We start from the raw sequence: 144,179 nt of genomic DNA on the forward strand, positions 1-144,179 counted from the left end.
TTGGGTATCTATCTATCTAGAAAAAAAAAAAAAAAAAAAAAAAAAAAAAAAAAAAAAAGTGATGAATTTGTCACGAAAGTAAGGGCCCGGTTTCCACCAAAGCGAAGAGGAGACTAGATGTGTTTGAATAACCAATCAGATTTCGTTATTTCCACATCTCATTCTCTCGACTTAGCTTTGGTTCGAAAATCTGGGGCCTGGGCATAAAGCTTTGTGGTTAATTAACTGTTGCGGTTTGTCGACGCGGCCTTGGTGTCGTACTGATTAGCGGGCCAGTTAGTCGCATCGTACTTTGAGTATTTTAATTATTAATCTTTTGTTTTATAATTAACGACGTAGTAATGCGGCAATACCTCAATCTTATACTTTTTCGGTTTTACAAGGAATAGGTTGAAGTAGTATTTATAGAGTTACTCTTTTGAAGTGGCTCAAAGTTTGAGAATGACTCTACATTTATGTTTGTAATTTTATTTTAATAACTAACGTGTAAAATTCTAAGAAAGTTCAATGGTCAATAATTTGACTTCTTAACCTTTATGCTAATTACACGATAATAACAATGTTTTAAAGTTATTGATCCGATAACCCCTGAAGCGACAAGCTAATTATGTAATGTAATGTTCACACTTTCTATTTTCTATCACCCATTAGATTTACAAACGCGATCCTCCGTGGGTGTCCCGAGTAGATTATGGTATGGTTAGCAATAGCGTTAAAGATAACACATTTACAGCTTTGTAATGTAGAGGCATCAACCCAAGCACTGTCGAGACTGTGACATCTTATAAAGTTGTGATAGGTACGACTTTGCTACTACATAATACGTATACTCAGTCTGCTTATTTATGCTCTCGACTGTACTTAACCAAAATTGCACTAGAAAACATATAAAGGTAAAATCAAAGATTTTCTTACTAGATCTTTAAAAACATGCAGAAAATGCTCGCAGTTTTCCATAAAAGCGTTTTTGCATCCGGATCTACTATGGAAAAACTTGTAGTTTGATTTCTTCAACAAAACGTACATAAAATTAAACGAGTGTCTTTGACTGGCGATAACTTCGAAAATAAATATCCTGAAATTAAAATAAAAAACCTATGATATTTACCATCACGGCCACCTTTGTAAAAAAAGCACGTGCTTCAAAAGTATTTCCTTCATTCTAACATAATTATAGTAATAGCATATTCACCAGTAAACGTAATTGATGACACTGGCTTTGGTAGACGAAACCGGAATACTCGAAACACGGATGCTGTTTGTAAATATGAACCACTATACTTAAATAGTTAGTATTTCATATTCATTTATCTTCTTATATAACTCAAAGGTGACTGACTGATTGACTGACTGACCGACTGACATAGTGATCTATCAACACACAGCCCAAACCACTGGACGGATCGGGCTGTTTGGCATGCATGTAGATGTTATGACGTAGGCATCCGCTAAGAAAGGATTTTACGAAACTGCATCCCTAAGGGGGTAGATCGGGATCCACGCGTACGAAGTTGCGGGCGGCCGCTAGTACTTAAATAAATTAAGTAGGTAGTACTCGTAATTCTAATTCCTTCATTTTGTCCATATGACACAAGTTAGTATTTAAGTGATGAATTTGTCACGAAAGTAAGGGCCCGGTTTCCACCAAAGCGAAGAGGAGACTAGATGTGTTTGAATAACCAATCAGATTTCGTTATTTCCACATCTCATTCTCTCGACTTAGCTTTGGTTCGAAAATCTGGGGCCTGGGCATAAAGCTTTGTGGGTGTCCAACAAAGACAGCTAGCAATGAGGTAAATTTTATAATTAAAAGCCTTATTCAGTTGAATAATTTAAAAATCGTGTTATTTACATATTTATGAAGCTTTTTACTCTGACGGTACTGTGTGTTACAAGGCCAGGCAATGTGCGATTACAATTACATCCCTCGGATTAAGTTGTTCGACTTGGTTTCACAGGAAACCTGTGTGACGGTTCTTAAAGAAAATTGCATTTAGCTCGAGAAACTTGAGTGCGTTTAACATTGCAATATTTGAAATAATCCTCAAAGAGTAAAACATCTTAATTTAGTCTTTGTTTCCTTGTAATCTTGTAAATATTTTTTGTATTTCATTTCAAAGTTGACCTTATTAGTCCAGTAGAATTAGCTTTTAAATCGGAAATAATTCCTACAAAAGATTTTATTGTTTTAATGGCTTCATTGGTTGCCCATTAAGACTCTCCTAAGTTTTCGACTTCGACGGAGTTGTGCTTAAGTGGTGGGGGCCCCCGAAAGGGGCATTTTTTCGGTTTTCCGGTTATACCGCGTAAAGGACTTACCCTATCAAAAAGTGGTCTTCATGACGGTTGAAGGGCACTTAATCCTGCATTGAATAAAACCAAATTCATATGTTTTGGACAAACCGTTCTCGCGCTAAAGTTCGACAAAGTAGAAAATATACGTATAATTAATGACCCTCTCCATGTCCAATGGTTTGTTACCCACAGGCTTCCAAGTCTTGAAAAGGGCCACCTCAACCAGTGTAACCCTATCAAGGCTTACGAGCTTGATGCGCCTATCCTTGTTCGTCCCAGCCGTTCCTTAACTGCGGTTGCTGCACCTCTTCCTGGCACTCACCTGAACGACTCTGTGTTACCTACTGTGGCTGCCCCTCTTCCTTGTATCCTCCTGCATGACTACGTTGCCTAGCCGTATGCCTGGTCTAAGGTTCGACGCCCCTTTCGGGGGCCCCCACCACTTAAGCACAACTCCGTCGAAGTCGAAAACTTAGGAGAGTCTTAATGGGCAACCAATGAAGCCATTAAAGCAAAAAAATCTTTTGTAGGAATTATTTCCGATTTAATCAATTTTTGTGTTTAATTCTACTGGCCTATATTTTGAAATAATCTCTTAGTATGAACTGGTACTGATCCACAAACTGTGCGTGATTGTACTATGATGTACCTAGTTAGTACTAATTTTATATTTTTAGTAACATACATTGTTACGTGTTATTCTAACATTATGTAATACTGATCTAATCAATTACTTAATTACTGCTGTTTACCTAATATTAAATAGAAACTAAAACTGTTGAATAACAACTTTGAAAACTAGATTGGAGATGGCTCTGGATAATGCTTCACATCAATCAAGAAGTGCCCACCTACGTCTCAATGAATTTTTATGAGACACGTTAAGTATTAATTAATATTATTATGTATAGTTTTAGTGCTGGGATCAAAATATCAACACAAATAAGAGAATACCGAAACCAGAACTATGAAGTACTAGATACTTATTAAATACTTTAGAATTTCGGAAGATAAGAGTTTAGCTTTTAATTCAACTTTTTAGAATAAAGTTACATATAAGATCCTATTATTATTATTATATTTGATAAATAATAGAAACTTGTTTTGATAACGTGGGAGAAAGCTCTGCTTACGTTATTATCGAATTTTTTATTCAGTGAACATTACACTGAATAAAAAATTAGATAATAACATTTCAGGATACATTACAGCTGATATAGGTACTAAAATAATTAATAATTACAAAACCTGAATTCAGTTTCATTCGCATAATAAAATGGATCGCTTACAAAGTAAATAAAATTGTCGGTACTATTATGATACTTTCATCGCGCAGCATTCCTCGGCCAACATTATAAAATTGCTAGTACTACTTACAACCATAAAATAAGACCGCTTGTTATTGATACCGAAACCGAAATTCGGTTTCATTTGTCGGTCGGTCACTATGATTATTTAAATTCGTGTTATGAAGTTGTTGCTACTACATCATGCACCACTTTCGCCGCTGCATTCCTCGCCTCACCTTGTAGGATCAAACCTTAGTGCGGTCATAATCGATTATCACTTGCAGTCTCGATTGTGACCTCAGTGGTTAGGTTGTCATGATATTTGATGAGGTTTAATGCCCGTATTCACAAACGATGCTTGCTTAAGTGAAGCAGCAAATCGAATGCACAGCGTTGAATAGAGCTACGTGATTGGTTCGTGTGTCACCCTTAGCCGACCACGCGTACTATGAGACCTCATAGTAATGTTTGTGAATACGGGCGTATGAGCTAAAATTAGGCGGTCAACTCGAGTCCAATGAAGAGAGTTCCAAGTAAAAAATATAGGACATCTCAAATTATCACACCTTGGTCAGCATTATTAAAATACCTACTAACGCTCTACATGTGGAAATGATTATTAAGTATTTTTTACAATGGATAGAGTATTATAATTATATTAATAACATTTTTCAAAAATAATTTATGATGACCCCAAAATTTTGACCGCAGGTGATTAAAAAAATAAAGCATGTCATGTGCATGCAACACGATTACATGATGCGAAATATTTATGCATCGACTCATTAATGTATCTCGGACATGAATTAATCGATTGTTTACATCGATACGACATTATTCATTAAACAGTGTATTTAATTTCGTGTTTATTACTTTCGCAATCAGGAAGATCCGATAAGGCAGGGTTATTTGCAGAACCAGATGTTCACGTAACACAAGTTTCCTTTTTCGCAATAAACATCCTTCTTTTACAATCGATCGATGATTCACCTTTAGTCGATTCAGAATCTTCGCAGTTTATGTAATGTTCAGGTTATGTCAATTTTATGTGTTTAATTTAATTACAGGTAGTGAAATTAACTACTCAATAAATATTAAGTGCAGTAGGTAGTCATCCAACATTTATTACAGTTGATAAAATTAAAAAATATGAGTAATGAATGTTGAATAAAAATAATTGAAATAATTAATGACGTCCCAAGTTTTTGGTGTTGCGATTGGAAAGATTGACTGACAATAACATTAATTAAAATTAAAAGCCCAGCATTTAAGTAACTACCTACCCGGTTATTGCATAAAAAAATAATGCTTAAAAAAAGTGATTAAGTTATTGCTCGAAGAAAAATTGTAAGAACTTGGTAGAAAATATTTAAGCCTATCACCACCTATTACTGTTATGTTATTTAATCAACTCTCGGCGTTTGTTGTGATTTCAAGTTGAAATCGTTAATAAACATTAAATAAATATTCCATTCCACTTAAATGGAGATTAAATTCGGTACAAGTGCCGCGAGCATTGTTAATGTAAGCGGTTATTGATATCACATGAGCGTTCAATAACAAAATGGAAAGTTGGAAATATTTTTATTTTAAAACGTATGTGATTGAGAATGAAACCTCTCTTTTAAATAAACTTATTGTTGTCGACTCGTTGTGAAAGTTACATCGCAATTGAAACGTGTGATTAGCTATAAAATTGAGAGTTCTTTACATTAATTTACTGTATAACATTAACAGGAATAATAAATTATTTTGATTTGCCTGAATGCTCGGGCAGTTTAGCTGGACATTTGGATGTAAATACTGCAAATAGAAAAATATTAGTAGAAATCTATCCATCTACTTAACTCTAGAAAAATATTAAATTAATTCAATTTTATATTGGTTGAATTTGTCCCGACACAATCAAAAAGTAAGACCCCGTATTTCTTTATCCACACCTACACCTGGCACCCCTATAAAGAGGCAGTATTAAACAGTTACAATAACGATAACTGCTACTGGAAACTTAGGCATTTATTGTCACTAACCATTCACATGTTAATGGCATAATCATAGAGACAGACTCCCGTCAGAAAATCTTAAAAATACTGTGACAGGAAAGCATCAATTAGTTCAGACTCCCATCCGCTGTCTTCACATGACATCAAATGGTGTTATCATTTGTCGAGGCGAATGAAAGAAGATGTCAAATCACGGCGCAGGAGTCGCCATGACGCTAATGCGTTTGTCAGATATACCACTTATACAAGTTTCTACGAGTAAAGTATGCGTTCACTGGTGTTTGACTATGGGCCCAACACGGGTGGCTGTCGGTTACACAATTTCAATAAACTTCAAAATAGCTGGCTTTTAAATGACTGTAGATAATGGTTTGTAGCTGGTAGGTAAGTGAGGTTTTGTTGAAATATTTTGACGGACAAGTGCGATTCAGAAATGATGTTAAAGCCGGTATCATTGATTGGTAAAAGATGAAGTCATTTCGTAGCAAAAAGTTTGTAAACCAAAGCTACGATCCGCTAACCAAGACATTTTTGGCGCTTAAAATATCTATCCTAAACAATCCATTTCGAAATAGAGCACCCAAATTGGTCTGTCCATTCCCCTCCAAATGGAACTCCGCAGCTGTCCCCACACTACACGACTCTTTATTTATGTGCCGACTTAAAATAGGATGCGGAAGAGCGCAGCGCTTGCGCTACGATATGTGCGCGCGCAACTTTTAACTTCGTCAAGGCAAAATGTAACACACATCAATAAGTTAACTTGTTCTCATGATAAATAGTGTTTTCCGTTACAGGAGTGTGTAGAACATTAAGGCTCAGTTGTACCACCTAACTATAACGATAATTTGTTGTATGGAGTTTGACAGATTTTTGACGTTTGTTAAAGTTTAAAAGTAAGATAATGCAACCCAAACCTAAAGTTCTCGAGTGGCGACCACGGGCTGGAAGACGTAGCGTGGGCAGGCCTCCTACTAGGTGGACCGACGATCTGGTAAAGGTAAATGGAAGAGCCTGGATGCGGGCAGCGCAGGACCGTGCATTGTGGAAAACCTTGGAGGAGGCCTTTGTCCAGCAGTGGACGTCATTTGGCTGAAACGAACGAACAAACGAATGCAACCCAGCCTCACATTACTAGTGCTATTACTTATTTACTCATAAGATTTAGTAGTTTGTTGAGTCACTGGAAGAAGGTAATTGGTTACTAACGTCTGTGATTGCTAAACAGTTAATGATGTGTACAACAATGGTTGTATTACCTCATTTATGACGTGTACGCTGTATAGTAAGCTGATTGTTTAATTGAAGTTTGATTTCATGAATGACGGGCTTGACAAGTGACTAATTAACGTAAATTTTGACGCATTCACCTTGTACGTGTCCATCGATAAAGACAATTCTTAATATACTAGAAAAGCAGCTGTTACGAGTCATTATGATACAAGTAATTAAGCAATATGATGTGATCTATCAAAGTACAGCCCAAACCACTGGATAGATCGGGCTGAAATTTGGCATGTTATGACGTAGGCATCCGCTAAGAAAGGACTTTACGAAACTCCATCCCTAAGGGGGTAAAACGGGATCAACGCGTACGAAGTCGCGGGCGGCCGCTAGTAAAATAAAAAGGCGTATCGTCGAAATCCTCTACCTATACCGTTTCTTACATGGAAGTTACTTTCATTCAACGAGCTAAAGGATATTGTAAAATACTCGTTTGTTTTAGGAAGTCTACATCACCTGGTTACAAATAGGAAATTTGAATGTCAGGGAAATATAAATTCAATTACAATAGCGTCTATAACTTAAGCAACGCAACTATGCTAATGTTAGGCAAGCGATCTTACTATAAGTATAGTTGTACCTACTTGTAAGTGACTGGGGTGGTCTGAGTGAGGACCTTTCGATTTATAAATATGCAGAGAAGGGAAATGCAGCGCCAAAGAAAATGCTCGTAAAATAGGACTCACTTGAATATCTTTCAAAAATCTTCCTAAATCATTGTATTTGCAATGAAGACACAAAATCAATGGAGAAACCATGGGTAGGTAGGTATACTAAATGCGAAAGATAAATATTTTATTAACAATACTCTGAGGAAAAGCAACAAATATGGACGAAATACCTACTACTTTTAAAATGTACATACTTTTTGATTGATCGGTTAAGATTTGAAACCATTTTTCTAGGTTGTTTTTCAATTCTTGGATGATTTATTTAGTGAGTCATGTCTTTTAGAAAGGGTTGGAAAAACGTAATGGATATCAGCATTTTATTGTTTTACATAAAGATCTATACATTCTCGTGATCTATGCGTATACATCTATACATCTATTGACTTGAGATAAATGAGAACAATAGCCGTTTATTCATTCCATTCTTTACGAAGTGTAATTATTTGCATACATGTCACATGATTCTCTCACATACTACTGATGACGGGAGATCTAGACTAGATTTTTATGGAATAACGGGCATTCTTACGTTTTCCCGTAAATATAGCAGAAACAATGGCTTTTCTTCTATAACGTGCAATGGAAAAACTAACGGTTGAAGGAACCAATTTATTTTCAATTATTAAATGTTGATCTTGATGATATGATTAGGTTTTATAATGACCTGTTTGATTAATCTTCGCACCTTACAGTAGAGACAGTATTTTGGCCTAGATATTATAGAAGTTCACTTCAAATACCCCTGAACTTTTTGTCGGCCTTGTGGAACGCTTGCCTACTCCAATTTTGTTGTGGTCATTTATTTAAAATGCACGTTGTCAAATTGTAACAACAAACAATTGGGCTCATTATCGTGCCCTTTCGGAGGCCCTAACCTCGATTGTTTTGGTGGCGCACTTTCCTCTATTAACCGCGTCCGTCCCATACAAATGATCGGTAATGTCATCAAAGCTGCGCGCGCGCCGTACCGGGCGAACTGGGTTACGCTGCCATGGGCCACGCCATACTGCAGTCGTTAGTGCACTGCACCAATTTGTTGGGTGCATACAAATGATTCGACTCTTTATTTGGAGCATTGTTTACAGTTGAGTTTACACATTTGCGATGGGTTTTGGTTAAATGGATGGTACATTACCGGCATTGCTAGGTATGCTTCTCTTAACTCTATCTGGAAGGAAGGAAATAGCTATTGGTGATGAGCTCCTCATATTGTCACTAGGCGCTAGAACTATTTGTTAGCCAAAACAATGGTACATAAATTAACACACAACTTTTGTTTGTACACTGAAAACCAGAAAAAGACATGTAAAGCGCTAAACTCAAATCGTGCGACAAGTTATAAAATGAAAGACGATACACCATAAACAATAAACCTACACCGAGTTCGATATAGAAAGCATCGAATGACACCGTAAATCATCGGTATCATAATAAAGAGCGCGCGTGTCGAAATCACGGCCACGCCTTATGTGGCTCTATGGCGATGAGTGAGCCACTAAAGACATTTTCACTTGACTATTTTCGTGCACCGCTAAAAGGAGACCGCCCAGTCAGGCCCAGGTGATAATATAGAAGTCATGGGAATAAACAAGCCAAGGGTACCATACTGCTGGATTCGTTAGTAATGGGATATTTTGTCCAAATCAATCGCCTAGATTCTTAGAGAGATAAGATTCTGAAACAACCCTGTTCCATCTTAGAACATTTATTTTGGGAATTTTTTTGTTCTTTTATAAGACTAAATGTGAAACAGTGAAATTAATAGAGCCTATGTTCACATTTAAATATACAATTTCTAAACCAAATTGCACTTTCTCGATTCCAAAATTTGGTCAAGTTATGACGAACTGGAATGATTGGAGAAATAAAAAGTAAAGTGTTCCATCACGAACATAATAATAATAGGTACGCACGTGTTATAGTTGTACATTTTGGTATGTTGATGATCCAAGAATATCAATCAATGATAGTATCAATGGGTTGAATGATTGGGGAGAAAGTAAATCGATAACTGAACTGATACCGATTTATCATTAAAAATATATTGCATTCGGTGCTTCCGCTATCCGAGTTACTCAATAAGTATTAGATGATTCCATCTCACTCAATTGGTGATATGAATTTTATTAGAATACCTTTTACAGTTTCTCTTGTAATGCACTTTCGTTTGAGATTACACAATATCACACCAATTTCAATAATTGGATTCAATTAAGCTGTCACTTTAGATAAATTCGTTACTTCTTATGTTTTAAGAAGTAAGTTCGGTTTATGTTGAAAGTGCGATCTAAATCGTTTTTTCTTGAACATAAAAACTTAATTATCATCTACACAAGTTCTTGCGTTAATTTACCCCGTTATTATGTTTTCATCGCGTGAGATATGTGGTGGGTAAAAGCATTTCATCACACATTATAGTGATGACTCAATCTCAACTAAGTCTGGTAATTACGTTACCACACATTACCACAGTTCTCATAATTGCTGATATAAAAAGTGTGATGGCTAGCGTGCATTGTTGTAGGCTGGAGGAAGACAGTTAATCTGATGAAAATATCGAGTTTTTTTTAGTTAATATACGAATTACGAACGTAAACAACAAAAGCATCACCACGACAGGAATCATATTGAAAGATTGATATGTTGACAGAAAAGTCTGCTTTAGTACAAAAACATAACAACGCACACGCGATGCTCGTTTGTCAGTCACTGTGAATTGCGATTCCGACGCCGCGCATCACTAATTGTTGCGCAACAAACTAGTTTTTTGGGAGGAAGTTCCAATCTCCCTTTCGCCCAGACGAATGAAAGATGCGAATACATGAATACATCCGAGCAGTGGATGCCATACGTTCAATGCCCATTGTTTGCAGCAACCGAAGTGGCAAGATGCAGTGGTCCGATTAGCGACCACTTACCGCAGTTTGTGGGGGCGGCTGTGGTAAATCGTAGCCATTAATATTGTGGTTGTTTCCACACGAGTTGTCATGGGTATTCACTTCGAAGCGTGGACCTTGTATTTAGTCTTCAGGAATCGACCTATATGAATATTTTCATACGACCTATAAATAATTTTAGACTGGAACAAAGTTGATAGCATAAAAGAAAACTGTAATACAAAAATATTCAGACGAAAAAAACTCGATTGGCTACATTTTCGTTTTACTTTTTCTAGGCCAAGTAAGCTTGAATTCATAGCAGGTGAAATGTAACCAACAGCTGTAAAATAATTTAGCAAATAAAATAAGTAAACAATTTTTAATTAAACAGTACCTAGTAACTACATTTTCAATAATGGATAATTATTTAAAATTGATTAGGTATGCAAATAACAATCGCTAGTTAGTTGAGTAACAGTTGGAACATTTTAAGTGGGTCACTTAAAAGCCTTCCATTAAGAAGCATAGAAATAAATACTTGGTTAACTAATGGGTAACTCATGTCAGTCTAATGCAATTGTCTATGGCGAAGGAAAAGGAAATAAATAACTGCTCCGGCGCATTGATCTGTGAGAAATACAATCTTTGTTTCGTACTTAAGTTGAAGGTCGGTTTGTGGCCTAGAGTTTGGTCTAAGTTACAAGTTTGATCTATCTTTTTCATCTTTTGAATTCGGATCTAAAAAAATTTAAAGAATTTTCAGTGGGCATTTGATTATATAAATTAATTTCATATTGGGGTATCAGTTGACTCTGATGTGTATTTGGATTTTCTTTTGGTGTCATTAGGTAGTAAACTATACGTTCTACTACAACTAAAAGAAAGAAGAAATTATACAGTTATAATGGCAATGAAATATTCGCAAAAAGTGCTCCGCGTATGTGATCCAATCTCCGTATTCCATAAGGCGGGTAATGTTCGTACTTTGATTACAAGTTTCACCTGTTCACATCATCAGACCCCGGATGGGCGGACATTTAAACGAATGTAGCACTTATTGCAATCGACATAGGAACCCGGGACTGCGAAATTCACCTTTTCTCTTGGGCCAAAGTTAATAGACGCTACTGATATTACTAATGACCCTTATTTACGACTTCGAGTGTTGATCTGTAAGAGCTGGTGCTGCATTGGAATTGGTAGTAAAACCATTTCCAGGTTCGATTGCAAGTGCATGTAGAGTGTAGACTTATGTACATGAGCTATAGTTATTTTCTACGTAGAACATTATTTCTTCCACTGCATATTTGTATTTCAGCCGTTCTAAATTTTGTTGAATCGTTAGTGTCAATATCAGCCATATTTAGTGGTTTTACTTCAGGATATAGATCGATCAAGTCAATAATTTTATTACGATTGTTTTACTAGAGGAAATGTTGCGCCAATAATAAAACTGTTCGGTTTACGTCGATTGAGTGGTGAATCAATGAACGTGAAACAACTACACAGCTAGCTGTCATTCACACCTTAGCGTACAACAAAAAGTAGTTCATATCCGACACAAGTACAACGTAATATTTTATTACTGGCTGATTAGTGTACTGACCACTATCACGGGTTTTAAAGTATTGCTTTAAGAGCTTCCGGAGTTTAATATGACCTTTGAGTAACGCTATTAACATCTTTTTTTGTTTCATCGCTCATTTATAATTTTGTTTCATTGTACTTGCAAATTGAAACTTCCAATCTTGTACTCTATCTTTTCCACTGATCGCATACTATGCATATTAATTAGTCAAATTAATAATATGTGGTTCCGCTTCATCAGTCATGGTGTCCATTAATGGTTATTATACTATTTAAAGAAGACAGGTTGATTTGTGTGGGGATAGTAATTCCCAGATTAGTGAGAGTATGACGAACTGTATTTCAAATAAAAATGTTATGAAAGCAAGCATCTAGACTTACGTACCTATATTCAGCCAATAGACGTAAAGCTACTGATGTAATCACAATTACTAATGACCCAATTACTAAAGTACGACAATTAAAATTGATTTATTTTAGCGGAAGTTACGCCAGTGGAATACGTGATACCGAATGAAAGAAAACAAAAGCTTTGCTTGGTAATTGCAATTCTTGGAGCAGACAAAAAATTGCTCTTAGCTGTGGGTATGTCTTCACAAATTGTTATTGATTTTACGATTGAATGCTTACAATAAACGATCCATTGGTTTACCTTGAATTTCTGTCCTCGAATAATGTGGTTTATAGGCTACAGCAGTAGGTCGTAGAAAGGCCGTTTAGTTTAATTCAAACAAATCGTTGATCATTGTTTACGAGCTATGTTAAATGCAAAATAACTTGACAATTTGATGGAAGTCTCGGCATTTTATGACAGAGCTGGAAAATGCTGGCCAGGAAATGCAAGCGCTTCCTGCTATCTACATATATACAGTACACACCATTGGTTTATGTTACTCATAATAAAGAAGAAATACCGTGTATTTATCAGTTAAAGAAATTTTTTATCGTACTATAACTATGGAAGATTACTCTCACAACTTTTTTTTGCATAGCCTTGATCTTTGCTATCTGTAGAAATGCGTGACACATCTCGGTTTTTATCTTGATTAAAAGTTTGATCTGTCTTATCAGAAATGCTATGAAAACATGAAATTCGATAACAATGAATTTAATAACATAACAAACAAAAATCTGAATGAAAGTTTTTGACTTCAGTTTATTATTTCACCGTGATTAAGTAATAAATAGTCGAATTATTAATAGTTTTTATCTCATTGTCTTTTTTTTCTTCCACATTTTGGATTTATAACTGGTAGTTATATCCATGATATTCCACCAATAGTATTTTAGTTCATTGAAACGGTATTCGTCATAGTCTCTAAGATACCTGAGTGTTTAACCGGAGACAAAAGTAAATGAATTCAAACAATTTATTTGGATGTCTAACAACTTTTTCTTTTGTTCCAGGTTTGTAACCATGATTGATATTCAAGCGGTGACCGCAAATAAAAATAAAGATGACCGAAGACGAGCACAGCACGGTAAGTGAGGATAGTTGTTTTCTATGAGTATTTTCTCTGGGCCCGCTGTGACATCGCTACCTACTTCGGTTCAGCGGACGTTCGGAAATGCATCGGTGCTTGAGCAGCGGCGCGGCGCGCGCGCAGTCACCTGCCGCGGATCTCGACCGCAGCACGCGTGCGCGAACTACAACCGAGATGCCGCGAAACGTGCGTACACAGCGATGCGTCAACTGAAAAAAAATACCGCGAAATTTTAACTTTTTTCTTTTTCTTCAACTCTAGTGAACTGTGTTGCCAGTGCTTGTGTGCTCTTATTTCTTCTTGGGACCACGTTCAGGAATGCATTCTATGCGGTATGATAAAAGATTCACGATTGTGAATTTTAATGTCTCTATTTGGGGAAACAGGTTTATCAAATGCCAATCCATGCATTTTTACAAACTTGACGGAATTTTGATGCATGCGCCGATTTATCAAGGTAGTCGTTGGTGAATTGTGATGATTGGTGAACGTGTGTTACAATTTCCGTGAACTACCCTCGATTTTTCATGGCATTGCTTACTTAATAACCGTTGATAAGTTGAACTATTATCACGATAATATGCTGTGATAGTTGAATGTGCATCAATTAGTCATAATTAGTTTCGACATTGTGTTGCGCGGTATATTGTTAATTTAATTCTGCATGAATTATTTTTGTGTGAACGAAAAAGTGCGTGCTTTCAAGGACTGATAAAATAGATTGATGGTACGTTCAATTTGCATAATTTCTCTTGTAATTGTATTGTGTTTCTATGTAAAATTTTGAAATCTTCATTTTTATTTAGAACGTAGAACCTGTAGTTTTTGTTGTAGAAGTAACCTGGTTCCTAAATCAATCAGTATTTTAAAACTTAATTATTTTAGCATTTTTAGGCTTATTACGTTGAACTTCTAAACTAGTAGTTAGTAGCTATTGTATGTTCAGCCAACCTTTAGTTGGAGACACAGGTTGCGCCACGCAGCCAAGCTAATTTCTTACAATCTTCGTTGGAAACAAAACTAATAAATAGTCTCATTATTCGCAAATTTGCTGTCAATCCCTACAAAATATTAGAAATGACCAAATCATATCCAACTTCAGATATTACATTGTTTTTATAAAACCCATTAAAATTTTCGAAAAAATAAGCGTGAAACATCTAATTAATTCGTAATTGTAAGGTCAATCGAACGAGAAGATTGCGACACCGACTTAAACATCTTCTTTTACGAATATAATTATGTTAATTATATAATTATTATACTCGTACTAATTCATCAGTAATCATCACACACGTGGGCAATGAATCTTATATTCTTACTTAAACTATTGGTTAAAGTTCAGAGAAGATAGTTTGTGCTAACCAATCTTTAAAACTTGAGAACAGATGGCCAATTCATGTTTTATTTTAATTCTTATTAAAGTTTAATTGTCCACTATGAGAGAGATTGGAATTAATCTAGAAGACACCGATTTTTACTTTCTTCGATCTGCTAATTCTAAATTAATTAAATCATGACAGAAAACGTCTGTTGGGTCAATTACATCTGAAATAATTTGATTCCAGTTAGAAAATTGTTCGTTTGCATCAAGCGTAGCATGTGAAATACCTACACAAGAAATGTATAGAGGCGGCTGAAATTTACTTGGTGGTGTAATTGTTTCACACCTTGCCGATTGCTCCGTGTTGCGGTTTTGTTTTCGCCATTTTGTATTTTAAATAGAATTTGTTCACAATTGTTTTTTCTGATTAAGAAATTGTAACTTACTTTTTGTTCAGTTCGACAACTATTTTCAAGCATTTAATTATTTAATCGTGCAAAGTGAATTTAACGACTCGAGACACACTCTATTAGTTAATAAGACTCATGAAGTCGTAAACATGTTCGATACAATAATTTTCCGGTTTCCTAGTTACGAGTATTTAAAATGAAAATGAAATTTTTGTTACGCCAGAGTAGGTGCACACGTCTTTGTGCTATTTGTGTCTTACTAGTTTATAAATTCATATTTTGTTGTTGTTTTTTATTATGTTTTACAATCTTATCAGATTTTATTATTGTAGTATCGTGAGAAATAAATAAATGTAAATGTTAAAATACTTATTGCACGTGTGAATATATTTTATATGAATCGCCTGTTTATTATCAAAGTTATCTTTGCATGTACAATACGGGGTACGTTTAAAAGTCATGATGTTTGCTACACGGCCTAGTTTTCCATAACATAACAGCTTTTTTCCCGGAACGCCATAGTTTCTATATTGTCTTATCGATCCATTCTTATCTCGATGTTGTTGCAAACATGTATATTGCTTCTAGAACATTAAGGTAATGTTTTCCATTTTTATTCGACTAGAACATTTATTGCGCATTTAGTATAATTTTATAAGTTAGTAAAAGTCTTCAATTTAACTGACAGAAGTTTTCGAAACACCTCGTAATTTGGGAGTTGTCCAAATGTTGAAATAAATCTACGTAGCTACTTTATATTCCTCACCTATGACCATTATGTCGTTGCGGATATTTCCAACAATCCATTAAAGAATAGTCATTAAAAAATTTGATCATTTACTATTGTCAAATCGTAAATATAGATCTTGGCCACCAGTTCGTTTAATTCAAACGCACATGACAACAACAATATTAAAACTACCAAAAACAAGCATTTCCTCCGTGGTGCGGACAATATGCGAGGGAAAGTGAGTTGATCGCGCTAATTACCGGAGCGAGGAAACGTTAGCTAACACGCGTGCGCGTATCGTCGCCGTCCATTGACTACAGCTTGGTGATGACATTGCAAGGATCATCATCAGGTCATCTAGTCTTACGAACCTCTCCAATTTATCAGAAGCGAATGAAAGATTTGGATTAAGTAGATCAAGGCTTGTGTGTTTTTCCTTTATTAAAAAACATTGCATAGATCGGTATGCTCATCATCATCATGATGTCATTCAGTCTCCACTGCAGGAGCAAGAATTGGTTTTGTTTAATCCAGTCTTTTCAAAATTAAACAACTCGCAATGGTTCATTTTCTCTCTTTAGATAGTTGGTAGATTTTTAAATTATAGCTTTCTATCGCTGCCAAACGACATAAACTATTTAGGAAACTATGGGATGTGTGTATGTGTGATTTAAATGATAACATATCACGGACCACGTCACACAACAGTAGACAATATCTATTTTCAATCTTAAGTTTATCTCACAAAAGGTGTTCCGCTAGAAAACAAAAAACAAAAGGTCTGCTAGGTAATAAACATTCATAAATACAGACGTAACGTTGTCATATTTAAGTGAAAGCGTATCTCTTAACACTCTTAATATTGTAAGTTAGGTGTATTGGATTCGTTAAAATGGCATGAAATTGCTCTGATGTTGGATCGCAAAAATTTCGACTCTCCGATCGCAATTTCGTAGAAGCGCGCGACAAAAACGTCGTTTTGTGTCTGTGACTGCTCAACCGATCAATTTGGTGATGCGTTGTCATAGTCACTGTAGAGAACATCTAAAATAGATCTAGAGGTAGTATGAACGGGTGTGTAATGTATGATATAACTACATATCATATAATACTTAGAGGATATAACATCAAATTATATAAAATCGTTTAATATAATAATTATTTACTATAATAAACGAATAATATAATTTTAAAACGAATAATTTTAAGACAAATAACTATTAACTGATATAAAATGGTTTGATATAATGAATATTTTCTATAAAACTTACAATGTATACTATTTAAAACAAATAACATTCAAATCATATAAAAATAAAATGTCGAACAATCAAATGAGATAAAATTCTTTTCCTATAAAACTTAAATCATATAACAATAATAATTTTATATAAAGTTCATTTGTTATAATAAGCATTGCATGCAGCAAGCAAGCAAGCGAGCAAGCAAGCAAGCTAGCAAGCAAGCTAGCATGTAGGCAAGCAAGCAGGCAAGCAAGCTAGCAAGCAGGCAAGCAAGCAGGCAAGCAAGCAGGCAAGCAAGCAAGCAAGCAGGCAAGCAAGCAAGCAAGCAAGCAGGCAAGCAGGCAAGCAAGCAAGCAAGCAGGCATGCAGGCATGCAGCATGCAAATTTGACTAAAAACTTGAGACTTCTGTCACGGCTCCGGCACTGCGGGGCTCTGGCGGTCCCTCGCGTGCTAATCGTCGCAGATGGCTTTCGCTCGACACCGCGTCTTCGGCTTGCTGGCCGGCTTCGCCGGCCAGCCTCAGCCGCGGCGCCTCGCTTCCAGCCACCTGCTCCTCAGCCCGCGGGCCGCCTCGCCCCTCCGTGCCTACGCGCTTCTAAATTACACTCTAGGGGTAGGGCAGACAAGACTACGTGGAGTCGGTTTTACGGCGATTCGTTTTTGTCACTAAAGTCATTTATAAGTCAAGCTTAAAAAGAACATACTTAAAGTTATATCTATCAGAAATTATATCAATTAAAGAGTATAACAAATAATATTTATTACAAGTAATGGTTATGTAAAATAATATTTATATTAAACAAAATTACATCAAATGAGTCTTAGATTAAGTAAGGTTTATATCAAATGTCTTTATGCGTTGTGATTGGTATCTGAAATGATATTATTAGAAATGATTTATTATATGAAGTAAACATTATATGTCAAAAAATTATATCAAGTGTTATTATAACATACGTTTATTATACAATATGAACGTTATTGAAATGAATTTATATCATATAAACTTATATAAACTGTCACGCACCCAGTATGAACGGGTACATTTTAGAATTCATGTCTGTGATGTTGTTGTAGACACCTACGAAGATTAATTGTTGATGCCATCTCTCTCACAAATTTTCATTTGCCTGTACTGTTACTTTGATAACGTTTTGTTGTTCTGTTGATCTTTGCATTCTCTTTTTCTAGATCTAGGTGATGTCAGTTGACGACATTATTGATTAGATAATTTTATTGTGACATAAGTTATACGAATAGTTGCTGAAATGGAAACCCCCAATATCAACTTTCGCATTCCCAATTACGAATTGCTTATAGACTGGCGCAAAATGTTAACTATACACCTTTATTTACTCGGTTCCGCTAGTATAACATGATTCGATACACTTAATCATTTGAGTTTTAACAGCAGCAGTTTCTATTTCATTCACAGTCTTGAAAGTACGTCCAATCGATTGCGAGATATCGACTTGTTACATCTTACGATTATGAATGACTACCGTAAGCACATTACGTTAATTCTATTGTTTATCTCTGTCTTATGGTTTCTCAGTTTTCTAGAGTCTAGCATGACTGACAAAGCCAGGTAGATCAGATGTCTTTACGAAATCATTCCGAGCCTTGAACTTTAGCTCACCGCAATTTATAGAGCAGTTGCCGTTTCTCATGAAATATCAAGATGATTTCAATAAAAATAACAATGAAATTATTTCACACAAAATAAAATTAAAGATATTGCTCGTACCTTTATTCAGAAAATAATCATAAACGTAGGTATACCTACGTAAGATAGTATTATTTAACAGTTCGTTGGTCATTGAATAGAAAGCCTATTGCGTGTTTTTAACACATTTTATTGGCTCTCTCGAAAGAAATCGCCAGGATCACCTTTTTATTACAAAAGCTGTGCCTAAAAGCGAACATTTTCTCCGAGACATTTGGTTAAACTCTATCAATATTCATCAGGTGACGCAACTCATTACTGCCCGAAATTCACCGAATGCTCAACATCTTTATGCAAAACACTTTAAATGGGCGAATTATTCAATTGAACACGGCGGTTTCACACATGGATTTGCAAATATAATGGAAACCTATCGCTCAATAAAAAGATAAAAATATTCAAAGGCCAAGAAAACAGATGAATAGCGAAAATTGCAAAACATCTGAAGATCGATTTTTAAATATTGGCAAACTCTTGATCAAAATCTCATCTAGATAACAAATAATGTTAAAAATAATAAGATTAATGAAGACGAAATGAAATGAAATTCTTAATTACAGTGATCGTCCATGCCACACAATATCATATTTGACGTAGTTATTGCAATGCTATTAGGCAATATGTAATTAAAAATGACCGGTAAGGCCACAGTTTTGACTACACTTTGACATCCAATTAATTCAATATTTCGTTAGCTCATGATACTTGTTATCAAGTCTTACGTCCAGGCAGACCCAAAAATTTTTGAATCTTATACCATTGTATCAAAGTCGAAAATGTTCTTTGAGTGATTAGAACCACATAGGTAATTAAGTTGATATGCAAACAATAATGCACTCTTTTGTAAGAACATTTCGCAAAACTCATTATACCGTTAATTACGGCGTATCGATTGATTGTTATCATTTATTATTGGCCAAGCCGTTACAAATTTACTTGCTTTGGCTAAAGGCCCATTATGATTTCAAAAGGATTTGCCAATTCTGAATGGGTCGCTTTTGACAAATCTTGTCACCACTCGTGCATTAAAGGAAATATTAGATTATTTTTTCAAGGTCACCAAAGAAAAATCGAAAGCGTAATTGTATCTTTACCTAAATATGGTAACACTCCAAAATTATGACCTGACCACAGAATAAATTTCTTGAACTAATGTTCATCCGTGATCACGGATTTAATACAGTTTTGCATACAGCAACTGCGCTGGAATACCGGAGTCTTATCCAAATAATGAAAATGGTATAAATCCCGTTAGTATTAACAATTTAAGAATTGGTGACCATTAACACCTCAAACAATAAATCTATTACTAAAAGGCTATTGATCTCGAAATTGGGTCTACATAATGAGATGTCTGCTAATTCTGTTTTAAATTTTTGAAGTAGTTTTGACGGTGAAATCCTTTTTAGGCTTCTAATGAAGGCTTCTTTTTAGGCTTCTAACTGTTCAAACCTCTGCAGAGACACTCTCAACAGAAGTTGTCCTGAAATAAGCTTGATTAATAGACACGAAATGGACGAACTAAACAATGAACTACAAAATCTACGGGAACAACTTCAAATTGCCAACAATGAAATAGAAAACCTGTCTCTGGAAAACCGAGGCCTGCGGGATCAAATTTCTGACTATGCTGTTCAAATTAAACAACTGCAAAATATATGCAAGACTACACCAAAAACTACACCAAAACCTAAAAGAAGAACAGAAAATATGGACAAAAGTATTTTGTTGCAACATGACAATAATACAAGGAAAAAACTACTAGAACAAGACCAAGATGTATCGAAAAAGGACGAACTAGAAGAGATAGCACCTGTTCCAGTATCGGCTGTACAATCAACAGTTTCGATAGGGGAAACTAATGCCACAACAAAGAAGAAAACTATACACATTTTGGGTGGACAACAATGCAGTGGTATTGCTTCAGTATTGCTCCAATCAAGAGCTAACACAAATTACGAACACTACAATGTAAGCGCCAATATTAAGCCTCATGCACCGTCTAGCGAAATACTAAAGCCTACTGAGGCCGTTAAAATTAGTCCCCACGACGTAATTATCATTAGCATTGGTGAGAATGATTGTAATCCTACCAAATTAATTGCAGAACTGTGTTTCTTTTTAAAAACACACTACAAGCAAACTGTGATTGTATTGGGAGCAAAACAAAGTGTAAGCCTTAATGAAAAGTACTTGAATAAGTCGTTAAAAATGTACTGTAATGGCTTTAGCAATTGTAAATTTTTAGATTTAGATTACATTGAATATGATGACAAACATTTTCTTAATAAAGTGTGCTATAGGATAAATCTTATTGTTGATCATATTATGTACTATTCTATGAAGTATTTGGGTTACAACAAAATACCTACAAAGAGAGTAGCTATCAAAAATCGCAATATTAAATCTATAAGCAATACTAAAAAATCATTGCTTTTTAACCAGCAGCCATCGAAAAACATCGATTCTCAAAACCCAAAAGGACTATTTGTGCAAAAGTTAATTACTGAATATTTTTTTAAAGACCACGGCGCGTATCATAAAGAATCCGAAAATAAGTTTTTTCGTAACGAATAGCAAACTCACCATTCTTCATCAAAACATAGCTGGTATACTAAGTAAAAAGGAACTCATTGAGCTTACACTGGATGAGATTTCTGTGAACAGGAAACAGGTTGATATATTATGCTTTAGTGAGACATTTGTGAAAACAGGTTGTGAAAAAAACATACATATCTCAGGTTATCATTTAGTTGCGGCATATTCAAGGTCACACCAAAAAAGAGGTGGTGTATGCGTATTAGCAAAGAACGATATCCAAACACAAGAAATAACATGGGTGAAGGAACTTTCTGAAAACTTTGTCTTCGAGTGTTGTGGTATAGACATTGCGCAAATTAAATGCATTGTAATATGTATCTATAGGACACCAACATCCAACGTAACGAAATTCCTTGAAAAACTTGAGCAGCTCATGGTTAAACTGAAACGCAAAACAAAGTACAAAGTCGTTATTGCCGGGGACTTAAATATTGACATCCTTAAAAATAACAATAGTACGGTAGAATTAAAAAGAATTGCAGCTAATAACAATTTTACACTCCACATATTAACACCCACGCGTAAAAATTCGTGCCTGGATCAAATTCTTAGCAATATACCAAAAGCTGTAGGAGAAAATCATACATTAGGATTATCTGATCACGATACTGCACAGTCAATCACTTTTGATGTGGCTGGTCTGGTTCAACGTCCTAAATATTGGTATTTCAAAACAAGAGACTACGATATCGAAAATATAACAAAACTCTTGGAGGTTTTAAGTAGCATAACTTGGAGTAACGTATATAAAGAAGTAGATATGACGACGGCTTATCAACTATTCTCGGAGGATTTTAATCTCTACTACGACTTATGCTTTCCTCTTAAAAGTATTAAAATGAAATCATCCACTAAGCCGACACATTGGTTCACAAAAGGATTAAAAACTTCAATTAAAACTAAAAGGAAACTCCGATTTTCATATTATAAAAATTCGAATATTGCTACAAAAAATAAATATAAGCAGTACTCTAGGTGCTTAAAACGCTGTACTTTTCAAGCCCAAAAATTGGCAAATAAAAGTTACTTGTATAAATCTAAAAATGTGTGTAAGGCTACTTGGGACGTAATTAAAAACAAGACCAGTGATAGTATAATAAACAGAAATATTGACCAAATAGTAATAAATAATGATAGCATATTGAATCCCACTGACATATCAAACGAATTTAATGACTACTATATAAACCTGACTAATGAAATTTCTGACACAAATAATGACACTTTTGACATCATTCAAATGAACTTGACGAATTCTAGCATGTTCTTAATTCCAGTAGATGAAAATGAAGTTATTAAAATAATAAGTTCACTCAAAGACACTAAATCAATTGGTTATGATGGCATACTTACTAAAATTCTAAAACTTTGTAAAGTTGAAATTGCACCAGTATTAGCCCACTTAATTAATTTATCGTTTTCTACAGGAACTTTTCCTGATCAGCTTAAAATTGCCATTATTAAGCCTCTTCATAAAAAGGGAGATAGGAAAAATATGGCAAACTACCGCCCGATATCTATTTTGCCTGTCATTTCGAAAATATTCGAAAGAGCCATGCATGTCCGTCTTACTAAATTCTTGGATAAGCATAAAATCATTAAGACAGAACAATATGGATTCCAAAAAGGCAAATCAACATCGTTAGCTGCTTTTTCATTGGTAAATAATGTGATGTCCCTTATGGATAAGCGTATACCTGTAACCACCGTGTTCTTTGATATGAGCAAGGCCTTTGATTTTGTGTCACACGATATTCTTATAAAAAAATGTAATTCTTATGGGATAAGAGGTATAGCAAACAAATGGCTCCAAAGTTACTTAAATGGTAGAAAGCAGTCTGTCGAAATTTCAAATTTTGACCCAAAAAATGTAATAAATTCATATAGATCACATACTAGGATAAATAAATTTGGAGTACCGCAAGGCAGTATATTGGGACCTCTGCTGTTTCTACTGTACATAAACGATCTCCCAGATGCAATAGACTTTAAATGCACTCTTTTTGCTGACGACGTATCTGTGGTAATACCGTGCAATGACACTAGAACTTATAACCAAGATATTAATAACACTATACGTAAGGTAATAGATTGGCTTAAAAATAATAACTTACACGTAAATTTAAATAAGACGACATACATTCAATTTATAAATAAAAATGGAAATAAATTATCATTAAACATACTTTTTGAAAATCAAGAAATTAAAGAGTCCAGCCAAACTATCTTCCTGGGTATTCATATAGATGATCACTTCTCATGGAAAATACATATCGACATGATATGTGGTAAAATTAATTCCTTTGCGTATGCACTCTGGCGATTGGCTCGAATCAGCGACAAAAAAGTAGCCATTCAGGCGTATCATGGCTATGTATGCTCGCTGCTAAGGTATGCTGTTATACTTTGGGACAATTCGAGTCATATAAATCAAGTTTTCAAATCCCAAAAACAATGTATCAGGGCAATCTACAACGTGGACAGTCTAACGTCATGTAGACCCATTTTCAAGGAATCGAACTTGTTAACTATCCCGTGTATATACATTTACGAGATTTGTGTGTTTGTCAAGACAAATTTTACTCTGTTCAAGACTAAAAGTAGTGAATGTAACTTTAATACTAGATATCCACATAGATTAAATTTCCCTGCGAAAACTACCAGTCTGTACAGTAAAAATGCTTACTGTATGGCCATAAAAATTTATAACAGGTTAGATGAAACAACAAAGTCTCTTCCTTTGCAACCATTTAAAAATAAACTAAAAACATTGTTGGTACAAGCTGGGTTCTACTCTGTGGAAGAATACTTTCAATCCTTCGACAGTAGATTTCGTGTGTTTTAGTTGAAACCCAAATATTTTGACTGTTTTATGACATACCTAATTATATTCTCGTATTAGTTTATGATTGACCGATGTGATGATTTTATTGTTATTAACAGTGGTTTGTCCTGTGTAATAAATTTTGTACCTAACCTTTAAAATTGACATGAATACCGACTTATTTACTAATTAAATTATGTATTATTAATTAAATTCAATTGACACTAAAAGTTATTAATTAAAAACCAAAATGTAATTTATTAATTTTTAATGTTATAAATATAATGTTAACAATATTTGCATGCCAGCTTCTGGTGGACTGTGCGGACATTTTAATATTGTAAGAACTTGTAGACCACTTTTCACGCAAATAAACTGATTTGATTTGATTTGATTTGATTTGAATGTAATTTGTAAGATTTAAAGATAGGCCTCTGTCTGCTTTTTTAATGGCTTAACTTTTTAGAGTTCAAAATAACAAAGTCAACGACTACTTAATTAGTGGAAATTAATACGGTTACGGATTAGTCAGCTCCGATTTACGGTACATGGTGTATGACGTAGGTGGAATATGAACTCGACTATCGAATGTCAAACTTGGATCAAGTGTCAGTGAAGTTCATGCTTAGGGTTGTCACTGTCTTCTTCTTCTTTCATGTCAACGGCATCACTATTTTACCACGCCCAAAATTGTGCTATTAAACCAGAGACAATCTCTGTGACCCTCGTCGATTCTTTTCTTCGCTCTTCTCGTTTGGGTCCTAAGAGAATTTCATTCGAATTTCAATGTCATGCATTGAATTAAATCAACGGATCATTCAGACATGATGAGAAGATCTCAGATGGGATTCGAGCCCAGGACGATTTCTCTTGCTAGGAATCTATCCTGATCGCTACGAAGGCATTGGTAAACCTGTCGCCTTTTAAGTTATTTGTATCTGTAAATGAATAAAGTACCTATTTGTAGTTAGTATTGGTCTCAAGAAGAGATAACATAACAAAAGTTTAACAACAGATGCGTGTATAAAATCAATTGACTCGTCGTAAAATATGAAAAGGACCCAGAAACGATAGCAACATGTGCAGCAAGGATCAGATCAATCACATTCTCGGGAAGATCAATGTGGTAAGTTTATTTTATTTATTTTGCATGCCAGTCGTGTTCACATAGACTCTTACCCCCTTACTGATAAAACTTACACGCTCGTTGAACAGCGTTATAAAGTGACGTTTAGTAGGGAAATGTCAGTTTAAAACAGTGTTCAACAACTGTGTAACTTTTTATTAGTAAGGGAGTTAAGGTTCAGCCAAACCAACGCGATTACACGCGATCAGCCGGCGTGCAGCGATGGCGATCAATGCTTTAGTCTGATCGCCAACACTGCACGCCGGCTGATCGCGTTGGTTTGGTTAAGGGTTCGGACAAACCAACGCGATCACACCGCGATCAGCCGGCGTGCAGCGATGGCGACCAGACCTTAATGCATTGATCGCCATCGCTGCACGCCGGTTGATCGCGTTGGTTTGGCCGAACCTTAAACCTTTATACGGTCTATTCAACCGATCCTATAAACGCCAATGTGCATTTAATGGCATCATGTAAGCTTTAAATATGCGCACTAAGTAACAAAAGCAGGTAAAAAATAAGATTTTTTTATTTGCATGATTATAGTCTAAGTTGCGATTACCTATAAGATAATATATTTTTTAATAAGAAATAAAATGTATTATTTCTGTAATATAATGCGTGTGTTATTATGCTTCCTAATGACCTACATGGCATTCAGTATTTTGAATTTAAAATACCTACGACATCAATATAAAAGAACATTGTTTACAATGGAAAATATGTAGGCAGGAACATTAAAGTCAGTATTATCACTAAAAACACCTACTCGAAACATCACTTAAAATTCAATTGATTTTGAAACACTTAAGGCTAATTTCGCAGTGAATTAATTGAACAAGCGAACCGAGTAGGTAATTTCAATACTCAGAATACAGTTGTTCCGTATTCTGAGTTTCAATATTGCATTAAGTTTGTACTGTTCGCTATTGGTAGTAAACTTACTTGTACAAGTACATGTAGGTACTCATGTAATTCATGAAATGCCAGTTTTCGGAATTCAGTTGTTTAGGTATGTACTATGAAAGCACTATGTAGCTATTTTTTTCTTGCAAAATCGCACCTTATTTCTTAGTAAATTCTACATGACTCCACAGATTTAACTTTATGATCCGTCATTGTGCATTTGATTATGTTACAGTGCAATTATTTAGTTTTTAATTTTGTGTTCTTTATTTATTTGATTCTATTAAAGTCACATTGAAAAAATAAACGCTTCAATTAGCCAATTTGTTAAGTTATAAATATTAATACACCCACAAATTCGACTCGGAATGTCTTAGAGGCGTAGTTCACCTCTGGCTAAATTATGATTAATAACCGATATTATTATTCAAAAATATTCATGGGTAATTCAATAATGTCGTTTGGTGCAGCCAAAATAATGTCCAACTTGGCAATGAGATGTGGGCTTAAGATACAGTGAGATAACAAAGATAAGATCTATCATTGAACTACTTACATTATTTTTTAAACATCGTTCTTTTTAATTATGTATGTACAGGCGACGGCACGTGGATTCTTGTGCAGTTGTAATAGGGGCGGGTTTGCAACAAAAATGGGTAACCTTATGTGCTGTCGTGTGTACTTAAGGGCTATAAATGCTTTTAGCTATAGATATTGCCGTTAACGCAAGGAGTAGTAAAGATAAAACATTTGTAACATAATTATTCAGTTTTAATTTTATTTTTTACATGTCTCATTGTTTGCACTGATGCGTTGAATTCTTTTTACTCCTTAGCAATTTTGTGATGAACAATTGTCCTTTTTAGTTAAGTCCAAAAAGAAGCAGACTAAATAACAATTTTCACCATCCCAATACGAATATTTCATAGAATCGCGTCTAAACTGTGAAAAGTTTTCGTAATAATGGTTCTATCGTCTAGCGAAGTAAACTTAGGTCAATTAACGCCGGAAACTATACTGATAGCAGAATCGATAGTATTGACTGATTTAGGGTACCTAGATAAGCTATGATGCTATCTACGTCGATGCAATCACTATAGCTGCTAGCCTGCTATAATGCGGTATCCGCTTAGCTAGTCTAGATACGTTATCCAGAAGTTCATTTGCACATTAGTGGACGAACTTTAGATTGTATTTTGATAATATCGATTTTTCTACTAGGTATCAGATTTATTTTCATGTTTCAGAGGGCAATAACATTTTTTTGGCCTAATTGAATCATCTGAGACACCTTTGGCGATATAATATCGAGTCTGTCATCAAGGTTGTGATGCTTACGGTATAAGTGGTGGCCTCACTTGTATTTTCAGGAAATTGGCCTGCTTCAGGTTATGTGTGGTTACTATACGAGCACGTATATTATGTAACAACGTTATTTATTGCCTAGCACCTGTGAATTAGGCCATAATAGTGCCCTGTGGTTAGGCTCCGGTGATGCGTAGGCGGCGCTGTCACTATGATCGATGCGTTACATACTCGCCGATTGGCCTTCACTCGCTGCTCGCGTTTTGTACATTTTATCACCTGTCACTTGTCAGTCATCCGAAGAATGCAGCCGAACCACGAATCGATGATGGATTAACAACCTTAATCGAGTATTGTGACTCGATAAACACGCCTAAAATAAAACTAATAAACTTGAAGGTTTTAATTATGCAAAGTGCATTGATTGACCTCGAAACCTTAACCAATTAATCGTTATAAGGAAACTTTACGTAAGTTCATTTTCGGGTTATATCGTTTAACAAGGAAAATATTTAAACCTATGTAATGTATTGGTTGCTGCACTTATGCAAGTTTGTCATATTAGGAAAAGTTAAATCACACGTTACTTAATATTAATGTTTCAATTAATGTTATTTTTTATTAGTAGATAATTGCTGTTATAAAGTTCCTGAGTAATAATGCGTTTCGTAATAGCCAGATATAATACCGTTTACGTCGTGAAATAGTGAATAAATGACCAAAAGGAGATCAGAAATATTTGTCCTGTACCGAAGTAGGGCAGAATGAATGCATCGTGCGTGCGCACGAGTCGCAAAAGTCACCGGTCGCGGGTGGCTTTGGCATTGTTGCCTCGGCAACGAACACTTGCACAAACGTAAATAACAACGCTGTCTGAAATGTTAACCACGATTTGTACGGTTAGTCACTTAGAACTTAGAAGGCATTAGAACAACTTTAGACTAGTGAAGAACGCGGTGCTGCCTCTATCGGTGGATGCGTTAACATGATATCTAGTTCAAAGTTTATTACAAATAGGGACGTCCAGGTCCACAAGGTTATTAAGGGAAGCCCCTGAATGCAGGCCGCCTCCAGCCGGAAAATGTGGAAATTATTGGGTGAGCCCTATTTTCAGCAACGGATGCCCTATGGCTGAAATGATGATAAGGAGTGGTTTAGACTTGCATAGGAAATTTTGTATCAATTCGCTTAGATACGTATTGTAAAGGCAAAAAGGCATTTTCAATATTTAGCAAAATATAGTGCGTGTAAATATTTATTGCAATTCAGTTTATCAATCAATCTTTATGTCTCAATATAATTCTGGAGATTTGTAGTTGTGTAGGCTTACTTTGACGGCTAGTTAGTAACAAGACAATGTTGGTCGACCATTGAAATTAATCATAAAATATGGAGTGCGTTGTTTATTTGAAAAGGAGTTCATATTTCAGTCACAAAATATAGTTTAGTAGAAATTTTGAACTTTAATAAATAAACTGAGCTTTTATCTATCTATGTATTAAAATATTTAAACAGTTTAGTGTCTAAGTATCTATTTTCAAATTTAAAAAATCTATTCTACAACTATTTTCGCTAAGTTTTTGCTTAACTACGTGACGGCTAAATGTGGCTAAATGTCACTGGCACGTAATCTCTCACGTACACGGGAGTGACACTTTTGTGCCTTTGCGGTCACCACGTCGGGGGTCTATGCCACTAAACTTTCGATATATCAGTCGACTATCTCTCTTACTTTTGGCAGTATTCCAAGTTGAGTAGGTACGAGAGTTAAAGCCTCATATTGCGAAACATTTTCCTTGATATTTCAAATATTAGTAAGCGTCTAACTAGTTCAAAACTAAAACGAATTTCAGTGTAGTTCTTATCATTTGCACCCACACAAAAGATATGCTTCGTCCTTCAGTCGCGGGGTCCATTGTGGTGTCAAACTCGACGCTATCAGGCATTGATCGATACCGTATCGTGGCTATTGACCGCTATTAGTCATCAGATATTAGGTACTGTTATCGACATGTAGCATTAATGTGATTGCGCTAATATTTTGTTATGTGCGATTAGATGTTAGAAAAGATTTTTGTCACTCCCTGATTTCTTTTTTCTAATCGTGACATTTCTCTTGGAATATTTTTGATAAAAGTGAAACTACTGCGTGAAAATCGGAACAAAACTTTATGTAGATCATATTTCAGATTATGCGGGCACTACAGTGAGCCCGTTATATCAAATGTATGCCAATGATTAACTAATTACCAGCATTTAACGGTATGTTAGCAAGGTCATAATAATTTTAATTTTGCGTTTAATTGAGTTAAGCAATAGGACGTCAGTTAAATCGTGATTACCTACTTATTGAAATGTTACATATCATATGAATATTATAATCAGTGATAGAAAACATGATTAATTTAATGGGAAAAAAGTCTGAAACAATTGGCCTTATTCAAGAGCATTAAAGTATGTAGCTCAATGTAGAGAAGGTGAACATGACTTCATATGTTTCGAATTGAAAATAATAGTATGTTAAAAATAACCACATTGCGGTTTTGCTAGTTTCACTACCCTAAATCACGCACAGACAATAAAACGTGCAAAATATTTGCCATCAACAAAAAAGTTGTATTTCCTTGAACTCTTGACTCATGAACTCGCAAATTCTCAGGACATTTATCTCGGTTTTATTTTTAAACAAAAGCCGATCCGTTTATGGTAATGGAACCTTCCCGAATACTTATTTGGAGTCTCGGAAGACATTATGCAAAGTGTATTGCTGACATTGAAAATTTCGACGCTTTTACTCGGCCTCATTGCACTGAACGTGTTAATTAAGTCTTAAGGCTGGCTTCGGATTCTTTTACGAACTGATTGCTTCATTATTATTGGAATATTCTAAAATTAACAGTCAAATGAACGTCTTGGTTAACATGTAACTATTTCAACGTAGCTTATTATAAGTTTATACTTATTTAAATTTCGTATTTAAAATTAAGCGTTCGGGTTCTTTAACGGTTATTTTTGTCGACAGCTGTTAATTTGTAAACGAAGAAAGTCGTCTTACCGATTTAATAGAAGTTTCACGAGGAAACGTATTTTTAATTGTGTAATTTTAATCCCATAATGAAATAAAAAACACTTTCTCGGTATAAGATTTTGACTCTTTTAAAACGGATTTACTTGATTACATTTTTGTATGATTGCTTTTTCACCAAAGTTACTTACAATGAGAGTGAGAATCAATACGTATCATTAAAGAATCATTGCACTTTACCCGACACTTACAATAGTCCATATAATTGCATAGGAATTCTAAATAATAAATCATTCGAAATAAAGACTCATCCATCTCGCCGTACAATTGCGATTGTCCGCTCGCACTTATTCTGCATACACAAACAAATCTTTCACAATACTGGTAATAACAATCTTGGTATGTCTGACGAACCATTAACTTAAATTATGATTTCTTTTTCTCACCTATATGTTAAGTAATACGGGACACCCCGTATAAAAGAGATTTGGAAGGGCACAACAGCACGTCCACTGTTGAACATAGGCCTCCCCAAATGATTTTCATATTGACCGGTTAGTAGCGGACTGCATTCAGCACCTTCTAAAAGATTAGTGCCCTAGCCCTCATTGCCCTTCCATCATCACACACGGCAGAGCACTAGTAATGTTTTGGTATATTATCGTAACTGTGACGTGTTAATGCTTAGTAACTTGTGCCTAATCCTTTGATAGCTTTTCACTAACATTAGGTAATAGACCTTCTTTTAGTTACAACTGCTTTTTGCTAGTAAATGTTATCAGAGTTCTGTGCACGTATTTAGCATTACAGCGCGTTATCGCTATCGCATTGTATCGGCTACCGTGCCCGCGGCGCCAGACGCGCTGTCTTCGGGATTAGTGCTGCATTGCACGTTGTTATCGATCTTCGTCGATTATACCCTGCCCTTAGGGAAGGAATAGACGGAACTATTCTTTAAGCAAAGACTGCAGTTTAGGAAATGTCAAAGGAAATCAATATTTAAACTTGAACGTTAATTAAAACGTCTCAAGGAATGGTATAATATTTTGTTACGCTTTTCAAACGCTAATAGTAATAGTGAAGGATTTTTCTAATCGGTCACAAACTATCTATTGAAAAATGCATGATAGCGATACTTCTACAATTTAGAGTTACTAAGCGACCACATATTTTTAGTGCCAACTGCAACACTATTAGAATACAATCAACTGCCCTCGAACGTTATGTTAACATTTTATCGATATGGTAATTTGGCGACTGCGTTCAGCATTAATCTGAATAACAATATTCAAAACACAACAATGCAGAATTCCACGACGACAGAGCCTCCGTTTCTTGGAAAACTTGGCTCAGGTATCGTCTTTGACAGGTTTCGTGCTGCGTTAAACTAAAAACTTTTCCAACGAGGTAAAATAAGGTAAAAATGATTTCGGAGCTTGTCATTTGCTTTAATTTTTAATGAGTTATGTTTTGGGTAGTTGTTTTTTAGTTTTCCTACAGTTACACTTTCAAAAGGTAAACTTGTAAAGTGAGTTTAAGTTTTGAGCGAGGGAGCTTTCAGAAATAGCTTGATAAGTAAATTAAAGGAATGCTATAAATTGCATTAATAAATTACATTTCCTTAACAATAACTTTGTATGTGTAAGAGAAAGAAAGAAGGAAATGTGTTAATTTGTAAATTATTGTGTGAAAATTGCGTCCCTATTTTTTAAATGTTGTTTTTATCAAGTAATGAGTTCTAAAACAACTACATTTATTTTAATGAAGCTAATAAATGGGTCTTAATTGTTTCATTATACACGTCTTTCTTGATACCATGTTAACATTTTCACACAAATGTTTCTCAATTTACGTAAAACCCGTGCGAAGTATCCATCTGTTCCATTGTTGACGGCAAAAATCCGTTATGTATTTATAAAAACATATCAAAACATGCTTTTTGTGTGTGCCCAGAATTACTAATCGGTTAAGAATATTGGAGTATGTGCCATAAAATACATTTTTACTGTTACACTGCTGATGTGATCGTGATAGCTTCGCAAAAAGGCTTTTTTATTCCCTTCGGATTGATGCAGACGGAATACAAAATCAGGGTTTAAAATAGTACTTAACGGCTATAAAAGAATCAAAGTTTTATATCCGTGTAGATGCGCATTTAAATAAATCTGGTATTAACCTTCAAAGAAACTGATAGCTTTGTTAATCCTGATAACTCTATCAAACAAAATAATGGAATAAGGTTACAGTAAAAATAGAAGTATTATTTGAAACTTTTTACTAAACAAAATAATAAAATATCTATAGTAACAAAATATAAACAAGTGAAGTTAATATAAAGCTTGTAAAATAGTAGAACAAATTCCAATCAGCACTTGTCGCAAGTCTTCATTACGTTCAGGAGGAAGTCCTTGAAGGCACTCACGCGAACAAACATGTCGGGAGCGCCGCGTGCGCATGGGAAGCCCCAAGCTACGATCCCCGTCTGAGTATTGGTCTTCAGCGATACTAGAGCACTGCCGGAATCACCCTGAAAAAAGTGAAAAGTTAAATTATTTCCAGAATCACCATGCAAAGGAGTGAAGAAAGAACAAACAAAAAATGAATCTGAATTTTTCACCTCGGAATAATGGTTTGAACTCGTTCGTTCATTTCAGCCAAATAACGTCCACTACTGGATAAAGGAAAGATTTTGCCAACTATCCCTTTTACACTGTGTGGACATTATCTTGTTATGTTGGTGGTTTTTGTAACGGGGTTTTCTAAAAAGTTTTGATACTTACGTTACAAAGTCCGAATCCTTCACCCTTAAAGGTGCAGATCTCGACTCTTTGGTCCACTGGAGGAATCCACCAGCCAGGAGGCATGGCCGCGCTCACACCGTCTGCACATTCCTTCTCACCTATGGTTTTCAGGTAAAGAAGCTGCAGTCTTGTAGCAATGGGGCCCCAATTCTGATGACAAGGAAATCTATAAGTTCTTCCTTGAAGATTAAGATCAAAATATTAGTGTAACCAACCACTCAATAACGGTTGCATAGATGGAATCTAATCAGTAGTTACCATCTTCACTTAATGGGCATTAAATATATGTAGGTACTCGTATCTTGAATGATCTATTGAATAATTTCACGCTCACGTCCGGATTAACCGTACTTCCTGCTTTACGTAGATAATCAAATTAGCAAGAGAGCAAATCTTCAATCTATCAATTTCATACCCAAAGTCTTCCATATCCTGTAACGGAGCTTTTGTCGCCAGCGTCAATCCAGTCGAAATTCAAAGCAATTATTGCCCATTTGTCACTGGGTGTCAATTTTCCATCGAGGAAGAGAACACCGATGTCATATTTGTAAAGAAAGGCGTCATATTTTTCATGGTTGATAAATCCTGAGAATTTTGTTCGGTGTTTAGTCGATTGCCATTCATTGGTTGCATATACTCCGTGGAGCGTACTGTGGATTGAATGGTATATTTATTAAACAATTTTCAAATTAGTTTGAGATGCAACTCTTAATGCTAAAAATTTAATAACAATTTAAAATTAGAAATGAAGAAAAAGAAGCGGCATGTTAAAAAGCTAAGTAACTTACCTCAACAGCTGACCATTAATGTCCAGCAATGCCTCAATGCAGTGCGCTGCTGTTAGCACATGGCACTCGCTGATGATAGAGGCTCCACACATTAGGCTGTTCACCCAGTACCCTGAGGTTAGAGCCATAGAGTGAGGGGCATAACCATCAGGAGCATCTACGCCGCCCACAATGTGTGGATTCAAGTCCATAATCTCAGATTTCAATGGGGAACCTAGACGAAAAAGAAAATAACCAATTTATTCAGGAATCATGTGAAAAATATGTGACGATATTACATGAAGACTAGTGATGTATACTCACCATTTGCTATGTGACCAAGAAGTCCAAATAAAATAATACATTTCAAGAAAACCATCTTTGATGCTAAGTGCAATATTAGTAGTTGTTGCTGTTGAGCTAATGTTTTAATGATGCGGTTTGTTTACTTTATAAAGTATTTATACAAAAAATAATTCACCTTCTGATAATTTTCAAAAACATTGAGATTTTATTGCACGACCCTTTAAATCTGATTTTGTCCGTACTAGATAACGAATTAGTGTTGATTTATTGTTATTGTATGCAGTTATTTATTGCCCTTGAGGAAGTAAATCTGACTAGTGAAGTGACTGATAGTGAAAAAAATAATTACTACAGCTTAAATTAATCGATGTATTAGTACGAGTACCTACTTACATGTGTGATTGCTCGTAATTTCAACTTAATCTTTAAAACGTAGGGTAAGTTATTGGAAAAATTCTACACAAATCGTCCAAAAGGTTCTGTGTGTTTAGATCCAATTTTTATATCATAATAATCAATGTGGAAACGCTTTTTGATCAACGATGCACTTTCTATTGTTAAAATCTGTTCTGGGCCTGGCAGATCAGAGTGCTCTGTATTCACTCTAGTGCCTTCATTGCTACTCCTTGACAGGTTCTCTTTTGTCCGTCAACATAATTACACCGTAAACTTGAAATCTGCATCCGCCCATTACGTTTCGGCTGTTAGATAGCCTTAAACTATTACAACAATGTTATGATTGGCTTCGACTAAATGTTGTGTAATCGCCAATCAGTAAACATTTACATTGAATGGTTCCTCAGAGCTGTTATTACGGGGTCGGTCGACCAATTTGTCAAATCATCGTAGCGTGCTCTTGAGGTCTAAACTCAATAGATTCATTAGCTAAATCAACTATATTTTTGTATTAGCCGAATATTGTTGATAATGGACGTACGTTTAGTTTTCTACTTACATTTGTTACCTATCAATCCATTTTTATTTGGTAATGATATACGTGGTATACGTGGGTAGGTATAGGTACCTACTATTGCTACAACACCTTTTTCGGATACAGGGTTATTATTGTTTCAAGAGTGTCCTTTGGATTACATGAAATAATCTTCATGTACACAGACATGATAAAGATAACGGTGAAAAGGTAGAGTGTGAATTTCACTCTATCGCTGTACAAAGGGAAAGAAGGAATCGTATTCATAAGTCACTTGGTTAAATACGCTTGTCTGTCATGTCACCAGAAAGGCAGTAAATACATATAAAGCCGCTCTTAGCTTCTTACTAGGGTAAGTAGGCAAATCGGTCAAGCATCATTTGACCCGAGTATAGGATGTAGTCAATCGCGCGTTTAAATTTTACCATCCATATAATATTTAGTGTTTTATTTGATTTCTATTATTTGTTGACCTTTGAGATAAACGATTAACTTCACAATTTATAGTTTTCAGAATTCGTTTATGAGCTGTTACTGATTGAAATCAGTTTTGATGCCTTGATTGCGTAAAAACTATCAAAATAATTTTAGCTTCCAAATAAATGTTTATTTTCTTAATTTAATAGTAGAGAACGTATATTTGCAAATGCAATTAGTGGATATGTTACAGGAAATGTATGAATTCTAGGAATTGTATACTATTCCTAGGAAATGTATACAATTCCGAAGCTATTTAGGAAATGTATAAAATATTGCTTCAGAGATTTTTTAATACGCACATATCCTAGGACATGTATACTTTTCCTAGGAATTTTATAGAATTCCAATATTGTATTAGGAAATGTATAAAACTAAGCGGCACAAGCGCGGTCATGTGATTTAGTGCCCCTCAGTACGCCTAAAATTTTATTTAGACAAACCACATTGACCGATAGGTATTTTTAACTCACAACTATTTATTGTTTAGCCTGAAAGTTGTTTTCGCACTATTATATTTTGACTGAAAAAAATATTTGCCTATTGGCATACCTTTCTTTCGGCATCACGCATATTACGCTGAAGTATTGGAAAACCCTAATTTTAACATATCTTTTATTAAACTATTATTGTCATGAAGGTTTTAGTACTCCTGTAGCTGGATAACAAAGTCTCGGTTAGGTTAGGTTAGACTTGCGACCTTGTCACATACACAGCGGCCGCGGCGCGGGAGCGCCATTTAAGTTTCGGAAAAAAAAAGAAATCTTAATTACATTTCCGATTGCTGTTTAGGAAATGTGTAAATTTCCTAGGAAATGTGTCTAATATAATTTACATCACACATTTCCGGGTGATTTTAGGACTTATACACAAATCCTAGGAATTGTATACAATGCCGGATTTCATACATTTCCTGTAACAGATACACGCTGAGAATAAGGAAGAATAAGGCTAGTTCGTTTTGTATTATATTCTAATTAACTGTTTTGAACAGAAATATTACCTAAATCCTCTAAGCATTCGTGCATCTGTCCGCAATATATCGCATTGGGTGTGTGTTTGTAGTGTAGTCACGTTTTCAGTAATGATCATAATAGTGTAAGAAGGAAACATTGCAGTGTAACTATTTGATTCTTATTTAATGAAAATATTTCTTTACCAAAAAAAAACAACTGTTGTTGTTTTTTTTTAAATTAAAATAAAAACCTTAAACACATTAGAATCATTCACAGCACCAAATAATCTCTCTGACAAAACGGAGTTAAATACTTTTCTAAAGGTGAGGTTACGATTGCAGATCTAAAATGTTATTGAAGAATCATTCTCCCATAAGTACCTAATATTTATATTATTTTTAATATTATCAGAGGATTAACTACGATTAAGAAAAAAATATAACCGAATTCTCATATAATCCTTATTTCCAGTTTGTTTGTTATTGTTATAGCAAGACAAAATGATGAATAATGTACTTGCTTCGTAATTAAAAACCTATCGCAATAAAGTATTGATGTCAATTTATGGCTCATAATATGCGACTAATTTGTGATTAAGTTTCTAAAGATAGCTATCATGATAATCCTCAGACATGTTTAATTACTTTTTAAAATATACGAGTAATTAGCAAGTCACATGATTGACGGGTTGTAAAACTTGTAGATATGTCAACTTGTATATTAGAAGTTATCATAATAATGAAGTATATTATCTGGACCATCAGGTCAGATTGTCAAATCTGAATTTTTACATTATTTGCTGAGACAAAAGGAAATTAATGCGAAGTCGGGTCGGCCAAGACCTTTATGTTAAGAAGTTTTAACTTCTGCGCGTAGTTAAGTATGCAAATAAATATCTCATCTACGACCTGCAGCTTAAATAAAAACAAAGTCAGGATTGGTTTGTGGTTATCTCTTAAGATATAAACCAGAATAAGATAAAATAAAGTGCAGTGTGGCTATCCTAAAGTATTAATTCTTGTTAAGTGAACAGTAATCTCTCGAAAAAAAATTACAGATTTTAGAAAATTCTGACCAAACGGCACCTGTAAAAGCATCGATAGAGCGCCTGATTGAAAAACCACTAAATAGCATAAACCGCGACCATTCTCGCCATAATAAATTGCATAATAATAGAGGTCAGCACAAGCGATAGTGATGTAACTATGTTATATGCCACTAGATCCGGCTTCAGTTTCCGACACACGTAACCCGCGAGTGCTATTATCACGTTGTTTTGATGAACTTGCTTAATTATACTGCCGAGTGTATGAGCGTACGTGTCAAGAATAAGACGGTGACAGTCGCAGCAATGTGGCCACATACCATCTTGAAACCGTGTGTCTGTTTACTTCCAGAAACAATGAGAAAATATATTAAAATTCTCGAGCTTGCTAGAAGAATTATAATGAAAATTTGTATCAGACTAGAATTTGAGAATCCTGCAAATTTTACCCTCTTCCTCCTTTCTAATTATAAAAGTATAATAGAAGTAGAACACTTAATTATAAAGACTAATGATTTGCTTGACTGGACACATATGAAATAATGTAACATTGTCATTATTTATTTTATGTAAGCTTATCACTTTTATTACGAGTATGTGTCACATTTCGTTGTTTTCCTTGATGAAAACGTAGGTATTATTTATTTTATTTTATTTATTAGGACAACCAACAAGACAAACACGCATACATGGAATTACTATAACTAAAAGTACTTAGAACTAATTGTTTGCAGTTGATGGCGCATCTTTTTAATTATTTTCAATATAGGTAAGGCACAGCCTGTTCAACGATATTATTATTTTTGTCTTGAATTTGTGATGAACATTTAGATTTTATTGTTTCATATGAGTAGAAAAGTACTTTCAATTTGCATATAGATCGCATAGTTTGTGCATTTGTTGTCAATAAATTGTATGTGTTGTCTGCGCATTCGTCAGTCTGACCTGTGCCATGAATAATGTATGCTTCAGCTTCGTTTGCTTTCTATAGGGGTATCAATTCGAAGTACCTATTTCAATTTATTGCTTGTTTACCTCCTACTTATTCCACTACGCCACTTCGGTCACGGATCTTCAGTCTTTATTAGGTTTTAATTTTAAAATGTATAACAAACATGTTCCGGTAATAATCCTATTACCGCTCAGCACGCAACGACCAGTGAAAGAGGCTTTAAATCACTGCCAATCACACATCATTATGTAACGGAAAACGTTAAATCAATAAGTGAATCGTGTGTCGAACATAACAGAGTCTTGTACATCAATTTAAAGATTAATGTAACGCCCGTCTTCGATGCTGTTTGACAGCTTTTTGTATTAAACGATTGTCTAATGTCTTACGTAGCAGTTAGCTTGAGCTATTTTGAGACAATCATTAACAAACTCGAACAACTCGTTGCTAGCAACAAGCAACATTAATGCGGTCAATGGTTCATCATTACATCGTTTACGTAGTAGATTCCAATTTGCACAAAGTACATGTAGATACATTCATGATTGATGCGTTCCATGATTTGTGTCGAAGTGTTTTTGCGAGCAATCACTTTCGGAATGTTAACACAAGAGGAGTCAAGGACTCAATCATAACATTCGGCAGCTTAATTGCGTTCCAGTCTGGCTAATGAGTCAATATTGGGGTCATTCATCGACACGATTTTAATCATTCGCCTATCCGTTTGTAATTGTATCAACGTAGTAATGAGTCAAAAGATTTTAGATAACAATTGATTGATATTATAGGACATTGTCTGATATAATTAGGTCATTTTCAGTGTAATTACTTATTGTTACATGTCATTGGAGACGAAACAAAGTAACCTAGCTAGAACACTTAAAAGGAGCTGGATTAGATCGACCGCGATCTAGTTTGTAAAAGCGATTTGCGGTATATTAGCTTAATCAACTTTGCGATCAAGGTCGTCTCAGGCATCGATATTCGGCCGCACATCAATGCCACCTGTTCGAGCATTCCGCCGTTGTCGTGTTCGAGTTCACTTTCACTCGCACATCCTAGTGCGCGTCCCGACAACACCCGCTACGTGAGCCCCGTGCTGATGCCGACCTGCTGACACACTGCCGCTGCCTCCTGCGTCTGCGCAAGCAAGAAAGTGCTCGAAGATCGCCATTGTTGGATTCGTTACACTTTTGTTTTGCTTTCTGAATAACTATTGTTTGACTTTCGTGTGATTCTCTAAATTGAAAAAGGTGTGTAAACTTTGATTTATGCTCAATTTAGACTCGGAACATTGGATTTGGAACTCATAAGACAATAGCGGCTTTTGCAACATAAATCGTATCTGCATCTAAGTGTGGCCGATCGAAAACTGCGCAAGTTAATGCAAAAGCGGTTATAAGTGGAAACATCTGAGATTTCGACGTTTATCATCCATTTGGATCTGAGTCGCAACAGTTCAGTAAATGTCGAAGCAAAAGTTCAAGTGAACAATAGTGGCGGGCTGATGCCTTGTGTTGAAATGGAGCCAGCTATCAGGCCTAATCATCGTTCCACGGGTGTGCATAAATTAAACCCGGTAGAATTTGGGTCATAAATACGAAATGGTTATTTAATAGTAATAAATTCACTCGCCAATTTTTGAACTACATTTAAATGTTTTATGCAATCTAAACGATTTTTAAACATGTGACACAGATGGTTCTCATCGTTAGCATCAAAATGATGTAACGTTTTCAAATATTTATATCGTCTTACCCAATAACATTATTCAATACCAAAACAGTTTCGTGTTAATGGCTGTATTAACGTATTGTATTTATTCCAGTTCCCTATGCTTGTGCTTTGTAGACAAAAAATCCCAACGTAACTAGCGAACTTCCTTGGTAGTTGCGTCAGCTCCGGCTGCAAGAAAGTAATCAAACGTTTTCGCTTTTCCAGCATCATATCTGTTTATTCCGTTTGTTTGTATGCGACTATCCGTTATCCGCGTTAAGATCGTCTGGGCCCGTATACTCACACGTTTGAATTTTTCTCATAACAATCATTAGATTGAGTCAGAGTTCAGTAGATTCCTTAAGATTGTTTAAATAATGGATATTGTTATCGTTACAATTCACAATTTTGCAGGACCTGTCTCCTTTTCTCACAAATTACCTAGGTACTTAACGGATTCTTAATCTTGTGATCAAGTTCTGTAGCCATGCCAAATATTTCAGGCTGAGCAGTGTCCTTGAACCCTGTTTAGTAATAAGATTACGATAATAGGGGTAGGTACTAACACCTACGACTAAACACAAGCCTGTATTCGTAATACGGGCTCACTCTTACCGTCAGATCACCGTTAGCGGAGGCGTCAAGATGTTCCGTTACGTTGCGTCACCGTTCCGTTTATAAAATCGCGTGTTTACAATGTTACGGTTGTTACGCGTGTCCTTGACTGATATTATCTTCATCTCAGTGCATTGCATGCTTAACGATTGTTTCGGCTTCTGTTGCATTTGCAATCTGATCTACTTTGGAAGGTGCAACGACTTTAATTTTAATATTTAAACTCAAACTCAAAATTATATTTATTTGGTAATAATAGCACACAGCACAATATTACTGGGAACAGTCAACAGTAGATACAGAATGTGTTGAGTACTGTTATGTAAAGAGAACAGATTTAATAGGTTTGTTTTGATTCTTCAAGCTATGGACTTGCTAAGGTGCGAATGATCTATGACTTACATAATTTTATTTGCATACACTCGATTGATGATATTAGTCGTAAAAATGTTCGCATTTTAATAGCCTGATTAGATCGTTTCCTGATTTATTGGAGTAAATTGAAAGTTACGTGATATCGAGTTTAGCCTTTTAGGATGATAAGTTGCAGCAGGTCTTCATGGTTTTACCTAATTTGAATAAACTTTCACAATTATTTACACTTTCTCAAGTTAGGAAATTGGTTTCCTTGTAAAACCATAAGTAGATCGATAAATAGTGTTTTAACACAAATTGTCTTGAAAAACTAAAAAGGAAATCAATTCCTTCGAAAAAGCAAAAAGTCTCTCTTTAGAATAATATTGAGATAATATGGACTATACAGAAATAGGTAGACAAGTCACAGAATTACAATGAGGCATGTGAATTCACAAAATGATATTGTTGGCAGTCCTTTTCTGACAAATTAATACGGCTTTGTAAGAGTAAAATAATCTTATGGTGGATCTTCAAATTCGAAGCCATTAATTCTTTATTCGTCTACAATTCTAAATAAAAACCCGACCAGTGAAGGCCAAGTTGATGACACTAAGGCTGACTTGCATCATCTTACTTTAACCGTAACTATAAGCATAACCGGTATTTTTGTATGGAGTTTGACAGACTTTTTACGTTTGTTATAGTAAAAATAAGATGGAGCATAGGCTGTATTAAAGAGTATGGTAATAAAGAATTGTGTTGTTTGTCCACAGGGGCTACCGTCGTGGTCCCGCGGTCTGGAGGCGGCGGAGGCGGCGCGCGCGCGCCTCGTGCGCTGGGCGTGCGGGGAGCCCCCCGCGGAGCCCGAGCCGCCCCGCAAGAAGATGCCGCATGCGCTCCGGCGCCGGTGGCCGCTCTGCCCTTGCTTGCAGGTGAGATACTTCAGCATTACATCTAGGGACTGCGCAAATGTAGACACTCTGTTACCGATACTACGAGTACTACGACACACCATAAAAAAACCGAGTCGTTGTATGGTGTCCAGTGGAAGCAACTGTACACAAAAAGTATCTAGATCTGTGCAGCCTCTTGTGGTGAATATAGATTAGACCATATACATATAACAGAACAAAGGGCAACGAGCTGGTCTATGAAATGTCTAGTGTATCACTCGGTCACAAACCAAATCCCAAACATTTTACCTGTATTGTAGCATTCGCAAGAATGTTACATTACATAGAAATGCTCTAGTCTATACTTACCTTTAAGGCACGAGCAGCAATAGGGACATAACATAATAGGCAACCCAAGCATTCAATGCAGTTAAATTGCTTGAGCATCTACGTCAGCTGACTAGATAAAACTTTCCCAAAATCAACTACCGATTTGAGCTTTTTAACTCAAAAAAAAAAACTTTCCTCTGAATTCGAAATTTGGTAAGTATCGCTAACAGTAGTTTTGTTCTATTTAGTACAAGTAGGTACACGTTTCGCGGCAAAAGCTCACAGAGAAACCACCGACTTCAGTTAAGCCCAAACGTGAGGTTAACGGCATGGCTCCAAACGTTTAGAAAACGATAAACAAACTTGCCATAGAACAATAAAATCGCTTAGCCTTTGTAAACAATTTGCCCGATGGCCTTAAACCTAAGGCTGTACGTCAAAAGTGAAATGCCTGACCTCAACTGAAAACTTGAGTTCAATCATTCCTGCGGTGGGTCGGTGAAAATAGAAAGCAAATATTTTATTCGGTAAAGTTGGCTTCTCCCCGTGAATTGTTATGGCTAGATAATAATTATGGGTTTGAGGAGATATTCTGGTGCGATATGGACAAGAAGGGTTATGGCGCGAAATCTTGAACCCTGTTATGTTCTAGGTAGCTTCTTATGTTTTCTTTAAAAAATACATTATACTACAGTCGTTTTCCTAGGCACGATGTAATATCATTGGGTAGTTATTAGGGAAAATAATACCACCTCGACAAACTCTTCTTTATGTTGTAAAATTTTGAGCCAGATTCTTAGAAATTATTTAAAAATAGCAACTTTGTCTCGCGGTTATCGGTCAAGTTATCTTATCTCCTGTTGGTAAGTATTTGCAGTTGCGCTTGTTTATTACTCACCTTACATATTTTCCTTATAACTATCACTAAGCATTGTTGCGTTTTATTTATCCTGGAATTATGTGTTACAAGATTTTAGACAAAGTGGAATTCGTGTAAATCATTATTCAATTGGCCAAAACGATTTCTATCAAATTCGTGGTCACGACTCCGTTGCTTGCGAAAATTTGAGATATTTTCCTTCATTCAAGATATCCCTTGACCTTGGCAAGTATACCGCTATAATATTCTCAAGTGCATCGTTCCGTGACGTATCGCATTCAATCAAGTAAAGTGACACCGAATATCGCGTACGGCCTGATCACACGATATCAGCGCGTGCTACTTTCTCCACTACACTGGCTTCGACCAAGGGCTTTGATTAATCATGGGACGTTTCCTAACACTATAATTAATAACTAAAATTATTGTTGCACAACTCGAAAAGACGCCCGAAAATTTTCACTTCCACAATTTTATACCACCCACGGAGTAATTTGCGTCCATCTATCATTTGGGCGCACTATGAACCAAAAGCCCAATCTAGCTGGACAAAAAGGGTCATCGCATATCGTTCATTCGTTTAGCAAAAACGATAGCTTAATAACCAGAGGTAACGATTCAGTCATTATTTTCAGCAACTATCCTCTGATAATTTAGTAATTGTAAGACAAACTTGAACAAGTGAGTATTTTTCGATCAAATTATTCACTTTCTTGAGGTTGATATATCAGTGTCTCCTGATTAATTCTAATACAATTGTCAAAATGTTTGTTATGGATCGTGAAGTAGAAGGTACGTATTACATATTAAACCAAAAAAATATTCCTAAAGCCTATTAATTAATTAAGATACATGTAGAAATAAAATGAAAATTCGTATTTTTTCACGTTTTTCTGTATTTGCGAGACCAGGAACTACATGTCCCCTCATGTCCCCGGGCTGGATTTTTTATATGAAGTAGCCACATATGTGAGCTTCAAAAAATAGTAGGTTGTAGACAGCACACTGAAGCACAACTTTGATTTTTTTGCAGAAAACGTAGTGGCGGTGACCCGAAGCGAGTTTTATTACGAATGGTTAAAACACACAAAAACAATACAATTTCAGGACTATTCGATTATTTCTTAGATAGATAAGACTAAAAAGAGGTTATGGAGTGTTGTTTAAGAAACATTATAAAGAATTTAGTCAGATTAGCTCAAATTTGGTGAAAAATGGGTTCAGTTTGGTAAAATTGGGGACGATTTTGTGACAAGGCCGATTGGTGTTGAATGTCTGAATGGTGAAAACTTCAAATTGATACACGTATTTTGCATCCATCTACGTCATCTTCGGAAAGTCAATATAGTACTTCAAGTCCTGGTCGCCCAAAGATTGACTTCGTCCAAGCCGCGTTCAAAACAAAAAGAAGACGCAACGAGTTGACGATTTATGTAAGTCCTGCTGTACCTACTGACGCTTTGGTAATGGCCGGCCAGGTATTGTTATAGTTTTATTTAATTTCCATTATTTATTAACCAGCTGTGCTCGCGTCTTTGTATGCGTAAAAATAGTTTGAATAATACTTCCCGTTTTTGCAAAATTTTTCTTTACTGCTCCACCCCTATTGGCTGTAGGGTGTTATATCGACTAATGCCTTTCTTGATAAATGGGCTATCCAATACAAAAATAATTTTTCAAATAGGGCTGTAGCTTAGTTCCTGAAATTAGCGCGAAACAAACAAGGTCTTCAGCTTTGTAATTTTCAGTATAAAAAGCCATCTTTAAAAGTACTTAGGCTTAGGTTTAGTATTATACCTTAGTACTTTTACAGAACTTATGCAAAGATGTTAAAATATCAAGCACCAGTATAAAAAAAACAATAATTTACCTTAGCTAACAAGTCCAGTTTAACTAGACCTCCATACACGTACAAAATGTTTAATAAAGAGGGTCAGCTTATACTGGTTTATAGTTTTATCATTATTAAAAGCTTTCTGTTCATTTTTTTTAACATATTATATCAAAGTAAGAGTTTTTAAAGCGTTTAGTACCTATTCCAAGCCTTAAATAATTTTGTCCAGCTAGATTGGCCTTTTGGTTCACAGTGGGGCGTTTAGAATTGATTTAAAGAAGAATTAGGAATTTTTTCTTAAAAAAATTACCAGGAAATAAAAAAGTGCAAGGTTTGAGCAATCTAATAAAAGTTTTCAATGATCTACGTTTTCATATGAATCTAGATCAACTACACGATGTTTTGGGAGATAGATATTCAATAACTTACTTGTTAAATGTGACTTTTCTTTTCTGAACGACAGTAAAACGGTTCGTCTCACGCATCATTTTCTCACCAACTTCGCAGCAAATGCATACGAGAGCAATTAACAAGTTTGTAAATGGTGAAAGTAATGTAGAATTCGGTTCATCAGTTCCTGCTCTTTTATCGGATTCTACTTTTAATGGCGATAGTTTAAACTGCCTATTTTTATTACAGATATTTTGTTGTGTAATATGCCAATATTTCTATCGTTACCTACTACCTAGTTGTTATTTTCGTTTGATTCATCTAAAGTTCAAATTTCCCTAAAGCTAAATTAATAAAATGGAAAGTAAAAATTCGGTTCCAAGTATTCGCACAATAAACTCTGGTAAACTGTCGAACCTGTTGTTGACTTACTTTAGAAATTCGCAGACTACATACAAGGTGCCAATGGACTTGACCTTTCGACAAAACAAGCGACTTATTCAAATTAGCTAATAAGGATATCAATATTGCCGGGGCAGAGGTCGGAGAGATTACACTGTTCTGGTGAATTGTACTTTCTATTAGGAAACCTCCTTAATGATTGATGATCAGCTTTTGATTGCACCGGGCTCTGATCGACTCGTAATTATAGGTACGTTTGAAGCATCGTTATTAATTCATTCGATGAATATGAGTTTTCGATTACTACGTGATGCCGTCATTAGGTTTAAAATTCTCAATATTTCATCCTTAGCTAGTTATAAATCAATTTTAGTTTTAATCCAATCATTCAGGTTTACAACATGCTATGCAAGAGCTAAATGCAATATTAAAGATTTCTAAATGCCTGTTAAGTAGCCAAAGTTGTGTATTATGCAAGGAAAATAGCAGCATTTACTGCGGTTGTCAATGTGTCAATTTCCCTGAGGGTCTGTCATTAAATATTTCAATTCAACCATCATTTCTCGATTACAACATTCTGTATCAAGTGTTTTATGATAATCATGTCGTTAGGGGAATTATGCGATCAATTTCTGACATTTAAAGCGCATCTTAAATGTTAAAAGTGGTGTTTGATAAGCGTTGAATGGTCAGTATTCATAGTGACCATAAAATCGCCATTAGTTCCGTATTAGTGACCTACTGTTCGTGATCCATCAGTACAATAAACACAGTATAACTAAGACAGACAGGTTACTCAATAAAAAAAAAATATGTACTTTATTTTGCAGTTTTGTATCAGTATAGTGCAAACTTTCCGAAAGATCGGTCAATTAATCAAAGATCCAATTATCGAGTTCATCATCTCGGTGGTCTTCAATTATGTCCCATTTCTAGCTTAAATTGTACTGGCTGTTCTTTCTCTAGCTACTAGAACGCGGACGGAATATTCACAATAGCACACGATTCACTATGGCCATCAGCAATTATATCAGTTCTTTGACTATTCATGACTTTGGCGAATGTGTTATTCCTAGTTTATCAATTCCTATCGCGTCACCAACGTGTTAAGCGGCAGGTAATTAGTTGCTTAGTAAATTAACTCTAGGCTTGTTATCTATTATTATTTGTAGTTGAGTGACATCTGTGGTTTTCCTTATATTGTTTTAAGATTATACTATTTATTCCTTTTAATGGAAAGGTATATTTTCTGAAGGAAATTCCAAATTATGGACCCTTTACCTTTAGTTTGGAATTATGAAATCTACCTTAAGAGAATTTTGCTTTAAGTTCAGATTGGAAAGAGGTACCATTAAACTGGCAAGCGGATTACATGGTTACTAGAAGCATCCATCTAACTCAAATAACTGTAAGCACAATAGGTTTCAGGGCCAGCCCTGCAGGTTCTAACAAAGACCGGTCCGCTTTGGAAAGCGGCGAGCATCCAATATGTCGGTCAGCCAATAAATATTTATCAACGACCGCGAGAGATGCGATTTTCGGGACACGTGCGCCCGCGCATCGACGCGAATAATTCACAGATGCAGGGATGTCAATTTACTAAAGCAAACAAAAAAGCTAAGCACCCCTAAATTAAATAAAGATCGAGTTCTAGTTCCGAGAGCAACAAAAATACTAGACACCCCTAAGCTGAAATAACTATCAAGTTGTTCTAGTTTCGAGACAAACAAAACAAACTGGGCTCCCAAAATCCAATATGTTCTACTAGCCTCTAGTTAATATCTATGCCATTTTGAATTTTAATTAGGTATTTAACTATCTTATTCTCAAAGGTTTTGAATTTTATACACGCAAACTCAATTCAATACCTGGAATAGAGGTAATAACTGCTGAAAATTTGGAAAAATCTTAGGGCGATCTGTAGTACTTCTAAAAATGTTAATATTCTTTCTCAAAGAAAACTTTCCGTAAGTAGCCCTGCATGAACAATTCCGACCAAAAGCGATCACGCCATATTTGTAACTTTTACCAAATTGCACTTTAATTTAAGAGCCGAGCAATTCAAAAACTCGTTTCGCCCGATTTTTTGTTAAATCACTTTTTAACAAGTTATTGCCTTTTATCGGACTCTGCCATCTCATCCGATTCGCTACCGTTGTCGTGACTTTATTGTGAAGGAAACATTGTGATTTTAAAAATGTATACTGTCATGGTCAATGCCAAGTTCTGACAGGTATAGGAAAATACTATTTGTGATGTTATCAAAGCGTTTGTTTGATAAAATTTTGATTGGCAGGCTGTTTATCAAATTGGTGAAATAAACGCTCTGATTGGCGTTTTGAATGCTACCATTGATGTAGCCGTCGTGAGTGAATGTTGGGTCAACAATAATTGAATTAACAGATGCGTGATCAGAACTGCACGTCAGTCAGACAATTGGAACAGTTAAGAAGATCTTTTTTGTTATCTCCAAACATTTCGACATAGTAGGACAATTGTATGCCTATTCAAAAACAGATCAGCTATTCTTTAAAGGTCAAAGGGCAGTTTAAAAGTTGAAGGTTTAGAAAAAGGTACCGTAAGATCTGATAATGTTAAATAAGCTTATTGTATCCATATCAAACCAGATAACAGGAAATTGCCTTAATAACAATTTAAGTTACGAACTTTAATCTAAGAGTTATTCTTGCAACTAAGATAAAGAATTATCTAAATGGTTAGGTAAATTCAATAACGTTGATCTGTCTTTAAGTTTGAGAACATTCTTCGGTAACGATAATTGCTTACTTATTGACCCTTTGCTCATCGGCAGCGAATGAATTATTATTAATCATACTAGAACGAGACAATACTATTCGATAAAGGTCGGAAGTAATTACGGTTCAGACGGCGAGATGCACTCGCCCTGTTCGGGACAGTTTACCGGCCGGAGTGTCATATTAGTCACGTGGGGTCACACACCGACTGCTGACCAGTAATAAAATTGTACGTTCGGGTGCGCGTACGCATACGCTGTGTACAAAAACATGAGTGCAGGTGCAAAGAAATCGGATAAGAGTTACTTCTCGTTGAAGAGGCGGCGGAAGGTGAAGCAAACTGTAAGTTCATCAGTCAGTAGGATGGACCGTGGGCTTAACACATAGTTTTGGATTCCTTGTGGTGCTTTCTAGAGTTGTTACTTTACTTGTGGATATGCAATAAAAACTCTTGGTGCACTATGAGTCTTGGACCATACCTAATATTGCAGTGATGTTGATTGCTGTGGATGATACTAAAAACGTCTAAAGGCCTCCCTTTGATGTAGTGATGAGCAACTGTGGAAAGTTACACCACACGTAGCCCGAAACACGTGCCTGCTTTCAACTTTTATATTTCTTGATTTTATCATGCAATACTTATTATGTTTTTGTGTTTCAAAAATCATAATAACGTGGATTCAAGATTTGGTTATCTTCTTTTATGTAGGTATATTCATTATTCATTGGCAAAATTCTTCGAAAAGAAATTAAAGAAATCGTGACGTGAGTTATAAGCAATACTATTTTGTTTCATCAAAGCTCAGCTAGCTCAGTGAAATCCTTTTATGTGAATGTTTTATTTATGATTGCCCATGCGCACGTTTTCCCAGGAACGTCAGGGTATGTGTGCACAACTACTCACAGTGCTCACTCGCCTGCAGTGTGATTTGTAAATATTAATGTTACTAATAACATCGCCCTTAGCGTCGTAAATGAAATTGTTAGCTCGTCTGCGACGGTGATGTCACGGACGAAAATACTGGCGCTTGTTCTTTAAGAGTTGCCAGGGTTATCACTTTTCACAAAGAATCTGATAAAAGGCAAATCAAGGGTATTTTAAGCAAACTATTCAGTAAAGTTATCTGTGTACCTATACCCTTGGCAAATGTTTACCAAAATGACAGGTACACTAAAGTTGTCGTCCATACCTTTGGTCAACGTTTACCAAAATAGCAGACAGTTGTTGCTTTGGTGCGTTCTCAAATCATTGTGCCTTTATATTATCATGGCCATCATAGTTCTATTATTATCATGACTTTTAGTTTCGCTGGCCATAGTTATCAAAATAACACCATTTCAATCGGTTAGTACTCATAGGCATGGAATTTATTTATCTGATGTTATTTCTGGTATTCGTTCTAAGTCTTGTCTGAACCTTACGTTACATTTGAATTTGCAATAATTTAAGTTTCCATTTAACTGATCTCAAGAAGGAATAAAATACAATTTTGTATCGAGTCATAAATATTAAATAAACATTTAATTTTATTTCCATCATAAACATCGTTAGCGTTTTACGAGCTCTATGTCATTAAGATGTTTACTCGCACCAACTGTTTGATAAGCCCCAGTCAAGACACATATTTGTTCCTTTGTTAAACAAGTTAATACTATAACACTTTCTTCCTGCCAGATCCTTACTCGTTTAGTTGTTATTCTGCCATGATTTCTGTTATTTCTCGTTTTATTTTTGGAATCCATATGCTTTGCTTTTCAAAGATACTCTTATGATTTGCTCTCAGATCTCAGAGAATTATCGGCTTGATCTTCACTTTCCATCAGGTGAGATGCAGCTCAAGAGTTTCCTCGTCGTGGATAAAAAATAGCGATATTATTAACACAACAATGACGTTATATGCACCGAAACTCCAGAAGCCGAAAGCTAAGTTGTTATTAAGATTGGGGCAAGGAATGGCAGGTTATGATGATGATAATGATGAAAATAACTTGTACATATTTTTCTTGTATGAATCTTGTCAACCCTGCCATCTCAATGGGTTAGCGACGCCTGACAGTTCAAAGAACACAGTCGCGGCCGGCGCCCGCGCACCGAAACTGAATTGTGACTCATAACAATGAGGATCGTAATGCATCGGGGTTGTTTTTCTTTTTTTGCACTTTATTAGGTGCATATTGCTTTACAACCAGTTATTAAGTCTTCCTGTCATAGTCCAAAAAGAATGTATTGTGGACTCTTCTTTTTTATTTAAGTTTGAAAATTATACCTTTCCTAAATAAGATGACCACACCTAAATTCTGACGGGACTTGCACACTTCCAAAAATGAAAATCCACTGTTTTTAAAATTCGTATAAAATATTTTACCTTCTTCTTCTTGTTGTGTCAACAACAAACCTATACAGTGTCAGCCCAAAATCTCGCTACAAGAGTGGCGTTATCAGTAACATTCATTAAATCTTCCTGCGTTCAGTTGTAATAATAAGTTGAAATATTACACTAATATAGGTAATTGTCAGAACGTTATTTTAAGTTTTTAAGCACAACGTTAGTTATAGCGTTCTTTGTACAACTTACACTTATTATTTACTGTCTGAAGACGGGTTGCGTAATGTATTGAATACCTGCAATAATAACGATGATGCTCCGATCGCGATTATCTCACATGTAATCTGAATCGAATGTTTATGTATCGAGCGTTATCAAGAATTACAATTGCAAATGTAAGCTTTGTATAAAAGGTTTTTGCCTCGCCTGTCGCTTTCCTTATTTGTGATATTTGCGTTCTCTTTATGGCAACTACTTGCTTCTTCCTCGTCGGTATTTCTGGGATTTAAATTGCAATTTTTACCGCGTCCGTCATGTAGCCTTATTTATTGCAGCCAAATTCTGCACGCGTTGATTTATCTTTTCAGTTTATTTTAAATGGTTCCATTTTAAGTGTAAAATATGAGTAAATCTTATTTGAAATTTAAAAATAAAAGAAATTCAAGTCTGCATTTATACACCAGGTTGTGATGTCCATTGAACCTGTTTTTAATTGCATAATCTCCAATTCTCGATCGTGATCATTATCTTTAATGAAACTAGTAGTAGGTATTATTATTAGAATTTATAGCATAGCATGATCTAATTGCATTCTCATCACGTAAGCGCTATCTAGCGATTTTTTCTTTTGCTAGGATAATCTTTTGTTATGCGCTGTATTCGCATATTATTTATTGATAGGATTATGTAGAAATTGTTTATTGCGTTCGAGATGACCTGTGCTGATCCTAAAAATCATCTTCAATAACTCTGGCAAACTTTATAAAAGTACCGATATTTCGCATGTTCATTGTGCTGATGATATAGATTCTTCTAGATCTCTATTAGGTATATCGCATGCACCAGCTTTGGCCCGCAGCTCCGCCTCCGTTAATTTCGGTCTGTCACAGAATGTCTTTATCCATCTATATTCCATAATCTATAGGGTAAATTCATCAATGATAATGTAGAATTCTATTGGTGAGAAATTTTTTTAAATTGGTCCAGTAGTTTAGTATCCTATTCAACACAACTGCACAACAAATCTTTCCTCTTTATAATATTAGTGTACGAACCTCATCGTTAACAATACTAATCTTATTATTATGTTGTTCCAGAATGACGAGCCCCCCGAAATCACGTACTGCGTGGTGGGGGGCGAGGGGGGGCTGGCCTTACAGGCCGTCACCCCCACCCACCCCATGCCGCCCCAGGACGAGTTGGACGCCAAGTTCGCGGAGTTGGTGGTAAGTTCTTTCATCATCTTCAAAATTTTCCAACCTGTGAACTTTTATTAGGGAGTAATTTATGTTTGTATGAAAAATTATAAATACCTAGCTAGACTCTTAACCGAATGTGTTTGGCCATAGGATACTTTAATTCAAGTGTAGTATAGGCAGGTAGAGATCCAGTTATAGATACTTTTGACTGAAAATAGGTTCATGGAAATTTGGATTGATATCGCATTGAGAATGCCTAAATTAAGCACAATTGAAATAAGTAATGCAGGTAGTGAAACAGTACTCGTACATATCTGTCAACCTGTGCCTACAAAAGACCAAAGTAGACCTGTGTCTACAAAAGACCGAAGTAGGCCTCCTACTGTTATATTTATTCGTTCGCCAACAAATACTTGTACCAAAAGGCTTGAAACGACTCAGCCCGTTTATGGTTGGCGTCGAATGCATCGATATCAACAATTTAGGTGCTAGAAGCAGATCTTGAATCTACATTCATTACTTGTCGAAATACGAGAGAAAACGCGCTTGAGAAAATCCGCTAACTCGTTTAACCACTCCTAAAGTGTCCAGTTTATGATAATCAAGATAATAAACACGCGTGAGTAAGTATCGATTGAAGCAAAGCCTTGTTCGCACTGGTTGAGTAATTTAGTAGAGTAACTCGCCTTTAGTAACTAAACTACTCGCTACTGATCAAAAAAGTGGTCGCGTACTGTTACCAGTACCAGTTTGTACGCGTGGATGCCGTTTTACCCTCTTAGGGGTGGAGCTTCGTAAAATCTTAGTAAGCACCTACGTTCTAAAAGGAACCCCAATACAGAATTTGAGACTCCTAGCTCACTCATCACGAAATCTCAGAAACCACACTTGGAGTCAGTCAATCAGTGACCTTTCGCTTTATAGAGATTAGTGACTTTTATGAACTCGACTAAACCACTCGGTTCGGAAATGAGCGAATGACCAGGGACACGTGCTGGTTTGGGGTGCTACTCAAATGTCAAAATAAAACAAAATAGATTTTCTCGACTTTACAATTTAGCAACCTACTCGACTAAATTTTTGGTGTTCGGACACGTTTAGCTACTAAATTACTGCCAACTCGACTAAATTACCGACCAGTGCGAACAAGGCTTTATTTTATAGATCGGTTATGAAAGTAAATTACGGTTTGATCACAGCATCAGTGAGCTCCGTAATAGTTTTAATTTGACACATTTGTCTTGCACCATTACTCTCGATATTTATTGAAATATTCATGTTTGTTTGATCAGCGGCTATCATCGCTAATTGAGTTAGCTCGTTTAATGGTAAAACTGCTTCGTTGATTAGCTTCCATTTGAGATTGAGCGCTGTTTCCACCTTAATTATATGAATAGTCTTTGATTTTATGAAGTTTAACAAAAAACGTGTTTTATTATTATTTCCTTATGTAGGTTATTCTTGAGTGCTAAAATGATCAGTGTATATTTTATTGTTCATTTTTATTTAGGGTAGTAACTATTATGATATACCTTACCTAATCATTATTTATTACTATAATTGGCTTTATTATTTATTTTACACTACTGTTAGTATGAGTAGAAATACTTATAAAAATGGAACCAAACGCTTGTTCTAAATACAATAACACTTTTCATTGTCTCGAAAAATTCTTTCCATAATCAATATTATTTGTCATGAAAGGACGTTGAGACAATGATCTCACTCCTCCAACAATCAGTTGCCTCATCAGAATGTTAATAACGTTTCTCAAAACATGAAACTGTGAGTTTTCATAATAACTCCTTCGGCAGGTACCGCATGTAAAGGTGCATTCACAGCGACTCTTTTTTATGGTTTTTCATTTTCATCACGACACGTTTACGTACGTTTCATAGACGACAATACTAAAGTTCTAATATTCTATGATATTATGAAATAAATTTGGGTCACTAACCATCCTAATTGCATCCATGTTTACTTACCTATACGTTGAAGCAGGTACAGTTTATGTTAATGACATCAGCTGGATTCCTTTGCACACCAGAAGTTAAAAAGATGAAGCTTATCTTAAAAATAATTTCTCTAATTAATACTCAGTGAATTCTTTCAATGGTACTTACAATCTACAGCATTCGGGATATTGAAAAAACTCTTTTAGTGCATACAGCACATTTTCGGAAATAACTACAATTTTCATTAAAATGATTTACCAAATTAACATCGGTAGAGTTCTTTCAATGGTACTTATTTCTGATGCTGAGAAAAGACTTGAATGTGTTTTCTTCTGATAGGATGAAACTACAATTTCCATTAAAAAGAATTCATTAAAATCAGTACAAAATAAACTTTGACTCTATGGTAGACGTGTCCTAAGTGAAGCTCGGTTAAATTCCCATCATAGTGTGCCTAATTTCGACATTGTTCAGCCCAGCCATTACGCGATCAATCTAGACCGCGGTTAAGTGCATTAAACGAAAAGGGGTTTCTATTCTATTTGAAGAGCAATTTAGTGAATGCACGCCCCGTGTTATGCAACAACTCCTTTGATAGTGTACTAAATTGTGTTCTACTAATTGTATTTTTAAGAAAAGGAAAATTTTTGACGCTTAAAAAATGTAGAGAACTGCCGAGAAAGTGATTACATTTTTCCGGTGATCGTGAGTGTACATCGAAATAAGTAGGTGCTGATTTTGTTGTTAGTCGTAAAAGTTAATGAACTTTTAGTATGTTAATAAAAATTAGGTCAAATTAATGAAGAAAAATATGTACTTATAATTTCAGTTTTTCCGGAGCAGAATGTGTGTTATCGTAACTTAATTAAATTAACTTGAGTTATTTCTTTCCGCGGATAATAATGTGTCTACTTAAAAATAATTAATGTATTTATTTACTGTACATAATAGGTCACTTTCATTTTCAATATTCGGAAAATATCAGTCATTTTATTATTTCTTATTTTGTTTGACACAACATAAACAACTTGATTGTATTACAGACATATTAAGTAATATGAAAAATTGTTTACCGCAATGATATTACGTATCATATATATACCTACCTAATATGTATCAGAATGTTTTAGTGATTAGCCTGAAATTGGGTTATGTAAATGTTTTAAGTTGGTTTTTCATCCAATGTCCAGTAACGACCATTTTCTTTTCCGTGAGTTCTGCTAGTTGTAAATACCTAAACATCGAAAAGATCACACACATAGCTTACACTGTTTACCATTGAGGGCACCTGCTGTTGCGATTACTGATCTTGGAGCGAAGATATTCCAAGTGCCGAATTCAAATCAACTCTCATGGAATGAAACAAGCAATAAATTAGACCTTGCTGCTATAACATGAGGACTTTGTCATTTGTCACCACTCTAGAAATTCCATTTTCTATTTATACTAGCTTCTTCTCTTTCTTGTCCACTTCATTACTAGACGCTTTCTCACTTCATTTAATGAGCTGACGTTCCGTAGAGCCTTTCATCCGGTCCGTGTCAAAGTGTTTGCATATATACACAAGTTATCCCGTGCTAGGTGTTCTCTTGATAGATGCGATCAAGTCGCACCCACTGCCCGGTCTATACTTTCTAAACCCTAAGTAGCAGGGCTGCCAGGAAATAAACATCTTTATTATAAACGCGAAAGTGTTTACTTTTCGGCGTTCTAATCAAACGTATAGTTTGTTACGTGTAGCCAAAACGTTATATCCACTATAAACATGTAGAGTAGTTTTTCGTAAATTTTCCATTTCCACACAAAAGATGGAAAAAGAAGAAGCTGTGCTCTCTATAAAAACAGTTTTCTTTCATGATTCATTTTTAAAACGCATTGAAATCAGACGCAAGAATAAGTAGTAAAAAATGCATAAAAACGGTGTTAAAATTGATTAGAATCTACTGAAATTTGTCTTAGCCAATTTTTCGCAATTGCTATTTTTACGATTAGTATAATAGGCTGAAAGTCTCAGTGCTAACACAATACAATGTAAATCTTACAGTTGCGTTAAATTTTGTAACTTTGAGTTAATTCGACGTTAATGGACTGTAAATATTACAAAACGACACGTTGTTCAATCTTGAATGTTCTTACTCGTTTGCGTTGGAGTAGTGATATATCCAGTTATTATTCAAATAGAACGGGGTAGCCATTAATAAATGTCGATATATTACGCATTAGTGCCCATAAAACTCTCTCAGCTGAAGAAAATAGGTTATTTCTGCATACGCTGTGAAAGAAAGCATCTGGTTGTTTTTAAAAGTAAAGTTCTTCCCAATCTTTATTTTTTCTGTACCCTCCGTTTTACTTGCTGAAAGGAGTTGATACATAATTTGTTATGTTATTGTTAATATCAGTCCAAGCTTTCTCTACTATACGAGTAGATATATTATTCCAACCTAGACCTACTCCTAATATAGCCTAAGGCAATAAAGGACCCCCTCTAACGAAAGTAGCGTTTACACGAATTAGAGCCGGCGCAAATTGCCGGGTGATGCATGTCGGCGCACGCGCACGTCCCGCGTATCGCGCGTCCGATCTATCTAATGAACAGTGGCGGGCAGTAGTTTTATTTCGCTGTACGCAGTTTAGTTCTGGAAACAATTGAATTTAGCTGATGATTTTGAAAATGTTGCTTGTTAATTCATGAACGGTTTATGTCCACCAGCTAAGATTTAGCAACCGTAACCTTAACAATATTTTAGTTTACTTTATAAAGGACTCTATCAATATCATCCTTTACACTAGCTGATACCTATCATTTTTAATTTCATGGTAGCTTTATAGACCACTTTCATCCTTTCAGAATTCTATCCATGTTATCTTGGGCTCTCAGCTTATCAAATAGTTGTTTTATGTCAACAAGATCGCCAGTTTACTTTAGAATGTTATTAGTACTAGCTATGTAGTATATTGGCTAATAACAGTTCATGTGAAGAAAGTAGCATTTACACGAATTAGAGCCGGCGCGAATTGCCGGGCGATGAATGCGGCGCCCGCGCACGCCGCGCCCTATCGCCCGTCTGATCTTCTAATGAGCGGCTGTGTCCATAGATCCAGTGATAGATTTTATTAGAGAGTTAAGTAACATTTACATTGCTTAATTTATCCTTTACTAGTCCCATATTAGTTTATCAAAATTTCAATGTACCTACGTCTGTGTTTCACAGTATTTAGGATCCGTGTTCTGAATCCGTCACTAGCTGACGGATTCAGAACATAGACGATAGCATAAATCGACTTTACAAATTCGCTCCTATAGATATCTAGATTTCGAAATGAGAACTCGATGGAGAGACTGGTAGTTCGGGACCAGATGGAAGGCAAGAGAGAACGATCTCCAACCCGCTGGACAGATAAACGACATCATAAAGGCTACTGAGTCTACCATGGTCCAATGTACTCGTGACGCCTCTAACCGTCAGAAATAGAATCACATCGCCAGGAGAGCTACTCTCGGAAATGACATCGAACACCCCACCGTGTACCTCGTCAGCGCAATCACCACCACTGTGACAAGAATGCCCGACAAAGAAGACTTAATTATCTATCTATATCTATAAAAGATAAAGGTCACTGATTGACTGACTCACTCACTCATCACGAAATCTCAGAAACTACAAGTGCAAGAAGTCTAAAATTTTGAATTCCTTTTAAAACATAGATGCTTACTAAGAAACGATTTTGCAAAATTCAGCCCCTAAGGGGTAAAACGGGATCCACGCGTACGAAGTCGCGGGCGGCCACTAGTATCTATTTATTGGTTAATGACAGACCATGTGAAGAAAGTAGCGTCCAAACGAATTAGAGCCGGCGCAAATTGCTGGGCGATGCATGCGGCGCCCGCGCACGCCGCGCCCTATCGCCCGTCAGATCTGCTAATGAACGGCTGTATCCGTAGACCTACCGACAGGGGATTGAATGAGAGAAACCTTGCAAATTAAATGTTGTTTACTCATTTCACTCATGGCTGTTCTATGGTTAGGTTCTGGAATTTTCTAAATATCTAATAGACCTACCGGTGAAGAAATTATTCTTTGTTTATCTTTACTAATTAAAAAGATGAGAAGCAATTTGTGCATTAATTTACTTAAGTCTTAAATTACGTTTGCCGTTTGCCTTTAACCACAAAAATGTCTTCCTAAATAGTAGATGACCTCATCTCTAGCTAAAATAAGCGACGATGTTCTGAGTTACTGACTTACATTGTTTGTAAGAGTAAGATACATTGTACGAGTAAAAGCACTCCGTTGACAGATCAATAAATAAAGATGAATTTATTCCGCTACGCTCCTCAATATAGCCATCAATGTATGGAGGATGAACATAAATCATGTAAGTACGTACGTACGTACTATGGTCCGCCCATTCGTTTACAAACATTTGAAGCGGTAAAATTATTCGTCGGCAGGTAGCAATCAGCGTGCGTGCATACATTTCACTCGATTAAGATATTAAATTATATTATCAGGTCGTAAACAGCGGAAATTATGGGCCAACAAAATATTTAATTAGCATAGCAATCGGCTTACAGTAATGAGACGGAGATAAACAAAATTTCACTTACGATCAAACTGGTCGGCGGAGGTGCGGAGTTTCCCACACCAGGCCTTTTAACACCATGCCCCGGAGCCGTCATAAGGCGTAAGTGTGTAGTACTTACACTGCAAGTGCTCGCTTGATGACTAATAAGATAAATATTAATTTCTTTATGGACCTATTTGCAGTTTGTAGTGTTTACTGCTTACTTGTTAACACAAATCGACCTAAGAAGGATCGGAAGGCTGAAGAAGAAATAAATGAAATGAAATATGAGCTTTTGGCTACTATGACGGGACAAATTGATACGAACGGTGCCCTTTATGCTTGGAACTGCGTAGGACCTAATTAATGTAGTGAGTATTATTTTTAAAACCTGAAAAAAATGCAGTGAAAATAAGCTGACATTCTGACAACAATGTTAACCAGTAACATAATAATCAGCTGATGATATGAATATCTCAATAGAATGGCCAAACAATTAAATCCTATAGATATACCACTTGCGCAACAACTTTCACTGAGATTAAAGAAGCTGTGACAGATTGGCAGTAAGCGATGCCATGCATTGTGATTGCAGCCAGATGAGCCCGAAAGAAAACCGGACTTGACCGGTTTAGTGAATCATGTAACCGGTGTGGCTCGCCTTAAGTTAATCCCAAAACAGTTTACGCAGGGGACGATTATCGTGCCGTAAAGATTAATCTTGAAATGGAGAGAAAATTTGTGAAATAGCAGACATTCTGATTCAAAAGATGTCCATAAATCAAACATTTTCCTTTATTTCTATTTGGAAAAGTGGAAACAACAAGATAACCTTTGCTCTAAGTGCTCGATAATTTAAAATTTTAATCGTCGGCTTGAGCTACAGAATCTTATCTGCACTTTAATGAAGTTGAAAAGATTGGCGAACCCCTTACATAAACGTACACTAGATAGGACAACTTATTACCACACAACACAACCCAGTAGTAGGTACATAATTAGTCCTAGACGTTCAATACTGATTACGAGACCTCCAGACACATAAATTAATCAATACAACTATTTGCCAGGTCCATATCGCTCGGCCGATAGGTTTGCGCGACAATCACATTTTGGAGGGCACTGACATTAGTTTTTGCGAATCTAAAGTAAATTAGACTTGAAAGGAATTCACGCGAATCTAATAAAATTCACAAAAACTTGTTACAAATTAAATAACTTAGAGAAACTAACAAAAAGTTGGGGCAACGAAACTGCTGGCTATTCATACAAAGAGGTGACGAACACCAAAAATGGGAGTCATTGAGGTACTGTTAGCTTTGGTGATTGGCATATCACCGATCCATGTTTGATAGAGATGATTTGGCTCGTTTGCTATAATTGCGGCTTTCTATTGTGCCTGATGCTGAGTCAGGAATTTTTCTCCTCATGACTTGGCATTACACAGATATGTCCATTGTAAACACTTTCTCCGAAGCTTCTCCGACGATGCTGGGTGTGATTGGCATTGGCATTGCGAAGGTATCGACTTATTAATGATTTCTCTGCGTCTATTCACTAGTGTTTTCTCTTCAATATAAATCATTGTGAAGGTCTCTATCAAAAGATTTTCCACGGCCGTCAATGTATTGTTTATTGATTAGCACAAACGATCACACAATTGCCTTTTCATCAGCTGTACTTTATATCAATGTTATGATGAATGATGTTAGTTGTGGCACTGTCTGATCGACTGTTTTGAAATTTCAAATATCTGATTTTCAAATAAAATCGTTAGGTGCTATTTGTAAGGTCCCTGATTCGCTTTATAGGTACCGCTTGTCCTTGCTATGCTAATCTAATACTATCCACTATTTAAAACCACTAGTATTCATTGGAATGTGATAATTATTTTATGTAGATCATAATGATATTTGCAAGATCTTGAGCTAGAATGCTTCACTCAAGGGTCAGTGTTACTCGTTCACATTCAACTTTCAACACTAGTCGCATAGCAAGATATAGTTTTCCAGTTCATTAGTCGGCATATCTTGCATTAATTCGGTAGATATCCTTCGGATAGTCACGAACTTATTCTCATCACGCTGATTGGTTCTGTGTTGATAAAGGTAAAAGGCAATATTAATAAGGCTAGCTATGCATGTTAGTTCAATGTTGTGCAATACAAAATCTTACTTGATTGTTAGTGTAATACTTGGATGGATAAATCTTGATTAGAATAAAAATAAGCCATTTGTTAAATTATGGCAACCCAGTAACATCAAATAAACTATATAATGTTGGTACTTCTGCTAATCCGCTAATGTTGGCTCTATGTGTTTTTCATAAGTAATAAATCTCTTGCTTGTTGTCTGTTCAACCGAACGCTGTGTTTTATTAGGTTATGGGTCCAGGACGCCCGATTATTTAGAATTCGATCAGTATAACAGTACAGAATGCAGTTCTTAGATTATTCAGTTTAGAATTTGAAGAGTGCAGTGAGAAAATACTGAAAACGATAACTGTAGAAGAAAAGTAACCTCAAAATGGCTGCCAGTTCTTTTCTTATGAACGTCCCGAAGTTAAAGGGGCGTGAGAACTTCAGCGAGTGGGCATTTGCTGTGGAAAACATGCTTATTCTGGAGGGAATGTCGGAATGTATTAAGCAAGAACCTACAACAGCGACTGCAGATTTCATCGCGAACGATGCAAGAGCAAAGGCCAAGTTGGTTTTAACCATTGACCCATCACTATATGTTCACATTAAGAATGCTACGAGTTCAAGGGACCTGTGGAATAAATTGCAGACCATGTTTGATGATAATGGATTTTCAAGGCGAATATCATTGTTACGGAGTTTGATATCGATTCGCCTAGATAGTTGTGAATCTATGACAAGCTATGTCACGCAAATCATTGAGACGGCACAGAAGTTAACAGGAACCGGTTTTGCTGTGAACGATGAGTGGATCGGCTGTTTATTATTGGCAGGACTGCCGGAAAAATACTTCCCAATGATAATGGCAATAGAGCATTCCGGGATTGCCATTACTGCTGATGTAATAAAAACCAAACTTATTGACTTGGCGGGAAATGATTGTGAAGCAGGAAGTGCATTTTGGAGTAGTAGAGGGCAGCACAACAGCAACAATTACTACAAAGTTGGTAGTTCTGACAAGCAACATGGCGGAGCCCGTCCTAATGTAAACAAAACTGACAGATCGAAAATTAAATGCTACAAATGCAAACAATTTGGACATTTTATGAATCAGTGCACGCAAAACGATCAACCATCGGATAAAATAAAGACGACAAACGCTTTTTCTGCTGTGTTTTTAAGCGGCAAGTTCAGTAAACAAGATTTCTACTTGGATAGCGGCGCGAGTGTTCACATGACTCCAGATGTAAATATGGTACAGAACGTATCGAGCACAAACATCAAAGAAATAGTAGCAGCTAATCAGAGCCACATGCCAGTATTGTGTTCAGGGGATGTTGAAATCTTGACTGTTACCCCAGATTGCATGTATGAAGTCACCCTGAAAGACGTTTTGTGTGTGCCTAACCTCGCCACGAACTTGATATCGATCAGTCAGCTTGTCAAGAATGGCAATAAAGTAGAGTTCCAAGAAAATAGTTGCTATGTTTACAATAAGGCGAACAGTCTGGTGGCTGTAGCAAATCTAACTGATGGTGTGTATAAAATGGTCTTGGAACAGAAAAAGTGTTTATTTTCATCGGGTTCATCAGCTAGCAGTGAAGTCTGGCACAGACGACTAGGCCACTTGAATGTTAACGACCAAAACAAAATGAGAGATGGTGCAGTCACTGGAATATCCTACCCTGGTAATGAAGTCATCAGCAGGAATACATGCACAGTGTGTTGTCAAGGGAAGCAATCGCGCTTACCATTTGGTCATGCAGGAACAAGAAGCAGCGAGCCCTTGGAAATAGTCCATGCTGATGTCTGCGGCCCAATGGAAGTTTCTTCAATAGGCGGAGCAAGGTACTTCCTAATTTTTGTAGATGACTTTACTCGTATGGTATTTGTTTATTTTCTCAAAGAAAAAGGTGAAACTTTTAAATATTTCAAAGAGTTTAAATTCATGGTAGAAAACCAACAGAGTAAAAGAATTAAAATATTCAGGACTGATAATGGTACAGAGTTTTGCAGTAATATATTTGAAAATTTCCTCAAAGATAGCGGCATCATTCATCAAAAAACTAATGCTTACACTCCTGAACAAAATGGCTTGAGTGAGCGTGCAAATAGAACCATTGTTGAGCGAGCTCGATGCTTATTATTTGATGCAGACTTAGACAAAAAGTTTTGGGCAGAGGCAACAAATACCGCGGTCTATCTTAAAAATCGATCGACAACATCTGGACTAAATAATAAGACACCATATGAGCTCTGGACAAGCAAAAAGCCTGATTTGAGTCATGTTCGCATATTTGGTAGTAATGTTATGGTCCATGTCCCAAAGGAGAAAAGACACAAATGGGACAGTAAGGCACAGAAACATATCCTAGTAGGCTTCTCAGAGAATGTCAAAGGCTATAGAGTCTATGATCCAATCAAAAAGTGTGTGACTACAAGTCGTGATGTCATCATTCATGAGAATACTGAAAGGAGCTGCTTTACTGATTCAAGTGTATCTATTTCAGTGGGGGAGTGTGACACAGCAGAGGAGCTGGACTGTGATGAACAGAAAAATGATGCGAGCAAGTTACAAACAAAGATTGACCATAATGCACTGGATGTTTCACTTGATTATGATGACTGCGCTCAGAGTGAGTTGGATAGTATACAAACAATAATGGAGGATGTACTTGAACAGCCCGAAGACCCAGAACCAGTTCCAGTAGTTCACAAACGTATCAGAAAGAAACCAGATCGTTACGGCTGGATGGCTAATTCTAGTTTGGCATCATGTTGTGAGTCTTTCAATGATCCATCCAGCATAAAAGAAGCTTTAGAAAGTCCTGATAAAGAAAAATGGATTGAAGCTATGCAGGAAGAACTTCAAGCCTTCAAAGAAAACAATGCCTGGAGTCCAGTGAGTGAGTTACCTTCAGACAAAACTCTAGTACAGTGTAAGTGGGTTTTCAAAAGAAAAGTTAACAGTGATGGCAGTGTGCGGTTTAGAGCACGTTTAGTAGCTAAAGGCTTCACTCAGAGGCCAGGAATTGATTATCAAGAAACATTTTCTCCTGTAGTTAGACATACAACTCTCAGAATGTTATTTGCATTGTCTGTACAGCTGGGGCTCGATATAACGCATTTGGATGTAAAAACAGCCTTTTTAAATGGTGATCTTAAAGAGGACATTTATATGTTACAACCTGATGTATGTGGTGATGCAAATAACAAGAAAAATATTGTAAAGTTAAATAAAGCAATTTATGGTCTAAAACAATCTTCGAGATCTTGGTATGAAAGAGTTGAGAAATGTTTAACTGAATTGCAATTTAAGAAAAGTCATTTGGAACCCTGTGTTTTCACTAAAATAAATAATAATGTTAAAATTATTATTGCACTTTATGTCGATGATTTTTTTGTTTATTCAAACTGTAAAACTGAAACTGAAAAATTGATTTCTGTATTGAGCTCTAACTTTAACATTAAAAATCTGGGACAGGTTCAAAATTGCTTGGGAATGAGAGTTAATATTGACAAAGATTTAAATGTAATTACCTTAGACCAGGAACAGTACATTGAACAATTGTTGGAAAGATTTAACATGTCTAATTGTAAAGGAAGTAGAACTCCAATGGAATGTAAACTAGATATTGAAAAAGGTGATGTTTGTGATTCAACTATACCATACCAAGAGTTAATTGGTAGCCTTATGTATTTGTCTGTGCTCACAAGGCCTGATATATCATTCAGCGTTAGTTTTCTGAGTCAATTCAATAAATGTTATACAGAAGTTCACTGGGGTTATGCAAAAAGAATTCTTAGATATTTACAGAATACTAAAAGTAATTGTATTAAATATGTAAAGAGTAATCCAGGGCTTGTGGGGTATGTAGATGCCGACTGGGCTAGTAACTGCATTGATCGCAGATCATATACAGGTTATTGTTTTTTAATGTCAGGTTCACCCATCTCTTGGGAGAGTAGAAAACAACAAACAGTTGCCCTATCAAGTATGGAGGCAGAATATATGTCTATTACAGAAGCATGTAAAGAAGCTATATATTTGAGATCTCTATATCATGAAATAACTGGAAATTTGTATTCTGTTTTGTTATATAATGATAGCCAAAGTGCACAGAAGTTGGTGGCAAATCATGTGTGTCATAGAAGAAGCAAGCACATTGACGTAAAATATCATTTTGTTAAGGATGTTATTAATGACAAAATTGTAACTTTAAAATATTTGCCCACAACTGCTATGCCTGCTGATGTTATGACTAAATCTCTAAGTCCTATAAAGCATTATAAATGTATAGAAGGATTGGGTCTTGGAAAAATTTAAGGTTAAAAATTAAAACAAGTTTGTAAAGTTATTAGTTTATTTGCTGTAGTGGGGGTGTTAAATTATGGCAACCCAGTAACATCAAATAAACTATATAATGTTGGTACTTCTGCTAATCCGCTAATGTTGGCTCTATGTGTTTTTCATAAGTAATAAATCTCTTGCTTGTTGTCTGTTCAACCGAACGCTGTGTTTTATTACCATTTACATAAATCATCAATCAATCAATCATCATCATCAATACATCACAAAAATTCATATGTTTGAATTTTTGTGAAATGAAGGTTGTACTTCACGCAAATTAAGTTGCGGAAATCCGTTAGTTACTTATACCATACATATTCTTCTTCCCACTTTCAATTTGATAAATACTTAACTAGTAGTTACGTTTTATTATTTGTAGGTGCGAAATTGATTTCGAAAGGCGATTGGTTTTTTAAGCTTATAGCCAATAAAATGTAATGGGCACCTTCTGAAATTGATTACTACAAATCTCTCGCGCAAACCTTCGAAAGTAGAAATCTTACGCTTGTCTAACTCTAAACATTTAGCAAGTACGAGTGCTTGCAGTCCGATGTTCTGTGGTCCCATTACATTTGAAAGCTGGAGTCAGGCTAATACCATTCAAAGTCTCAGCGCTGACAGTTTCATTAGTGAGCTGCAGACACCTGCGGAGCTTTCTCGCTCGCCCTTTGGTACATGTTTGTTAAGAAAGCGATTATTTATGCGCTTAACCATTCGCTTTTTATTTATTGATCCTTGACGCCAAGTCAGTTTCGATCTGTATGCTAAATGAACGAGGAAACTACGGCTAATTGCTCGTAGAAAAGTTGAAGTGTAAAAAGGCGTAATCTCGTAAATAGTAGAGTTTATGATAGTAGGAAAACTGGCTGTACAGTCGATAACACACATTTGGGTTGCAAAGTCTATTACAACTATTCAAGATGTCACAATTTTAACCTAATGTGCCGTCGCGTCTTCAGAGTTTGTATCTTATTAAACAGAATTTGCAACACTACAATGCGCTTCCATTCAATTAGTTTTTCTTGTTACTCGTGTTACAATAAAAACAATCAGCTATCCAGCTTACCGTTTGCATGCTACTTATCTAGTTTTCTCGTCCATGACATCGTCTACAATTCTACATTCAATTGAAAGAACTAATTAGTCGTCATTGACCTGAAGCTAATGATGTCAACTCAGTGCGTACGCGCCAGTTGAGACAAAAGTCTCTCTCACGGCGCACAGTTACTTGAACCCTGCCTTATCGAGTTATCTACAACTTCAAGGTACAAGGTTAAATGAACACTAACCGGTGATTTCGGAGAAAGTTTATGTGACATCGCAGTTTTGCAAGTTTTTGAAGTTAGCAAACGTTGGCTAACTCGGTCCTTGCGAGGTTAAGATTCCTATGCCTTATTAGGGGGTGACTTCGTTCGTTCGACGTTCTCTTGGGTATGCTTTTGTGAACGCCGCTTATAAACGCAACTTTTTACGAGACCGTTTCGTGTTTCATTTAAGATGCACTTAATTAATGTATTCCAAGTCTGTCTTATTTTAGTTTTTAGGATGTTAAAACTGTGAATATTTTAAAAAGCCGGTATACCTGAGAAAAAGTTGTGATACCGACTTTATTCGGTCACAATCTCGGGCCATCAAGTGATATGACAGTGAAAGGTTAAATGAAATAAACATTGCAGGTAAGAGATGAAGTTGACAGTTACTTTATATTATATTGAATATTTAACGGATTGATTAAGGGTCAATTGAATTAGTGTTTGTTAGACGATTAATATCGTAATAAAGTGCCCAAAGGTCATCGTAATTAATGGCCAGCCTTTAGATGTGACACTCGATTTGCAGTGGACCTTTATAGAAACAGTAGTTAGGTTGAGGTTATAGTAATTTCTGCCGTGTTTACTAAACTTGTAATGCTTGAACCTAATAGCTTTCCTTTTCCATTAATTTATGCCCATAAATCGCTTATTCAATACTAGCTTATGCGCGCGGCTTCGCCCGCGTGAAATTTTCTCTGTCACAGAAAAACTTTAATGTGCGTCCCTGTTTAAAAAACCAGGATAAAAAATATCTATCTAACTAATAAATAATGACCCCCTGGACGACGCCCTTTATCATCATCGTGATGTCCATTGCTAAACATAAGTATATGTACTTCTAGAGCGTTCGATTGCAAATCTCTATCTAGCAAAGTTTTGCCATCTTTTCCATCATCTTGATCCATCTCCTTTCATTCGGGAGAAAATGCGATAATTATGCGGAAATATTACTTCGTCTCGAGGTGTCGAGTGCAAGTTGTTTGCTAGTTTCACGCGACTTTCCTCATAATTCACTGCGAGCCACGTGCGCTGAGGTAATGATGGTTTGATGGTAGTGCTAATTGCCGCGAATGCGTACCAGAAGTAAGAACATTTTTAATTGAGGTGGACATCCGAATAGCTTTTGAATAAGCAGGAAAATACAAGAATCTTAATTAGTAGATGCCTACTTACTTGATAATTGCTAAAGGTAGAGTCACTATCACTACATAATGTACAAAATGCCCCATTTATTTTTGAACACTCAAGTTTATTCTAGCTTAAATACTTTAATGTACGCCCCTGTTTCAAAAACCAGGATATAAACTATCCGTTGTCCTTTCTCGGGACTCAAATTATTACCAAACCCAAAAATCAAAATCGGTTGAAGTTCATCAAACAGACTGGGGAGAGACCTGGGAATAGATCCCAGAATCTCGGAGTTGAATTGATAGTGACTACCTCTGTTACCATTGAACTACAGAAGCTTTATTGTGCTATTTAAGTAAGTATTGTTGTTTCGTTTTATTCGTAGCTTTCCAAGAAGCTCCAACATTACAGCCAAAGTCCCAGATTCAAGTGTTTCTGGTCACATTACTCGACGGCCGAGATTGCAGGAATTCCCAGTAATTACGAGACCTTAAAAGTCCACGGCACTAATTACTCCAAGTATTCTTGAAAATGTAAAGTGCCCTTTCCGCGAATGTTAATTCAAATTGTTAGTCTATTTATCTTCTATTCTAGGACAGATAATGTCTCGGACGTTTAATGTGAAACTGCAAATTATGTTCTTGGGATACACCTCCGGCAACATTAATTTTCTTGTACAGTCAACGTGAAAAATTGATTTAAGTACTATCTAAGTGCTCCAACTAAGTCGAAGTAATGTCTATTGAGTGTTGTTGATGTCAGTTTTGCTGTAAGGAAGATATTGAATGAAAACTGTACCTTGTAACACAAGAAGATATCTTCAAGCAAGTTTGAAGATCATACCTGGTCCTTCGTCTGGCGGTTAAATATAACTATTTCTCTTCTGTTTCGGACTATGTTTAATGACTTGTCCGCTTGTGTTAAACTAGAGATTAGTTTACACTTTCACTCGTAGTGATATTTCTCATAAACGTTAGAGGTATTTGAAGAGAGATTTAATAAGGCTTGTAAACAATCTTACTAACGTTAATTTAAATTCAGTATGACAAGATTTTCTTATTTATTGTTATTTTTTTATTATTGTTTTTTGAAGGCTGAGTTGCTTGATTCAAAGGACAATGTTCGTTCTCCATACATTGTTCGCCGTTAGATCAACAGTGCCGAAATAATACTTTCTAGGTTCTAAATGACACAAATCTTTATGTAAGAACAATTATTCCTGGCGGACCAATTCTATAAACTTATTGATAGCAATATTGTTATCATAACCTCTTACTTACTAGTATTGTATTATATTATTTTATGCACATCGATTTGGGAGATGTTCTGTATTGTAGTTGTCGCAGCCAAATTGTATTATAATATTGGACGGGTTTTGGAAATAGCTCGGCGTTCCACTTTTATGATTTACTTACTTACATTTTGCACGTAAATAAATAACATGAATCCTATGTTTACTTTCCACTCTTGACATTTAACACGTGACTTACCAAACTAACTATCTCCATGGTTACCGTCTTAGTCTATGCATGACTAGGGATTGAACAACTTTTAATTGAATATTATTAACAATTCTCGATAATTATTATCGATTGAAAAATATTCGGTATTTGAATCGAAAGATATATTCAATTTTATCAATATCAAAATATTTAATTTTAATAATAAAATAAATATTATTTACTACCACCTATGAAATGTTCTAAAAATTGCCTGGAGCGCTCCCCCAATCCTGGGTTTTCCCTTTCCAAGCTGAGAGGATATCATTTTGGTTCTATCGATACATTATAAAGGTACTTAATATTTGAAATGTATTACCAATTATTGTTATAAGCATTTTGAGCGAATAAAACTTTCAATTCTATTAGAACTTTAGACATTTCTCTCACTTTAAGCGGCATTGGATTTTTCATCGAATTTTGAAACTGTAACAGATATAAATTAAAGATGATCCCATATTGTTGTCATTGTCTATATCAGTGTTATGATCACAATTCTTTTTATTTTATTCATGACCTTCGACCAGTTGGACACATTAGATAGCTTCTTGTAGTATCGTGCAATATATTTTTAACTTTTAATTAAAATCTAGTCATACTGTAGCAATTTGGACGATTTATTTTATTTACAAGATCGGTATCTTATTGTCTATGATGACCGCAGTCAACATCACTATTACATGGATTCCTAACAATGAAGTACGGCATTGCCTTGTGCCGATTTTACATAGATTTTATCGACACAAATTATGGAACTTCATAGGATATGGAGCAGGCCACGCCCTAAAATGTCCGGATGTCGTCATAGTATTATGGAATACATATAAAATACTTTTATTATTTCATTTTTTAATCCTCAAGTGTCCGTTACAATCTAATTAATATTTAAGTATTCAAAAAGTAAGAGATTAATTTTGATACTTTACTGCTGTGCCCAGGAATCTAAGGCGGTTTCTGACAATGTCCTTTTTATAGATATAACGTAACACGCGTTAACACTTGGGTGCGTTCTTACACAACACAGAAACTACTGCCCATACAATGACATTTAACATCTTACATGCGCGGAATTTTCCAAAAACGGTCAATTAAGATTGGAAGCCGTACATAATAGAGCCGTAAGCATTGTCGCCGCCCGCGCACGTAACAACACTTCCGCGACAATAGTGGGCGTGTCGCAACGACAAGCCACGAGCGTGGCATCTGATAGTGATGTAGTCATTTAAGAGGCAGGTAAATCATCGATATTGATTGATTAGTCAGGTCACCACTTTGATGGAGCAATACAAAAAACTTGATACTATTGTAGCTTTCATTCTTATTATCTGCAACAGAAATAGTCAAAAGCATCTGACGTTCTTCCAGGTTTCTAGTCATATTATAATTAACTCTAAGTCTAAACCATATAGAAAACATTAATTAGCTAATTTAGTTAATTATGTCATAAACGACAAGTCCGGATGCGGTGGTTCGATTTGTTGCTTTTCTTCAATCTTATTTTGTGTTACAATGAATAATTACTCGTAGTCGTAGCTAATTGTAATTCAACATAAAAAAACCGATATCGATACATTTCCCCAATCACTGCGCTGCACCAGTTTTAGTAATTATCATGCCACTTATACTTCGGGCAACCACATTAAGATATTGCAAAATTGGCTCGCCTGTGGTTATAGGAAAGCAACGAGCGTAACTGACCTGCCCCAAGCAGAGCGAACTAACGCCGCGGAATTACCTAATAAGAGTAGAACACCGAATGGCCGACTAACAACGAACTAAAAATAACAATAGTGATGCGGTCTATATGGGCCATTAGGCAGAACTTTACCTGGTCCAAAATACCCTTTATTTTGTCAAATAAACGGTGATTTATGATATAAATAGTAGCCTACCTCCAATAAAAGCTACGATAAAGCTTTTTTAGTTCATGAAACTTATTTCAAAATGCTCAATTTAGATTTTTTATAACCAAGATAATGAGTGCATATTACTTGATTTAAGATAAGTAAAGATGCGTGTGACTAAACAGCAAGAAAGAGATTTTAACTACAAACAAATGGGTATAATGACACCAATTACCTATGAGTTGTGTTACCTAACAGCAACAATACCCAACAGCAACCAACTACATAAGTATATAGTTTAAGCACAGAGATACACAAGACACACTACAAGTATGTGACAGTATGTATCTACATAGTGGTTTTAGGTTTATAAAAACTGAAAAATAAAAAACTTCAACTGTCATTATCACAACAAAATTATTTTTTCTCAGAAAGTGATTTAGCTATAGGTACTTACTCGGTGTAAAGTAGCTTTTTTAAAAAAAAAACAGAAGGTACATAATATACATTTTTCTTCCGATTCATTATGTCAATGGATTTCAAACGAAATTGCATTTTATCTGTAGCACAGTTCCAAAGTAGTTCGACGCTTTTAAGATCGAGCTCAATGAATTAGGTTCTCATTCACATTAATCACGCGATAGATGTTCAAGTTATAAATAACTGTATCCACAAAACAAGGCATGACAACCGGCTTTCTTCGGCTCAGGAAGTCCGGTACCAAGACGGTCGCATGTCGCATCGTTAGCAATGAAATAATGACCGTATTCGTTGCGTGCGCACGCGCGCTTGCACAAACAAACGGTGCCAAGTGTAATTTATACCGGTAATGTTCAATGAAATTGTAACGTGAAAGTGAATCTGAATAAACTACTGATCAACTGGCATAATTTTTGATTTGTCAATAGTCTTAGGTGATAGGGAAGGGGTGACATATAACGTGATAGATCAAGACAAGTCTGAAGCACATCTGATGTCTCGCTGACGTTATGACGTTTGACATCACAAAAACACCCTCCCGTGCCGCTTTCATACTTTCATGCACTGACTCAATTAAACGCTAGTCCTATAAATATTAAATAATTTAGAAATACAAGGAAAACAGAACGAGCGATTTTGCATGAAGTTCTAAGCTGCTACAACGCATGTCTTTAAAATTATTCTACCAATTTTTGGGCATTCCACTTTTTTTTGAGTCGACCGCAGGAACCGCATTCATGAGGTGTGCCAAAATGCACTCCAAATACTACCACAAGTTCGTCATTCCACACACACTCATTAATTTGTGTTCTTTTACCATATAAAGGCAGGCATGAGCCAGTTAACTGACGCATTTAGTCAAATATGCTGCTTACCTTCCCCATAATCTAAACCAAATGCTTCTCAGGACATTTTTGAAGGCATGTATTCGATTTGGCAGGAATGTGGCCAAGGATACACAAACCATCGTTAAATTACATCTATTGCAAAACATTCCTAAATGCTTTTCGATAATTAGTTGAGTTACCGACGTTACCTACCGTTGATTATAATTATTGATAGTCAAATTTTATTTTTACGACCATCGTAATAAGCGTCGATCGACTCATAAATTTAAAATCAATTTATAGTTAATTTACTTAATTTAACAGAATATGTAATTATTACTATTTGTGGCAACTGACATAAGTATACCTATTATAAATATACGAGAAAATTAAATAATTACGGCATAGCGACATTAAACATAACATCTAAGTAGATAGATACATTAGGTTTCCAAACTATGATAAAGTTTCACTATCCGGTTTATAAATTATGAGATCTTCCACTTTCTATATGAATGCAACCCCATACATTTAAATGAAAGCGTAACTGTTATCTGAAGTTTACAAATCGATCTGATACTTATTTCTAATAAGTTCTTCCGCTTTCCTCTCAGAAATCTTCACCCATTTCTCACGAATGTTCCCTCTTTGTTTGCAGGAAGAGTTGGACCTGACAGCAGTAAACAAGGCAGCCATGATGGAGCTGCCAGCGGCGAAGAAGTGGCAGATATACTGCAGCAGACGACCGCCGCCAGGGCAGGCGCCGCCTCTCGCCACGGCACCCCAGGTCGAGGAGTACATCAAGGCCCTCAACGAGATTGCTGACGTGAGTCTTTGATTCATAGATTTTAAATGGGCGTACCTACTCTTAGCAGGACAGGTTGTTATGGAAAACCTTGGGGGATTTGTCCAGCAGTGGATGTCATTTGGCTGAAACGAATGAAAGGGTAGTCTTTAAGGAGCCATACTCGTAGTTGAACTATCAGCATAGGCAACCTTAAAGGCTAGTGATAAGTGAACTATAGTGGAACTGCTAGTAGTAAAGAAATGGCAGATATAGGACAAACTCGCTACCGCACTAGAGGTCGAAGAATTCACATGGTTATATTGCCAACGTGAATTCCTGACTAATGATAATATGTTTTTGTGAATTGACTCTATAAATGTAATCCGCAATTAAACCTTAATAAGGATTACGACCACAATGACTCAGTCAAAGTCAGAATCTGACATGGTCTGGTATAAATAGTGCTTCCTGGACCACGTGACACGTTCACCCTACAACTGTGTCGGTGCCGACTCACTGCGCCCGCGCCGTTGTTAGCCTCGTGCATTTATGCATGATCCACTTGATGTCTGTATGTCATACATAGATACATGCCAGATGATAATCACCAAACTGGTAAGAAATTTGAATACAATGAGACTGGTTTGTTTACAAGCTTGTAGGCGACATTTTTTTTTTGGTTAGAACTGGAATACTGAACTACGAGTACCTTAGTTGTTTCCTGTTGTCTAGTATGTCGACAAGTGATCCATTTTTTACACAGCACTGTTTAAAGGAGATATATTGTTATCTGTATCTGTAGTTTTATGAGAATTTGACATTGATAGTATTTCAAACAAAAACTTGTTTTCCCAGGCATTTGCATCTTCAGAAGGCATCCCACCAGTAGAAGCGAGCGCCCTGGTCGATGGTCTGAAGACTGCGCTGCGGACGCGGGCCCACAGCTTCGTGCTGCGGTTCATCAAGCAAGGAGGCTTGGGCTCCATACTGGACGCCCTGCAGAGGGCGCCACGGGATGACGCTATCACCAGGCACAACCTCATCGCTGCCATCAAAGCGCTTATGAACAATTCTGTGAGTATTCTAGGTCTTAGATCCTGTAGATAAGATAAAGACGGAGAGAGAAAGAGAGATCTCCCGAAGAAATCCCGGTTGATAGCTACCTGTGCTTCTAGACGAAGATTTTAATTTGAGATTGTGAACATGACGTCTATTAGCAGCTATTAGCTGAGTCGAAAACATTTCACAGTCACCGAATGTGAACTTGACATTGACTCGCAACAACACGGACTGTAGGGCGAATTAATAGCGGCAATCACAATAGGTTTAAATCGGTCGCAGTGATCTACTGAACTAGAACTCAAACACAATGTCCTAGTCTACATCTACTCTACCCAAATTCTTTTGCAACTAAGAAATATTTAAAAACTTCATTTGACTGTTCCAATGTTTTTCTATAATCATGTCTCCGATTGACACGGGTTTCCAAATTCGTCACGGAAGATTCACCCAAAAAACTTGACTCTCGTGTCAGGTCATTCTCGCTCACGATTTCTAGTAACTAAGCTACTGGGCTGCGATGCGAACAAACGGGCGGGTTAGGTAGGTACTTGCCTACTGTGCCAGCTGGAATGCGGCAGTCGTGACCAATCTAGTCCAGCGATGGAAAAACTAGTAAAATGCACATAAAAAATGTAGCTCGTGACTTGTTTCGCTGTTTTTGTAATTACCTACCATTTCTACGCTGAAGTCTAAGTTTGTCGGTGAAGTTTGTTGTTATTTCCAAAGTTAGTACCTAAATAACAATGCTTAGTAATGTTACTTTTTGCTTTGCTTTGTTCATCGTAGCAAAACTGCGTTTATGGTGTCAATGTAGGCATGAATTGAGTCTACATTTTCACTCAATTTTACCTGTTAGCAACACGATGACATCTTAGGCCCAGAACAGATGGTGAAACGCAACTGCAACGAAACTGCAACTTTCTGATCATTCTGATAAATGAAACTGAAACTGAAAGTTTCAAACCGGTCGCGTCATGGGTGGTCTCTCAACGGACGCTATGGCAGAAACTTAGATGCAACTTAAAAGTAACTAGCAGTTGCAGTTTCGTTGCAGTTGCGTTTCACCGTCTGTTCTGGGCCTTAGGCGGAGCCCGCTTGCTCAGTGGCCTATTTATTTTGAATCTTATAACAACACAGGATGTAGGAGAGCGGGAAGATCCACTTTATTACTGTTCAAGACATAACACGCTCAAAATTTAGTCCCTATGTTAATGTTTATTGACGAGTTCTTTTCCCAAGCCCTTTTTCCCATTATTTGGGCTCTCCTTGTTCTGAGGCGCTAGGACAGTCTGTCCTGGGTTGTCGAAATATTTATTAATGTAAAAATAAGTACCTAACATTATTTATACTTATTCTGTATTTTATTCTTTAGACTGGAAGAGCGCACGTCCTAGCCCACCCAACGAGCATCGATCTGATCGCACAGTCGCTCGACACCGAGAATGTCAAGACCAAAGTGGCCGCTCTCGAGATACTGGGCGCGGTGTGTCTGGTGCCTGGAGGACACAAGAAGGTAAGGCTTCGAGGAATGTTCTATAGTCATATTATTATTAGTCATAGCGTAGCAACCGACACCGACTTATTATAATACTTTTATCAGCTCGCTAAGCTTAGGGTAAAAATTAAAATGTTTGGAAGAAATCCTTAGGACATGCTGATTTTTGGCTAGTAAGTATAACACGATGGTCATGATTCTTTGCAATATGTAACTTTATGATCATTTCATTTCGGTAGCAAAAGTAAGCGCCTGATAATTTTTTAAAGCAAATTCTCCTTGACGAACATCAATACAGTTCGTTTATTAGTAAATGCAAGGAGTTCTCTCACGAATTTCTTTTTTCAAACATTTCAAGGTGCTAGAAGCAATGGTGCACTTCCAAAAATACGCTGGCGAGCGCGCTCGCTTCCAAAGCGTGGTGAACGAACTGGACCGCAGTACGGGCGCATACCGCGACGACCTGGGCGTGAAGACCGCCATCATGTCCTTCGTCAACGCCGTCCTCAACTACGGCCCGGGAGAGGAAAGTCTGGAGTTCAGGCTCCATCTGAGATACGAGCTTCTCATGTTGGGAATACAACCAGGTTGGTGTTAACAATCGACGAAGGGAAAAGGAGTCTGTTATCGTTTTTCATCGCGATTAAATTAAAATTTTATTTGTTTGTAATAAATTCTCACTTACAATTTTCCAATAAATAAACGAGTAACTAATTATTAATTTGCGTTTAAAACAACAGGTTTTGATTGGCGGTACATAGAAAAACACTGTTTATATAAGTACGTTACCTGATGAACTAGAACCAAACTACCTGCTTATGTCATATTTTTTTTCCGTTCTATTTTCAGTAATAGAAAAGCTTCGCAAATACGAAAACGAGACACTCGACCGCCACATCGAGTTCTTCGACATGGTCCGCAACGAGGACGAGCGCGAGCTGGCGCGGCGCTTCGACAAGGAGCACGTCGACACCAAGAGCGCCGCCGCCATGTTCGAGCTGCTGCGCCGCAAGCTGAGCCACACGCACGCCTACCCGCACCTGCTGTCCATCCTGCAGCACCTGCTGCTGCTGCCGCGTGAGTACCCTGTAGGCGGACACAAGGAGCACGTCGACACCAAGAGCGCCGCCGCCATGTTCGAGCTGCTGCGCCGCAAGCTCAGCCACACGCACGCCTACCCGCACCTGCTGTCCATCCTGCAGCACCTGCTGCTGCTGCCGCGTGAGTACCCTGTAGGCGGACACAAGGAGCACGTCGACACCAAGAGCGCCGCCGCCATGTTCGAGCTGCTGCGCCGCAAGCTCAGCCACACGCACGCCTACCCGCACCTGCTGTCCATCCTGCAGCACCTGCTGCTGCTGCCGCGTGAGTACCCTGTAGGCGGACACAAGGAGCACGTCGACACCAAGAGCGCCGCCGCCATGTTCGAGCTGCTGCGCCGCAAGCTCAGCCACACGCACGCCTACCCGCACCTGCTGTCCATCCTGCAGCACCTGCTGCTGCTGCCGCGTGAGTACCCTGTAGGCGGACACAAGGAGCACGTCGACACCAAGAGCGCCGCCGCCATGTTCGAGCTGCTGCGCCGCAAGCTCAGCCACACGCACGCCTACCCGCACCTGCTGTCCATCCTGCAGCACCTGCTGCTGCTGCCGCGTGAGTACCCTGTAGGCGGACACAAGGAGCACGTCGACACCAAGAGCGCCGCCGCCATGTTCGAGCTGCTGCGCCGCAAGCTCAGCCACACGCACGCCTACCCGCACCTGCTGTCCATCCTGCAGCACCTGCTGCTGCTGCCGCGTGAGTACCCTGTAGGCGGACACAAGGAGCACGTCGACACCAAGAGCGCCGCCGCCATGTTCGAGCTGCTGCGCCGCAAGCTCAGCCACACGCACGCCTACCCGCACCTGCTGTCCATCCTGCAGCACCTGCTGCTGCTGCCGCGTGAGTACCCTGTAGGCGGACACAAGGAGCACGTCGACACCAAGAGCGCCGCCGCCATGTTCGAGCTGCTGCGCCGCAAGCTCAGCCACACGCACGCCTACCCGCACCTGCTGTCCATCCTGCAGCACCTGCTGCTGCTGCCGCGTGAGTACCCTGTAGGCGGACACAAGGAGCACGTCGACACCAAGAGCGCCGCCGCCATGTTCGAGCTGCTGCGCCGCAAGCTCAGCCACACGCACGCCTACCCACACCTGCTGTCCATCCTGCAGCACCTGCTGCTGCTGCCGCGTGAGTACCCTGTAGGCGGCGGACACAAGGAGCACGTCGACACCAAGAGCGCCGCCGCCATGTTCGAGGTGCTTCTGAATACTTTTTGCTGCTGATGCTGCTTCTGCTGCGTGATAACTTTTTATTCTGCCACACCTTATCCCGTTACCAAATCATGCGCCGCCATTGTGGGGCCCCGATACTTTCATGTCTTTTTGGGCATTCCTTGTCCAGGTGATTTCACGCTTGCGTGATAACTACTGCCATACTAGGGCACTATTTAAGTTGTGAGCCTCGACAACATAACGTGTTTTTAGACGACATCTGATACTTTTAATGAAAAGTTTGACATTTTTTACTACAACCTTATTCAAAACTTTTTATCATTTGAGCACGTTTTGTATTATTAACATTGAATTGAAAATTATCTTGACTACAAAAACATGGAATTGACTTGCGGACATTTTCGCGCGAAGATTTATTATTATAACTTTCGACGTGGTTAATCAATACAAAACTGAAGCGGTCAGCTAAATTTCACTTTTGGTGATAAAGATCTGTCCTTTACCATTGTAAAACGCTAGTTTAAGAAGTATAATATTGTATGTAATTGGCTCACCAGTGAACTTTGCGAAAGTCGTCCTAAATGACTAATAGTGGCGTAAAACATTGGTGTTGTCAGAAAAATGGAAGACAAACCTCGTCATGTGACATATCGTAGGATTGAGATAATCCTAGGCATTAATTCCACTTGCAGTAATAAAATATTGTATGACCATATTGTGGTTAATACGTTTTTTTCTCGCTGGATGTCACAAAATTTTTCAAACGCTCAATAGGACGCTTGTGTCGTTTAGTCCTTGGAAATGTTTGATAAATACGTTTAACAAGCTTTAAAAGCCGTTTTTAAAATTGTGACAGTTGACGAATTAAGGATCTATGCATAATGATCCTGAAAATAAACAGCTATCGACTATGGATGTGTTTTAAGATGAACCAATTCCAACAAAAGTCCCATGCGCTCGGAACACTTTAAAACTTACGGTCGCCTATTTTTCCGAAATATCCGATTATATGACAGAAACGTCACTAGAGAAATTTAGAATGGTTAATTCTTAATAAACAGCCACTTTTTTTCCAAAAGTCTTCAGTTTAATAAGGGAAACTGACCAGCATAGTCGAATCGCCATTCGTGTTGAAAATGTGAGCTTTTACACGTCTCGTCAAACAACTGACTATTTGAACACTTAAAATATGAAATAAACAGGTCCAACGCTACAAAATTCTTGCTTGGAATCTAAACACTTCTTTTTTGGTACCCATATATTAAAATTAAATGCGTGAACAGCGATTTATGTAGCCAGAAGCAACTGTCGGTGCGGTCAAAAATCATGCTTTGGAGGTGCCTCAAGCTGAGTGGAAAAAATGCTATGAAAAGTGTTTCGAACACATTAAAAAGTACATAAATCATGAAAGACAATACCAATAAACGCAATCAATACCATTTTAATAATAAACTACTTTGTTTTCATAGTTAGGCTCACAACTTAAATAGTGTCCCACGTATAAAGGGCTCCTTCAAGTCACTGCGCTGCTTTATCATGACACAATACCTACTTTAGAGTAGGCGCACACCGTTGATTTTTAGTTGGCCGATAGTTGTGCCCGATTTTAAATTGTATGAAAAATCGGCCAAATCGAATCGGCGTAGTGTGCGCACTCCCATACATGCCCATACTGATCAACTGCCCGACTAAACTATCGGCCGACGAAAAATCAACGGTGTGCGCCTACTCTTTTAGATATATTCGCATCAAGAGGCTAAACAAATATAACTCTTATTGCAGTGGAATACAACCCATATTCCCAGCACTTCCTACTGCTGGACCGCGTGGTGCAGCAAGTGGTGCTGCAGCAGCCCAGCGCAGGCAGCCGCGCCAACAGCGAGCAGGGCAGCTTGCGGGACGTCAACACTGACCAGACCAAGGTGAATATCATAATAGTAAAGCTTCAACCACACCAACGCGTGCAGATAGGCCAATGACAGGTCGCGACGTCGCGTGACCTGTCAATCCTGTCATTAGTCGCGCGACCTGTTATTGACCTATGATCGCGCCGGGTATGACGATTTGCACGCGTTGGTGTGGTTGAAGCTTAAGATAAGCAGAGCACTTTGATTGATAAGGCTGCCTCGCGGAACTGTGCGTATGAAGGAGGATAAGTTTTGTAGTCTTTCATCCAACGTATTTGACTGATTTAACACAATACTTGAAATTATTTGGCTTGAGCTATGAACATTATGAAACAGAAAGTATCAAAAATATCTTTGTAAAGATAGTAATATTTAGTTAAGGGATATCACATCCATGGCCGTACCCAGCTTTCGGTCTGTGGGGGGCGGGGTAGTCATATCTAGCTTCTGGTCTAGGAGGGGGGGGGGGGGTCCAATAAATAAATGATTATTCGAAGCCTCGAATATACGATTGAGTACGAATAGAGTTTTCAGAGGTAACATAAATCTAGAATTTTCTAAGATCTCAATCTCCCTTTCCAGGTCTACGACCCAGACGTAGCGCCTCTGGAGATCAACGTGGGTGAAATCGTCCATCTCCTGGCTAAGGAGGAAGAGCTGGTGGCAGCCAGGACGAAGGCAGAAAACTTGGAGCGAGAGAACGTAGACCTGGCTACCGAACTGGCTAAGAAGGTACGTGCGCAAGAGTGCCTTTGCTTTGATTAAGGGTAGCGGTTTGATATAACCAGTTTTGAAGATTGGAGATGCGCCGGCCTTTGTTTTTTAAATTACAACAATTTATTGAAGTTAGGTAATTGGGCAGAGTACTATGAGTACTTAAAGTCTATTTTAGTTGCATAATAGGACAGACGAAACCATTTGCCTAATTCAAGACAACTGTTACATTATTTATGTACTAATTTAAGCGTCAAAAACACTATAACGCTATGAAGTCTACGTATCTCCAATTCGAAAGATTTACATGCCTCAATATTATATGACTGACAAAGGTTTCAATTTAAGGATTTAACCTCGTAAGCCCGGATGTGCCTCAGAAGGAACTGAAACTTTGTAGTCAGTAACGCCGAGACATTTTCGGAGGTGATTTCGAAGTATCGCCGGATGTGCCTTCAGAGGAACTAAAACTTTAGCGATAAATTTAAGTTCAAAAATTCGCGCCTATCGAAAAAAAATAGTGATAGTCTATGGCTTAAAGTATTCAAAATCAGGTATCCGAACTTATTTATAAAAAAAAACAAAATGTCACTGTCAAATTATCATTTTTCTTTGACAAGGTGGTTCGTCCGAGAAGACATGATGTGCCATTAATTTTTTTTCTTCGCGTAAACGTAGTTTAATTGCAAAACTGACCAGTATAATTTAAGTTAAAATACAGCTAAACAAGCAAAAAATATATTTTTCTCAATTTGAAGTAGTTTTGTAAGATTTTTTTTCGTTTGAAAATAATAGTTCTTTGCAAGGAACATTCGGTCTTGATGGTGAAAGTTTTATTTTTGTATATTTTTTCTATTGAGATGGGATTGAGTATTGGACTTTTAAAATTATGATATGATTGAGAAAATTTACCATGAGAATGTTCTGATTTTTATTTTAGTAAATATTATAATTAACATGAATATTCACTTTACTTCTTGTACATTCTAAACTATCATTATTGTATGTTATAAAACCGATAGTACTTTTAAAAGTACTAATTATGAAACATTAAATAAAATTAAAACCGTTGTTCCTTTTCAGTTATATTTATTAATATCATTATTGTATCTTTATGTAGTATTAATTTATTAAGAAGGTTACATTTATGTTTTACTTTAAAGTATAAAATACAATTTATTTACTTTTCCTTTTTATAGTCTGTAATACCGAATGTTCTTTTAAGAGAAAACATTTTTTTATTATTTTTCACCTAAAATAAGCTCTATGCACTATTATATAGGGCCCCTGAAAATATGAATGCAAAAGAAAATCTCTAACATAAAAATTTTTTTACTCGAAGTGCTCGGCGTTTACTACTACAAATTATTCGTTCTTCTGAAAGCACATTCGGCGATACTTAGAAGTCGACAAAATTTACTCTTCGGTCTTACGAGGTTAATAGTATTTTATGCTGAAAGTCATAGTCATGAGATATTATTAATTTTATATTTATTTCATGAAATAAAATAAATATTCGGACATTGGTTTGGCGTCAGCAATCAAATGCTCCATCTTTGGTGGCGTGCGAAATTAAACGCTATTTTTCGAATTAAGTTGATAATATGAACCCCTCATAATTGCTTATCAGTCTTTTAACAAGACAAGACTAATGAACCATTCAGTTACACACCATTATTCATTCCTCATAATACATAGGGTTGCCATCTGTCCCATAATATTTATTCATAAATGTTCAAATCTTTTTGGTGACTTCTGGTCTGATTTTCTGATCTGAGCAGTGGTACGGTCAACATCAAATAGTGCGTGACACCCAAAGTAGCCAAGAACTTCGCAACACATCTTTTTCATAGGAAAAAGGTTGTATTGTAAACTTTGGGTGCCACGAACTATTGACGACGCTGACTGTACCATCACTCTTGTTGTTATTCCAAAAAGAAAATAAAACGTTGGCAACCCTACCCATCCGCATGTATTAACGTAACTAACGGGCTGGCAGGAGAAGCAAGTAGACCAGCAGTCGCAGGAGCGCGAGGAGTTGGAAGGCGTCGTGTCTCGCCTTAAGGAGCGCCTCGAGCGAGAAACGGCGGCGCATATGGAGTGCACTGAGAGAGCGCGCGCCGGCGCTACAAGGGCTCATCAGCTCGAGCAGCAGGTAACTTGCAAAAGGCAGGTCAGAGGCGAAGCCTCTTGACTCCAGGGGCGCCTCGTGTTCGAGGCCACTCATAGAAGCCGGGGGTCGTCTCGATCCTATAAGGGCGCCTCGAGCGAGAGACCGCGGCGCATATGGAGTGCACCGAGCGAGCGCGTGCCGGCGCTACAAGGGCTCATCAGCTCGAACAGCAGGTAACTTGCAAAATGGCAGGTCAGGGGCGAAGGCTCATGACTCCAGGGGCACCTATAGCACGAGACCCTTCCCGTTTCAAGGAGCGCTTCGAGCGAGAGACCGCAGCGCATATGGAGTGCACCGAGCGAGCGCACGCCGGCGCTACAAGGGCTCATCAGCTCGAGCAGCAGGTAACTTGCAAAAGGCAGGTCAGAGGCGAAGCCTCTTGACTCCAGGGGCGCCTCGTGTTCGAGGCCACTCATAGAAGCCGGGGGTCGTCTCGATCCTATAAGGGCGCCTCGAGCGAGAGACCGCGGCGCATATGGAGTGCACCGAGCGAGCGCGTGCCGGCGCTACAAGGGCTCATCAGCTCGAACAGCAGGTAACTTGCAAAATGGCAGGTCAGGGGCGAAGGCTCATGACTCCAGGGGCACCTATAGCACGAGACCCTTCCCGTTTCAAGGAGCGCTTCGAGCGAGAGACCGCAGCGCATATGGAGTGCACCGAGCGAGCGCACGCCGGCGCTACAAGGGCTCATCAGCTCGAGCAGCAGGTAACTTGCAAAAGGCAGGTCAGGGGCGAAGACTCTCGACTCCAGGGGTGCCTATAGCACGAGATCCTTCCCGCCTCAAGGAGAGCCTCGAGCGAGAGACCGCAACGCATATGGAGTGCACCGAGAGAGCGCGCGCCGGCGCTACAAGGGCTCATCAGCTCGAACAGCAGGTAACTTGCATAAAAGCAGGACAGGGGCGAAGCCTCTTGACTTCAGGGGCGCCTATAGCACGAGACTCTTCCCGCCTCCAGACGCATCGAGCGAGAGACCGCAGCGAATATGGAGTGCACCGAGCGAGCGCGTGCCGGCGCTACCAGGGCTCATCAGCTCGAGCAGCAGGTAACTTGCATAAAAGCAGGTCAGGGGCGAAGCCTCTTGACTCCTGGGGCGCCTATAGCACGAGACCCTTCCCGCCTCAAGGGGCGCCTCGAGCGAGAGACCGCGGCGCATATGGAGTGCACCGAGCGAGCGCGCGCCGGCGCTACAAGGGCTCATCAGCTCGAACAGCAGGTAATTTGCAAAAAGGGAGGTCAGGGGCGAAGTCTCACGACTCCAAGGGCGCCTATAGCATGATGAGACCCTTCCCGCCTCTAGGGGCGCCTCTCGCCACCAGGATCGCCTCGAGAGACCGCCGTGCAATATGGAGTGCATCACAGCAGGTAAAACGCGTAGAGAAATCAGCTGGGGTGGCCGGCTCGCTCCCGTCTTAAGGAGCAAGTTAGAGGGTAGTAAGTAATTAGAGGATTTAGACAGGAAACTCCATGTGAGTTTCTTAAAGAACCAGAAGAAAGAAGTTAGAGGCAGCTGTCTGAAACTTAAGAAGAAATAGACGCCCATCAGGGGTAAGTTATCCAGTCGCTGAAGGCCCTATGTTTTAATAACCATTCGTTATGAGCAGATCGTCGTCTCTTTCTCTACAGGTGAGGATGCACTGTGCACACAGCTATTTATCTTTCGTAAATTGATTATAGGACAAGCCGAACAGCCGAGAGTGAATTGTTTTTTCTTCTTCTTTACTCCAAAGTAAAATGGTTTTCTTTTTGGCTTGCCATAAAAACTAAAGAAGTGGATTAAAGTACTTTCTAATTTAATACATAAGCAGCAGTTAACGAGATACTGATAAATTCTTATTCTAATGCATAATTCTTAGTACTTTAAGAAATAAAAATCTTACTTCTATCTTATTTACCTACTTACTTCTGCATCATCTGAGCACATTTTTGTAATTTGCAGCTGAACCAAGAAAGAGCGGAAAGGGCCAGGTTCGAAAAACTAGTCAGCGAAGGCAGTATACCTGACGATGCCAAGGTAAGTGTCAGAATAAAAATATAATAATTATATCTGTAAAACCAAAACTGTAAGTAAGTATGTTTGTTTTATCACTTTCTGTCAAAATGGAAAACAAAAAAAACAATGTTATGGAAGTTTTTTATGAAAAGTTTTTAAGAATCAGTCCATACTCCTGAATACCAGAATAAGTTAGTCCAATAATTACACATCTAAACCTTCCCAACTACATCTACGTCGTTTCAGCCAAATGACGTCCACAGCTGGACAAAGGCCTCCCCCTAAGAGCGCTTGTAGACGTCCGTTTTTTTGACCGGACAACGGCCCGATTTTTTCACCGGATTTAGCGGTGGCGTATGGTTTATAATGAACGCGTGCACATGCATCGGACATAGGTCCGGCGAGAAATTTGACAGCAAACAAAGGATATCTGTTCTTTGACGGTCCGTCGTCCGGTGAAAAAACGGACGTCTACAAGCGCTCTAAAATTTCCATAACGACCGGTCCGGCGCTGCCCGCATCCAGGTTCTTCCCGCTACATATTTCGTACGAAATGACCTCCTTAATTAATTTTAAATTACCTGTAAATTACGATTTTTGTTCGCATTGTAATTGAAAAAAGTAGTTTGAGTTGACAAAATAGTGTCACTTGCTTGTAGTGCCATACAAAATCTATGGGAGAGTTTCGTTTTGACAGTTGTAAAATGAGGGCTATCGTTTTTATACTTAACAGTTGGCACCCCTGGTCTGACAGGACCTTACTCTACAGTGGCGCCATCTTGATGAGTGCAAATGCGATAGTCCTACCACTTTAGCGCTCACCAGTTGGTGCCACTGTCTTCGCTACTAGCAAGTGACAGGACCTTACTCTACAGTGGCGCTAACTGGTGAGCGCTAAAACGATAGCCCTCATTGATTGGTGGTGTCTATTTCAGGTCAGCAACCTCAAGAGCGCAGTGATAGAGACATGCAGCGCCCCGCCGCCCCCGCCGCCGCCGGCCTTCTGCCCCCCCGCGCCGGCCCCCCCGCTAGCACCCGCCCCCCCGCCGGTACCAACCGCCCCCGCGGCCCCCGCCCCTCCCAAGCCCAAGAAGAACGTGCCCACGCCCGGAAACCCATTGAAAAGTTTCAACTGGAGCAAACTGCCCGATGCTAAGCTACACGGGACGATATGGCAGGAGTTGGATGACACCAAACTGTATAATGCTATGGATCTACACACGATTGACAGGATGTTCTGCGCTTACCAGAAGAATGGAGTGCAGGTTTGTTGACTCACTATCTTATGCAAATAAAACATTACCAGATTTCGTAATGTGAGTGTATGTACCTACTTACCTACTAAAGTCGGATTCTTTAGAAATTTCCCTATATGTAAACAAATATGGCCAACTGACATTAAAACATTTTTAATCTGTGCCCTAGTGAGGCGACAAAACCTCTCGTTAATCACGGATTGAAATTATTGTAGTACTTACGTACCTATAGAAAGAATTTATAATGCTTTATAAAGCAGTGCATTAAACAATTAGTAGTACATTCAATGAAGAAAAAAATACATTGTTGATTAAGACCCTATTTAAATCTATTTAAATGCAATCAGTAATAAAAATGATTGAATAATTGAAATAAAATCGATTAAATTTACCGATTATTGTCTATGACTTACAGGTTACAACACTGATGTGTCAGAGACAACATGGAGATAACACATAATTTTAAACTTCAAGTCAATTTGACAAGTCTCCAGCGTGACCACTTTTAGTAGATTTCTACTTTTTTGGTAGATTTGAGGCAAAGAGAACGATGATTTAGTAGTGCGAAATCGTTTAGTAGATTTTGGTAGATAATTGGTATTTTTAGAACATTGTTATAAATGGTAGTCCAAAATTAAATTGTAACCGAGCCGAGAATCCAGGCCAGAAAAAAAGAACTTTAGGGTCCGTTTATGGTCACTATATGAAGGCGAACTAACTTGACAGTTCAATTCAATGCACACAAATGTTGCCACATATTGGCTAGTGTTGTTAATATCGACATAAAAAAATTCAAACGTTCAAACCAAGGGTTTATTTTAAAGAAGTACTTTTATTTATCAATGAAATTAAACTTAAAACTTGTATTTTGTTCAAATTATATGTTTTATTTTATGTGGTAGAATTTAAGTAGAATTTTAAATAGGTCTTGGTAGATTTTGGTAGATTTGAGCATCGTTTTTGGTAGATTATCTGATGAAAAAGTGGTCACACTGCAAGTCTCACAAATTTTCATCGTCCACATATTTTGCTAAAATAATTTGTGTAAAGATTGATTCCAAAGGACAATGTTCGTTCTCCATACATTGTTCGCCGTTAGATCAACAGTGCCGAAAAAATACTTTCTAGGTTCTAAATGACACAAATCTTTATGTAAGAACAATTATTCCTGGCGGACCAATTCTATAAACTTATTAATAGCAATATTGTTATCATAACCTCTTACTTACTAGTATTTTATTATATTATTTTATGCACATCGATTTGGGAGATGTTCTGTATTGTAGTTGTCGCAGCCAAATTGTATTATAATATTGGACGGGTTTTGGAAATAGCTCGGCGTTCCACTTTTATGATTTACTTACTTACATTTTGCACGTAAATAAATAACATGAATCCTATGTTTACTTTCCACTCTTGACATTTAACACGTGACTTACCAAACTAACTATCTCCATGGTTACCGTCTTAGTCTATGCATGACTAGGGATTGAACAACTTTTAATTGAATATTATTAATAATTCTCGATAATTATTATCGATTGAAAAATATTCGGAATTTGAATCGAAAGATATATTCAATTTTATCAATATCAAAATATTTAATTTTAATAATAAAATAAATATTATTTACTACTACCTATGAAATGTTCTGAAAATTGCCTGGAGCGCTCCCCCAATCCTGGGTTTTCCCTTTCCAAGCTGAGAGGACATCATTTTGGTTATATCGATACATTATAAAGGTACTTAATATTTGAAATGTATTACCAATTAATGTTATAAGCATTTTGAGCGAATAAAACTTTCAATTCTATTAGAACTTTAGACATTTCTCTCACTTTAAGCGGCATTGGATTTTTATCGGATTTTGAAACTGTTACAGATATATTAGAGATGATCCCATATTGTTGTCATTGTCTATATGAGTGTTATGATCACAATTCTTTTTATTTTATTCATGACCTTCGACCAGTTGGACACATTAGATAGCTTCTTGTAGTATCGTGCAATATATTTTTAACTTTTAATTAAAATCTAGTTATACTGTAGCAATTTGGACGATTTATTTTATTTACAAGATCGGTATCTTATTGTCTATGATGACCGCAGTCAACATCACTATTACATGGATTCCTAACAATGAAGTACGGCATTGCCTTGTGCCGATTTTACATAGATTTTATCGACACAAATTATGGAACTTCATAGGATATGGAGCAGGCCACGCCCTAAAATGTCCGGATGTCGTCATAGTATTATGGAATACATATAAAAGACTTTTATTATTTCATTTTCTAATCCTCAAGTGTCCGTTACAATCTAATTAATATTTAAGTATTCAAAAAGTAAGAGATTAATTTTGATACTTTACTGCTGTGCCCAGGAATCTAAGGCGGTTTCTGACAATGTCCTTTGTATAATCGTGAGAATAAAGTTGGTTCCATGGGCTTGTGAAATAATGTGTATGATATTATGAACACGTAAGTGATTATGGTGTAATTGTGTGCACAAGTGTTTGTTTACATTTAAGGAAATTTCTAAAGAATTTAGGTATAAAGGTACACATGACAGCATATCAGACTGTACATTTTTGAAGCAAAAATGCCACAGTGCATAGCTTGACATGCCGTCGTCTGTACGTACGTACAGTTTCTTTAAAAAGTCAGGTCATACGAAAACCCGATTACTTCTCAATGAACTGTAAAATAACTAAAATATTTCTTGACACTTCCAAAATGTGATTGGATTTGAAAGTGTTCTCCTAAATGATGCGATCGACTTTACTCAAATCTTACCTATCATCCTATTGTATGAAAAATAATCATTGGAAGGCATGTTTAAAGGAATGCTTTCGTTATTCTTGTAGAACGAGGGATCCGTGGAGGACTTGCGCCAACTGGGAGCCAAGCCCAGAACGAAAATATTATCGGTGATTGACGGACGACGAGCCCAGAACTGCACTATCTTACTGTCCAAGCTGAAGATGACTGATGAGGAGATTTGCCGGTAAGTACCTAGGAGAAATAATTTTACACTAATTTTGAACAAATTGATTTCTTATTACTTTCATTAGTGTTATAAAAGTTATCATAGCTCTGTGCAGCTCGATTTTACTTCTGAAAAATAGACAGATAGCTTAGAGGTAGAGAGAGAGAGAGAGAGAGAGAAATGCTGACATTTGTTCGTTACCTCATTTACTGTTTATGTGAGAAAAACCAACTCACAGCAAAATGTGTCTATTATGTCATCTAATAAAGGATTAACATTTATAGTTACCTAGTACCTAATTTAATTATGTTCATGATCGCAAAACACTAACATTTGCACCCGACGACGGTAATTCCAATCAGCCTATGTAGTTTTTTCCCTGGTTACATCAAATGGTGACGCTCTTTTCAAAATGGTTCCTACAGAATACCAGCATCATGTTCTTTACGGAATATGATACAAGCTGTGTAGGAGCCATTTTGGATCAACAATTTATTTATAACTAGCGGCCGCCCGCGACTTCGTATGCGTGGATCCCGTTTTACCCCCTTCATCTATCTTACGCGGTTTAGATTTTTTCATACAGATGTTTTTTCCCGCTAACTCCCGTTCCCGTGAGAATTTTGCAATATCCTGTTGTAACTAAGCTTTAAGTTTACTAAGGTACCTGCATGCCAAATTTCAATTGTCTAACTTAAGCGGTTTAGATTTTTCATACAAAAGGATTTTCCCGCTAATTCCCGTTCCCGTGGGAATTCCTAAGTATACTATAACCTGCCCAGAGCCCCGATTACGGTAACTATTATAACGTCTACAATCCAGACGCGTTTCTGATTCTGCGATACGATTGGTCAAAACAGCTGACGTACGCTGTTGAACGACCAATCGTATCGCAGAATCGAGAAGCGTGTCTGGATTGTTGACGTTAAAAATTACCGTAATCGGGGCTCTGGAGTATGAAGAATAATTGTACCAAGTTTCGTTAAAATCCGTCGAGTAGGTTTTGTTTCTATAAGGAACATACAGACAGACAGACAGACAGACAGACAAAAATGTTACTGATTGCATTTTTGGCATCAGTATCGATCACTAATCACCCCCTGAGAGTTATTTTGAAAATGTATTTCATGTACAGAATTGACCTCTCTATAGATTTATTATAAGTACCTATAGATATAGATTATTATCCAAATTGTGTAACATTATTAGGTACTAAGTTTGAACCAAATAAACAATTTTTCTTTCTTTCTTTCTTTCAAATCCCTAATTTTCACCAACCATAATGCCTTCATCCCACCAGAGCGATCCTCCGCATGGACGCCGGCGAGCAGTTGCCCATCGATATGGTGGAGCAGCTCCTCAAGTTCACACCCAGTGCTGAGGAGGCGGCGCTACTGGAGGAGCATCAAGACGAGCTGGATAGCATGGCCAGGGCAGACCGGTTCCTGTACGAGATATCCAAGTGAGTTAACGTTCAATGGTCAATGTTCAATAATCAGTAGTCAATGGTAAATAGTCAACGGTCAATAGTTAATGGTCAATGGCCAATAGTTAATTATCAATAGTCAATGGTCAATAGTTAATGATCAATAGTCAATAGTTAGTGGTCTATAAATAGTCAATGGTCAATAGTCAATAGTTAATGGTCAAAAGTCAATCGTCAATAATCAATTGTCATATTCAATGGTCAACAGTCAATAGTCAATGGTCAATGGTCAATAGTCGATATTCTATAGTCAACAGTCAGAAGTCAATTGTCAATGGTCAATAACTATCATCAGTTAACAGCCAATAGTCATCTTCTTTCATTCTTTGGATTCAACAACGATTACTATCCTGGTGTCAAAACTATGAGCCGCCATACATGCGTCAGGCATGATCCATAACTTTGAACGAATTCATTATTTTTTTAGGACAATCAGATTTCTATCTGCAAAACAAGTAAGTAGGTATTGCTGGAGTCGAGGAAGTTGCATCCCTGGCTAGTGACTCATTTACTTTACGACTTTGATTTATTTTCTGCCTTTTAACTGAATTATACCAAGGATCAAAATTTTGCCTGGCTCTTTAACTAAAAGTTTGCTCCTTCCAGAATCCCGCACTATTCCCAACGAGTCCGGACGCTACTCTTCAAGAAGAAGTTCTCGGCTGCGGCCGCAGAGGCCAGCGCGAGGGCTCATACTGTACTCAGGGCTGCGAGGGACATGACGCGGTCTAGGAGGCTCCGGGCCTTGCTGGAGATTGTGCTGGCTTTAGGAAACTATATGAACAGGTGAGATAGCTTCTAGCAAACATCACGTTCAGGATTCAGAAACGAGGAGATCCGCAGGAGAACCAAAGTAACCGACATAGTTCGCAGAATTGCTAAAATCAAGTGGCAGTGGGCGGGGCACATAGCTCGTAGAGACGATGGCCGTTGAGGCAGAAAAGTTCTTGAGTGGCGACCATGGGCTGGAAGACGTAGCGTGGGCAAGTCTCCTACTAGGTGGACCGACGATCTGGTAAAGGTCGCGGGAAGAGCCTGGATGCGGGCAACGCATGAATGGAAAACCTTGGGGGAGGCCTTTGTCCAGCAGTGGACGTCATTTGGCTAAAACAAACGAACGAATGAATCATCACGTTAGTGGCAGACACGACGTGTTCAATAAGGCCATGACGTACGATGTTTGACTCTCACGGCTCTTGTAACTATATGAACGAGTAGAAGAATACGTATACTCTTCAAGAAGTTCTCGGCTTCGGCTGCGGCCGCAGAGGCCAGCGCGAGGGCACACACCGTGCTCAGGGCTGCGAGGGACATGACGCGGTCTAGGAGGCTCCGAGCCTTGCTGGAGATTGTGCTGGCTTTAGGAAACTATATGAACAGGTAAGCTGAGTCCAGCTGGGTCAAAAAGAAACTCTATGTCGTCAAAGAAGATGCTAATGTCCTCTAGCAGATATAGCGCTAAAGAAGGTATATGCAAGGCTCGGAAGGTCGAAGCAGAGGCCTTTGGCCATTGTCCTTTAGGAAACATCAATGGCGGCGGACTTTGTTGAAGGTCGTACTGTGCCTTTCTGGAGATCACTCAAATTAGACGAGAACAAAAACTAATATAGTGGACAGTGGGGCGCCACCGTCAACACCGGATCGCTGGTTCCGATTTTTGCCATGTTGGAAACCATATAGTTGAACGAGTGCAGCGCCCCCCTGTCATTGAGTTTGGTGGGACAGTTCAGCGTGGGTCATCTATAACTGCCCTTATCCTGCATTAAACTGGTCAATATTGATAATTTGTTTGAACGCAGTTTTCACAATAAATCCATGACATTGTCCGTTCTAGCATTGGTTAGGACATTCAATCATTGTCAATCAATTTTCAACCTTATCACATCACAATAAAAGCTTATCTTTTATTGCAGAGGCGCACGCGGCAACGCGTCAGGCTTCCGGCTGTCGTCGCTGAACAAGCTGGCCGACACCAAGTCCAGCGTCACGCGCAATACCACGCTGCTGCACTACTTGGTCGAGATGCTCGAGACACAGGTAACAACTAACTAATGGAACCTCGATAGATGGAGTACGAGATATTCGTAGAAATTCTCTATCTAATAGAAGGCAAAGAATAACATTGACATTACGCTGCTGTATCTAAAAATTTGAGTGAGTTTGGCTTTGATTGCAAAATTAAGTTCTGCTGATTTTAGGTATACTGAGACAGTTGCTCATCAAGTCGATTTTTATCTTAAGTGAAAAAGAGATGAGTTTCCATAATGCAAGAGAAAGATCTTTTGTCCCTGACTGGTTCTCCTTGGCATTTCACATTGTTGTTAGGATTGGGTTCTTGGTTTTGCAACATGTTACATTATTAAGTTTAATGTATTCTTTTGTGCTCTAAACGCAAATGTCCTAGCTAGCCACAGTTGCCAATGCCACAGTTTAATTAATTACGTGCCGTAAAGCTATTACATGGAGAGTTCAAGGTGGCTTTAATACACACCGCGAAATCGCAATCCTGCTGCGAAAAATACTGACCATTTTTTTCTTTCTCCCCCAGTTCAAAGACATCCTCCTACTCGAAGAGGACTTGCCCCACGTGCGAGCAGCAGCGAAGGTGTGCGTGGACCAGCTAGACAAGGACGTGAGCGCGCTCCGAGCCGGCCTACGGGAGGTGGCCCGCGAGCTGGACTACCACGCGGCGCTGCCCGCGCCCGCCGACCCCAACGACGCCTTCCAGAGCGTCATGAGGGAGTTCCACGCGCATGCTGTGTGCACCTTCACGCAGCTGGAAGACCTGTTCCAGGTGAGACGGGTGTTTTGGGTCACGGTTACGTCCTCTTAATCGAAGAGGACTTGCTCCACGTGCGAGCAGCAGCGAAGGTGTGCGTGGACCAGTTAGACAACGGCCTGCTGAAGGTGGCTCGTGAGCTGGACTACCACGCGGCGCTGTCCGCGCCTGCCGACCCCAACGACGCCTTCCAGAGCGTCATGAGGGAGTTCCACGCTCACGCCGTGTGCACCTTCACGCAGCTGGAAGACCTGTTCCAGGTGAGAGGGGTGTTTTAGGATGTTTTGTGTCACGGAGACGTCCTCCTACTCCAAGGAGCAGCAGTGAAGGTGTGCGTTGACCAGTTAGACAAGGACATGAGCGCGCTCCAGGCCGGCCTGCGGAGGTTTGAATTGCAGTAAAGATCATGGTTGTTGTGTAAATCCTTGGAGCGGCCTTTGTCCAACAGTGGACGTCATTTGGCTAAAACGAACGAACGAAAGACCATGGTTTACCTCCATGCAATTCGACCGTCGTCAGGCCACTTTTACCGACCACCAACCTCTGGTCTTTCGCTCAGCAACTCGGTGAGCAATATGTCTGTTAATAGATTACCTAAGCTAGACGACTGACTCAATGATGTAATTTCCACAGGACATGAAGAGCCGCCTAGAAGCGTGCGCGCACGCGTTCGGCGAAGAACCCAGCTCTTCGCCTTCGCAACTATTCGGCGCGCTCGACGCCTTCCTCACGCAGTTGGGCGAGGCGCGCGCCGAATGCGACGCCGCGCGCCGCCGCCGTGACGAGGAGGAGCGCCGCACGCGCCACGAGCAGGAGGTCAGTGACACAGTAACACTGGGAGACGAGTGACAGCTGTGATGCATGGGTCAGTGACCTGATGACACTCTAGCGACTACGCGCCACGAGCAGGAGGTCAGTGACACTAGGAGACGAGTGACAGCTGTGATGCATGGGTCAGCGACCTGATGACACTCTAGCGACTCCACTCGGCCGCTCGACGCCTTCCTCACGCAGTTGGGCGAGGCGCGCGCCGCCGCCGTGACGAGGAGGAGCGCCGCACGCGCCACGAGCAGGAGGTCAGTGACACTGGGAGACGAGTGACAGCTGTGACGCATGGCTCAGTGACCTGATGACACTCTAGCGACTCCACTCGGCCGCTCGACGCCTTCCTCACGCAGTTGGGCGAGGAGGAGCGCCGCACGCGCCACGAGCAGGAGGTCAGTGACACTAGGAGACGAGTGACAGCTGTGACGCATGCGTCAGCGACCTGATGACACTAGCGACTCCACTCGGCCGCTCGACGCCTTCCTCACGCAGTTGGGCGAGGCGGAGCGCCGCACGCGCCACGAGCAGGAGGTCAGTGACACTGGGAGACGAGTGACAGCTGTGATGCATGCGTCAGTGATCTGATGACACTAGCGACTCCACTCGGCCGCTCGATGCCTTCCTCACGCAGTTGGGCGAGGCGCGCGACGAGGAGGAGCGCCGCACGCGCCACGAGCAGGAGGTCAGTGACATTGGGAGACAAGTGACAGCTGTGATGCATGGGTCAGCGACCTGATGACACTAGCGACTCCACTCGGCCACTCGACGCCTTCCTCACGCAGTTGGGCGAGGCGCGCGACGAGGAGGAGCGCCGCACGCGCCCCGAGCAGGAGGTCAGTGACACTGGGAGACGAGTGACAACTGTGACGCATGCGTCAACGACCTGATGTCACTAGCGACTCCACTCGGCCGCTCAACGCCTTCCTCACGCAGTTGAGCGACGCCGCCGTGACGAGGAGGAGCGCCGCACGCGCCACGAGCAGGAGGTCAGTGACACTGGGAGACGAGTGACAGCTGTGACGCATGGCTCAGTGACCTGATGACACTCTAGCGACTCCACTCGGCCGCTCGACGCCTTCCTCACGCAGTTGGGCGAGGCGCGCGCCGAGTGCGACACCGCGCGCCGCCGCCGGGACGAGGAGGAGCGCCGCACGCGCCACGAGCAGGAGGTCAGTGACACAGTGACACTGGGAGACGAGTGACAGCTGTGATGCGTGGGTCAGTGACCTGATGACACTAGCGACTCCACTCGGCCGCTCGACGCCTTCCTCACGCAGTTGGGCGAGGCGCGCGCCGCCGCCGCGACGAGGAGGAGCGCCGCACGCGCCACGAGCAGGAGGTCAGTGACACTGGGAGACGAGTGACAGCTGTGACGCATGGCTCAGTGACCTGATGACACTAGCGACTCCACTCGGCCGCTCGACGCCTTCCTCACGCAGTTGGGTGAGGCGCGCGCCGAGGAGGAGCGCCGCACGCGCCACGAGCAGGAGGTCAGTGACACTGGGAGACGAGTGACAGCTGTGACGCATGGCTCAGTGACCTGATGACACTCTAGCGACTCCACTCGGCCGCTCGACGCCTTCCTCACGCAGCAGAAAAGATTTGCGCACCTCTTTGTTTATCCTCCACTCGCTGGCATGGCTCGTGGGCTTTTCCCACCAGATAGGCGTGGCCTACCCACAAAAAATTGATGATATCCGCTGGAGCCCAATGAGACGGAGTTGCGAGTAAAGCCTTGATCACACCTACCGAGTGAACGGGCGAGACATTAAAATGATACTAGGCCGAGAAAGTTGGGTGAGTCGTCCATTATCTGTCTCGCCAAAAATCTCGGCCGAGCGCACTCGGCGTAATGTTCATACACACCGAGTACTCGGCCTAGAGCACTATCTCGCCCGTTTTCTCGGTACGTGTGATCAAGGCATTATTGTCCTGTTGCACATTCGTCTGGAGTGAGCCTCACCTAGTCTCGAGGGGAATGTTATTTCTCCTCGGGTCAATCGCAGCGACGGGACCCCTCAACGTCAACATTACCATGCAATAATATACGTTTTTCTTTTGCAGCTGAAAAAGCGAACAATGGAGCGCAAGCAGGCGTCCAGCCTCCTCAGCTCCGTCGGGAAATCCCTCGGCAAGAGTAACTCGGACTGCAACGGCCACGCCAACGGAGACTCCTCCCGTGACGGCACCCTCACTAACGGACAAAAGGGCGAGTTCGACGACCTCATCTCGGCTCTCCGCACCGGTGACGTCTTCGGAGATGACGTCGCCAAGTTCAAACGATCCAGAAAAGCCTCCAAGGCCTCACACAAAGGCAGGGACTCCCCGCCCCGCGGCATATGCCGCGAAGACTCCCGGGAACGACAGAAGAATTGAAAGGTTTGCTAGGTTTTATGTGTAAACGATCTGAAAACCTGGACAAAGTATTCGTTAACGAAACGACTAAGTCAAGTACGAATCTTGTGCTTCGTGCATTCACGAAGCACTTAGTTACTTAAATTTTTCCATTTAAAATTTTTGAATGGTAACGCCATTGTAGGTACTTTGGGAACGAAGCAACTTTTGTTGTTTAAAGACGCTGGATATTTTCACTTAAAGAAACATTCGATAAGTGGATTTCGAAGATCCTTGGAGATCCCCAAGGGTGATGCCGAACTTGTAAACCGGTCACAAACGGGGAGATTTACGTTGAAGAAAAGGGTCTAAATGACTTTAGTAAAATATACTACGTATTATAGTTATTATGGAATGTGATGTTTAGTAGAAGGATAATGACTGTTAAGATAATGAGTGTTAGTCAACTTTCATAAACATCGCTAAACTTGGCCTGCTGGCTGGTCCAATTTATATGGTACGCCCATATTAGAACTAATTATCGTTTAGTTTCCCTTAGGTACTTTATGATCTTGTGTCATCAATATAAACTTAGTGACAACGAATCTAACGTGTATCCGATGCCATTTTGTATTACGTTTTCTTACAGATTTATCTCAACACTATCACAAACTCTTGGTGCCTAATTTTGAACTTTTCTTACTTTACATTGAGATTTTCGACGATTTGGCTTTTTGCTGGCTATCGACTGATCAAGTCAAAGACTGTGCATGTTATTCCATAGACATAATAATTTAAGGGTTTTTATTGATAAGCGATGTGTGATTTGAATAACCATAGAGTAGATCGTATAGATTTTTTTTTATTACAATACTTGAATGTTATAGATTTCATTGCTAGGCCGCCATAATACTTTTAAAACTCTTTACTTATTACAGAAATGTTTTTTCATGTTCTTTTTAATTTAATAATAATCGATTAACATTTTATCGATAGCCAAATTATATTCTGTGGGATTATGAGAGTGTATTATATCATTTAATGTAAGATGTATTTACATTGTGTAAATTTTAATTTTAATATTATGGTGTACTACAATTTGGCTTCTTTTTCTAAACGAATGCAGGGCATCTGATGAGCATATCGTATTCGGTTGTACCTTCGACACTTTTTATTGTTATGCCTCTTAGATACATAACAGTGATGTATGTCTATAAAATTTGCTATTTATAATCTATACGTAGCCTGTAATTGGCCTAAATACCTACTGAAATTAAAACATTCGGCGCAATACTATACTATTGCTTAAATATAAATTGATCTTTGGTGGTCTCGTAATAGGGCCCAAGCACTATCACTTCAATGTAGACAAGTGGCAAAACAATGAAAATTTCTGAACTAACCAATCTCCTAGCACTAATGGAAATTGACGAAAATCCTTTTGGATCGTAACCCTATCATTATTGGATAAAACATTGATGAATTGACTATAATTCCTATATTGTTGTATCATTAACACTAGGGTGTAGGAATTGATACAGACGTACCAGCATACTGATTTCGAATTTTTACTACAACATTTACTTTATGGTAGATGATGTTTTTGAAAACTTTACATTGTAATTTTATATTGTAGATCTTATAAAAAAATCTGTCACTAATTTATTTTATTTCATTCATAAAATGTGATTAATTAATTATTTTAGTTGAATGTAAATATAATTTTAATTTGCCAAAATTTGTTACCGAGTTGACGAGTTGATGAGGGAATTTTGATAAGTTAATGAAATGTCTCCAATGAAAGTTTGTCATATGTAAATTTTATTGTTTTGTTCAGTATTGCTTAAGCGAATAGTATATTAATATAATTATTATACCTATAGACATTATTTAAATTAAAATCCTTAAAACAATAATATTGTTGTTGTTCTTTCACACTTTCCTTTTACCTGTACAATTACTTATGTATGATCTAGAATTCCTACAATCAAATTCGTACGAGATTTAAAATCTAATAAAAATATAAAAACATTTTATACCATTTAGATTTTTATTTATTGAATCATAGTGGAACCAAATACCGAATGGTACGCTAGTGTACGCTGTTTACTGAATTGGGTAGACACAGAAACCGATAATTTCGTGACAAAAACTTAAAATGACACCCGTTTACCTTTCAACTCTTGGTTTGAATAAAATCATACTTTGAAATACAAAATCAATGGACAGTCTGTTTTTTCGTTTATTCCCGATGTCCCCCACTATTTGGCCACCACTGGTGGACATTGTGAAAAAAAGTTGCAATGTCCACCAGTGGGGGACAGCGCTACTGAAATCTTCCCGTTGGGCCCTACTGGTGGACACTGAGAAGAAATGTGTTGCTCTGTCCCTCAGTGGTGGACATCGAAACAAAAAAAGTTCCGTTGTCCCCCACTATTATATTTGTGTTCACTTACCATCAGGTGATCCGTTTGCTCGTTTGCCTCCTATCACATAAAAAAAAAAAAAATGAATACAAACATTTTAAGTAAATCTTATACTAGTAATTATAATACATACATTTTTAAAGGATTTTTATTATAGTTTAAAACAATCCTTAATTAATACTGACGCCCGAAGTGTACGTTAATCGGAACGGTTTTGTCATTTTTAATTTTCCAAGTACCCACAATGTTCTACTCATAACATAGTGTAAAATAGTAGTGTACCGACACAATAATTTTCAGAAATTATTGTGTCGGTAATGTTACTATTTTGCACTTATTATCTGTAATAATGTCGGAAATTGCAGGATCTAGTTCACGACAAATTGAAAAAGTTTACATAAATAGGAAAGGTGGGAAAGTTCTTTTGCTTGCAGCCCATCAATACACTTTAAAAAGGTTTTTATTTTAATTACTGTATAAAAATACTGCATTTTTTATGAATATTGTTAATACCATTAATATCATATTATATATTATTGCTTACAATATCAACGACGAAGGTCAACCTTCATATTATGTTAAAAAACGGAGAATTACCTATATTTGATACGAATTAAAAATGTTTATTTTTTAATAATCACGAAAACAAAACAAATAGTTGGGGACAACGGAACTTTTTTGGTTTCGATGTCCACCACTGAGGGACACAGCAACTCATTTCTTCTCAGTGTCCACCAGTAGGGCCCAACGGGAAATTTTCAGTAGCGCTGTCCCCCACTGGTGGACATTGCAACTTTTTTTCTCGATGTCCACCAGTGGTGGACAAATAGTGGGGGACATCGGGAATAAACGCCACATTTCTTCTCAGTGTCCACCAGTAGGGCCCAACGGGAAGATTTCAGTAGCGCTGTCCCCCACTGGTGGACATTGCAACTTTTTTTCTCAATGTCCACCAGTGGTGGCCAAATAGTGGGGGACATCGGGAATAAACGTGTTTTTTGACAGGGTTTTGACAGCTAGCCCTATAAGCGGAGTGTGACCTCAAGAAGAAGCAGGCTGTGACTGGAGACATAACGGGGCTCTTCGACAATCCTTGGGAGAGGATACATTATGTTCAAATTCTAGCACGAAATATTGCCTTTAAAGTAAAATATAACAGTATCTAATTAAATCTAATGTACTATAAATAATATCACATTATAGATTAGGTTCTCATCGAACCTGTGACCTGTGATCTTGCGTTTAGCAAAGCATTATTGATTTGGAAAATGTACAGTTCGCAATTCATCTCCTTACCAAATGCAATGCATTTAGCTTTTTCCCTACCTAAGTTATTGTTTCTTAGTTTTTGTACTAATTATGTCATCCTGGAATTCGTACCTAATTACTACATTAGTAAGTGTCTTTTCGAATCAGTTGGGACATCGACACCATTTGTTGGCCTTACTTATCATTCTTTATATTAAAATATTCTTTAAAAAGACGTCCCTTCAAAACCTTCAAACAAAGCGGCAATTTCATGAACATCTGTTATCTGACCTAGAAATCCGTAATACCTTCGTTTAATGAAATTCAAGTTTCAGCCCCAGAAAGGGAACATTTGCCTTGAAGGAACAATGATAAACGGGCAGTAACATAACCCACAGAAATCCGTTGGGTTTCGTTTGTGGTCATTATTTTCATAATTACGCCGGCGGCCAGCTCTCTGCAAATTAATGAACACCTAACGAAGCGTGTGTTGTGCGGAATTTCAATTTAACCTTCAGTCTTTTGTTCTTTGAACATCAGCTTGCATAGTTATTTTGTTGCAAGTTTCCCCGCAGTTCGTTATTTTAGATTAAGTTCGCCTTGCAATTTGTAGAGGAGGTTGATGTAATGAATTTTCTTAATTAATGTTTAGTGTAAGGAGGTATATTAGGTGCCAGCAATTTCAGCTAACGTTGAATCCTAATTTCTCAATATTATTGTGTTTTTGTCAATCTACTCTAAGAGTAGGCGCACACCGTTGATTTTTAGTTGGCCGATAGTTGTGCCCGATTTTAAATTGTATGAAGAATCGGCCAAATCGAATCGGCGTAGTGTGCGCACTCCCATACATGCCCATACTGATCAACTGCTCGACTAAACTATCGGCCGACGAAAAATCAACGGTGTGCGCCTACTCTAATAATTATCCAGTGCTATCTTTTGCTGTCAGGCTGTCACGACTCATGAGACTTAAGTATTGTAGCGAAATCAATATACTTACCGAAATATTATTCCTATAGTTTCAGATATTATTTATGTAGTTAGTGATGTTTTGTTCCGGGGTTTAAGACATCTAAGACTTTTTATATTAACAGTCCATTGTAACTTTATTAATACTTTGTGTGTAGGTGTTGTTATTTTCAGTTTCTTTCCCAAGTTAAATTTTTTATTAGCTTTCTCTTGTTATCGTAAGAAAAGAAAAATTACTGCCATCTACACGACAATAACAATCCCACACACACTCTGCAATATTATTACGGGGTGGAGTGTACTTGTGCCTGCGTAGGTACATTGTAACATTGTGTTTTCAAGAGCCACGTTGCTCGTAGGTTTCAGATAATGAACCTGCGTATTTCGGGCTCCTCTCCGAAATCATATACTGTTGACAGTCGCCGTAAAAGCTTTTGAAGCAACGCATAATCCTTTAGAAATGGTCCCGGTTTGGGCCTCTATTGTATTGGAGGTCTAATTTTAAACCTGCTTATTCCAGGTTGACTTGTGCCTTTCACGGTATCCACCTTCATTTGGTTTGTTGAATGTAAAGAAGGTAGGTAAGTAGGTACTATATTATGTATTACTTATAGAGTCACATTACAGTTGCCAATTTGTTCTGGTATGTCATACTTTTTTATTACCTACCTAATTGTATGTCTTGTTGGTGTTAATAAATAAATAAATAATAAGTACAGAGAACGACACATTAAGGCTGAGTTGCACCACCTAACTTTGACCGTAACTAACTATAACGATAACCGGTGTATTTTGTGTGGAGTTTGACAGATTTTTAACGTTTGTCAAAGTTAAAGTAAGATGGTGCAACCCAGCCTAAGAATTTTAGCGCCGGGGCATCTTTATATTAGTACGTAGATAGGTAACTTTAATAGGTGCAATTTTGTAACAACATTTTAAAAGGTGACCTACATATGCTGGCAACTGTACCAATTAATCACGTTGGCCTAGCTCAAAATTTTACCAAAGTCAAGATTTTTCAGGAATTTTTAGCGAGTGTTGTAAATAAAATTAAAATGTGTTTTGAAAATTGTTTGATACCAAAAAAGTTTCTTTGCGCCTTCTCTCTGAGGTGCGGATCTTATGTGGTCGGGTTTTACATGTTTGTAAGTACTACCAACTTTATTATTTTTTGTATTACATTGCCTACTGTTTGTAAGTTTCGTCAATTGTCATTGTTGTGACACATCATTGATGACAGTGAAGTAGATTACAAGGCACTGATTTTTCCTGAAACTTCTTCAATTATTCGTTCGTTTGTTTGTTTCAGCCGAAAGACGTCCACTGCTGGACAAAGGCCTTCCCCAAGGATTTCCACAAAGACCGCTCCTGCGCCGCTCGCATCTAGGCGCCTCCCGTGACCTTCACCAGATCGTCGGTCCACCTAGTGGGAGGCTTACCCACGCTACGTCTTCCGGCTCGTGGTCGCCACTCAAGAACTTTCCTGCCCCAGCGGCCGTCAGCTCTACGAGCTATGTGCCCTGCCCACTGCCAATTGATTTTAGCGATTCTGTAGGCTATGTCAGTCACTCTGGTTCTTCTACGGATCTGCTCATTTCTGATTCGATCACGCTGGGAAACTCCGAGCATAGCACGCTCCATCGCCGTTTGGGTGACCTTGAGCCTTCTTATGAGGCCCATAGTAAGCAACTGCGACTCGAAGTTGTTGACAATTATGTATACCTGGGACAAACAGTCCAGTTAGGTAGGTCCAACTTCGAGAAAGAGGTCAATCGTCGAATACAACTCGGCTGGGCAGCGTTCGGGAAGCCTCGTGATATTCTAACGTCCGAAATACCGCAGTGTCTCAAGTCAAAAGTCTTTGACCAGTGTGTGTTGCCAGTGATGGTATACGGATCTGAGACGTGTTCGCTTCAATTATAATTTCAACCTAAATATTTTGAGTGATAAAATAGCATAATGATCATTTAATTTTAATATAAGTAAGTACAAGAAATTCGGGTAGGCCATGTAAATTAAAAAATATAATTAACTTTGAACCAAAGCACTGCACTAATTTCCTATTTGAAAAACAGTATTAAAGTTCGCAAGCAAGTCTTGTCATTTGTAAATTAATAAATAGAAGTTGAATCTGTGTTTCTCGTAGCACTTCATAGAACGGAAGCCGAGAACTGCAAATGCAAAAACATCTTGAATAATTAAAAGAACTCACTGTTAATTTCTTTCGTTTACTCGTTTCTGCAGGTAACACGAGAAAGAATTTGAATGGGTATAATGCTAGCGCGCAAGGTGCAGAATATTATTCCTATATCCGTAACCGTATCCATAACAGAAACTACATATCCATAACATCCCTACCTGTATGTATGAGATAATGAAATGCGGGGCAGGGTAAAAACTAACGGTGGTCAAGAGTCTCAAACTAAGGAACCTCTGGACGATGCGTGACGTGCTGAGGATCATTTTTTATAATCTGTCCCTTGAACCTACCATCAACCAAGAGTATAAACAATGTATTTTGTTCCAGTGCCTCATGATGCTTGTGACCACTGCAGTGATCGTCCAAACTAAAGCCTATAGCAATTTAGAGTATTCGACGAAGACGCCCGAAAATTATCTGTTCGTCTTCAGCATGGTGGCTAGCATCGATAGCGTTTTCCTGACGTTGGTTAACTTGTGGCTGCTATGGGGGATTTGCAAGGTTAATATTTTATAGTTTACCAGCTTTTGGTAGAACTATGCCCGTTTTCACCATCCATCCCTAATTTTTAAGTGATCCCTATGAAAACAAAATTCCTGTTATGTGTTACCATAGGGGTCACTTAAAAATTAGGGATTGGTGGTGAAAATGGGCACTAGACTCGTGGATTGGTGAAAACCCCAAACAAATCCGTTCAGTAAGTATGTAGTAGGTACTTCGATCGTTTGTTTGTATTGAACATTCTTCGAAACTAGGTACTAATACTGGTCATCACAAAAATCGGCCCACCTACGTTTTACAGGAAAACTCGTTTCTACTGACACAATCATGGTGCTCCAACAATATTGGTGTTATTTGAAAGCCCAATACTTAAATATCCTTAAAGAAAAACACATTTCATTTCTTAATAAACGATTATAAACGATTTACATATACAATAAATGTGACTGGAAAAAAGACCTCACTTTGGGCTCACCTCTGGGATCAAATTAGACCAATTTTTATGGTTTTAAAACCAAATAATGATCTCACGTGTCCTCTTTAACAGATGGATAGCTATTAATCCCAACTTAACAGTTTTATAGCCATAAAAGTTGGCTCAAGCGTAACTACCTATTTTTTGAAGAAGTGACTCTGGATTCTTCTACAGACACATTTTTGGGGTAAAAACCTTTCCTTTAAAATGAAATGAAGTTTAGAATTAGGCTTTTAAATGGTGCCAATATTGGTGGGAAGTGGGGATGCATACGTTTGAAAGTGCTTGTCGCGGGAGGGTCGATTTTTGTGATGACCAGTGTATATGAAAAATTATTTTACGATTAAAATTCTACATTTTTTCTCATGACGGTACGGAATTCGCTGGGTCAGTTAGTTATAAGTAGTATAGACTTCTTATAACACTATCGGAATGTCGGTCATTTTTCGCATTATAATATGGATGATTGGTTTTGATTAAATTTTTTAGAAGAATGCGACAATAGTGGTGTGCTGGATGATGGTCACCATCATCGGGCTGTTGCACGTCTTCATCACGTTTGTCCTGATGTGCATTTACGCCACCAACGTCAACGAAGCTGCCAGGGTGGTGTGCTTGATTGTAGCTTTTATTGCTATTGGTAGGTATTAAATTTTCAACTTCACCATCACCTTATCACCGTTCGTTCTTTGTCCACAGCTGGACAAAGGCCTCCCCCAAGGTTTTCCACAACGACCGGTCCTGAGCTGCCCGCATCCAGGCATTTCCTGCGACCTTCACCAGATCGTCAGTTCACCTAGTGGGGGGTCTGCCTCATCATCATAATCATTTATTTATATGTACAGTTACTGCTGTAGGAGCATGATTGTCTCAAAGAATGTAAAAAAAAATCGTAGGTTTTAAAAGGCGAGTAAAAAAAAATGGGAACAACAAAATACAAAAAGCGCTAATAAAATAAAAACGGCTAAACAACGAAATCAAATAGGTTTACTATAAAAAAGAAATAAGTAAAATACTAACGATTACAATTTTTTCACAGGAATTGAGCTGTACGCTTTTCTTATTGTCTACGCCTACTGGTTGGAGTTGAAAAAACTGAAGTCTGAGGGGACAATCGCGTAAAAATGTTAAGCAAGATAATGTAAATAAATGAGGCTATTCTTATATTCTATCTTCACCTATTTATAATAAAAGTGTAGAGATTTTTCTGTTCATTTTATTCCGTACTACCATTAGGCCATTTAAACTCTATGTCGTGGCGGCAGCGCTTATACTAGCTTCCCTGGAATTTTTATTTATCCTTACACAATACCCGGCCGGTGTTTACCTACAAACTTTTCCAGTTTTTAGGGTTCCGTAGTCCTGACAAGGAACCCCTATACTTTCGATATGTCCGTCTGTCTGTCTGTCCGAGGTTTTGCTTGGAAACTATTTGCACTAGAGAGCTGTAATTTTGTGGAGGTATGTATAATCACGCCACAAAAGAGTAAACAAAAAAAAAATTGGGCAGCTTAAAGTGGGGATGAATGTTTTTTAATCTTCTATCCCATCGTGTGGGATATCGTTGAATAGGTCTTTTAAAATGGCTTAGGGGTATTTTTCGATTTAGGGATCCGTTTACAAAATATTAAAGTTTAAAGTGCCAATTTTTGTTCGAGTAGGGCGTCCTCCTAAAAACTAATCTGTTGGTAAACTAAAATCTTGAAAAATTCATATTAATTCTGCTTTTCTTGAACTTTCAAGGAAAATTATACTGTTAAGATAGACCAGTTAGTTTTAGAGTAATATTAATTTAACTCGTGTATTATAAAATTTCTTAAGAGCGTTTACGTCTAGCGTGGCATGTCAAGTTTAGGTATTTTCGATGCTGTTTTTATTCACACTAAAATAATTGTGACTGTGTGCGTGTTCTCACGCTCTATAGTCAAACCAAAATACTTTGATCCACCATCGTAAAAGTGTGCCAGGCTGTCAAGTGACAGCTCAAGGAAACTATAAAATCTTCAAATCTTCCAACACCGACTCCATAATTATAAATCATGGTATACATTAGTCCTAATCAATAATAAATACGTAAATTCTTTATCAAATAGTAAATTGTCAAAGGTTTTTTACTATTTTGAGAATATTTTATACAGCCTATGTTCAGCAGAAAAAAAAATTGAATTTTAATGGTGAGAGATTTTTTCAAATCGGTTCTATTCAAAACAAACTTTTCCTGTTAACTATTCTTTTTTTATCCGGAAAATGCATAACATTTCATACCCACCAGCTGCGGGGGCAGCTAGTGGGTTATGTGGGGTTCTTCCTACCAGAAAAGGTGGGTAGCCCCTACACCCACTAAAAACCTGACTGTTTCTGCCATGATCCATATGAGTGATATGAGGAAACGCGGGACATCGCCATTGGCTGCTGCCTGTAGCATTCGTCCTTAGCCGCCACCAGACACCTCCATGTCTAGCGACCGAGGCCTGTTAAGAAGGGACAGTTGGAGACCATAAGCTGTCCTCTTGCGCCCAGGGTGTCGGCGGCGGATAACCGGAGTGTCGGCTGAGGCCTCTCGCTCCCCCTTTCCACTGCACAGTATACCATAAGATTATTTGTCTCATAAGAATATATTTTATACTAATGTAGATATTGTTTCCGAAAGCGAGCGGGTTCATTCCGTACCTGTACGCTTTATGCGTTCTCTAGCAAAAGCTGAAAATCAGTGTTCTGCCCTTTTGAGGGTAGTGTTTATACTGAGCTCTTTGCTTTTTGCATCGCTGCGGCACACATCACTCTGACGCAGGGAACTATTTGAAACGCTAGTCATCTTTATCTGTTCTTATGTTGTTTTGTCACTTTTGTTATGTTGCAACTGTTGAAATTATTACTAACCTGTGTAACAAAATACCAGTGGTGTCACCTAGTGTGTTTCTTGACTAACTAACTTTATTTCGATATTGAATTGAATTTCAATAGCAACTATACATAATGTGTGTGTTAAAAGCATAAAGGCACTGGGTCTCTATCAGAAGGAACTCTAGGGGTGGAATCTCCATTGGCGTGGGTTAGCGGGCAAGGAGATAATATGTTGGATGGTTGACAATCACTTTCCCTACAATTTAACGTTCCACCAAACTCAACACGCTTTCAAAGATAACCTCGCAGCCGCTTGCTCACACTTGACATGACACAACTGATTGACAGTTACCTTTTTCTGCGCATCAGTCGGGTGTTACGTTTAGGAATCACAAACCTTCTGCTCTACAGATCTATACAGATAACATAATATTAAGATTGGTACTATTAATCATCAATAATAATTTGCAGCATCTGTGTCCGGTGCCGACAAGCATTATAAAAAGTGTGTTACAACAAATAAACAATTTATCTATCTATCTCACGCCTCTTCCCGATTGGTAGGGAGAGGTCATTTCCAACCGCCACTCGTTCGCTTAGGCTGGGCACTGTTGGAGCGTGTCAGTCTGCTGCGGTGACTCACGTGCCAAGACTGCAGTGTTAACTGACAACCATCTACAGGCTCTCGGCCTATACGGTGGAGGAATGGCCCGAAGCACCCATGGCCCGGTAGAACCTGGGTCGCCCTATGTGTGAGGCGATCATGCCGTCGCACCCACTCCTCTAATACAGGCAGAACTGCCTCTATGGTGCGACGTAAAATTTGGCTGACGGCCAGGCGTACCCTTCAGCACTCTAGGGCCTAGATCCTCAAGCCTCTACCTTTTAGTTTCTACCTCTCGTGGTGCACGTACACGTACATTTCCCCTTGGGACCTATGGTCACCTCGCAACTGGCGTCTATTCTCAGTTGTCGACACTAGCTTTGTCGCCACTGAGGATAAATGGCATAAATAATATCGATTGTCACTAGTGGCGACACATACTTTCCCAGTTGTAGCTACAGGCTTTCTCACAACTTATGACAAATTAGAAAAATACATCCCAATTATGCCTAATGGGGACGTACACAAATATTTACGCAAATGTCATCGTGCATGCATGACATACGTAAAGTAAAAGTCAAGTAAGACCAGATGAACACAAATATTATTAATTTTATTTTGAACTAGCGGCCGCCCGCGTCTTCGTTCGCGTGGACCTCGTTTTATTCCTTAGTTCGTAAAATCTGTTGTTTGATATCATGTTGATAGATGGCGTTTCACGGCTTCCCCCGCATGAATATTTACGAACGTCAAAAACAGTAGTTTGTCCAGCGCTGTAGATTTTAACCAATGACGATAGATTGCGCTTTTTAGACACGTCTTATTTATTTATTGAAATTTATTTGTCACATATCGTCATAAATTATAACCTATAATTATGTTAATCTGGGTTATAAACACTAATACTGTAAAGTTTCAACAAAATCCGTTCAGTAGTTTTTGAGTGAAAGAGTAACAAACATCCAGACATCCAAACTTTCGCATTTATAATATTAGTAGGATTGTTATACGTCGCCACTAATGACAATATTTTTTTCCCATTTATCCTCAGTAGGGACATAGTCAGTGTCCACAACTGGGAATAGACGGACTGCGGATACTATGCAGCGACTCAGTGCGGCCGGGCCTCCGAGATTAGGCATCAACCGGCTTAGTGCGCCGGCGGTAGCCAAAAGCTTAGGGGTGAGACGATTCAAGTGGCCGTCAAATGACCACTGACCAACTAACTTCAATCCGAGGTAACCTACCGCAAAGATTTTCCGACCGTAATATGTTGTGTATGTTCCCCCTACAACTAGGTAGGACCCTGCTGGCAGAGCATTCCTATTAACTATTCTGTAACCACCTATTTATGGCAAATAAATTATTAGTATTATTCCTCTTTATAATATTAGTATACATACATAACTTGCTGTTCCAAATGTTCGTCATTCGTTTTCGTTTCATCGCTAAAAATAACTTAATTTTATTTTTCACTAGCTTTCCGCCCGCGGCTTCGCCCGCGTCGAATTTTGTGTCACAGAAAAACAATATCGCGCGCGTATTTGCTCACCGTTTAGACCTACCCTGGACTACGACAAACATTTTAAAACCAAAATCAGCTCAATCGGCCCAGCCGTTCTCGAGTTTTAATCAGACTAACGAACAACAATTCATTTTTATTTATATAGATTACGTCTGAAATAGAATTTGTAGTAAAAATAGACTGTAATGAAAAATAACAATAAAATATTTTAATTACCACGTGATCGCAAAATCTACCACCAAGATTTTGCGGATACACTATAAAAGTCCAGCTACCTGTCAAAGATCAACGTACGCGTGACACATGTCAGCAGAGCACCGAGCGACGTGACCTCACTCTGGAACGCCTCGAGGCGGACTGAATTTGAACAATTCGTGCGCGGCGTTTTATAGTACTTTTCAAATACTCATAAAAAAAAAATTACAATGAATTATTTAAAATTTCAAAGTAAATATTTTAGATAAGATATTCTTCTATTATATTAAGCTATTTTTGTGTTGAATAAAGGAAGAATATTGGTGAAAAAAATCACTTTGATTTTTGGGTATTTCACGTTCTTTTAATTTGTGATTTCTTATTGTAAAATGCTTAAATCTAAAAATTTTCTCAGATAACTATTTGCCCAAGGATCTATGCTATAGGATATAAATGTTTGTTAAATCGTTTTCACAGTATTTTTATAAAAATTTCAGCTTGTAAACTGACGCTAAAGTGGAAATTTACAAAACCTGTGTGGACTTATCTTGATAGAATTCTTAAATACTAAACTAATCGCAATATTTTCTCAATTAACTATTTAGACGACGAAATTGCCTAACTATTTATGCCTATAACATATTTGTAATATTACTAGTTAATGATTGTAACGAGTTGAAAAAGTACTGTTTTTGCGCCAAACGGCGTAAACGCTCTTAACTAATAAAAAATATGTAACTAATAAAATCCTAAGAAGAAAATATTAAAAGTGACTTAAGATAAAGTAATTGCTTGCTTCTGAAATATATTGTGTTAACGACGGACAACTACGGAACCCTACACTGCGCGTGGAGCGACCCGCACTTGGCAAATTTTTTGAGATAGATTTTTTTAAAAGGTAGGCAAAACGGCCTATTTGTTAATGGTTTATTTGGAAAACATGCAGCACCCAGATAACATAGGTATACAAAATGAGTTTTACATATTATTATGCCTTTTATGAACTTTTCACTGCTGATTTTTAATTGAAAAGACAGAATTTACAACCTACTGACAACTAAACATGAAAGCTTGCATCTTATTAGTAGTTTTTTTAATACTTGCTCTTTTGCAACAAAACGTTTTCTTTAGGTTGACGTGCTGGCGACTGTAGTTACAACAATTAACGTTTTTGTATTTATTACCAATCGAGAATATTCAAATACACCTACAATCACGTTGGCCAAAATTTCAATTTTTATGTCATAATTTTTCAGGAATTTTAAAAAGCGACTGTAAATTAAAATGTGTGTTAAAATTTGTTTGGTACCCAAAAAGTTTCTTTGTGTCTTCTCTCTGAAGTGCGGAGCTTATGCGGTCGGAATTTGGATGTCTGTAAGTAGTTTCGTTATTATTTCCAGTTATTCCTACAATGTAAAGTCATTCCATCCATCCATCTTCGTTCGAATGATGATGACGACATCTGAAATAATTAGGTATCTGATCATCAGTAATAATGAGCCGCTGGGGCAGGGAAGTTCTTGAGTGGCGACCACGAGCCGGAATACGTAGCATGGGCAGGCCTCCCACTAGGTGGATTGACGATCTGGTGAAGGTCGCGGGAGGTGCCTGGATGCAAACGGCGCAGGACCGGTCTTTGTGGAAATCCTTGGGGGAGGCCTTTGTCCAGCAGTGGACGTCTTTCGGCTGAAACAACAGTAATAATATCATGTCATTCGATAAAGATTAAGATTGAATATCAATAAAAATGGCGAGACATACGATCTCAGTATTTTCATCAATGGTAATAGTGAAATACATCCAAGATAGGTACCTACGTACAGTCAGCCTCAGCTCGTGACACCCACATAAGCCAAAAAGTTCGCAAAACTTCTTTGTTCCAGTTGGAATAAGGCTCAGAATACAGAATTCTAAGGAATAAGGTTGTGTTGTCAACTTTTTGGTCACTTTGGGTGTCGCGAATTATTTGACGCTGACTGTACGAGTAGGTATGTTATTATGATAAATAACTTCTGTTTCAGTGTTTCATGTTCATGGTGGCCATAACAGTGCTCGTCGAAAGTATAGCACATTGTTTTCTTAGGGACTGGAGATGGATCTGTCCTCGATCCTTGTTTTTGTCTGCTGTGGTGACTGTCATCGATTGCATATATCTAATGTTGGTTAACTTGTGCCTGATATGGGGAATTTACAAAGTTAGTACTTTATAGTTTACTAGCGGCCGCCCGCAACTTCGTACGCGTGGATCCCGTTTTATCCCCTTCATCTATCTTACGCGGTTTAGATTTTTTCATACAAATGTTTTTTCCCGCTAACTCCCGTTCCCGTGGGAATTTTGCAATATCCTGTTGTAACTAAGCTTTAAGTTTACCAAGGTACCTGCATGCCTTTCAAGCGTCTAACTTAAGCGGTTTAGATTTTTTATACAAAAAAATTTTCCTGCTAATTCCCGTTTCCGTGGGAATTCCTAAGTAAACGTGTACCGAAGAATAATTGTAATAAGAATAATTGTACCAAGTTTCGTTAAAATACTTTTTGTTTCTATACTAAGGAACATAAAGACAGACAGACAAAAATTTTACTGATTGCATGTTAGGCATCAGTATCGATCACCAATCACCCCCCGATAGTTATTTTTAAAATATATTTTGGACCTCGTTTTATTCCATTAGGGGTGGAGTTTCGTAAAATATGCTCTTAGCATCTATAGCGCATACATTTTAAATTTCAACTCTCTTACTTTAAACACATAGGACTTTCATAATATAAACTTTCAACCCTCCTTTTATCTCCTTAGCCCCCTTAGTTCATTTCTAATGATACATTTTTAGTATATGTACACCTCCACAATATCTAGAGATCATAGTGAGCATACATTTTGACTTTCAAGTCACTCTTACTTTAAAAACCGAGGACTGCAATACAAACTTCCAACCCCCTTTTTAACTCCAATAAGGGTTGAATTTTGCAAAATTTCGTCTTAGTGACCACCTACGTTCTAAAGGGAGGTCTATTCCACTTTGATCACCTGACTTTGATCACCCAGGTGATCAAAGTGGACTTCTAGCGACAATTTAGTGTCTCTGTGCCTTCACCCACGGATACGATGTCCTGGGTGATCCAAGTGGACTCTAGTTAAATTATTATTTTAGTGTCCTTTGATCACCTACCTACAAACAAATCACACCTCCTCTGAATAGTCACATGTCCAATGAGGGTTTTCGCGATTGAAAAATTCGCCAGATGGCAATACGTAGACGGGAGGTCCAAATGCTGCATGATTGGTGGATTTTGACATAATTATCTGTCAATGTCATGTCAAAAATAACCAATCATGCAGCATTTGGACCTCCCGTCTACGTATTGCCATCTGGCGGATTTTAAAATCGCGAAAACCCTCATTGTTGTACTACATATTTTGTTTTGTAACATTTTTGATATTTTCTAAAAACCGCAATAAAAAAATTGGACATGTATGTGACCATTCAGAGGTATGATTTATTTATAGGTGATCAAGGACACTAAACAAATAATTTAACTGGAGTTCACTTTGATGATCTTGGTGATCAAAGCCAGGTGATCAAAGTGGAATAGTCAATAGACCATTAACCCCTATGAGAACTCTTTTGAGACTTGTAGTTTCTAAGACTTCGTGATGAGTGAGTGAGTCACTTACGGCCGAATACTGAAACACTACTCAAATCTGTCACTCAGCTGACGGGCTCCTAAATTTAAGTATCCTTCAATTTTAAATGGTATTCTCAAACGCCACTCAACGGATTTGAAGCCGTGATCAGCTAAGCAGCTCTCAAATGTTTACATAATGGCAACATTTACCAAAAAAAGTATGTTTTCATTTACACAAATGATAACTTTACGTTTTTTATCCATTACACGCAGCATTGTTTGGTTATGTATTGTCTTTTATGGAAATATACTCAATCAACTTAACATAGAACAGTTTATTTTTAGTTTCTATTATACAGGGTGACTGGAACTGAACCCGCCATAGCTAATATGCGTATAGAGGAGGTCATTTGCTAATTATTGAACCTTACTTTCTATGACTAAAGTTTTATAGTTTAGGAGATATGACAATTTTTATACTTGTTTCAGATTTTCCCAGTAATTTGACCTAAAAACTGCATAAATTTTTTTTCTCGCATGATTTTAACCGATTTTTTTATTTGATACTAATATCGAATAAACCTTTAGTCAAATAAAATAAATTTCAGATCTAGATAATGATTCAATAACTAGTTACGAGCCGCCAAAGTTCAACAAAAGTACAAACCACGATAAAAAATTCAAATTCGATTTCGATTTAAGAAAAAACTAATGGTGATAATGGATTGCCAATGATCTTAAAAATATACTCTACCTTCTCTTCTTTCCAATAACATATCACACGTAGTAATTAGATATTGAAATTTATTAAAAATTCAAAGTTTATGGAAGAAAATGGAGTAATTTACGAAAATTATCCATACAAAGTTTCTTCAAACAACTCATATTTTCTGCTATACTCCTTTTCATAACTATTTTCGTATTTTTTTTTAAAATGAATTTAAAAATAATAATCACATTATAAAGAAAAAAAAAATAAAAAAATTCAAAATCAACTTTGTATGGATAATTTTTGTATTATTACTCCATTTTCTTCCATAAACTTTGAATTTTTGATAAATTTCAATATCCAATTACAACGTGTGATATATCATTGGAAAGAAGAGAAGCTGGAGATATTTTTAAGATTATTGGCAATCCATTATCACCATTAATTTTTGTTTCAATCGAATTTGAAGTAGAATTTTTTATCGTGGTTTGTACTTTTGTTGAACTTTGGCGGCTCGTAACTAGCTATTCAATCATTATCTGGATCAGAAATTTATTTTATTTGAATAAAGACATATTCGATATTAATATCAAATAAAAAAAACTGTTGAAATAACGCGAGAAAAAAAATTGAAGCAGTTTTTAGGTCAAATTTCGGAAAAATCTGAAAAAAGTATAAAAATGACATATCTCCTAAACTATAAAACTTTAGCCATAGAAAGTAAGGTTCAATAATTAGCAAATGACCTCCTCTATACGTCTATTAGCTATGGCGGGTTCAGTTCCAGTCACCCTGTATATAAATCTCGTTTTATCATATAAAAAAATTAATGCTTGCATTTTTATTTAATTAAAAAAATGATTTTAAAGGTGATACTTTTTATTGTTGAAATCTATTAAGTGGCGATCGTGGACCGAAACGTAACCTCAATTGACATTTATCATTGTTGACAGAGCATCAAATTGACAAATCAACAACTCTTGCTTGGAAATGCTACTATGCGATGTCCCCATATTCTTAGCCATATTCCTCAGAAATAAGCATGTTTATGTAAAGCGATTTCATAGCAGCTATTTTGGTTGTTACTTTGTGCACTATACGATGCACAGTTGGTTGGCTGTTCGATGTGGAAGATATCACCTAGTACACGTTCATAACTTCCCGTTGCGTAGAACAGTAGGGTTATAATAAGTATTTGGTCCACTGGTTGTATGGCGTTTGGTGAGGGGTTTCAAAGAGCTTCCAAATTATGAATCCAGAAACAACACCGTTTCTTTAGAGACGCGGAACCTCGCTCGGAATTGCATGTCATTATAATAATATTTTTCAATAGCGTTCAGCCTTATTGCGTTCCAGCGATTAGATCTAGGTATTTTCTCGAGGCTGGAAAGAAATGATAACGATGACACACATTATTTACCACTATTTAGGTCGATTTAGGTATAAGAATAGGATTTAAGATACCGCGCAAGCACTCTCAAATTTAACAGCTGCTTAAGACGATTTGACAGTTGTTTGAGTAATGCTTAGCGTTGAATGGCGTTTCAGTATGCGACATGGTTGTTCCTGACAAATTTAGGGTTGCCGTATTCTAATTCTAAAATTGCCGGATTTTTAAGGAAAACTAAGAAAATTGCCGTATTGTATAAAATGTTTATTTGGAAGGTTTAAATTTAAAAAATACAAGTGATGTATTATGTACTATGCGTATACTACTTTTAAACTTACTTATTTTATTCTTCACTTTTTAAGGTTTTAAATAATTTAGTCCAAGAACCTACCCGAATAAAAGTGAAGAATCTACCAAAATGAGGAAATAACGATTTTAGACATTAAAATCTCGGAGATAAGGTTGCATTTTTGGCGTTTCTTTTCGTGGCGCTCCTACTTCATCTATGGTTTACAAGTTTTTGCGTTCCATTAGACGAAATATTTATTTTTTGTTTACTAAAACTCATGAAAAACTTATAAAACTCTACTTTACTCAATTGCCGTATATTTTGATACGGTAATCAAAGTGCTGCCGTATACCGTATTTATGGTGCCTAAGATGCCTGAATGCCGTATTTTACGGCAATTGCCGTATCAAGAACAACACTGGTATGCGAAAATTCATTTAAGTGGCGTTTGAGTGCAACTTAATTTGAGAGGTGCTTAAAAATTGAGAACTGCTCAGATATTGTTTTGAGTATGCGAAATGTAAGTTTAGGAGCTGCTTAACTATTTGAGAAGCCGTCAAATATTTAAATGGCGTTTCAGTATTCGGCCGTTAGTCATTCAATTATCTTTCTTTCTACTAAAATTATACGTACCTATAGTAATTATCATTAAAATCAAATAAATAGGTAGGTACCTACCAACATAAGTAATTAAAATAAAGATCCTACCAAAAAATGAACAAATTACATACAGAAAATAAAAACGAAGTAATTCTTATCGCCCACGCGCCCAACCCATTCGTCCGCCGCTGAACCGCACCCTAATATTCATCTCGGTAGATGGCGGCACATAGTAAGAATTTGCAAGGATGTTTGTAAAAAGTCACTAATTAACACTTTGATTTGCTCGTTTAAACACTGTGAATGATTCAAAAAGGTACATATGTTATAGTCAAACCTCGAAGTTCCGGCACTCCTAGGTTTGACTAGTCAATCCTCAGGTCTGACTAGAAGTCTTAGTCAAAGCCCAAACATTTCGGCCTTTGACTAAATAATGTTAGTCAAACCTAGGAGTAACTAATTTGGTCAGGCAAAGGTCGAAACTCAATTTAATGAAATCGGGGTTTGACTAGTCAAACCTCAATTAAGACTTTAAACTAAACTATACTTCATTCTGATCTTGAACTTATTGCATAGGCGTTACGGTCGGTTTTCACGCGCACGCGCAGCTGTCTCTTTAGGTGAAGGTACGAGTAACTAAACTTATTTACTGAGAGGTTGTTTGTCAATGTTTCTAGGTCGATCTTGAAATTACTAATTTTTAGGGTTCTGTTACCTTAAATTAAAGGATAAAGAGTTAAAACGCGACCCTATTACTATTACTTCGCTAAAGGTTGTCTGTCACCAGGCTCGTATCTCATGAATCATTCTCAAAATATTTAGTTTTTTATTCACCTTAAAAATAAATAATTCAATAAAATACTTAAATATTTAAGGGGGCTCCCATACAGCAAACGTGACTTGTTGCAGTTTTCTACTCGATATTAAAACGTAAACAGGTGAACCCTTGAAATATTCACATAATATTTATTTGCATAAATCTATTTTAAAAATAAATCATAAAATTAAAATAAAATAAATATTTATGGGGGGCTCCCATACAACAACAAAGTCTCACGGAACCCTTCGTGAGCGAATCCGACTCGCACTTGGCCGGTTTTCTATTTGCCGTCTACTTTTGACCGAGTCTGCCAGTCGTTTCTAGGATTGACTAGGCAAAGCCCGAAACAGATTATTTTAGTTTCGACGTTTGACTGAACAGTTTAGGCACTTCTAGGTTTGACTTAGTCAAAGGCCGAAATAAGAATTCACTTCGGGGTTTGCCTGAAGGCCTTGGTCAAACCTAGGATAGACCAGTCATTCCGCGAAGAGACTGCATATCGACCTTTGACTATGACACATACAGTGAATGGTTCAATTACATAACATATCTTTATTTATTAAATTTTCAATATTATTTACGAACAGCGCTATTCATAGTACCTACATGTAATATTAAGTTACCCTAATGATGTCGATAGATGGCGTTTGACGGCTTTGCCTTCATGAATATTTACGAACCTCAAAATTGTTTGTCAGGCGCGAAAAGATTATAACCAATGACGATAGATGGCGCTTTTCCACGTCTTATGAAAATCCCAAATATTTTATGGGACCCTATTTTTTTTTCCAAAATAAAATTTAGCCTGTGTTACTCGTGAGTAATGTAGCTTTCGAATGGTGAAAGAATTTTTAAAATCGGTCGAGTAGTTTTTGAGCCTTTTCATTACAAACAAACAAACAAAGTTTTCCTCTTTATAATATTAGTGTGTAGACTCTCAGTGTAGACTAGCGGCCGCCCGCGACTTCGTACGCGTGGATCCAGTTTTAGCCCCTAAGGGGTGGAGTTTCGTAAAATCCTTTCTTAGCGGATGCCTACGTCATAACATCTACCTGCATGCCAAATTTCAGCCCGATCGATTAGCAATTTAATTCACAAAATCAATTGCACACATTTAAAATAAAGTTTGTTTACACTTTGACAAAACGTCATTGTCAGTCGTGCGACAGAGATAACGCTCTACGAAACCGAAATTAGCCGATTTCTCTTTCTTAAGGTCCATGACGTGCAATATTTATCGCCGATGTCATAGCCACTTTTTCCGACTCGCACTTGGCCGGATTTTTAACATTTATAATTACAACCCTCCAAGCGCCTCCAACTTATGTTTTCTACAAGGTCCAAATGGCAATGCCAGATTTTGTATGGAAGGTGGCGTCTTTTTTTTTTCGCGCGGCCCTCGACCAAACCACAAACCAAACTTTCTTTTTTGATTACAAAATAGTGTAATAAACCAAACTTACTACGACATGTATACCTCTAAACTCAGTCTGAACTGAGTTACGAGCATTAGAAGTTTGATGATTTTACATACTAGATTTGCTTTTTGCGCGCAAGTTTTGTAAGAAATTGCAAATATTGCGCTATTTTATTATTGCGCTGATTCTGCTCCATACTGATGTCTGGAGCCTTTAATGGATGGTATTGTTTGTTTACACATACAATGTCACTATTTTCTTGCAATTTCTTACAAAACAAACGCGTAAAAAGCAAGCTAGTAATGTAAAATCATTAAACTTCTAATGCTCGTAACCGTAACTCATTTCAGATTGAGTTTAGAGGTATACATGTCATAGTAAGTTTGGTTTATTACACTATTTTGTAATCAAAAAACGATTCCGTGGAGGGTAGTTGAACGGGAAGCATGGTCGATCTGTTTTAATGGTTTCAATTTATTATTTAATGGACTTTAGTGTACAAATTTGGTGTTATTTTGTGTTCTAAAGTGCAGTGAAGTGATAAATTATAAAAAACATTGAAATACTTCGAATTTGAGCGCGCATCGAGTGTCGAGTGGGTTGTCGTATGAACAACCCGCTTTGGACCCGGTGGCGTCTTGAAACCTGCTTACGGGCATACTTAACTCCACGGAATCCATGAAAAATCAATAGAACTGAAACACCCACGTTCTATTGATAACTATGTCAATTTTCACTCGACATTGGCAGAAATAAACCTCCCAGAGAGGTTTGGTTGCCATTAAAAAAAAAAAGTAATCAAAAAACAAGGTTTGGTCGTGGCCGCGCGAAAAAAAAAGACGCCAATTTCCGGCATTGTCTTTTTTCGTTTAAAATAATATTTATGATAGTTATTTAATTTTTAGAGTTAATAAGAGTCGCATCTTAAGAGCTTCTTCTTCTTCTTAAGAGCAGTTCGATTTTTTCAAGTTATTTATAATTTACAAATATTTATGATATTTTTAATTCAATTAATTTTTAGGATAAAGTGAGAATACTGCTGTGCTGGTTGGCGTTGACCACCTTCGGACTCGTACACGTTTTCGTCATCATGGTGACAGCCCCGAGCATATTCTACTACGTGTTTAGAGAACCTAATCATTTTATCTGGATTGTATGCCTGATCATAGCTGTGGTTGCTATCGGCAAGTATATTAGTTATATTACCTACATTTAAAGCAGGAGAAACAATACAGTCAGTGTCATACTTTGTGACACCCAATAATATGGATAAAAAGTTGACAACAAAACCTCCAATTTTAACAAAGACGTGTTGCGAACTTTCTGGTTTCTCTGGGTGTGACGAACTATTCGACGCTGACTGTAACTGTACTGTATACTGTTACAAAACGTTACACCGTACCAACCAAAATGTACTGCTTGTACAACATTGTACCAAAGTTATTACAATGTTAAAGTTTTTTTTAATCTTTATTTTATGAGCTTGTTCACTGAGTGAACATGTCGCTACAATATTAAAGTTGTAATTAAGTTTAATAAAGTGCAACAAAAAAGTTAGTCATCTCTCAACTCTTAAGTCAGCTAAAAGTATTGATCACTGATAATGTACTTATGTAAGAAGAAGGTTTATCAAAACAAAATAAATCGGCAACATTCTTACGAAAAGGGTTTCGATGACTCAAGTCATGACCCTTGCGTAAAAAGATTTTTCACGATATTCACCACTCATGCAAATAACTGGCCCCGCCTGCCACGAGTCTTAATAACACTTAATAATTTAAATTGTTTTACAGTTATGGGGATCTACTCGTTGCTTGTTGTCTACGCCTACTATTTGGAGTTGAAACAGCTCAAGACTGAGGGGACGAACGAAACTCGCTGAGCAATGAAAGTAATACAAATAACCTACTAAATAATGTTATTCTAAATATATTTGTTAATTTTATTCTGTACTTTTTTATTGTGCGACTTTAGTTAGAGGTTAGAGCCAAAGCGCACGATGCTTTGCGGCACCGCACCGCACAGTTTTTGCCATAAAATATCGCGCGACGCGCCGCCGCACCGCTCGTGTGCCCGCCACATTATTTCTATGAAGACGACGCAGCGACACCGCTCCGGCGTCGCATTGGTGATAGGGATATACAAACATGAAATTTTTGGTTTTACAAAGGTGATACGATAGATAATAACACAAAGTAATAAAAACCACTTGTAATAGGGAATGCCTCAATTAATTTAGAGAAATTTTTCAATATTATAATTGTGATAAAGAGCTGTGGTTTTCTGAAAATAACACAAATTAAAATACAGTTTTTTCTCAAAAATAACATTTTATTACTACTTGTTGGCATTTTCTGGTTATATTTTCTATTTTATTAGTATCGCCTGTTATTTAGCATTATGACTGTTTTATTTTCTCAGGACAGACCTCTTAGCTTAAAAGTTATGACGTTTTCTTAAAAATAAGTAATTGAAAGAAAAAAAATCTACAAAATTTTTAAAAATATCTCAGATATTTTTTGTCATTTTTTCCTACGATAAAAATAGGTTTAGTTTCACCTAATTTCATATGTGCACTTTATCAAGACTCACACTGTACTGTCCAAGATAGATAAACAATCTCTTGGTAAAGTAGGTGGAGTAGGCAGTTGAAGGAACAGAGTAAATTTTGTCCTTAGTTACGTCGTTTATCAATCTGCACATAGTCTGCTCGTTTGCCTCCTGTCACATAAAAAATAGGGACTTATTTTGTGTTGAAGACGAATGAAATCAAGTATGATTAATTGACGCATAGTCAAAACTTTACATTATCTGGTATCTTCGTATGGCGAAAAGTGGCTACTTTAAGAATCGGGGTCACCTCCCCAGTAGGAAATTACAGTATATGTATGTAAATAAGTTAATAGATGTAGAAAGATTCAGCATATACTTAATAATGATTGAAAAGCCATCGTTTAAAGTAAGCCAATAAACAGTATCATAGTGACTATATCTATCCGTAAACAGTTATCTGTGAGCCACTCACTAAAGAAACTACAGCTTGAGATATAATATTAGTTCTGAACCTATAGTCATCAACATAACTCTTCATATTTCTGTTTTTTATCAACATTACAATAGGTAGTTCATATTCATAGCAGCAGCGCCTCGTAACGTGGGCAGATTAAATATTATTTGTTTTAAAAGTTACTTAGATGTTTAACGTATTGTGGTTTCTGTACAAGATTAATGTGGTATGTAATGAAAGTCTCCAAATTCTTGCCAGGCAGTCCAAACAGGCATTAGGATTTGAAAAAATGTAATTTTGGTCCGTCAGCTGGCTCTGAGGAAAAAGGAAATAAAACGCAATAACTACGTTTTACTCTGAATAAAACTCAGAAACATTTATGTTACGCTTATATTACAAATACTTAGTATATTTAATTCCGCTATCATAAATTACGAACATTAATGACCTTAATTTAATAATGCAAAAAGCTGCAGACCCGACTATAAGATTAGATTTATAGAAATTATAACTATCAAATTAGTTATACTTCTATCATATTCTAACAAAATTGGCAGCCAGTACATAAGTGAATTGTTATTCTTGATGAGAAATACAATCTTTCTTAAACCGTAACCGATATTATGTACCTAATTAGATTTATTTTCATTTAAGCCATTATTATTTTGTTGATATTCCTAATCTACTATAGAAAATAGACTTTATATGAGATTAGTTTTTAATATCACTAACCCTTAAAGTCCTTAGACTTATGTGAAGGCAATTTCTGGTAATAAATCTTTCTTTTCTGTTTAATTTCCGTCCAAGAAGCGGGGCTATAAAGTTGTCATCTATCGAAGTTGTAAGTTTGAATCTCACCAGAAGCAGTTTTTCATTTCAGACAAGCATATTTACCTTTGCGAGGGGTTACGAACGAGAGGTTAACTGAACTATCAATATTGTGTTTAGGTACAATAATCTATATATATAAAAGAAAGTCGTGTTAGTTACTCCACTTATAACTCAAGAACGGCTGAACCGATTTAGCTGAAAATTGTCAGGGAGGTAGTTTAGAGCCAGGAGAAGGACATAGGATACTTTTTATCCCGTTCGAAATTAAAAAAAAAGTCTGCTTATTTATTGCCATTAAGGCGGAACAAAGTTCGCCGGGTCAGCTAGTTACTTATATTTAAAAAAACTGAATATGGATAATTTTATAGGTGCCATTATTATTCTAAGAGTTAGTCAGTATAGTCCAGTCATTTAAGCTTAAATTAGGTAAGAATCTCGGAATTAGAGATACCCAGCTGTAAGTCTGTAAATACTTGTATATTGACACCCTAAAAGTTGTCTCAAAACCTACATATGGTAGGGTGTAAGCAACTATTAAATTTTAAGGTCAAAGGTCACAAAAATCGGTTTTTTGCGCTTTTTTTGGAAATATCTCATTTCCTATGGGTTTTTTGCTATTTGTATTTATTATCAATATTGTAGAATACTAAATTCTCTACAAATTTTGTTTAAAAATTTTTTTTATACGGTGAACCGTTTTCGAGATAGAGGGCGGAGAGCGCGCGGTCACTGCATCACTTCAGGTCAACTTAAGCGGTTTAGGTTTTTCATACAAAAGGATTTTCCCGCTAATTCCCGTGGGAATTTCGGTAATTACTTGTTGTAAATAAGCTTTAAGTTTATTAAGGTACCTACATGCCAAATTTCAAGCGTCTAACTTCCGTTAAGCGTTTAGATTTTTCATACAAAAGGATTTTCCCGCTAATTCCTGTTCCCGTGGGAATTCCTAAGTAAACTATAACCTGCCCAGGTGTATGAAGAATAATTGTACCAAGTTTCGTTAAAATCCGTCGAGTAGTTTTTGTTTCTATAAGGAACATACAGACGGACAGACAGACAGACAAAAATTTTACTGATTGCATTTTTGGCATCAGTATCGATCACTAATCACCCCCTGATAGTTATTTTGAAAATATATTTCATGTATAGAATTCTGTCCGTCTGTATGATCCTTATAGAAACAAAAACTACTCGACGGATTTTAACGAAACTTGGTACAATTATTCTTCATACACCTGGGCAGGTTATAGTATACTTAGGAATTCCCACGGGAACAGGAATTAACGGGAAAATCCTTTTGTATGAAAAATCTAAACGCTTAACGGAAGTTAGACGCTTGAAATTTGGCATGTAGGTACCTTAGTAAACTCAAAGCTTAGTTACAACAAGGAATTCCCGAAATTCCCACAGGAATTAGCGGGAAAATCCTTTTGTATGAAAAATCTAAACCGCTTAAGTAGGTAGACCTGAAGTGATGCAGTGACCGCGCGCTCTCCGCCCTCTATCTCGAAAACGGTTCACCGTATAAAAAAAGTTTTTAAACAAAATTTGTAGAGAATTTAGTATTCTACAATATTGATAATAAATACAAATAGCAAAAAACCCACAGGAAATGAGATATTTCTAAAAAAAGCGCAAAAAACCGATTTTTGTGACCGTTGACCTTGAAATTTAATAGTTGCTTACACCCTACTTGAGACAACTTTTAGGGTGTCAATGTACACGTATTTACAGACTTACAGCTGGGTATCTCGAATTCCGAGGTGAACTTACTATAATGACTGGACTAGTAGATTTTCTGCATAAAGGAAAAGAACTTATGTAAAAAGTAAGGTAATAACAGTATCATTTATTTAGACTTTATTTGTCGCTGAAAAATCAAAAGGTAGAGTAATCTAAAAGAGTAAAAAAATCTAGCTAGGCTAATAAAAGAATTATAAAATAATTGTAAGTAAAGATTTAATGACTTTTTTTTATCAAATATTAACCTTTGTGTTGCTTAGTATCCTCTTGCGATGACTGTTCACCACCATTATGAAGTACACCGTCACTGGAAACATTAATAAAAGTCAGATTCAAGGATAAGGCGGTTTAAAGCAAAAATAGGCTTCTTTATATAGAATCGGGCTAAGGAGATTATCTTAGAGATCCTATGAATAATGACATTCATGCTTGTCGTGGCGTTTGAGGGATCATGGGCAGTTAGGTACTAATGCTTAAATTGTATAATTAAATGATCAACTTATGTAAAATCTCATATTGCAATACGATGCAATTTAGTTCATTTTCCTTCACCAGCCGGGGTAGGATGCGCGCCGTAATAAAATCTTATTGATGATTACACTAATATCGTCGGTCCACCTAGTAGGCCTGCCCACGCTATGTCTTCCAGCCCGTGTGGTCGCCACTCGAGAACTTTCCTACCCCAACGGCCATCGTCTCTACGAGATATATGCGCCGCCCACTGCCACTTGATTTTAGCAATTCTGCGAGCTATGTCGGTTACTTCGGTTCTCCTGCGGATCTCCTCATTTCTGATCTGGTAAAGGTCGCGGGTAGAGCCTGGATGCGGGCAGCGCAGGACCGTTCATTGTGGAAAACCTTGGGGGAGGCCTTTATCCAGCAGTGGACGTCATTTGGCTGAAACGACGACGACGACGACGACGACGACGACACTAATATATTTATAGGTTTATCATGCAAAATCGATAAAATGCCGCGTTAAAAGTTCACCGTGGCGCGTATCCAAAGGCCTACCAGGATAAGGAAAACAATATTTTAATAATAGTTCAGTAAAAAAACCCATAAAGTTATTAAGATAGATTTTTATCCGAAATCTGATTATGCAAATGCATAAATGTCGTATGAATTGAAATATTCGGATCCCACAACATCTTTGTAACATTGCAAAATACATGAAAAAAAAAGCGAACGGTCGGGGGGTCGCAAAATATTTTTTCATAAAGGGGATCGTGTCATGAATCAAATCAAATAAATGTATTTGTTTAAAACACGGTGGTAAAATGGTGATAATAATATTAATATAAGCTGTGAAAATGGTTGAAAAATACTGCTTTAGATTAAAATCTAAAGGATGATGAATACTGAGTGATTAACACCCGAATTCTTAGAAATTTGGGTCTATTTTTTGGTGCATTTTGCGTTCAAATACACTTATTTTTATCCAAAGTCGAATTTAAGTATACGAATTTTCATTGTATTACCATGACGAACCTTATAAAAACTTATCCTCTATTTCATTTTTTTTAAGACTAATTTTTGCGAGAAAATCTAGACTTCCTTAGAAGGACCGTTGATCCAATTATTTGCGTTTGGAGACTGAGCCCGTGCCTAGTTGTCTGATATCTTTATAAATTAGTTTATTAGTGAAACGCAACACCGATAGACAGAGTGAGACTAGCATTTATATTACCATCCGTTTTGATAGTCGAAATATTAAAAATCGTGTCATTAAATTTCTGAAATTGTCACCTTGTTGGGTTAAATTAGTTAACAACGAACTTACCTAGTACACTCACCTATACACTGGCTCGATGGAACTACGCGTGATACAAGAACGGTATACTACAAAATATAATTAACCATACATAATTACAAACAAAATTGCTGTACCAGTGTGCCCTGAAATATAAGTTCGTGACTAACATTTCAGCGAATGCACATACTTACTAGCCGCTACCAACTAATTGTACTTTAATAGTTTTAGAAAATGGCGACACATTTTGCGCCAGTGAGCTTTGAAATTAACTTTAAATCTATTTATGTTTCTAGAATATGGAATGCCCTTATGAATGAATATTATGTATTAAATTAAAAAGACTGCTACTGATTCTAGATAAGTACATATCACGTTTCTTGTGCTTCTTTTGGATTGATTTTTCGGATGAGCCCTGGCAAAGGTCAACCGGAGCCCCAGGGCTAACAGAACGCACTTTGTGAATAGTAAGTTTCAAGTAACTTCCGTAAGTTCCAAACACATTGAAATATTGTGTTTTCTATCTATAAACATATGTATGTACTTATTTACAAAAAAAATATTTAAGTATGTTTGTATAGGTTGTTTAGTACCCTTACTTAAGATTTGCTTACGCCCGTATTCAAAAACATTCAACTATGTCTCACAGTGCGCGTGGACTCACAGGGGCACCAACCAATCACAGAGCTCTATTCAACGCTGTACGTTCGATTTGCTGCTTCACTTAAGCAAGTGTAGTTTGTGAATACGGGCGTTAGTTTGGGACTAAGTAAAGGCGCAGTGTATGTCCAAAGATAATAAGATGTTTATTTATTTTATTTAAGTATTTAAATTTAGTGATACTCACATACATACCACAGCATGCCGAGTAGCACCACAAACACCCTGTTTCTCTGCTTTCGCGATGTGAACACCAGCGCCAGTAAAATCATCATCATCATCATCACTACTACGAAGATCAGCGCATACCATAGCCATATTGAGCATAGAAGTACATCATCCTGGAAACAAGTTCTTCAAATAAAAATGATGGCTGAAATTTATCAACCTACACAGGAAAAGTATCATGATTAAAATATTATTAAGCTAGCTTTTGTCCGTAGTTTAGTTATTACTAACTAACAACCATTCGTTCATCCATCCTTTGAAAATTTCACGTTATTTTAACTACTATAGATGGAACTAGATATTACCTTAATTAGACCAAAGAATAGCACAATGCTAGACGCGAAATACAAAGCCACCAAAATCCAAATGGTGACAAGGAGGTAACTGATGGGCAGGAAGAAGGAACAGCCATACGCCATTGGATGTACCTGAAATAATAAACAGTAAATGATTTCATTCATCAATTTCTTTCTAAATGACAAAAATAACTAAAAACTTATTAGGCTTTCTTATTATTATGCTATTACACGATTTTTGAAAAATCTTATTGTGCGAAGCTATCTTTTATGGACTCATTATTAATTGTTTTAGATGAATTCAGAATAAAATAGTGTATTACTAGCGGCCCGCCCTCGATTTGGGGTCCGTGGCCGAGTCCCCCAGTATTCGACGCACCCGTGGTTGAAGCCTCCGATTTAAATTAATATCATATTTTTTTCGGCTTTTGCACTAAGTACAGTCAACGAAAACCATGCATGTTTGACGCTATTTAAAATGATGTATTTATTTTTTTGTTAAAAATACTTAAAACTTTTATAATTAAAACTTTTATTTGTAGTTAGTTAAATGTAGAGAGAGTAAAGTTATTATAAAGACTGATTGAATTATTTTGATTAGGTAAAACGATTTACATGTTATTATAGGTAAATAAAACCTATGATAAAATATGATAGGTTAAAATAAAACCTATTATATTTTTAGGTATCACTATGGTTAAATAATATTAAACATTTATTTGTACGATCAGTATAAATATTTATTCGTTTATAAATATTTTTGTGACTGATTGTACATTTGATTAAAAATTGCTTCTATCTGACCAGGGGCGTCGACCACGGGTGCGTCGAACACAGGGGGACTCGGCCACGGACCCTCGATTTACACGGGTAGATATTATAGGTACAAAATTATAAAGATCATAAATTTAAAAAAAATCATTGAATATAGAATTTAGGAGCCTATTCAATACAACCTATAAAGTATTAGTTATGTATGTAGTAGGTAGATTATTTTTTTCATTTTAATATGCTTCAGTGCTCTACCTCTTTTTGTTTTAAGCCAATCTACGAATTTTCATCATAAGAGATCGATCAAGCCATTGCCATTCCAATATCCATTTCCTTTTGTGTTTTAATATAAAGATCTTTCTATATTAACTAGGATATTGTATCCGAAATGTCTGTTAATAATGAACCAGTTCAGAATTAAGCCAGTGCGTAGTGTGGCCTATAATTGCTCCGTTGTCTGGAGATTATTTCCATCTGGCAGCAGCGGGCTTTGTCGGCCAGATTAGCCGATTTGCCGGCTCTGAGCTCCGCCCGAGCCACTCATGATAGCGCTCATATTACTTATATTTCACTTGAGACTTTATGAACAAAGTAATTTCTTCTTATTGTTCTTGAGTCATATGAAGAACATCGTTCGTCCGTCCGTTTCAGCCGAATGACGGCTACTGCTGGACAAAGGCCTCCTCCAAGGATTTCCACAAAGACCGGTCGTGCGCCGCCTGATGAATATTTGAAAATATTCTTTGACTCATTTTAGGTAGGTATGTAGGTATTATTAAGTTTATAAACAAGTGCTGTGGATACGCGTTTCATGCAATGCGCTATTGCTGTACAATTTATAGCATATAAGAACTTTTGCAAAATAGCGGAGCTAATTTACAATAACCTAAAATGCCTTATGCCATAGTGTACCTATGCAAATTTATTCCAAGATAAGCAGCGCCGGTAACACGCGATCGCAAAACGCGCGTTGACAGCACCTGAAATACTGCGGTGTATACTGTCTCCTAAGTTTTAAGTTGAGAAAAAAATAAACGGAATCATTCATGAATGTGTCTGTCTAACAGTCTTTTGATAATGATAATAGTTTGTTTTTAATGGTAATTTATTCAGAAACTACTAACAATCTTATTCATGAAAAATAAAACGGTTATCGTAATATTATTTCAACTAATAAGAGCTTTTTTAATTTAACTAAAATGAAAAGACACCAAACAGTGATTTAACCAGGGTTTTAGACAGCTTACTTAAAGTAAAATTTACAAAATAATGAAAACTTGAGACGGACTATGGACGAAAGGCGATTTCGGTAATTTATAAAATTAATATACCTAGAAATTGTGTTCTTAAAGTACAATAATAATTTCTCAAAGCTTCTTCAGATCCTAATCAGTGGGTGTAAAAAACGAATAGCTTAAAGGCAAAAGGTATAAGGCAAAGGCAGGCAATTCCACGTGTAAGTGGTTCTCGGAAAAAAGTGAATAAAAAAAAGGATTTTAATTTCAGGCTTTTTTATTTTAATTACGATAGATGATTATTTACGAGTCAATATGAGCGAGAAAATAGTTGACAGTAGCTTATGCGCACAATAGTCACAGTGGAACAAGTACCATAAACTAAACAACGCATGTGCTAATGGCTGCAGGATAACAAAACCATTCAAATATTGATCAGATTATACAGCTCTATCCCGCTAATGACTGCAAAATCCCAAAAGTACTACTTTTGCATAACTAAGTCACGTTTAACGAAGATGGAATATCAAATGGTCTACTTTGTCAATCGATACATGGAGCTGTCTCGCTCATTAGAGGCGTGATCGTTTCAGGAGCAAAAGAGATAGATAGAGTTGAGAGTTTGGAAAATGATTTTCGGAGTTGAGCCTTGGTTACGGAACGTATTATCCGCTTATCCTTAATAGCGAAAGCGAATATGACCAATCGTAAAGCAGACAAAAACAGTAGGTCCATGTTTTAAATAACCACGTCTAATTTACAGTAGCCGGCAAAATTTACATAACCTTAATTAGTACTTAGTTTTGCCATTGCAGCCTCTGTCTGCAAACTAGAACGGATTCTGTAACAATGTGTTTGTTGAAAATGTAAGTTTTCAGAAATAAACAAACTGAAGGTGCCGCCAGAGAAATTCTAGTAGATAAGATACACACATAAGAAACTGTTTGATAATATTTGTGCTTCATTCTATTCGCCTACGCTCTATTTCACTCTCCTACGTTAAAAAAGCGCGTGAAAATTGAGCCTGAATTTACTCTCCCTTACCACACTGTATAACGAAGAAGAGATAGCTAATAAGCGCCTAATTTTGCTAACGAAGATTTACGATGTCTCAGAGTAATCTTCACCAGAAGCAAGGCTCTAAGCCCTAGGAAGGACAGACGACTTTTATGTATTGGATTAAAGATATTGACTATTCTTGAAGTAACTTTTTAAGCAAAGGATAGTGCCAATCCATGTATGGAAGTTGGACCAAGTGCTGCCCACAATGAAACCATAGTGCATTTTGTTCCTCAGGCCAATACTAATTTGTAAACCGGAGCGCACTGAAATCTATCCCTCGAGTTAAGAGAAAAAACCGGCCAAGTGCGTGTCGGACTCACGCACAAAGGGTTCCGTACCATTGATTTATGAAATTAATTTTTTTTTAATTTAAGTTATTTGTATGAAAGATTACGCGGTAATAAGCGGTTTACGATTTACGAGGTATTAAAAAAAAAAACTACTTACTAGATCTCGTTCAAAACAATTTTCGTTGGTAGTTTTTATAGTAATGTACATCATATGTTTTTTTTAGATTTTTCATTTTCTTATTTTAGAACTTTTTTCCACTTTGGAAGCGTCTGTCACGCAAACTATTCGGTTTAGAAAAAAAGTATTTTAGAAACCTAGAGTTTCAGTTCTAAGTATGGGGAGCCCCCAATATTTATTATTTTTTTTTTATTTTTGCATCAATATCTTAATGCGGTTCACAGAATACATCTACTTACCAAGTTTCAACAGTATAGCTCTTATAGTTTCGGAAAAAAATGGCTGTGACATACGGACGGACAGACGGACGGACAGACAGACATGACGAATCTATAAGGGTTCCGTTTTTTGCTATTTGGCTACGGAACCCTAAAAAAGAGTTTTGTTTTGAATTATTTACATACAGTAGAATCTCGATTATCCGGACTTCCGATTATCCGGACTCATTATTCACAGTTTCTATACTCTGATTTTTAATTCGACGGAATTTTGACATTTCAGAAGTGTTGCTAACATTTAAACATTCCCACTAAGAATGGAGAGCATTTTCTCAAATTAAAAAATAATCCTTTCTTGAATTTAAGGTTTCACTTGAAAAACTAAGGCTTAAAAATGTACTGATCATTTCAAAATGGTTATTTGAATTTTTATTATCATATTTTTGAAGTTACAAAAAAAATTGGGAAATTATTTTTCTATTACTGGACTCCCTGGCCAATAATCCATGGGTTACAAACCTTTTTTATGAAAATCCTTTTGTTAATAAAATCTTAGCTTCATAAAATAACCAATTTAACAAGATGCCAATTTTATAATCCAAGTTGATTATGATGACGATAATGATGGTTGATGATCAATACATATTTTCGTTTATGATAATATGTTGTTTTACTGTGTTAAAAACACGTTTTTTTCTATTTAATCTCTAAAATGTACATAATAATTAGTGTACATTGATTTCACAAAACAAACAATAGTTCATTCTTGTAAGTTGTACTTGATGAAATTTCATTTCATATTATTTATTAATAATTCAAAGCAAAAAAGGCTTATTACCTCTGAATTGTCAAAAAATGACAGCTGTCAGAATTCCGTCGAATTAAAAATCGGACTTTAATTACCTATTTAGAGTCTGGACCCATAAAAACGGAAGGCGATGCCACCTTAACACGGTATGGACTTCGTTTTAGTTCATTGTTAAAGAAATGGAGTCATCCAATGGTCTAAAATTTAAATTTTTAGATTCTTAATGATGTATTGCAAACCCTTTCTATTGTAAAAAGTTAATTATTGTTTGATTTTACTTTGAAATCGATTATCCGGATTTTCGATTATCCGGAACACCCCTGGTTTTAATTGATCCGAATAATCGGGATTCTACTGTACAAAATATCATCGATGTATACATACCTACTACGTATAAGATGTCGCGACTTTGGCATAAAATAACACTCGCTATGTTGAACTTCAATAACTCGCTATGTTGAAATTCAACAATACAAATAACTTAAATTAAAAAAAAATAATTTCATAAATCAATGGTACGGAACCCTTTGTGCGTGAGTCCGACACGCACTTGTTTTCTTTTAACTCCAGGGATAGATTTCAGTGCGCTTCGGTTTACACATTGGTATAGGCCTGAGAAACAAAATGCACTATGGGTTGATTCTGGGCAACACTTGGTCCAGACCCTGGCACTATCCTTTATGTGGTACTGTCAGCATCAAATAGTTAACGACACCCAAAGTAGCCAATAACTTCGCAACACGTCTTTGTTATGGTTGGAATAAGTAAACTTTTTGGTCACGAAACTGTTTAAGAGCGCTTTCATATTAGGGCGTTAATAGCGTGACAGGTAGCGCGGCAGCGGCGTTTTTATAATGTGAAGAATCGGCGTAATGTGCGCACTTCCATACATGCCCATACTGATCAACTGCCCGACTAAACTATCGGCCAACGAAAAATCAATTGTCTGCGCATAGGCTATATGTAAAAGCGCTCTAACGCTGACTGTGTCTATATTTTCACATTAAAAGAAAACAAAAGCCTCGAGGATAATAAATGCAAATTGCGAAGGAAGCAGATAGAATAACAATGAAACTAGTTGAGGAAACTCGGTTTGTCACGGCAATGCCAGGGAGAATCGTGCCATAAATATATCCGCCACGAATATCCCATCGTTAGCATATTATCTTGAGGATACCGTCTGGAGAGGAAAACCCTCAGGGCGATAGTGTATGAAGTGAAGCCGAAATGGATTCGGCACGAAATAATTATAGCATACTTACTCTTTCATACAAGGTCTAACGCCCGTATTCACAAACATTACCATGAAGTCTCACTGTGCGCGTGGATGCACAGGGTCACACACGAACCAATCACAGAGCTCTATTCAACGCTGTGCGTTCGATTTGCTGCTTCACTTAGGCGAGCATCATTTGTAAGTTACGTGCTGTAAAACGTGTCCAAACTTTCTCGAGTCGTAGTACTTAGACTTGGTATATTGGTCTGTTTTAAGCAAGTAAGTTAAAACTTGATTGGTAGCTTGATTAATCACAAAAATATCACAAAGATAAAAAAAAAAGTATGTCGTACCGGCTAATATGTCGATGTCATGTCAAGAATCATTAAGTAAAAAAAAGAAACCGTAGCTAAAAGGTTAGTGGATTAAGTGATATCGTAGCTGGTTCGGTCGGCGCAACTTAAAGCTAGATAAACGCATTTGGAAAATTGTAAAATTGAACCCAAATACACCTGTGTGTCTTTTCCATAAAACTCATCATAAATTGCGACGCAATAAAGATAACTGATTGTTGGAAAACCTGAAAAAGGTGGGCATTGATTTTTGTCCCCCTGCCGAAGTTTTGATTTCCCCTAATCAAATTATCTGCGACCTTCAACGACTTATGATTGATTGAAAAGAAAATGCTATAGCTTCCATATAAATCTGTCTGCAAAGTTGTCGAAGTTTATCAGTGACGTACTTCATTCAATGTTCATTCAGGAACGTTGCTGTGTTTTCTTTGAAAGCTTAAGGTTATTGATCTTATAAATACATTTCCACTGTAACTGGAACAGTGATCCTTAGGTGGCCCCAAGAGTGGGCAGTGGGCAACGTAGGAGGGCCACAAGTGTTATTTGTTTGGTAACACATTGGTCCCGACGCTAGCGAGTATTTTAAGAGCAGAGCGTGAAATAGCAGACTTTAATAAGATGCAGTCTTATGTTTACAGCCACTGACATTCGCTTCGCATCGCTCGCACGGTACGGACGTGCGCTCCGCCTCGCCCGCCCGCTCGCATGCGCTGCGCTCCGAGTTCCTCGAGCTTATCGCCCTCGCTCTGCGAGTCTTGTTTCTGTGGTGTTTTGTCACAATTACGTGGCTTGCCCGCGGCTGCGCTTGGGATACCTAACGGTGATAACGAACAAGCGTAGTTAAACGCCTTTCTAAAGGCGGTTCGGTTCGATTGGGAGCGACCGACAGTGCCTTTTTCAAGGCGCTGAAATTTCCTGCCGCCGCCGGTATATTAGGCTGTGAACCTTGGCCTCCTGGAAGGCACGTTTGAGAGGGTGAGGCGTTCCTCCTCGCCCTTGAGACACTCGGTTTCACAGTCTTTTCACTGCCGGGCGTGACCCCCCCTACCCCTCCCTACTTTCCATCCCTGAAGGAGCGTATCCCTGGTTGTTTTTGCGACCGGGGCCCTCCTGAAGGACTGCTAGGAGTAGGTACTCACCCTACGTCGCGGCGTTGCTACGTTGCGGCGTAGTTACATTGGTTAGGGCACACTTTTCCCACTCACCCCGCACGGTTTACACCGACTGTGCGGGACTTACACACCGCTATAACCACCGAGTTTCTTGCCGGCTCTTCTCGGTGGTTGCGACTTGCGAACCGGCGTAGATTCACGCGTCGCGAAACTCAACTCCATGCCATGGATACGGAGGAACTCTTAAAGTTCCTCCGGGCCACTCACCCGGAGGTCCTCTCCGGGTTTAAAGCCCACATACGGGCAAAATCCCTCGCAAGCTCCGTCTATGAGGAGCCTGCTTCCCCGTCATGTCCCGAGGACGCCATGTGCGATCCTAACTCGGCCCCGCTACCAATCCCGCTCACGAACGAGCACTCTATTGTGATAGATCACCAATCCCATGCCCCCAGTAGGGACATGGAATGTGACTCTGTCTCAGACGCCGATGACGGTGGCTTCACCACCGTCAGTCGTCCGAAGAGGACCCGCAAATCCGCGGCCTCTCCCCCTCCTTCCCCCCCTGCGAAGGCGCTGAAGGCCAACTCGGGCCTATCCCAGCCCTCGCAATCTTCCCAGCCCTCCGGCTCGCAGTCGAGCACCGGCCGGACTGCCAGAGTCCCCCCAGTCTTTGTCCAGGACAAGGCGTCCTGGAACAAAATTTCCGGCGCGCTCAAGGAGCGCCACATCAATTTCTCGCACGCTAAGTCGTGCAATGTAGGCATTAAGGTGTCCTTGTCCACCTCGGACGAGCACCGAGCCCTAACTCGATTCCTTGATGAAAACCGTATCGGTTATCATACCTTCCCTCGCGAGGAGGAAAGGGAGCTGCGGGTTGTTATCCGTGGCCTTCCCAAGGAGCTAGACTCCGCCTCCATCTTGGCCGACCTCAAGGCACAAAACTTTCCCGTCAAACAGGTTCACCGTCTGTACAGGACTCGTACACGTGAACCATTTGACCTTGTCCAAGTAGTCTTGGACTATTCCAACGAAGCGAAATCGATTTTCAATTTGAAAACGGTTTGCTTTATCTCCGGGCTCAAAGTTGAGCCACCCCGAAAGCGCGGCGCTCCCGGCCAGTGCCACCGCTGTCAACATTACGGGCACGCTGCCCGTAATTGTCACGCCCGTCCTAGGTGCGTCAAGTGCCTAGGCGATCACGGCACAGCCGACTGTGTCCGTGACAAGGCCACAGCCACCGAACCACCGAGCTGCATACTGTGTGGTAGCCAGGGTCATCCTGCGAATTATCGCGGTTGTCCCCGGGCTCCACGCACTCAGCCGCGTGCCCCCATCCCCTCTGCCCCCAGGCAGATCAATGCTACTCGCAACTTTGCGGTAGCAAGTGAGGCTCCTAGCCTCCGCCCCAACAGGCCCAATGCTTGGGCTAGGCCTTTGGCCTACACCCAGGCTGCCAGCCTTACTCCCACACCCACCCAAACAGCTGTGGCCCCACCCGCGCTCCAGCAGGCTCCTCAACCCCATTCAGCCCCTAAGGCTACGCCAAAGGCACCTACCCAACAGGCGCCTAACCCAAGTCCCCCTGCCCCTAAGGCACCAGCCCACAAAGTCCCGGCCCCTCAGGCCAAGCCCCAGCCTTCACATTCACCTGCGGCTGACATTAAGTTGGTCAGAGACTTCTTTGGCCAAATTAATGTCGGCGAGATGTTTGTGATCGCCGCAAAACTGCGCGCGACTAATGGCGAAGGCAACATCATGGATAGGTTATCTATCCTCGCCGAACACGTAGACTTTTGCTACGCTATCTCCTCTTTCCACGCTCCGTAATGGCTAATCCCACCGCTAGGATCAAACCCCGGTCAATCACCTTAGCTTTTTTCAACGCTAACGGTCTTAGACAGCAGAAGGACGAGGTTACTCAGTTCCTTACCGACCACCAGGTCGACATCTTTCTGGTTCAAGAGACCCTCCTAACACCCTCTATTCGCAATCCTAGGATAGCGAACTACAATATCATTAGACACGATAGGCCCACACGTGGCGGCGGCACGCTTATTTACTATAAGCGTTCTCTGCACTGTGCTTTAGTCGATCCCCCTTCTCTCTCTAACCTAGAAGTCTCCCTTTGTCGGCTAGCCATGACTGGACACGAGCCCATCCTCATCGGCTCGGTTTACCTCTCCCCGAACAAGACTCCCTTAAGGAGCGACTTTGAGGCCCTGTTTGCTATGAATAGTGCAGTCATTCTTGGCGGCGACTTTAATAGCAAACACACTCATTGGGGTTGCGTAACATCCACTGCCAACGGCATGATGCTAAGCGAACTCTCTGAGGAACTCATTTTTGATATCTTAGTCCCTATGACGCCCACTCACTATCCTTACAATGTCGAGCATCGGCCCGACATTCTTGACATGGCAATTCTAAAGAATATAGGCCTCCGCCTACACTCTATAGAAACCATGCACGCGCTCACTTCTGACCATCGCCCGGTCGTACTCCAACTAGGCTCCCCTGAGTCTACACCCACTATGAAGACAGTTGTGGACTGGGACAAACTCAAGGTAAAACTTGGGAACAGTCAGAGCCCACAACTGTCCTCAATCCCCGACGTTATAGTTTCGCCTCACGAAACTATTAACGCGATCGATGCGCTCACTAGTCACATCTCGGTCGCCATTGGCGACTCGTCTAGGCAAGTGCCTGCGATGGCTAACCACCGTCTCAGGTTGCCGGACGACGCGCGAGAGCTATTGAGGGCAAAGAACGCAGCCACTCGCGATTACGACGCTTATCCAACCGAGGAAAACAGAGCCCGCCTACGTTCCTTACAGCGCGCTGTCAAGGCTCGTATCGCGGAACTCCGTAACAATCAGTGGGATGATCTACTTAAAGAAATCTCGCCATCTCACCAAGCCTATTGGAAGTTGACGAGAGCCTTTAAGTCTGACACCGTAGCGTCCACGCCACCGCTTTTACGTCCCGATCAAACGCTTGCGTTTGACGACGACGCCAAAGCCGAATGTCTAGCCGACAGTCTAGAAGCACAGTGCTCCCCCAGTACTCTCCCAGTAGACTCTGCCCACCTCCGCATGGTGGACAGCGAAGTCGAACGTAGAGCCGCCCTCCCTCCGACCACAACCCTAGACCCGACCAACGTCGACGAGGTGCGAACGATAATCAAAGGTTTCCGTCCCAACAAAGCCCCCGGCCCGGACCGTATCTCTAATAGAGTCTTACGCGCCCTGCCCGCCCCCCTAGTATACCTCTTAGTTGCTATTTTCAACGCGGCCATGTCTCACTGCATCTTTCCCGACGCGTGGAAAGAGGCAGAAGTCATTGGCATCCCGAAGCCCGGTAAGAAACTGGCTGACCCCACAAGCTACAGACCCATCAGTCTCTTAAAGACCATGGGTAAGTTATACGAACGTATAATTGTTTCTCGATTAAGAGATTATGTTTTTTCTAATAATCTCTTAATAAACGAACAGTTTGGCTTCCGCGCCTCACATTCCTGCGTACAACAGGTGCACCGCTTAACGGAGCACATACTTAGCGGCCTCACTGCTAAGCCACCCGTAGGGACAGGAGTGCTATTCTTCGACGTAGCGAAGGCATTCGATAAAGTCTGGCACAATGGCTTGATTTACAAGCTTTACGAACTCGGTGTGCCGGACAGTCTCGTGCACATCTTACGTGACTTTTTATCGAATCGCACCTTTCGTTACCGAGTAGATGGCTCCCTCTCCTCCCCCCGCCCCATAAGAGCCGGAGTCCCCCAGGGCTCCGTGCTCTCGCCCATCCTCTTTTCATTGTACGTCAATGACATCCCCAAATATCCGCATACGGATTTAGCCCTCTTTGCGGACGACACCGCACTCTACAAGTCCGGACGTAATCGGAATTACATCATCTTGGCGCTCCAACGCGCAGTCACACAATTAGGCGAATGGTTCAGGAAGTGGCGTATCGAGGTAAATCCTGAAAAAAGTGCAGCAGTGTACTTTTCTAGGGCTTTGTCTGCGAAACGTCCTCCGGTTCGCACTCGTCCTAATGTCCCCACCCATCTCACCTTATTTGACCAAACTATTCCTTGGAAAAGTGAGGCCAAATACTTAGGTGTCACCCTCGACCAGAGATTAACGTTCGCTCCGCACCTCAGACGCGTCTTGAGCCGTGCAAACCACTACATCCACCGACTCTACCACCTAGTTGGAAGGAAAAGTAAATTGTCACTTAGAAATAAGTTGACAATTTACAAAACCTGCATCCGTCCAGTGTTGACTTACGCCAGTCCGGTGTTTGCTCACACTTCCTGCACAGACCTTAAGAAATTCCAGACCCTCCAAAACAAATTCTTACGCCGAGCCGCGGATGCCCCGTGGTTCGTGCGTAATACGAATCTCCATAGAGATTTCGAGATCCCATCGATTGATCACTTTATGAAAGAAGCCTCTCGCCGCTACTTTGATAAAGCGATCAACCACAAGAACCCTCTTATCGTTAGCGCCGCCACGTATACACCCCAGAAAGATGTCGCTGCCCAATACCGACGACCTAGGCATGTCCTAGACGACCCGGACGATCCTATTACCGAATTTCTGAACACAGACATCACTGCCTTAAGCACGCCAACTACTCCACAACACAGTAGCTCGTTACACCGTACTCGCCGGCGAGTACGAGGCCCTGCCTTCCATTTCGGACGGTACAGACATGTACCGGGCCGGTTCTCCCCAATCCGTCCCCCGGACACGGCCTGAGCCGAGGTCCGAGCCTACCGTGGCGCCCTCAGGCCGCGTCCGTAGTCCCCCTCGATCGGGCCCACTAGAGTGAGCCCGCCGTAGGCTGGACTTTGGTCCAACACCGCGGTGGGCAACCCTCTAGTTGGGTTCGCCACTGATCGGGCGCCTTATGCGCTCGATACGGCCCGATCGCGAACGTCGGTCTGCGACCGACGCGGACGAGCCTGGGCTTCGCTTCGCGAAGCCCACACTCGGCCTCGTCGGCACGCGCACCGACGATCGCCAAACGGCTAGAGTACCTTCTGTACTCGCCACTCTGCCCGGTGAAGCTGGAAAAGCTCCTCAAGCTACCAGCGCGCGTCCCTTCAAAAAAAAAAAAAAAAAAAAAAAAAAAAAAAAAAAAAAAAAAAAAAAAAAAAAAAAAAAAAAAAATTACAGCCACTGAAACTACGTTATGTGATACTTATACAACTTCTTTTACAATGGGAGCAACATGGAATCCGCGAAACGAATTCTTATGCGACATTTATAGACGACAATAGGTACATACATTTTCAGCCTGTATAATACCTATAATATACCCAAGCCTAAATTCATTAAGGTGATTCCAGTGTTCTATTAAATATTTAGGTAATACATACGAAACTGAAACTCGATTGAAACTCAAACTCAAATTAGAGCCCCTGATCACTGAATCTGTTCTTGAGTTTCGTTTCATAATACGGGTTTAGTTAGTCGAACGTCTGGCATATTTTCTTGAACAATGATTTACCGCAAGCCAAATCGCTCTCTATGCAGAATAGCTGATATGGCGCAAATGGTTTTCTTTTAATCTTCGCTTAGGAAGAAATAATGTTCTAGATTCCTACAAAGTAAAGGAAATAAAGTATTAATGCAGATTTTAAATATCACCAAAAGTATACGCTTATGTGTAACTGATAACAACAAACGACTACACATTTGGAGAGAAACGAGAATTTTATGGTGCTTAAGAAAGTTTATGGACAAAAAGTGTCATACGATTAAGGCCACCACACCAAAAGTAAAGTGTCTGATAATATTATTATGTCTCCTGTATGTATTAGGTATTATGTTCGTGTCAGTGCGTCTGAATAAAATCCTAGTACCTATCTCCTCCATTAGTATTTTCAATCTGGCGTTTTATTGGAAAAGGTTTATTTGCCATATCGAGAGTAGTAGTACATCGTAGAGTAACCAGTGCATCTACTGGATTGTGTTGTGACATTCTCGTAATTAAATCTATGGTCAATATCCAATCAAATCTACGGCCGATAATTAATTATGAGGTCCAACTACTCCGGTATTATAACATTGAAGGCAGATTCTGGCTACCTAGCCTAGGAGTTGCAGCGGTGGCAACAATGGACATAGATCCGTCTACCCTCTTCAGAACTTCACAATTATAACGATACTAGCGGTCGCCCGCAACTTTGTACGTGTGGATCCCGTTTTACATTGGTTTTACCCCCTTAGGGGTGGAGTTTCATAAAATATGTTCTTAATGAGCACAAACTTACGTTCTAAAAGGAGCCCCCATGCAAAATCATTAGTCAGTCAATCAGTCAGTGACCTTCGCTTTTATAAATACAGATAGATTCATATTAACTCAGCAATAAACATATTGAGTATTGAGTATTGAGTAACTCACCACACCAATAGCAGCTACGATCATCGAGCCAGTCTTCAAATCGATCCCAAAGAAAGAGTCCACATTAGGCAAGTCGTCCAAAGCCGTCATATTATTTCAGAAGTATTATGTTCCGGGGAGCCAAACAGCATTTGTAACCGTAGAATTAATAATATTTTTGTGTGTATTTTGCCATTAATATCGCTGTCAAGATGACAATTTCATCTGCTGGTGACAGTATATTTTTTAATGCTAGAAAAACTTTGTAAAATACCTATAGTTCCAAAATACTGGACTGTCCTGTCGATGACATTGACAGTGGGGCGCCACCGTCAATACCGGATCGCTGGTTCAGATTTTTGCCATGTTGGAAACCATATAGTTGAACGATGGTAGCGCCCCCCTGTCATTGATTTTGGTGGGACAGTTCAGCGTGGGTCATCTATATGCTGAAATGAACAGCTTCGAGCTGGTAAATAGAGACGTCAAAGTTTTATGTCTCTATACTTTCTGCTAAGGTGTTAATGCCAACAATTTTTTTCTGCTATGGTGCTTTAGTGCTTTTGGCGACTAATTTGTAGTTGCCAAACTTTTCTTTCATGCTATCCCAAAAACTTTTTGTAGGGAAAGATGTCGTAACTTCGTAAGTAATCGCTGATACTCTATTTCCGTGATACATTTTGTGACAAACAAAGTTTCACACATTTTCTGTCTGTATACCAATAATCCTAATTTATTAGTAACAGAAACCATTATTATTAATTATTAATTGCTGCAGTAGGAACGCAATATTTTAATGTACATTGTTTGTGAAAATGATAAAAAATAAGTGGACTTTACCCAGTTAATTAATAATTGGACGTGAATTCTTACATTCTTACATCCCCCTACAGATCGGATACGATCTTTTACAAACTGTACAAAGTCGTATTCGTCAACTTTTTCTTTATTAGGTACCTACATAACACATAATATTTGTCACATTTTTCCCACGTAACACTCAACCTTGTAAGTAAGTCGCACGAGCGATTCAATTTTTCAATATTTTCCAACCTTGTGACTTTTTATAGGTGCTCGAACGTTTTCATTCAGCGTATTTTTATCGATAATAAAACTATATTTTTTATCTAGAAGCGTAAAGTGCCTTAATTTTTTGTAAAGATTAATCGGTAAACGGTATTTTCAGCGCTTTTAAACGCGACACTTTCTTTAATGCCAACTGGTGGGAACGGGGGCATAGGTCTTCAGTGGCGAATAAAGGGCACTTTTTGCAACTGTGAAGAAATGAAAAATTTCTCATGAATGGCTTAACACAAAAGTCGTTTCTGCAAAGGAAAAATGCAATCATATCTTTGTCCACCGTCCCGTGAACTGGCGCTGTAGACGCGGCGAACAAAGGTAAGGTATTTCTTTGGCGCAAATGTTCATCAATCGATCAAATCGATAAATAATCAAAAGTTTCAAATAACACAAGTGGTGATAGGATGCTATTAAAAGTTACAACAGTTTCAATAGAAAAAATAATAATAGAAACGGCAATTTCACAACCCAACTTGAAACACCGACGACCGACATGAATCTCAAAAAGATATTTTTCTACGAATTTCTGTGTAATGAAAACGCCATCAGTTAAAATAACAGAGGAAAACACGAACCTGTTTCATACTTTAAGTAGGTATTTACAAAACACGTTGTGCTCAAACCATAAAAACATTACTTTGTTACTTCTCCCCTCATTTCAAAAGTGAACACCACGAAAATGTTATTTTTGGCCCACGAAGCGAATTACAAAAATAAAAACCACAAAAGAAAAGTTGATTTCGTCGACAAAAACGTGACCCCCATTATATGTATACGAATTCCTTGAAACTTTCGCAACTTTTCGGTGAAATCAAGTGAGCATTATTTTTCCCTCATTTAGGTAAGTACCTGATTTAACGTCTTGTTTTACAGTTTGTTGCCGTTGCGAGTGACGAAATTGCAATCCTATACAGCCTTTCTATTATGGACTTGAAATTGAAACGGAAAATTAATTTAATTAATTTTAAACGAATACAGTCTAAGATGGTAAAGTTTGATGTTGAATTTTAGATTAAAATTAAGATTAAGTCTTAATATTGAATTTCAACTAATCATAAGCAAATTCATTACTTTGAGCTTATGAAATCGAATTTTGAGTTTGGTTTTTATATCATGAGCCTTCGGTCTCTTTTTATTTAGGTAGATAGATAAAACGTTTGCATTACAGGAAATACTTTACATACAAGAGTAGGTAGCGATGTCTTGAACGTGAAATTTAGTTGAAAGTGGCTGCACGAAACTGGAGTTTAGATGAAAATATTGAGAATGAAATTGTTTCGTGAGGGAAATAGGTAATAAGAATAAGACCTGTCTGCTGACTCGTCCGCTGCGGAATACAAAGCGGAAAGCTGGCGTTTGTAGTGGCTGGACTACAAGGGTAATATCTAGGTAGGTACTGTACAGCTACAAAGAATCATGAATAATATGTAGTCGACAAGTAAATAATGTTAACATGCTTCTATCTCTGTGTGTAAAGTACCAAAACGGTTTCGACGTTTGAGCCCATGCGCGTATACAGGGTGTTAGGTAAATGGGTATATGAGCCGACACTAGCCCATGTTAACATGGGCATATAAATGGTATGGTGAAGTCAGAAAATTGATATCTTCATTTTAATTATTTTAATTTTCATACAAATCGGATTTTATAAAATTTATTTTACACCACCATACCATTTATATGCCCATGTTAGCATGGGCTAGTGTCGGCTCATATACCCATTTACCTAACACCGTGTATACCGGGGGGACCTTGCTACCGACCCCAAAATGATACCTGTACCTCTAGCATGAACAACTTTCGTCTTCGAATCGTTTGCGTATTCGATAAAATTCGATACTCAATCTTTGAATCAAACGATAACGTGACAATTTTGATTCTCAAAATAAGTTTCGTGCAACCACATCTCATACTAAGTTCACTTTACGAAACGTTCACAAGGGCGCTGTGTTAGTTTTCTTACTAAATCTTTTGGTGGCTATTCGAGTACGCAAACGATTTGAACTCGAAAGTTTTTCGTGCTAGCCGTACTGATAGTACTCACTCAGAAGCCCCCTTAAAAATA

General features: G+C 38.1%; 4 protein-coding genes and 1 long non-coding RNA gene across 6 annotated transcripts; 3 read left to right on the forward strand and 2 right to left on the reverse strand.

The window, feature by feature from the left end:
- The first annotated feature begins 13,624 nt into the window (after window positions 1-13,624).
- LOC135078164 (disheveled-associated activator of morphogenesis 1) lies at window positions 13,625-98,956 on the forward strand. Its single transcript, XM_063972749.1, has 21 exons — window positions 13,625-13,824; window positions 25,369-25,479; window positions 42,412-42,570; window positions 52,767-52,895; window positions 73,627-73,794; window positions 74,611-74,829; window positions 76,190-76,330; window positions 76,671-76,899; window positions 77,162-78,397; window positions 80,368-80,507; window positions 81,075-81,224; window positions 83,206-83,361; window positions 85,319-85,393; window positions 86,308-86,637; window positions 89,495-89,634; window positions 90,917-91,078; window positions 91,709-91,888; window positions 93,016-93,139; window positions 93,651-93,896; window positions 94,515-94,697; window positions 96,771-98,956. The coding sequence occupies exons 2-21, from the start codon at window positions 25,432-25,434 to the stop codon at window positions 97,080-97,082; spliced, it is 4,527 nt and encodes a 1,508-aa protein (XP_063828819.1). The 5' UTR covers window positions 13,625-13,824; window positions 25,369-25,431; the 3' UTR covers window positions 97,083-98,956.
- On the reverse strand, window positions 33,064-34,725 carry LOC135077879 (chymotrypsin-2-like). The gene is made up of 5 exons (XM_063972419.1): window positions 34,608-34,725; window positions 34,305-34,518; window positions 33,932-34,166; window positions 33,496-33,666; window positions 33,064-33,242 (listed from the first exon to the last, which is right to left on the reverse strand). Exons 1-5 carry the CDS (start codon window positions 34,660-34,662, stop codon window positions 33,081-33,083), a joined length of 837 nt encoding a protein of 278 aa, XP_063828489.1. The 5' UTR covers window positions 34,663-34,725; the 3' UTR covers window positions 33,064-33,080.
- A 3,719-nt stretch (window positions 98,957-102,675) lies between the features above and the next one.
- On the forward strand, window positions 102,676-106,064 carry LOC135077880 (uncharacterized). The gene is made up of 4 exons (XM_063972420.1): window positions 102,676-102,828; window positions 104,211-104,384; window positions 105,349-105,499; window positions 105,899-106,064. Exons 1-4 carry the CDS (start codon window positions 102,739-102,741, stop codon window positions 105,979-105,981), a joined length of 498 nt encoding a protein of 165 aa, XP_063828490.1. The 5' UTR covers window positions 102,676-102,738; the 3' UTR covers window positions 105,982-106,064.
- Window positions 106,065-111,221: 5,157 nt separating this feature from the next.
- Window positions 111,222-120,825, forward strand: LOC135077881 (uncharacterized). The gene is made up of 4 exons (XR_010258531.1): window positions 111,222-111,401; window positions 112,049-112,222; window positions 119,902-120,064; window positions 120,674-120,825. It is a non-coding gene; the product is annotated as an uncharacterized LOC135077881 (long non-coding RNA).
- Window positions 120,826-124,617: 3,792 nt separating this feature from the next.
- LOC135077882 (uncharacterized) lies at window positions 124,618-141,232 on the reverse strand. 2 transcript variants are annotated; one of them, XM_063972423.1, is made up of 4 exons: window positions 141,056-141,232; window positions 127,408-127,530; window positions 127,070-127,215; window positions 124,618-124,768 (listed from the first exon to the last, which is right to left on the reverse strand). In XM_063972423.1, exons 1-4 carry the CDS (start codon window positions 141,143-141,145, stop codon window positions 124,702-124,704), a joined length of 426 nt encoding a protein of 141 aa, XP_063828493.1. In that variant the 5' UTR covers window positions 141,146-141,232; the 3' UTR covers window positions 124,618-124,701. The 2 variants fall into 2 exon arrangements, with proteins under 2 accessions (XP_063828493.1, XP_063828492.1); XM_063972422.1 differs by having other exon boundaries at window positions 124,623-124,768; window positions 127,062-127,215.
- Between the last annotated feature and the right edge of the window lie 2,947 nt (window positions 141,233-144,179).

This window comes from Ostrinia nubilalis, chromosome 14, assembly GCF_963855985.1.
Source record: "Ostrinia nubilalis chromosome 14, ilOstNubi1.1, whole genome shotgun sequence".
NCBI classification, from domain to species: Eukaryota; Metazoa; Arthropoda; class Insecta; order Lepidoptera; family Crambidae; genus Ostrinia; species Ostrinia nubilalis.

Coding starts and splice junctions, on each gene's coding strand:
- LOC135078164 (XM_063972749.1), top strand. CDS start 25,432: ATGTGCAGCAAGGATCAGATCAATCACATTCTCGGGAAGATCAATGTG. Junction 74,830..76,189: donor AAGCGCTTATGAACAATTCT/GTGAGTATTCTA, acceptor TTTATTCTTTAG/ACTGGAAGAGCGCACGTCCT. Junction 85,394..86,307: donor GTATACCTGACGATGCCAAG/GTAAGTGTCAGA, acceptor TGTCTATTTCAG/GTCAGCAACCTCAAGAGCGC.
- LOC135077879 (XM_063972419.1), bottom strand. CDS start 34,662: ATGGTTTTCTTGAAATGTATTATTTTATTTGGACTTCTTGGTCACATA. Junction 34,167..34,304: donor ATTAATGGTCAGCTGTTGAG/GTAAGTTACTTA, acceptor TTCAATCCACAG/TACGCTCCACGGAGTATATG. Junction 33,243..33,495: donor AAGGATTCGGACTTTGTAAC/GTAAGTATCAAA, acceptor CACTTTTTTCAG/GGTGATTCCGGCAGTGCTCT.
- LOC135077880 (XM_063972420.1), top strand. CDS start 102,739: ATGTGTTTTGAAAATTGTTTGATACCAAAAAAGTTTCTTTGCGCCTTC. Junction 102,829..104,210: donor TGGTCGGGTTTTACATGTTT/GTAAGTACTACC, acceptor ATTTTGTTCCAG/TGCCTCATGATGCTTGTGAC. Junction 105,500..105,898: donor TGTAGCTTTTATTGCTATTG/GTAGGTATTAAA, acceptor ATTTTTTCACAG/GAATTGAGCTGTACGCTTTT.
- LOC135077882 (XM_063972422.1), bottom strand. CDS start 141,145: ATGACGGCTTTGGACGACTTGCCTAATGTGGACTCTTTCTTTGGGATC. Junction 127,531..141,055: donor TCGTAGCTGCTATTGGTGTG/GTGAGTTACTCA, acceptor TTATTATTTCAG/GTACATCCAATGGCGTATGG. Junction 124,769..127,061: donor CGGCATGCTGTGGTATGTAT/GTGAGTATCACT, acceptor TAATGTTTCCAG/TGACGGTGTACTTCATAATG.